The sequence below is a fragment of the Microtus oregoni genome, unplaced genomic scaffold, assembly GCF_018167655.1.
Source record: "Microtus oregoni isolate MIOR12 unplaced genomic scaffold, Mior012 000186F_ref0000110, whole genome shotgun sequence".
Taxonomy (NCBI): domain Eukaryota; kingdom Metazoa; phylum Chordata; class Mammalia; order Rodentia; family Cricetidae; genus Microtus; species Microtus oregoni.
The window spans coordinates 330,180-474,358 of NW_024544844.1; the positions used below are offsets into that span (position 1 = coordinate 330,180).

Sequence of the window (144,179 nt, forward strand, 5' to 3'; positions counted from 1 at the left end):
GTGGAAAAATCAAATTGAACATAAGCAATCATGCATGTTGGATGTGCCAAGCTCCTGCCCCTGTGACTTGCCTGCCATGTTAGACTGGAACCCAGAATTGTGAGCTGAGTCACCCTTTCTCTGCCTCAGTTTTTCTCAGGATATTTTCTCACAAAAACAAAAATGAAACTAGGATCTACCTTTTGGGTAGAAATGAGAGACAGAGCCAGATACAAAATGAAATGAAAGTACCTCAGAATATGATGGTCAAAGTATAGAAAAAAGGAATATCCAATTTACATGATCCTGTGTGTGTGTGTGTGTGTGTGTGTTTGCTTGTGCACACGTGTGTGTGCAAGATATTTTGGAGGAGATAGTGAGGAACAAGGATTTTCATTTCATCTCTCAATATTAAGAAACATGAAGATGAAAACATTTGGTCTCTAGAGAGATGTTTCATAATGATCGGCCATCAAAGGACCACAGAGGGAAAAAGCTCCCACAGAAATTGAGGAACTTATTGGCTGTGTACCATCAATAGTAGCAGAAAATTATAGAAAATTTTGGAAGTTATGGTGAGAGGGAAGAGATGAAGGAAGGATTGGATCAGAGACAGGAAAGGAAAAAAGTGTAATCCCAACAAACAATAACATCTTGGATAAAAATATCTTATGTATGATTATAAATATATACATTGTCTAAATGTGATTTTTTTCAACATAATTTACTCAATACAAGATTGGTTTATAAGTAAGTGTTCCCAAATGTGACTGGACAAAAAAAAACCAGTAATATGATTCCGAATGATATTCTGCTATACTCACAAATCAGATTGGTTCATAGTTCAGTTTTCATCAGAGAGGCTTCACCCAGCAGCTGAAGGGAGCAAATGCAGAGACCCACAGTCAAACACTAGATAGAGAGAGAGCCCAAATGAGATCTCCATAAGGTCCCTCCCTTGAAGTTCGAGAAACCACAGAAGATGGGGAGGAATAGCGGGTGTCAGAGGGACCAAGGACACCAAGAGAACATGGCCCACAGAAACAACTAAGAAGAGGTCATGGGGAATCACAGAGATCGCAAAGCCTACACAGGTCTGTGCTAGGTCCTCTGAGTACGTTATGGCTGCTACCTTAGTGGTTTTGTGGGAGTGGTGGTGTCTCTGACTCTTCTGTCTGCTCTCAGGATCCTTTTCCTCCTACTGGGTTGCCTTGCCCAGCTTTGATGTGAGAGTTTGTGCCTGGTTTTATCGTATCTTGTTGTGCCACGTTCGGTTGATGTCCCTGGGAGGCCTAGTCTTTTCTGGGGGAAGACGGAAGACCTGGTTCTGGGGAGCAGGGAGGTGGGGGAAGGACTGGGAGGAATAGTAAGAATATATTGTAAGAGAGAATAAATAAAAACAAAAATAAAATAAGTGTTCATGTAAACTAAAGTTATTAATTAACTTGGCCCAACTTCATTTTGGCTTATAGTAAAGTTAAAATTTTAGGAACAAAATGACAAACTACAAAGGAATACATTTACAGAGATGGCCAATGGTCTTAAACATTTCTTTGAAACAATTAGAATGAGTCTTTAAATTTATTTTTTTAAAAAAACAATATATACATAATCATACAATTCTGATAAAGATGTTAGCTCCTTGATCCTTATCTCAATTCTGGTTCTACAACATGGTCCCTACTAATTGAGGGTAAAAATTAACTTTAAGAGAAGAGTTCTCATACTCTAGGATATATCTATTAATTGTCCCCCTTTGAAATACTAAACTCCTTATTCCAAAGATTAAGAGAATAACTCACCTCTGTGCTTTTAGATAAGTTTTGTATGTGAATATGCATATAAATACAATTTTAAAACACTAAAAAATTTTTAGCCGGGCGTTGGTGGCACACGCCTTTAATCCCAGCACTCGGGAGGCAGAGGCAGGCAGATCTCTGTGAGTTCGAGGCCAGCCTGGTCTACAAGAGCTAGTTCCAGGACAGGAACCAAAAGCCACAGAGAAACCTTGTCTCGAAAAATCAAAAAAAAATTTTTTAAAGGTTTTAAGAATATTTATGCAACTACTGCCTTTTAAAAAACCAATGAGTTTTTCAAGAGCCATGTCTTAGCCAAGCCTATGTAAGAGAAAACCCTGGGCGTATTTTTTATTGTCATTTAAAAAAAACACTTCAAAAAAGATTTGGAAGCTCCTGGCTTTGTGTGTGGGCACGAAGTGGTGACTGCAGGAGATTCCTGTGGCCTGATCCTCTGTGGGGGCCTGGCAGGGACAGGCCCACTACTGGTTCTGCTTTCTCAGGATTTGTTCGGCTGGGGTCTGCCAGGTGAGCAGAGTGTGGCTGCCCAGCTGCTGCCCAGCTGCTGTCCCTTGCTGATGTTTCTGGAGGCACTAAGCCAAAGAGCCCATTGGCTGAGATGGGATGAAGAATGTCCCATATCAACCAGGCTGGCATGGGTGTGCTCTATGCCCTGCCAGATGTGCTGGGGGTGTTGCTCCTGATCAGGACTGTCTGCTTGGGGAGAGGTAGCTGTGGTGGGAGACCCAGAGCCCTCGGAGGTAGCATGGGTCTCTGTTTACACTTAGCTGATAGAGTGTCATACACGGGTCCTGTGGCCTCTGCCTAGCCCACCTGATGTTTACATGCATTTGTCTGGAGGAGGTGCCAGCCCAGCCTGTTGGCTGCTCCCCCACATGTCCCACACATTGCCCACAGCCTGCTCCCATAGTAAATGGCTGTCCAGCCTCCCAGCCCTGGTCAGCACTGTACAATTGTTTTTTCAATGCACAAATTGGTGTACCTCCTCACATTTAGTTCCGTTGTCCCTCCAGCCTTCGACCTGGCGTTGGTATCCTAATTGCCTGGCTTCTGGAAGGTATTGCTGTACATTGTTCTCAGGTGGTCTTGTGGAGGTCTTTCTGAAAATAGTTATTTTATATGATTTGTCATGAAATTTGTTCTAATAAATCATTCTTCCATGTGGCAGCAAAAATAAACAAACAAAAAATACTTTAAGGCTGACCAAGACATTTTAAGAGTTTACAGATAATCTTAATGTGTTACATCATAATGATATATTTAAAAATAATCATCTGAGTCATAAATGCCAAACTTCATCCTGCTCTGGACATTTTACCCTACTTTTGATGCCTCACAGACATTCAAAAAAGGAAATGCTTAAGCCAGGAGTGGAGGCAGAAGCAGGTATATGTTATGCCTCAAGTCTTTAACAAATAATTTAAATTGGGTTAAGAATAAAAAACTATTAATGCATTTTACGTTTATGCCTTGTAACATACGCATATTCACGTACATTAACACAAACAGGAACGGCACACATGAGAATACTCTCACATGCACACATGAGAATACTCTCATATATGACCATGCTTGGAAAGTGCATGTGTCTGTATATGTTCATGCTCAGTAACTGTAAACATGAGAAAACATGCATCTGTACGGACACATGACCATGATGAGAAACTGCCCACATATGGACATGTCCTTATGCATTGACATATAATAATAGGAATTGCATTCACATGAAAACACACATATACACTGACATATGACCATATATATGAACATGCATAGATGCACTGATGTGTGACCATACCCGGAAAGTACATACACATGAACATGCATATATATGCCACTCTGTCTAGTGTTTTAGTTTTTCTCCTGCTGAGATAAACACCATGACCAAAAGCCACTTGGGGAAGAAAGGGCTGATTTGGTTACTTACATCTCCTGAGTCACCATCCCTTGAGGGAAGCCAAGGCAGGACCTCAAACTGGAGGAAATTGGAGACAGGAGCTGATGCAGATGCCATGAAGGGGTGCTGCTTACTGGCTTGCTCAGCCTGCTTTCTTACAGAACCCAGGACCACCACTCCCGGGACTACACCACCCACAACTGGTTGGACACTCCCTCATCAATCACTAACTTAAAAAATGGACTACAGGCCTGACTACAACCCAATCTTATGGGAGCATTTTCTCAATTGAGGTTCCTTCCTCTCAAATAACTCTAGCACGCGTCCAGTTGAAAGAAAACACACACACACACACACACACACACACACCCCAAAATACTAGCCGGCAAACCCAAGAAGTGCACACATCTGAACATGTGCCTATGTGCCAACATATAAACATGGTCAGGAAATACACATATGTGAACACTATATACATTCACTGACATGGCCTTGTATAGGACTGCATGTAGGTGAGCATACACATGTACACCAATATGTGACTGCACTTGGGAATTGTACACATATGAACACTACATATGCACCCACATGCAACCACAGGGGACTCCACATATGTGAACATTTGCATATGCACCAACCTATTCCAATGATCAGGAACAGTACACATGTGAACACGCACATACACACTAGCATATGACCACTCATGCTCAGAACTACACAAGTGACCACATGCATATGTACCAACATATGCCAGGACTCGGGATTTTCATGCATGTGAATACACCATGTGCCAACATATGACCTTGCTCAGGAACTGCCAGTGTGTAACCACGCACATACACCACCAAGTGGCCATGCTTGGGAACTGCACTTGTGTGGACACAATCATATGCACTGGCATCTTACTGTACTCACAAAGTGTATAGGGGTGAATAGCACGTATGTGTTAAGATGTAATAAGTCACACCTAGGACTGCCTGTATGTGAACACTCACAATATGATCCAACATATTCCCACCATCCAGAACTGCACACAACACGCTGGGCATGGTGGCACACACTTTTATTCCCAGCACTCAGGAGGCAGAAGTAGGCAGATGTCTAAGTTCTAAGCTAGCATGGGCTACAGAGCAAGCTCCAGGACAGCCAGAGCTACACAGAGAAACCCTGTCTCAAACAAACAAAAAAAAATCCAGCTGTACACAAGTGAACATATATATATACATACTAATATATTTGAGAACTACATGAACATGAACATGTACATAAATACTGACATATGACCACATATAGAACTGTACACAGGTAAACAAACATATATCACAAACATGACTATGCTAGGAAAAGTATATGCATGTGCTGGCATGATCATGTTCAGCAAATGCACATGTGAACACATGACTATGTACCAACATGTGACCACACTTGTAACTTGCATGTATGTGAGCATGCACATATGTGCTGATATGTAACACACTGGGAACTGCACACAAGTGAATGTAAGCACATGCATGTGATTCGTCTGAGCACTTAATGCTTGTAAACACACAGATCTGCAGACATGTGACCACACTCAGAACTGCACATGTGGAAACACGCACATAAGCACCATGTGATGCCTTTTGGAAGTTACACACCTGTCAACATGTGCATATGAGCCGGCATGTGCTCACTCTCAGAACTTTGTGTACATGTTAAACTGTGCATATGTGCCAACATATGACCATACCTGGAATTGCCATGTGTGTCAGCATGCACATATGTGCCAATGTGATCAGGATCAGAACTTCCACAAACATCAAAATGCTCATACATGATATGTGACCATGCTTAGAGTAGCATGCATGTAAACACGTTAACAAGATATGTGTCTACTCAAAATGCACACATGTGAATATATATATGTTCTGACATGTGACCTCCCTCAGAACCACATGTCAGTACACACATATGCACCAGCATATGTTTGCTCTTGGCACTTGGCATCTGTGTAAAAAGTGCATATAGTGATATGTTACTATACTTGGACACCTATCAAAACACACATGAAAAGGCTCTGGATTCAATCCCCAGCGCCACACTAGCATGCACATACGCTATACACATGCACACACATGAAAAGTAAAAAGAATTTATGACATGGGACTGAAAAAACAACACGCATGTGAAGAATATGCCAAGGAAGTAAGTGGAAAGAGAAATACAATGTATTCAATATGGGTTTTGGTTTTGTTTGTCGTGCCAGGGACTGAGCCAAGGGTTTCATGCATGCTAAGCATGCAATCTAGCATTAGCCACAACCCAAATCCTTCAAATAAATATATTTTATATTGCCAACAGTTCAGGATCCAATGAAAAATGTGTTAAATATAGGAAGAAAACAGCACAAAATGAAAACAAGATCTTTTGGTCCACTAGCCATGATCAAAAAATAGTCCAAAGGCAACTGATCTATCATGGTTGAGCAGTAACTTCTGTGTGGCACCAAATATGGAACAGCTCTGTAAGACTCAATCCTATCCCCCCACAGAGAAGTAAGTCTTAGCATAGCTTTCAATCATGACTAATAAGACAGCAGTGGGAAGCCAATACCTTTCAGTTAGGAGACAGTCGAGTACTATTGATTAATAATCTCCAGAGTGAGCTGAGGTGTAAATCAAGTAATCTCAGTGAAGAAACTTGTGGACTCTCTACCCTGCAGAGGTGACAAAGATGAGCCAAATGAAGAAAGCCTAAAATAACAAGAACATAGCTGTAATTCTGACGAAGCTTAAATACACAGAGAGTACTGGTCCAGTAAAACAAAAGTACTTCAACATAAAAGAAAACAAAAGGCTTCTGGGTGGCCAGGAGAATTCTTATAGCATCAAATTTGTTTCAGCTCATTAATCAGGTAACAATACCAGCACTATTCCTGTCACTTGGCCCTATTAAAAGTATCCAATATTAATTTAATAAGTACACACCTATTTGTGTGTTTACTGTCTTTCCAGCTGCTATCAAATCTGGAAGGTCAACTAAACTGACAGCACAGGAATACAAAAGGATTAGTTTCCAAATCTTAATGAAATTTGGAAATTCTACACTCATTTTCACATGCTGTACACATGCTAACCTTCTAGGCTGGCTGACCAGTCAAAAGAGGCTCCTGTTGGTCCCCCTGACCTTGGTAATTCAGAGTTCCATGAGCTGTGAGCTGAGGAACCATGAGAGAGGAAGCCAGAGACAGGGAGAAAGTACACAGCAGTATCTTCATCGCCCCAGCAGCTAAGAGCATGCGCTACTTCATCCTGCATTTCTTCCAGGCATTCAAGAACTGAAGACCTATACAACCAAGACGAGAGTCATTGTTACTGGTTTCGGAATGTGTCAGTGTCTGAGTTACTGTTGTATTGCTGTAAAGAGATACCACAACCAAGGCAACCCCTTCAAAAGAAAGCATTTAACTGGGGGCTTGCTTACAGTTTCAGAGGGTTAGTCCATGATCATCCGGGCAGGAAGCAGACAGGCATGGCTCTGGAGCAGTGCTTGAGAGCTTTACATCCTGATCCACAGAGAGGGTGAACAAGACTGGACCTGGCATAGGCCTTTGAAACTGCAAAGCCCACCCTTAGTGAAACACCTCCTCCAACAAAAGCCACACCTCCTAATGTTTCCCAAACAGTCCCGTTAACTGTGGACCAAGCATTTAAACATAAGAGTCTATGGGGGCCAGTCTCATTCAAACCACCGCAGTTAGGAATCTGGTTCCTTCTGTTGATTTCTGAAGCATCGCCTCTATATTCTCCTCCTCATTTCTGGGCTGTAGGGTCCAGTCTGCTGACTGCCAACAGGTGCGGCCCTAAAGAGCAAATATTGTCAGGGAAGAGCACACTAGTTGGTTATCCAGTGCCAGTCAGCCCTGAAAACATAATACAAGTAACATTATATGGACTGAAGAGGTTATAGTTAGGAATGTATATGTATGTGTGTAAATATGTATATGTGTGTGTGTGTGTGTGTGTACACATATATATGCATGCAATAATAATTGATGGCAAAAGACGCCAAGGATGTAAAAATATAATGGAGGGGTGTATGTGAATGTTTGAAGGGAACAAAGGGAAGCAGGAAATGGTGTAATTAAAATAAATCTCAAAAATAAGCAAAAACCAAAATCTCAAAGTGAGGCAAATAAAAGCCAACCCTTAAAAAAAAAGAGTAAAAACATTGCCTTTAGCACACATGCTCATGCTCACACACATCCTCCATACACTGCACGTGTGTGCATGCAGACAAACAGATACACACAGAGACACACACAGAGGAATGAGCCTCGCACGCTAACCATGTGTACACATAAACCACACAGATACAGCACTGGAGATGCTCACTTAAGCTGTTACTCAGATCAGTAAAGAAAGCAGGCCAGCTCTGTTTGAATCTGGATTTTAATTATGTACATAAATAGTGATAGAAGAATGAGAAGTTCTAAGGCTTGTACATTATTTCCATGTGAAGGACTGCTGATTAGTTGGCCTGTAATATGGCATCACCCAAGATAGCAAAGAGGCTTAGTGTTGTTTTTCCTGAAGAAAGCCAGTTTACTATATCCAATACTGACTCTCTGCCATTTGTCTGTAGAAATACTGATTTACCGTCTGGAGTTTCCAATGTTTACCTATAACTAAAAGAAAGAAAAATATAAGTTAACTGTACGCAGGAAAACAAAAATGACGCTAAAATTATGCATTTTGAAATGTATCTAGGTTTAAATTAATAAACAGTATAAGTTTTTACATTACTATTTTATCACCATAAAAAGAATGAGCTAGAAAACACAGCACCTAGGCTCATTTTGCAGAAGAGTGAGCCAAAACTCAGACTGTGCTCCATCCATACTATATCCAGACTTTCAACTGGCTGAGTACCCAAGCATACTGAGGTATGTGGATGATGCCAAGTACATGCCTAAATGGCACAGCGAATATATGCACCTCTTGCCCTCTGAGGACCAGGACATACTTCCATGTATCACTGAAGGAGAGCGCAATCCCATCATCCTCAGACAGTTGAATGTCTCTCCTCATACCTTCCTTTCCCTCACACCCTTCCTTCCAGGGATGAAACACACACAAACACACACCAAAGCCAAGCTTAATCTTCTCCAGACTGTCTTTTCCTTCATATATGATGAGCCTGCACAGCTCTAGAAGTTTCTAAATCTTTTATGTGCTGGGGATTGAACCTGGGGCCTGACACACGCTAAGCAAGCACTCTAGCACTGAGCATACAGCCCAACATCTGAGAAGCCAATGACTGACTTCCCTTGAGCTTTTAATGTAAAATCAAAATTTCTTAAACATGCAAACAACTAGCTAATTGGTCTCTCTCAGTTTATTCACCTTTTAGTGACATCCTAAGAATATAACTGATTTACTGTTTTGTTAAATTCTGGAAGCAACCTATATTAACAAGGATTAAGTAAGCTATGGTAAAGTATAGACCAGGAACTATGTAAATAAAGAAGGGGCAAAGTAGGCCTACAAATACGGATGGAGAATATACACAATAAACCCAGTTGAAGAAGCAAATTCCTTATTAAACACACCTAAGCATAGTGCTATCTATGAGATATAATAACAAAAAAATGAAGCCTAAATCTGATCAAGCTTTCAGATCCAACTGTTGCTACATGGGAAAAGAAGAAGGAAATGAAGAGAAAAGGAGAGTTGGCACTAAGTGGACATATTTAGCCACCATTTGAACATGGCAAATTTAAGACCAAAAAAGCCAAGTTTTTCGATGAATAAATGAGGAACAAGAAACTATTACATTTAAAAGACAAATAAGAGATTATTCATTAAAATGTGAAGGACAGATAATATTTGATAAACCAACTAAAAAATTATTATGAAAGGCCAGTATGGCTGAACAAGACTGTATCCCCAGCACTCAGAAGGCTGAGGCGGAAGGATCACAAGTCCTGAACGATGTAATGAGGATGTATCTCAAAATAACAACACCAAAGTTATTACTGACACAAACAGGAAAATCTATACACTAACTAGATATTAGAGGGTATTAAGGAATTACTGTTAGTTTCTTTTGGTATGATGATAAAATTATACACACCTTTTTGGACTTTTTTGTGTACTTGCAGTCAAAAAAACCAAAAGCATACAAATGTGTATTATCTATTTAAATCCATGCATACTTAAATGTCTATAGTGTACCAAATTATGAGCAGAAACTATCTCTGGGAAAGGAATAATGACCAGAAAGCTTTTAAAATTTTTATCTGGGACTGGGGTATACTCAGAGATAGAGTGCTTGTCTACCATGTATAAAGTCTCAGGTTCCATCCCTAGCTTCCAAAACAATAGCTACAACCAACATAGACTGTCATTTTATTTTATGTGTGCATAGTGTGTGTGTGTATGTATATGCATGTGCACGCAGGTGCACATGTGCCTGGTGGCCAGAGGTCGACATTGGGGATCTTTCTCAACACTGTATACCTTATTTTTGAGACAGACTCTCCCAGTGAACCTGGAGCTCACTGAATCGGCTAGATTCCAGCCGTCATGCTCCAGGAATCCATCTGTCTCCACCTCTCCAGTGCTGGGACCACAGGAACATGCCACCACACCTAGCTGTTTATGTGGGTGCTGGGAATCCAATCTTAGGTCATCATGTTTACATGGCAAGCATTTGGCTGACTAAGCCAGCTACCTAACCCCCTACTGCTCTTATAATTAAAAACTAAACCACCAATAAAGTTCTAAAAATTCAGGACTAAAAAAATCAAGGTTGTATATAGGGTAAGTTGAACCCTGGTCTAGAACCCTCTGAACACTGAAATGGCTTATTACCAACTTTTTCTTTGTTAGATCTCATCCCTATAGAGAAATACAAACACATTCTATATAAAGTATCTAAGGACTTGTATGGCCCTCTGGAAGCTCGCTCTCTAGTCTCCCTTCTGCCGCCATATACACAAAAGTGCTGATTCTGGGATGGAGCCTGGGCCTCTACCCTTTAACAAGAGCTCGGGGTAGTTATTAAATTGTTTGTCTAACAGCAGAGAACTACTGACTTTGCATTAGCATCAATGTCAAAGGGGAACTAGATTGCTGGGACACGTCAACCAGGATCAGGACCGCTGTTCAGGAGTCACAAGACAATATCTTTCACTTACGATAAGCAGCAGCTTCCAAAACTGTCAGGAGTGTCCAAAGACAACTGCCCTGTGATGTGTTTCCTACCAATGGAAGCGTAAAAAGGGGTGATGAGCAGAGCAACAGAGGATTCTGCTTAGGGCTGGGAGTTGCACTGCATGACCTCTCAAATTTCAAGTGATGTGACGCTCTGGCTCTCTAAGAACATGGAGATAGTTGAGAAAGGAAAGCCTCAAATGCAGAGTTTGGGGCATTTTAAACAGTAACTGTGATAAACAACAATATAACACAACTTTTTAAGATGGGCTGACTTTTGACTCACTGGTAGAATGCTTGCCTGGCATGTGTGAAGCCTTGGGTTCAATCTCAGTGCCACACACACAACTGATTATAAAAGAAAACTCATATTCATGGCAGGAAATATGAAAAAAATAAAGTTCAAATAAAAATGCACATTTAAATTTTCTATATACCTCCTGATCTAACAAAATATACCACCTTTCTTCTCTAATTAATAATTGTAGCTCTGGGTCTGTCATTCTAGCTACACAGGAAGCTGAGACTTAAAGATTATAAATTCAAGCCCAGTCCAGGCAACTTTATGGAAAAAGTGTCTAGAAAATAAAAGGGAACGTGAGGGCTATGGGTATAGCTCAGGGGTAGAGAGAGAGTGCTTGCCCAGTATGTGTGACGCCTTGGGTTCAACCCCAGTACCACAAAAAATTGTACATGCTCCCATGCAATTAAGTATAACTGAAACAATAATAATCCTCTTTATAGATCTATCATAACTAAGCTAATTTCATGCAGCTGAATACCTAGGTTAAATTTTAATTCCTTATAATTTGCTAATTATCAGGAAATGACAAGATCTATTATATAATTTTAACATACACAAAATACTAATAGAATTAATACTTTTATACTTAGCAGGTGCTTGGTAAGTAAATATTAAACAACCATGAGTAATAGTGAGTTGAATATAAGACCAAAAGAAATTGCATTCAGTTTCTAACCTCTGTCTGGTTCTAGTTTATCTAAAAAAATTCTGGCACTTCTCAAAAAGAAACACAAACATAATTAAATAAGTAATGGCATTTAAAGCCAGAAGTTAAAGACAGAATAAAATATGACCCTTATGTTTCCACATCAAGGTGAAAGTGCTATAATTAATTAATTAACAAGAAATCATTTTAGCTAGCACTAACAACGCTGAAAATAACCAGGTCTTTGTTTCTTTGTTTTATTCTTTACCTGATTAAAATGGAAAGAACATGGAGTTTTCTATTTATTTCCAGGTGAGTTCTTCACATTTCCTGGCTTGTAAAAGAAAATACAAAGCTTTAATGTCAAGATGTCTTCAGTATTTGGCTGAACATAAACATGAATTATTATTATTTCCTTGTAAGGTGGTCAAGTCATTTTGTTGAAGGTCTGAGGTGGGGTGTCAAAGAAGGGCTTGAGACCCCGAATTATCAACTAGGACTGCAATGAGATATGTTAAAGGAGGATATAATACAGGATGACCCATTTCTCAGGAGACTGAAGAGATTAGTCCATTTCCTTCAGTGTCCTGTTGGGAAAAGTAGCTTAGGTACAGAGAACAGAAAAAAGGGCTATAGGAATTCTTATTCTATAGATCCAGCCAAACAGTTGATTCCATAAAAGCAAAATCAAATTCAAATTCAAAAGATTTATTTCTTAAAAGTTGTATTTATTACTACATGCCACTATCACTGACATAGAGGGCTTGAGAGACGTTAAGAGAGCTTCTTGCATTATCCACAAGGTCAATTCATTAAACGTACACTCTTAAAGAGCTTTAAATTGAGCCACAACCATTCTGCCTGACTATCCTTGGAGAACGTATAATTAATTAGGTCATATCCATGGGAAGACATGTAGAAAAGGTTCTAGTGGGGAAAATTCATGTGCTTAAGTTCAGGCTTTCCTTTTCTGTATTTTTTAAGGCTTAGATTCTGAAATCCTATTAATAAGACCTGCTTGGATATCAAAGATCAAAACTCATGAATTGGCAGTCTGAACAACTCTGGGTTGCAGCTGGGCAGGCCGAGAGGCTGTGCTTCGGGAGACTAGACTTGATGCAGGTGGCCTTGGTGGCCTCTCTCATCAGCACTAATGAGTGAAGGGGGGGTGCGAAAGCAAGAGCATGTGACCGACTGCCAGTGCACAGCATAGCTTCTGGGCAATTCTAAAGTCTGCTCAAGCGGTTTAGAACAGTTCTCTATGTGTTGCTTTATGCCCATCATACCAGCATAATGAACACTGTCCTCTCTCATTCACAGGAGCATCCAAGTTTCGATGATAAGATGGGCACCATGATAACACCATAGCACTTTAAAGAGGAGTTCTGGGGAACAAGACCATATGCACTGCCTGGTGATTCAACACAATATACAGTAGCTGGCCTGATGGAACTCTAAAGGACCTATTATTAGTGCTAAGCCCTCCCTGCACAGTCACTTCCCACCTCCATCCCATGTGTGTGTCCATATGTGTGCACACCGCATTCAAATATTTGTTGCATGAACAAATGGAATAGGAGAGAGCTTAGGGGTCTAGCGCTGCAGAGCTATCATCTAAGCACTTGGAAGGCAGAGGAAGGAAGACTGGGAGCTTACAGCCAGTCTATTCTACACACAGAGTCTCAAGGGGGGAGCGATTCATTAAAAAATAAGAGATAAGTCAGGGGTGATGGTCCACACCTTTAATTCCAGCGCTTGGGAGGCAGAAGCAGACAGGTCTCTGTGAGTCCGAGGCCAGCTTGGTCTACAGAGAGAGTTCCAGGATAGTCAGGGCTACACAAAGAAATCCTGCCTCAAAAATCCAAAGACAAAGATATAAAAAGAAAGTTAAGAAAGTAACACAATCATGGCTGACTACTGGGGCTGCCCTAAAGTAATGTGGCTTCCCACCTAATTAAATTTATTTACTACTTGCCAAGTATATCTAATGATATTCTTTAGACACATTCTATCCATACCTACCAATATCTCAACCTCAAAAAATAAGGTGCCAAATTTTCAAGCTTCTGAAAAATAATTCAGATGAAGAAAATAAGCAGGCAAAGCATTCCATTCTACTGATTGAGAAAAACAATCTGTTGCTAGGAACATGGCCTTGTTCAGATATATAACACTTATAATAATACAAATCAGAACCAATATCTCACTAAAAAAATACTGGACCTACCCACCCATGACCACGTTACAAATTAAGAGCTCTTGAGACAGTACCATGATCTCAAAGGAAACAACATTCTCACTTCAAAAAGCAGTTTGTGATTTAAGAATAAGCAAAAAAATCTACTGTATTTTCAGAACAAGTTTTCTTTAAAAAGATATTTTCCTTATGTGATTATAATGCATATTTGTTTTTCAATGTTTTACTACCATGTCTATGAACACAAATAACAATTTATGTTAGCAAAACTGAAATGGTTTCTGAAAAGCTCGAAACATCAAAACATTGGTCTCTAATTATTATGCACTGCTATGTCAAGGTGGACTGTCAGTGTGGTGGTTAATCTTCACTGTCATTTTAACTGGATTTGGAATCTGACGCAGAGTTGTGTCTGTAAAAGTGTTGCCAGAGAGGTTAAACTGAGGCAGGAAGCTCTCCCCCAAGTGTGGGGGAATCATCCCATGGTCATGGTCTCTGGTCGCAGACTAAGCATACAGGAAAGCAAGTGGAGCGCCAACACTCCTTGCACTCTTCTGTTAAGATGTGAGGAAATAAGAGTCACCGCAAGAGCCACGCCATCACCATGCCTTTCCAGCCATGAGGACTGTGCCTTCATAGCAAGACCCCAAATAAGCTCTCCCTCTCTTAAGGTCCCCTTATCAGGTACTCGATCTCAGTAATAAGTAACTAATACGGCCAGCCAAATATTAGAAGCTTTGCATCCTCCTAAAATCTGTGAGTCCTAGAACTAGACAGGAATTTGTGACTTTGACTCCCAAAATCCATGATTGAAAAAAAAAATGCAGGCATGGTGGCACATTCTTGTAATCTCAGAAGTGGGAAGGTAACAACAGGAGAATCCCTTGGGCTCAGAAGCCTGCCAGCCTAGACTAGGGAAATCCCAGGTCAGTAAAAAACCAACTCTCAAAACAAAAGAACCCAGATGAACAGCACTTGAGGATGACATTGTCCTCTGAACTCTACTCCCACGTGTGAGTGCACAACAAACACACAAACACACATGCCTGCAAGTGTGTGCGCACACACACACTCTAGAGTCCTGAACTATTTTCAGCAATTGCTTAACTCCTCAAAAATGCAATTTCCTTACTTGTAAAATGAAGGTAATAAAAACGTGCCTGTCAGGCTCCTGAGTAAAGAGCACTCTGAGCTAGGCTCAATGGATATAACCTACTGTATGATAGGTCACTTCTTTTTAATAAAAAAAAGTAGTTAATAAATGAAACCATCCTAAATGTCCATCGGTAGATGAATGGACAAAGTAAATGTGGTATGTATCCCTTAATAGATAGATTATAAATAACAAAATTTTTGTCATATTTGCAAAAAAAAGAAATGGATACAACTGAAGATTATTACATTAAGCAAGGTAAGCCAGACTTGGAAAGACAAACACTGTATGTTTTCCTTCCTATGTGGCTCCTAGATTTTAATTTGTATATGTATACAAACACACATACATACACACACAAATACACACAGATACATGTCGGTATGGGTGTGAGTGTAAGCCATGAGAGGTGAAGAAGGGGTCCTTAGAGCAGGGGGGTACTAAACATGTCTGATATTAAATACAGGGGTTACTGTATAGAGAAAGACTAAAAGGGCATGGGGATAAGAGGCATGAGGAAGCAGGATCAACAAGAACAAAGTATGTATGGAAATACCAGAGAAAATCCATTATTTTGTATGCAAATGTAAGAAAACAATGCAAAGTATAAAATAAATAGGTGAGGACAGATGACCTGTTAAAGAGCCCAGCAAAATTTCAGTTCACTGGAACATGATAGGCAGGATAGTGACACCACAGATGTCTGTATCTAAGACCTGTTACTTTCTGCGACACCTTCAGATGGCACACTCATCAGAATTACCTTGGCTTATGCGAATGGGCCCAGTTGACCTTGAAGAGCTAATAGAGGCTAAGATGGAAGCAAAACAAGGGGGTCAGAGAGAGCACCTTGAAAAAGAAGGCCTATGCTGCTGGTTTTGAAGGCAAAGGAAGGAGACTACCAAGGAAAGTCTCCAGAAACTGGGTCAGCCTCAGTTGCCAGGCAGCAAAACAGACCTAGGTTTACAGCAGAAAGGAACGAAATTCTGTCAACAACCTAAGTCCACAAGAATTCTGTTCTAGGACCTCTGGAGAGGAATGTGGCCCTTCTAACACCTTGGGTTAGCACTGGACTTCTGACCTACTGGGCAAAGATAGTAAGCCCGCATTGTGTTCAGCCTGAGTACATTCATTGGTTCAGGGACAACGGAGACAAGGTTGTGCTGTAAAGTTCCGAAGCTGTTAAGAGCAGAGAGCGTTACTCTTCCTACCTTAGAAAATTAAAAAGAAGGTAAGGGCAGCATGGTAGATTTTCCAGAAAGCTAAAGTTGTTCTGGATGTATGTCATTTCTCTTACATAAGACTATTATAAATAAAGAAACTAGGTAATAATTTTTCTCTTTTTAAAAATAAGGTTGAAGAGCAGACCTTCAGAACTTATTCATCTTGTCTGAAACTTTCTACCCATCAATCAGTAACTTCCCATTCCTCCCTCCTCCAGCCCCTAGCAACTCCTGCCAGTCAATCTTTCCTTTTGTGTGTTTAGTAACTCCACATACCTCACATAAGTGGAATCACATGGTATATGACTGCATTATTTCAAAGGCAAATTTTTTATATATAATGTAACTCTTTATTGACTTCTCTGGGAATTTCACACCAAGCACCCAAATCCTGTTCACCTCCCTCCATATCTACCCATTACCCCTGCATCATCCTCCCCAAAAGAAACCACCCCCCAAAAAATTAATTAGAAACAAAACAGAACAAAAAACCACCTTGCTCCTCTTCCATTTTCCTGCCTCTCCAACCTCTTCATTCATCCCACTGGCACTGGGAGTGTCAGTGTGGCACAATCAGCCCCGCCCAATAACGTTCATTGCAACTGGTGTGGTTCACAGTCTCCAGCCTCTGACACGCCATTATCACTGAACCTCAAGGACCTCCTCTTATATACTCAAAGGCAGATCTTCGATCATCACGTAAGTTACTCTCAACTAAACTTGTGTTTAAACAGCTAAAAAATCTTGAATACAGAAAGAGAGTGCACAATGTTTACTTAGGGTGGTGGCTATTGTTTCTCTTGCATTTTCCTGTTGAGCCAGGAAAGGCCAGACTAAAACTATTAAAAGCTCAGCATGAGAGGTTCTACCCAGTTCTCGTGTTGAGAAAAGTTTGTATTTCTGTGTTTTTCTGACCTTTAAATAATTATTTTTGGCTTTTAGCAGTCATTTGAAAGTAACTTTTTGCAGATTTTAAAAACCTAGTAAAAAGAAAAATCTGCCATTTACTGGGAGACCGTTGTGTTTAGCTAATTGTAAGAGAACTCTGAGAAGCTGCCTATGGCAGGCGTGCATGCAATCCTCCCAGCAAACACAAAGACAGCCACATGTTCCAGCCTAGCCCAGATTACAAAAGAAGGCCGTGTCTTTAAAAAAGAATTATTTGGGGGCTGGAGAGATGGCTCAGAGGTCCTGAGTTCAATCCCCAATATCTGCATGCTGGCTCACAAATATTTGTAATGAGATCTGGCGCCCTCTTCTGGCCTGCAGGCACACATGCAGACAGAACACGGTATACATAAAAAAAATAAATCTTTATCTGGCGCCCTCTTCTGGCCTGCAGGCATACAGGCAGACAGAACACTAAAATAAATCTTAAAAAAAAAAAGATCTGAGGTTGGCATTATTCTGAAAAGGTTTTAGAATACTCATGTTCTAATTAAGTTTCTAAAGTAAAAGAATTCTGGAGAAGATGAGTAAATCAACTGTATAAAGAATTTCCGGCTGTCAGGAAAAGACAGCAGCCACGTTTGCTGATGCACAGCTGGAACCCCAGCACTCCTAAGAATGAAGCAGGACCCTACCTTCAAAGTCAATCTGAAGTACACAGTGAGACTCTCCTTACAAAAACAAAACAAACCAGACTTCTGTGCCTACACAGAGCTTTCAAATGATCAAATAGGAAGGAAGCAGCCTCTGGATTAGCTAGAAGTCATAAAAACTTGGCATGGTGGTATGCACCTTTAATCCTAGCACTCAGCAGGCAGAGGCAGGCAGATCTTTTGAGTTTAAGGCCAATCTGGTCTACAGAGTGAGTTCTAGCCTGAGAGGGTTACATAGCAACACTTTGGGGAAAGATACAGGCAGGCAGGCTGTGCCTCCTATCAGCTACCTCCCCAGAAGGTTAAGTGGAGAGCTGACTGATCCATTTTCATTTTAGGTCATAGTCAACAAGTATTTACCTTTTAACAATGCACAGCTGTGAAAGTTTCTAGAAGGTTAAAAGCAGGTCAGTGGGGGAAACTAGAGAAATCTTGAGTGTGGAATATATATTAAGTAATATTACTATCAACAATGAAAGAGCTTTCCTAGGTATGATGTTACCATTGCTGTTCATATCAATGAACCTACATGTTCTTTGGAAATACATATTGAATTATAGATGATGTATGGAGAGTACAATGAATATTTAGAACTTTCTAATGGTTCCATAGAAGAACATACGTATGTGTGTATATGATCAAATTGCATATATTAAAAGATGGTAAGACAAAATAGCAGGTGCTAATGGGTGAATCTAAGTGAACAGTGCTAGTTTTACAACTCTCCTGTAGGTTTAAAGCTTTTCAAGCTGGTGGCTCAAGCCTTTAGTATCAAATTCGGGAAAGACAGACAGGTGGGTCTTTGTAACTCTGAGGTCAGCCTGTTCTATACAGTCAGAGTTACATAAAGAGAGACCGTCTCCAAAAGAGAAAAAAAACAAAAAACAAAAAAAACCTCTTCCAAAATAGACACTGGTAAATATATTCTCATTCTCTCTCTCTCTCTCTCTCTCTCTCTCTCTCTCTCTCCCCCTTTCCCCCCTCCCTCAGAGTTAGATGTGCTGGCACACTCCTTTAATCCCAGCACTCAGGAGGTAGAGGCAAACAGTTCTCTTGAATTCAAGGCCAGCCTGGTGTACAAAGCAAGTCAAAAAAACAAAAACAAACAAACAAAAAAAAAAAACACCCATAGTTCTGTATACTGCCAACAGTATGCTGAAAACTACCCAATTAGCCATCAATGGATATATTTTTCCACACAAAAATATAGTCTACAGAAGTTAAAATAAATAAGCTACTGCCTTATATTGCTTATAATCATAATATTAAAGTACAAATAAGTCTCAACTGAGAGAGCTTATATGTTTGTAAGTCAAGATAAGGAAAATTACAAAAGCTGAACTGGATGTGAGGGCCCACACTTGTAATGCTAGCACTCAAAAGACTAAGGGAGGAGGTTCGGGAGTTCAACGTCATCCTCAGCTATACAGTGAATTCAAGGTCAGTCAGGACAACACGAGACTATGGCTAAAACAAACAAAAGAACATGGAAGAACCACAGTGCTTTATAATATATACATACATGGTTAAACAAAATATAAAACTTGAAAGAAAACCAAGGATTAAAGAAACACATTTCAGTTAGTGACTCCCTCTGGGAGATAGGAGGGGCCTGGGTAACTTCCTAGTTTTGAAGGTGGGTAGATGTGTGGCTTTACTGTTGGGTTTGAAACTGTACTTCAATACTTTTCAAATTTATTTTTTATGAATACAGTGTTTTATATGCATGTACACCTGCAGGTCAGAAGAGGGCACAAGATCTCATTACAGATGGCTGTGAGTCACTCACTATGTGGTTGCTGGGAAATGAACTCGGGACCTTTGGAAGAATAGCCCGTGCTCTTAACCTCTGAGCCATCTCTCCAGCTTGAAACTGCACTTATAGAAAAAAGAAACACAAACCATGTTGTGATGCCCCTGTTTCTGGATGCACCTATCTTTACATTTTAGACATTTAAATTTTAGCTGAAGCAAAGAACTTTAAGTGACCAATGACAATGACAAAATAAAATATGCCTTTATCCTAATAACTACTAGAAGACAAAATGCAAATGTTTAGAATCAATTCCTAAAAGGAGATGGCATATGGCAGAGCAGCAAATTGCCACAGATTTGTTGTAGGTACTTGAGAGTATAGTTACATGAAAGAGAATACAGCTAAGAACTGAGCCACTGACGGTCAGCACACACCGGGAATCAAAGCTACTTAAGCAACTAAGGCAGGAGAACAATGTTTGAGGTGTCCGACTCTCCTACATAGGAAGACGGTCTCAAAAAAAAAAAAAAAACCAAAAAAAATCCTGGCCATCACTCACACCATTTTAATCTGTGTATGTCTATGTGTACAAACACACATGCATAGTATACCTGCATGTGTATGTGCATGCATGTGTGTGTATATATGTATGCGTGCGTGTATGTGTAGGCCAGAGCACATTAGATGTCATCAGGTGTGTGTGTGTGTGTGTGTGTGTGTAGGCCAGAGCACAACATTAGATGTCATCGTGTGTGTGTGTGTGTGTGTAGGCCAGAGCACAACATTAGATGTCATCGTGTGTGTGTAGGCCACAACATTAGATGTCATCGTGTGTGTGTGTGTGTGTAGGCCACAACATTAGATGTCATCGTGTGTGTGTGTGTGTGTGTGTAGGCCACAACATTAGATGTCATCATGTGTGTGTGTGCATGTGTGTGTGTGTGTGTAGGCCACAACATTAGATGTCATCGTGTGTGTGTGTGTGTAGGCCAGAGCACATTAGATGTCATCGTGTGTGTGTGTGTGTGCATGTGTGTGTGTGTGTGTGTAGGCCACAACATTAGATGTCATCGTGTGTGTGTGTGTAGGCCAGAGCACATTAGATGTCATCATGTGTGTGTGTGTGTGCATGTGTGTGTGTGTGTGTGTGTGTAGGCCACAACATTAGATGTCATCGTGTGTGTGTGTGTAGGCCAGAGCACATAAGATGTCATCGTGTGTGTGTGTGTGTGTGCATGTGTGTGTGTGTGTAGGCCACAACATTAGATGTCATCGTGTGTGTGTGTGTGTCTGTCTGTGTAGGCCAGAGTACAACGTCAGATGTCATCAGGTGTGTGTGTGCGTGCGTGTGTGTGTGTGTGTGTGTGTGTAAGAGAGAGCACAATGTCAGATGTCATCAGGCGCCACCTGCTCGTTTTGAAGAAGGGGCCTCACTGGCCTGGAGCTCTCCTGTTAGGCTAGGGCAGTTGTCTAGAGAGACCCTGGGATCCGCCTCCCTCTACCTCCACAGGGTTGGGATTATAAGCGCATGCCAGCATGCACTAACTCTTCTTATGTGGGCTCTAGGGTTCAGACTCAGGTCCTCATGCTTGCAAGGCAAGCATTTTACTAGGTTTTCTCCCAGCCTGCATTTAAGACTTTAGGTTCCTGCTTTAACCATAATGTCCATTAATTTCTTTGACTGGACACAACCAAAAATATGTACTACATCACTACAGTACAAAATATTCCAAATTAGAAGACACTAATTGAGACTGGTAATACACTTGACTTGAGAGCAGTGGTGCCACACACCTTTAATCCCATCACCTGGAAGACAGAAGCAGACCAACCTTTGAGTTTGAGGCCAGCTTGATCTACAGAGTAAGTTCCAGGCAGAGCTACACAAAGAAACCCTACCTCAAAAAAACAAGGGAAAAAAAGGAAAACTAACTTCCAAACATGTCTCCCTTTATGAAGTGCCCACCTACCCCAGGGTCCCTTCAGAAAGCCTTGTCTGTGCCTTTCTTGAGTGCTTCTGCTTGTTTGGATTTTCAGTTGTATGCTTCATCCCCTTAACTATATTGTGAGCTGATATATATGTAATTGTTTTGACAGTCAGTGAAGAGAATACACTCAGCTTCAAGGCCCCCAAAGATTTCTGTTCCAACATAGCTTAACTCTTTGCTCTCAATTAAAAAACAAACGGAGCTTAACTCTTCACCATATGATTAATATGCACAATAAAAAATAAACACATGGAAATAAAAATAAGGGGGCTGGAGAGATGGCTCAGTGGTTGAAAGAACTGGGTGTGCTTCCAGAAGACCTGGGCTCAATTCCCAATTCCCAGCCCTCACATAAGAGCTCACAACTGTCTGTAACTCCAGTTCCAGGGGATTCAGTACCTTCACAAAGAGGTATGTGCAGGCAAAACACCAATGCACATAAAATAAGAATAGATATTTTTTTAAGTTTAAAAAAAAAGAAAAAGAAAGGCAGTACCCCTATAAAAAAGTAATCAACTAAAGGCTAAACCATTTTTTCCTTCTTTCCAACTGCAAAGAGCTTTGAACCATGATCTCCTTCTACTGGGTTTGAATTAGCATTTGATTAAGTAGTAAATTAAAACGTACCTGTGGTTTAAAAAAAATTCAAAGAAATCTGAAAACCATGAAACCCAACAAGGTACTATGGGGGGATCACAATATGTCATCAGAGAAAAGGGTACTTCATTATCGAATACTGTCTGAAGTCTACGCCTATCAAACCTTGAGCTAACATGATTTCCTACTACTTTTCACTGGAAACTTGCAGTAAACATCGAACATAGTCAACATCAATTTTATTCTCTCTTGTTGAGGACAGCCATTGGGAGGAGCCTTGGGGTGCATCATTAGCTGAAACAAAGCTTTAAAATGACTTCAGGTTAGATCAGATACTTTGATAATAGCTTAAAGATGAAAAACCCTCTGGGCTGTGGTGACACATATCTTTAATCCCAGCACTCGGGAGGCAGTTTTGAACTGTGAGTTCAAAAACAGCCTGGTCTACAAGAGCTGGTTCCAGGACAGGCTCCAAAGCTACAGAGAAACCCTGTCTCAAATAAAAGATGGAAAAACCTCAGAAAACAATCTAAAGTTCATTAGGATACATATCCGAGTTATGGATTCATTAGGTTAGTGATGGAGGAGAGTCATTTGTCTACTGTTACTTTCAATTGTTAATAAAGAAACTGCCTTGGCCTTTGATAGGACAGAAAATTAGATAGGTGGAGTAGACAGAACAGAATGCTGGGAGAAAGAAGCCGAGTCAGGCAGTCACCACGCCTCTCCTCTCCGAGATGGATGCAGGTTAAGGTCTTCCTGGTAAGCCACTACCTCGTGGTGCTACACAGATTATTAGAAATGGGTTAATCAAGATGTGAGAATTAGCCAATAAGAGGCTGAAACTAATGGGCCAGACAGTGTTTAAAAGAATACAATTTGTGTGTTGTTATTTCGGGGCATAAGCTAGCCAGGCGGCCGGGAGCTGGATGGCAGGAAGCGGCCCGCTGCTCCTTACTACAGGTTAGGGTCAAAAATACAAAGCAGCCCAATTGTTGATAGCTGACACACTTTTCTTGCTAGGTTTGGTTGGTGATAAAGGGTGATGATTAATTCATTGTACCCATTCTTGCCCTCACTTTCCTGAAATAAGAAACTCTTGAGTATGTGCCCTAAAGATTTAAAGTACAGATGACTGGTTTTATGCATAAAGGTTTAGATTTGTGATCCCTTTAAGATTATAAGATTACCCATCAAGATAAACAATAAAATGATTGATTCTTTGTAACTGTAATATGCAGTCTGCCAACAACAGAGTTGGCTGAGAAAAAAATGTTCTCTGCTTGCTCATGTTAGGTTAATCCATAACAAGTTACTTAGATGTAAATGTATGTGGGTTACCAGGGTGGCTTTGTTTTTAATAATGTAAGGAAAGGGAAAAACATGCTTTTACTCGTACTCATTATAATCATTCACTTGAAAAACAGAATGTAACCACATTGCAATTTTTATATTGCTTGAAAGATTTTGTTGGGGTATATAAGCTGTAGGAAAATAAGTATACAGAAGAATAGAGAATAAAGAAGGAAACTATTAAGAGAGTGTGTGAGAGTATTTTTCCCTAACCCCCTCAGATAGAAAGTCTTTATATACTGCTGGAGGCTGCCCTCCCCCCCCCCAGGCAGTGATACTTTCTGTTGTTGTACTGAGTGGTACTGGGGACTGAACCTGGGGTCTTGCACATGCAAGGTAAGCCCTCTACCAACAAACTACATCCCCAGCCCTTAATAAAAGAGCTAGTTTAAATGGGCTTAAAAGGGACTAACTCCTTATAAACCACCAGTAGAAAACTCAATCTTAGGGCTGGAGAGATTTCTCCGTGGTTAGAGCGCTTGTTCTTGCAGTGAACCTACATTCAATTCACAGCACCCACACAGTGACTCAACCATTTGTAACTGAAGGTCCAGGAATCCAACACCCTCTTCTGACCACACACACGTGAGATATAAACATACATGCAAGCAAAACATTCATACATATAAAATAAATAAACTCAGTCTTAAGATTGCACTGAAAGGATATTTATGTATACAATGAGGAGAGCTTATAACTTACTCTGGAATGCTACTCCTAAATCCTGATATTTACACATATATATGTAAGTGTGCTTGTGGTGCTGGGGCCTTGTACATGCTAAGCTCACAGTTTACTTTTCCCTTTTTGCTACTAAGCCACACTCTGATGAATTTATTTAAAGACATTTTGATGGGTGTATATTAATGGTACAAAATGGCTTCACTATGATATTTTCATGCATGTTTTTAATTTACTTTGATCATATTTGTCCCTGTTACCTTCTATTTATATATTTTATTTGAGTACTTTCTTTTGAAATAATTGGAGCCAAAATGAGCTTTCTTTGATCTATCTGCAGAAAGTCTGTTAACACAAGAACCCAGTTTGCCTTTAGCTGGGTCTCTGCACACACAAGAGGCACTACACCTCGTTCTGTACTAAGTCTTTATCACAAAAAGAGACCATTTCTACAGGCCACAAGGAGACGTGAAAAGTGGCACATCCTTATGATGGCACAACTTCCTTTCTCTGCTACTCATCCACCAGATGGCACAGAGAATGTGTGGCCTAAGACTATTCCCCAACACACTGGAGCCTCAGATGGGAGATGAACAAAATAATACTAGACAAGAACAGAGCTTATGATTAAGTGTAAAACCAGGGAAGGAATATGTCTCAATTCTGCACTTTTGTTTCTTGAGAGTATAATATATTCCACTTGAATTCAGGGCTTTTTTTTTTTCAAAGACAGGGTTTCTCTGTGTAACAGCCCTGGCTGTCCTGGAACTCATTTTGCAGAGCTGACCTCAAATTCACAGAGATTTGCCTGCCTCTGCTCCAGAGTGCTGGGACTAACAGTGCTACCACTGTCTGACAAACCCAAGGCCTTTTTATATTACTTAATTACTTTCTATGTGTAGATGTTTTGTTTGCACATATGCATACGCACCTTGTATGTGCCTGGTGCCTTTGGAGGCCAGAAGAGGCAGATTCCCCAGGTTTACAATTGTAAACCCACTGTATGGGTGATAGAAATCTAACCCAGGGCCTCTAGAAGAACAGCCAGTGCTCTTAATTGCTGAGCCATCTCTCCAGCCCCAAGTATTTTTAATCACATTTATTTACATGTGTGTGAGTGAGTGGACTTGTGGGCATGAGTTTTCTCCTTCCACCATGTGGGGTTCCCAGGACCAAACCCAGGTCATCTGGCAGGAAGCACCTCTACCCATTGAGCGATCTCACTGGCCTTGAATCCATTTATGGTACAACCTTTATACAATATGCTACACTCTGAAGAAACTACATATAGAACAGAATAGAAATTACAGTCTAAGCTACACTGGAATGCATTTTAGTCACTATTTTTGACCTATTGATAATAACCAAATACTCAGACATTCTACTACTCTCCCGAAATGAACACTTGAAAATCTGAGTAGGAGACTAAAAGCCAACAAAAGCAGTAATTAAAGAAATAAGATAGTTTAAGTATTTTACAAAACTTTAGAAGAATCACATATTTAAACCAAAGGGAAAACAATGAAATCTCTCACCTTCTGAAAATGTTGCTTCCACAAATCTTCTGCAATTATGTACCCTTGTAATCCCCAGTCATACAACTTCTCCCCGCTGACCTTGAGATGCAAATAGAAAAGACTGGTGAACATTTCATTTGTGAATGATAAACAAGAGAATTTCTTTAGGCCTGCATTTGACTACTTTGTGTGTGCGTGTGTAGCTACACAGGAAGTCTTGAGACACGTCCATTATACCTGCATAACATGCCGGGGATACAGTTCAATGGTAGAGCATGTGCCCAAGAAACATCCCAGCTTCATTCTCTAGTACCACAAAAGAAGAAAAGACACTCCTATCTCAGTATGGTGGCTCACACCTATAATCTCAGCACCCAGGAGGCTGAGACAGGCAGATTAGTGCAAATTCAAGGCCAGCCTCAACACCACAGTGACATCCTGTCTCAAAGGCAAAACATTATAAAACAGAAACAAGTAAAAGATAAAAATAAAATGCAAAACCAAAGTTAAAGAAAAAAGGCAAGAAGAAATAGTCTGGTTACATTTAGTTATCTCTTAAAATGACTTACTATAAATTATAAGTATACATCTTTTATTACTGCTGCTAATGATCAAACCTGGAACATTATACATGTTACTGATACCTACATCCTAGCTCCCAAAAGGTATATCTTCTAAACTAAACGTATGAGACTACTGACAAGATGGGGAATTCCTAAACTCATACAGAAAAAGCAATTACCTAAAGCATCTAGTACCCAGTCTGGTATAGTACAATCAACCAAGTCAAGGTAAAGTGAAAAAAATCATTAATTTTAATGACTTAGATGTAAAATATGTGGTCCCAATAAAGATATGTCCAATTTTCCCAGGCATAGTCATGATAAAGTCTTTTGATTAATATAGGGATTTTGTAGGTAGCATGATCCATATTCATCCTTCCAACATCTGATGAGGCATGAGCCTGAGAGAGGTCATGACTTTAAAATGTTTTTGCCTATCTTTGGCTAGCTGACTTGAATTACTAGAATTTGTGTGTGCTTCAGTGTTTTCCTTGCATGTATGTAGCATACCACACATGTGTCTAGTGCCTGTGGAGGTCAGAGGAGGTCAGAAGAGGGCATCAGAGCATCTGGGACAGGAACTACAAACAGTTGTGAGCTGCCATGAGGACACTAGGAAACCTGGGTCCTCTGCAAAAAGAACAAGTGCTCTTAACCACTGAGCCAACTCTCCTGAAAATTTTTTCCAAGTATTGGGTCTTCAATGTTTCTAATAATTTATTCATTGGTTCTACTTATAACAAAGAATGCTGATTGATCCACTCCATGATAATACTTCAAACTGTTTTTATTTGGTGTGCATGCTCAAGTGCACACAGGCATAAGTGTGCCTGTCAAGCGTACGCAGCTACACTTGGAGACCAAAAGAGAGCCTCAGATCCCTTAGACTGGCTGTGAGTTGCCTCACGTGGGTGCTGGGAATCAAGCACTTCCTCTGGATGAGCAGTGACAGCTCTCCACCCTGGGGCCATCTATCTAGCCCTAACACTTTTTTCTTTTTTGGTTTTAGAGGAGACATGGTTTCTCTGTGTAACAGTCCTGACTATCCTGGAACTCACATTGTAAACCAGGCTGACCTTGAACTCAGAGAGCTGCTTGCTCTGCCTCCCAAGTGCTCGGAATTAAAGGTATATGCAACCACTTAAAATTCTCTTCTTGATATTTGTAATTAATCTTTGCATAGTGCTATTTTATAAAACACTTTCACATGAGTTATCCCTATCTTACAGAACAGTAAGGACAGGAAGACCGTAACGACACACTCAAAGGCCAAGTGACCTGTCTAAAGTCCCAAAAGAGAGGCTCTGTAACATGCTGATTTCTGCATGTCACATTCCTCAGCTGAATGTACTGCTCTTAAAATGTATAATATGCTAACAATCTGGACCCTTGTTAGATATGGGGAGCATTTACCATATATGACACTGCTGTTGTTGGTGTTTCACATTTCCGAAAGGAAAATAACATTTACCATCGATATGAGGGCATTTTCTTTCTTTTTTTGTGGTTTGGGCTTGGAATCTTACATATGCTGGACAAGTGCTCTACCACTGAGCTACTGCTTCCCCTGCCCCAATCTGTGGGATGTTATTTTTAGCTACAAACTACAGAACAGAGCAGGATTTAAGTGGCTAAGTGGTCTGTCCAAGTTTGAGGTTTCTCAAAAAAAGAAAACTGAAACTGTAAAAAAAGAAACTAAACAACATGATATAAGATCGGAGAATCTCTTTCAAAGTTGCTGCTCCTCTGGCTTGGTTTTCTTGTAGTAAAATATACAGGACATGATTTTTAATAGTAAAATTAAAAAGAGGAAATAATACGCAGCACAAAGTTTATCGCCTGCACTGTTTAGGAGTATAGCTCAGTGGCGGTGGGGCACTGAGGATATCCTTACTGCTCCACCACCACCACTACCCACGTTCAGATCCTCTTCATCACATCCTACTCCCTTGAGGGTGAATACAGAAAATGTTCTGCAACAAATGCTGAGGTGCAGAAGGCTGTAAAATAAGTGCCTCTCTCCGAGAACAACCACAGCTGCTTCACGACCAGCAGCGATCCCCTGCCTACCAGCTACTTCTTAAACTGTAAGAGACTAAATGATGTCTAGTTTTTATCTTTTATCTCGGCAAGGCAGACATTATTCCTTCTTCCTGAGTTGGAGCAAGAGCAGGGACAGGAACATTAACTTTCTACTTCCAGAATGAAACCCATCAATTTCTAGATTCCCAACTACAACTTCAGCCCTGTCTGGGAACTGGAACGTCTGTCATTAGGAATCCAAGGGCCTAGTGTCAAGCTGGCCTGATTCTGAGGACTATACCCACTGTCTCTTTCTAGGACAGCATTTCCATGAGATATGGAAGTTCTGGCCAGTGGGTCCCTATGTCCCTAAGCTGTTAGGGACCTCAAAACCTAAAGCCTGTCTCCATGAATTATGTGTTTACAGTACCACTGATTCCAAACCAGCACCTAAAGCTTGTCTGTGTAAATCAGTGCTTCTCAAATATCTTGGCATGTGAATCGCCTGGAAGCCCTGCTAAAAACGGAAATAACTAATGCACACCCTTATACTGCTGGGTTCAATTAGTCTGGGATGAGACCTGAGAATCTGTATCTCTGACAAGTCCCCAGGAGATGCTGATGTTACTCATCCTAAGGCCATGCTTGGAGAACCCAAGTTTTCAGTCAACTATTATCTACTTGATACGATATCATCAAACTGAGGTCTGAAGGGTAAGAAAAAAGACAGTCAAATAATTGAAAACCCCAAATAGGGAACCTCATGTTGCCATAGGGAAAGTGAGTAGGGCAGCAATACCAGGGAAGAATATGGAGGCCAGAGCGCTGCCAGTGCCAACAATGCCAGGAAGGGCAGGCTGAAAGTGGCCTGTAAGTATCAGACTGAGACACTGAGTCTTTAGACTTCTGCATAAGTATACAAATGGTATCTTAAATTTTCTTGGATTACTATTCAAATCAGGATACATTCTCTGAAGACTGACATCACTGGAAGGAAGGCTAATACGGAGGAAAATAGTGAGGAGAAACAAATTTTAAGTTGGCGAAGAAATAATTCTCGGTTTGGTGCAATAAGAACTGCAAAATAAACTAAGCCAGTGGAGCTCCCAGGCCCACAGAAGCAGGAATGAAGAACATCCTTGCTTCCTGGGTCTCACTTACCTGGGCAAAGGTGATGGCTTGTTGTGGGTAATAGACAGAGGCACCTAATCCCATGAAAAAAGGAGGGTACACCAGCTTCTTTAGTTTTGAACCTGATCGATTAAAAAGTGGTACACTATCAGTTGATTTGATACACAATCTACATTATACTTTTAATGCCAAACAAGATATCTCTGACCATAAGTTGAAATGTTACTTAATAGTACATACAACAAAATGAATCACTACTTCTTTACGGCTTTGTGACATAATTATACATTTCACCAACTTAAAGTACAAACTATAATGACTTAGTATATTCACAAAGCTATGTAACCATCATCACAATCCACTCTGATATTCTCAAAAGAAACCTCCACCTTTGATGGTAAAACACATGCTTAGCATGCACAAGGCCCTGAAATCCCCAGCACCAAGAAACAATGAAAGGTACGAAGAAAAGGAGGAGAGAGGGGGAAGGAGGGAGGGAGGGAGGGAGGGAGGGAGGGAGGGAGCTGGCAGAAGCCAGCCAGCCAGCAACATCCCCCATCCCTACCAACAACCACCTAAGGCTGAGAGAAACCTATTTTCTTTTTTGTTTGTTTGTTTGTTTGAGGCAGGGTTTCTCTGTACCTTGGAAACTGTCCTGGAACCAGGTCTTATAAACCAGGCTGGCCTTAAACTCACAGAGACTCGCCAGCCTGATCTACAGAGTGAGTTCCAGGACAACCAGAGCTACATAGAGAAACCCTGTCTCAAAAATAATCAAAAAAATAACTATTAAGGCAATGTAGTCTAAGTTGGCCTACAGGTATGTACTGCTCTGCCTTTTTTCCAGGTTTTGTTTGTTTGTGCTGCCTTGCTTTTCTGGATTCATTTTGCTTTTTGAGACAGTCTCACTATGTAGCCCAGACTAGTCTTAAACTTGTGATATTTCTGCCTCTGCCTTCTATATGGTAGGATCACAGGTGTGGAGATTACATTACAGTGTTAAGACTACCTGCACACCCAACTTGAGAACATCATTTCTAGGGAAATCGGAAGAAAAATAAATAGAACTTTTGCTTCTAGGGTTTGATTTTTTTTTTAAAACAAACTGATCATCTTCCTATTTAAACACGAAAGACAATTATTCCTTCCTGAGATTTCAATAAAGCAGCAATAAGAAAATAAAACACAGTCCTGTAAAGAAGAAAAAATGTGTAGAGAGGGCACTGGCAGCTAAATCATCCAGGATGGGGATGGAGAACAGTGGTAGATTACATGCTTAGCCTAAGGAAAGCCCTTGGTTTCATTTCCAGGACCACAAACCACAAAAAGGTATTAACTTCTACAAATATAGCACAGTTGGCAGAGAACTTGTCTGGCATGCATGAGGTCCCAGGTTGACCACACACACACGCACACACACGCACACACACACACACACACACACACACACACACACACCAATTTAAAAAAGTATGAATGGAAATAAAAGACCAGCTGGTACTGTCTTGAAGAAGGGATCCGTGGCAAAGGAGAGAGCATATCTTCCACAGATACAGATGGGAATGACTATGGGCAATAGAGTGTGCAACCAGGAAGCAAGACAGGAAGACAAATACAAGTCCTGGCCTTTCCCTCCATGTCATCCCAGTGCAAACTTGCTCCTGGGTGTCATGACAGGCAATTTTAAAAACAGGCAAAGTCTCACTAAAAAAAAATCATGAATTTTATGCTGAGAACCAATACTGCACACACACACACACACACACACACACACACATACACATACCGATGTTAGTGCTTAAGTATAAAGACCTTCTCCACACAAAGCTGATGGAGGAAGGTCATTGGTTAAATAAAAAGAAACTGCTTGGCCCTCACTGGTTAGAAGATAGGTGGGAGGAGTAAACAGAACAGAACGCTGGGAGGAAGAGGAAATGAGCTCAGACTCCACAGCTCTCCTCTCGGGAGCAGACGCCTCAGAGAGATGCCATGCTCCCAGCTCCCAGGCAGATGCACACGATGAAGCTCCGACCCAGGATGGACATAGGCTAGAATCTTCCTGGTAAGCGCACCTAGGGGCGCTACACAGATGATTAGAAATGGGCTAAATTAATATGTGAGAATTAGCCTAGAAGAGGCTAGATAGAAATGGGCCAAGCAGTGATTAAATGAATACAGTTTGTGTGTTGTTATTTCGGGCATAAGCTAGCCAGGCAGCCGGGGTGCTGGGGACGCAGCCCCGCCGCCCTTATTACTACACAAAGCCAACTCCCATCCAGCTTACCCTAACATAGAACCTGCCTACCAGCAAGCCAAACCTATACACAGAATTCTTACTAGCATTTCAATTGCCTCATTCAGAAACATGACTGGACAACCAGGGATCAGCAGACATTGGAGGAGAGCCTACAACATAAAAGAGAAAGACCAAGACAAGCAAGAAGAAAACAAAAATGACCCAACAGGAAACAAAACTTTACAAAGAAAGCTAAACCTGTTAGGTGTCATGAAATCAACAGAAGAAGCTACTACACTACCAGAAAACAAAGTTCAACATAAAAACAAACATCCAGAGAACAAGACCTCATGGAAATGACCAAAGGAAAATAAAAAATAAAAAAAAAAACAAGAAAACTTAAGACACATTATGGGCATTTAGAAAGAACTCAACTATTAATTAAAAGCATTCAGGGAGGAAAAAGAAAGCGAATCCTCAAAGAAAAAGCAGATACGGATCACTTGAACTAAAGAAGGCACACCACCAAAGGCTGAAAGTATCTGTGTGTAGTCACCATGCCACAGAAATTCAGAGCACTGGAAAGCCTCAAATTTTCCAAGATTTAAAAAAAAAGGAGAAGCAACAAGTATCCAGACTGGCTATCTACTCTGCCATCTGCCATGCCAGATGCTAGTTTGAATGGAAAAGAACTCCAAGCTATCCAAACTGTCAGCATGAGGAACAGACATATAAGGTGTTAAAAGTTTGCCTTTCACATGTAATTATTTTAAAGCAACTTAGGCACGTACTTCAACAACATGGCTGAATACACCAAGGAGAAGGTGACATAGAAGCCCAGAAAACAGGGCTCCACACTGAGCGTGAAAAGTCCATGACAACCGTGTGTTAGTCTCAGGCCAGGTTACAGGCCAATATAGAACTAGGGGGAAAGTGCACTACATACAACAATCAGCAGGATACGAGGTTTGGAGAAACCTAACAACGAAATGGACACAAACTGGAAGAGGATGAGTCAGGAAAATGCGCAGGACTTTTCTCCTCGGATGAACCAAGGGGGCACCAGTGCGGTGCTCACCGTCCTGACTCTAAGATACACCTGATGCACAGAGGAAAGCGGTCTCAACTTAGAGCAACCGCTGGAAAACTAGGCCTCTCTCTCTTTTATGGTGGTCAGATTAGAGCTCTTTCCTGGGATATTTCTATTTTGAATTTTTGTTTGTTGTATTTGTTTGAGAGAGAATCTCACTCTGTAGGCCAGGCTGGCCTGGAACTCACTTTGTAGCCCAGATTGGTCGTAAGGCAATCTTGCCTCAGCCTCCTGAATGCTGGAATTACAGGTGTGAACTATCACACCAGGCTTCTAACTGAAATTTTCCTAATATCTGCATTTTATGCCATAAACATTTATTTTACAACTAGTAAAATTTCACATAGATCATAAAAAATAATCTCTTCATAGAGAAGCCTTTTATTACCATTTTGTGATAGAGCAGTAGAACACAGTGGTATTTCCTGTGCTTGGGATAGATCCTAGGGCCTCAAGCACACCAGGCAAGCATTCTACCAGAGCTAGATGTCCCAGCCCCTACAGTAATATTCGGGGATACTTACTAGGTTCTTTCATTTTAAGCATTTTTAAAGTTTTTATATCATCACTAACTGAAGGTGTGATACCTGTTAATAAACTCCCAAATCACTGTCTACTTGCTGTGATGTGATTAACAGCCTGGCCGCAACAGCTGAAGAAACATTTACAGTCTGTCAGGCGTGAAACACTTTGTTTACTCTTTCTGTACCAAAGAGCAACAGGTATTTGAACTGACAGATGTGTTTATTAAGTATACCTAATTTATTTTTCTTACCAAGAGTACACAATTTCTACATATGTTTAAAATCAAATGAAATGAACAAGGAAATGAATTATATGTTAAGAAGTCCACATTCAGGAACCAACTAATCAGAAAACTATTAATATAGATAAAGAACCTAACATATATCCCATATAAACTGAGGGGGGAATAAACCTACACAAACTGCACCTACCTCTAGCAAGAAGGAGTCCAACAAAACCAGCAAAACCGATAACACCAAGTCTTGGGAAAAATCCAGGAGGTGCGTTTTGGAGATATTCATAGTTGTCTACAATAGAATCAGATTAGGAAATAACTCCATAAATTACTCATTAAAACCAAAATCAAAAGTCTCATATATAACTAGAATATATAGTACCCAATGTTTCCCAACCACACACCCTTTACTTTCTGCTAACCAACATCTGTTTTTTTATTTTAGTCTGGTTTCATTTAGTATGGAGTGGCCTTGAACTCATGATGCATGATCATCCAACCTCACCTCCGAAGTGTTGGAATTAGAGGTATGTTTTAGCAAGCCCAGACAATACATTTTAAAGACAGTCTTGCTATGTGGCATACACCGAATTTAAACTTGCTTTGTATCCCAAACAGGCCTGGAACTGACAATCCTGCTTCACCTTCTGAGTGATGGGATTATGAATACACACCATCAGGGCCAACTGTGCCAATATGCTTCTTTGCAGCACATTCTTTCGGGAACCAAACACATTCAACTCAGAAAAGCAAGCATCCTTTGGCATCTGAACTCGTTATTTGAACTCAAGAACAATATATTTGGATAATTAAGGAAATTTTGTACTGGCTAGGTTCTTGTCAACTTGATACAAGCAAGGGTCATCTGGCAAGAGGAACCTCAATTGAGAAATGACTAAATCAGAATGGCTTATAGGCAAGTTGATGGCTGATCATGTGGGAGGGCCCATCTCATTGGGGGTGGAGCAACCCATGGGAAAGTGGCCCTGGGTGCTATAAGAAAGCAAACTGAATGAGAAACCTTGGAACACACAGTCCTAAACGGGAAGTCTCTATCAAATCCCTCCTCTTAAGGCTCAAAGAACCCCACAGAAGAGGAGGGAGGCATAATGAGTATAAAAGCCAGAGAGGATGGAGGACATCAAGGAAACAAGGTTCTCTAAGTCAGCATGAGCAAAGCTCACATGGACCCACAGAGACAGAAGCAGCATGCACAGGGCCTGCACGGGTCTGCACCAGGTGCTTTGTGCATATATTATGGCTTCCTGTTTAGTGTTTTAATGGGATTCCTAAGTGTGCAAACAAGTGAGTCTCTGATTCTTGTGCCTTCTTTTGGGCACTTTTCCTTCTGCTTGTTTTGTCAAATTCCAGTGTGTTAGTTTTGGTTTTATCTTATTATAATATATTTTAATATCTCTCAGAAGCCTTTTTGTTTTCTAATTAGACAGAAAGGGAGTGGATACAGATGGGAAGGGATGTGGGGAGGAACTGGGAGAAGAGGGGAAACTGTAATCAGGATATATTATGTGAAAAAAAAATCTATTTTCAACAAAAGAAAAAATTCCATTAGTGTGAAAAAGAAAAAGAAAAGAAAAGCAGGCTGGGCAAGCCATGGGGAACAAGCTAGTAAGTAGCATTCCTCCATGGTCTCTGCTTCAGTTCCTGACCTGACTTCCTCCATAATGGGCTGTACTATAAACTCTACGCTGGAATAAACTCTTTCCTCCCCAGCTTGCTTTGGTCATGGTGTTTTGTCACAGCAATAAAAAGCAAATCAGAACAAAGCTGATGCTGGAAATAAATAGCCACTCTTGGTGGTGACAGAATTTAATAACTGAATAATAATAAACACAGCAGTAGGCTGTGTTATTACTCATGTAATAAATAAGACAACACAAGACCTTATTTGCCATGCCTAAGTACGTCTTCAGACTTGGATTTGCATGATGTCTCCTCTCTCCTCTCTATGGAGCCAGTCTCACAGCGAATTAGAGCCTGCTTAGGCACTGTCTCCTCTGGAAAGCTCATCCTAAGCTCAGTGGCACAGACCCTGCCTTCTCTGAAGTACCATCAGATGTTTTTCTCCGTACCACCCTTGCTATCTCATCCTCGGGCACCTTGTATTTTAGCATTCATGTGAGTATATTCTCCCCACACAGAATATATGTTCCCTTGTGGTGGATTGCTTAGGCATGTTTTAAGTCTGCATCTGAAGCCAAAGCCTAGCTTCTTCTGGCTACGTGTCTTAGCTGTGACTGCTGGAAAATGGACTCACTGTCTTGGCATAATGGAATGCTTCTTCCTAAGAGTCTTTGTAGTAACTCTGTGTTCAGGAGGTAAAAAACAATTATCTCAAATAATGCCAGCTGCCATTGATCAGTGGGAAATGACAGGTTATCAGTAAGAGTAATTCCTCGGTCTTATTCCACCATGAGAGCAAACCCCTGGGAAAGCAAGACCCTAATATGCTGAGATGCCCCAAAGAGAACAGAAGCTCAAGTTCCTTCCTGCATCTAGATTTGTACACCCTCTTTTGAAAGTTTTTTGTCTTTGTTTTTTGCTTTTTGGTTTTTTTTTGGGGGGGGAGGGGGGCAGGATCTCTATATATAGTTCTGGCTGCTCTAGAGCTCACTATATAGAATAGGCTCCCTTGAAATTGCAGAGTTCCACCTGCCTCTGCCTCCTGAGTACTGGGATTAAAGGCATGCACCACCACGCCTGGCCTATGCAACATTTATTAATGACAACTAATGAATTACCATGATTCAGAAAATCTTGTGAGGAGTAAGCACGTTGTATTGCATTGCAATTTTTTTTTTTAGCACTGGACCTCACAGATGCTAAGAAAACATTCTGCTACTGAACTACATCCCAAGCCCTGAACATTTTTTTTTAATTCAGGGCACAAGTACTTGCTAACCCAACAATCCTAATAATAGTTTAGAGATTCATGAACTACTACTATGAAACCAGATTCAAACATAGATTGTCTTCAGAAAACATCTACATAGCTCTAAATTCTCCATACAATTTCAATGACTCTATGGTCTCCAGCACCTATTCACGAAAACCCAGTTCAGTACTTCAACAGGATGAAGTAACTGATTATGCCTAATTAAAACTTAGCATACCTATTCCCCACTGGACGAAGCGTTCCACCTTGGGTTTAGTGTGGGAGTATTTTTCCTAAGAAGATAAAAAGAAATAGAATGAATAGGGTTTGTCAATTGGAAAGCAGCAGAATAAATATACTTGTCTTTACTGAATAAATTACCATTATTAACACTGTTCAGTACGAGGAATAAATCTGGGGCCTCCAGCAGGCTAAGCATATACACTACCTATATACCTCCAGCTATTACGTTTTTAAACTAAGGGATACCCTTTCAGTTTTATTGCTTTATTTTCTCTTCTGTAATTTCCCTTTCACTAGTAGCCTGGTGATGAGCATGCTTTACTACTGTCATGGGAAGCAAAGACTTGAAATAAAATGGTTTGACAACCTTCTCGTCTCACTCCTGAGACTGAAGGAAATAAGAAGACAGAAAATTGAGTGGCTAGAGAAATAGCTCAACGGTTAAGAGAACACACTTGTTTTGCAGAGGACAAGAGTTCAATTCCCAACAGCCATGTCAAGTGGCTGACAACTACGTAATTCAAGCTCCAGGAGGATGCAATGCCTCTGTTCCTCACAGGCACCTGAAGGCAGGTGCACATAGCCACACATGTAGACACAGACACACACATTTAAAAATGACAAAAAAATCCTAAAATAGGGGGCTGGAGAGATTGCTCAGCAGTTAAGAGCACTGATTGTTCTACCAGAGGTCCTGAGTTCAATTCCTAGCAACCATCTGGTGGCTTACAACCATCTCTAATAAGATTTGGTGCCAACTTCTGGCCTGCAGGGACACATGCAGGCAGAACATTGTATTCATAATAAATAAATCTTTTTAAAAATCCTAAAATAAGACAAAATTGATATTCTTGGTAATCAGAGGTGATCATTTCCCCATTAGGTTATTAACACCATCTTTCAAATTAAGTCTATTTTATGATTTGCAATACTTTTAGAGCCTACATTTGGAAAATGCTTCTTTGAAGCAGGAATGAGCAGCTTTACTGAGACCAATGAGTTGATAACTCAATTTTAAAAAGACATCCCAATTCTAAAGTAAACAAACTTATCATCATTCTCCTAACAATACAATGGTTTTGAGGAGCTAGAGACGTACCTCAGTGGCAAAGTGCTTACCTAGCTTGAGTAAGGAACTGAGTTTCTTTACTAGCTCTGGCCAGCAAACAAATATATAAGTCCCCACCCCCAAACAAAATAAAAGTGTAAATAATAAAATGGATTAAACATAGGCTGGAGCAATGGGTTTGACTGCCAGGACCTGCATGGTGGCTCACAGCTATCTGTAAGTGCAGTCCCAAATGTTGAGTGTGGAGGAGGATGTAAAGAACTAACATCACTTCATTAGAAATCAACTATTTTTTAGACAAGATCTCCTAAGTAAATTGGGAGCATGAAGACCATGGAAGAGGGTAGAAGAGATGGGGAGAGGAAGGGAGAGAAGCAAAGAAAAATATATAACTCAATAAAAACAATAAAAAAATCAACTATTTTTAAAGTGTTGACTATACCTTTTTCCATCTATAAGAAGAAAAAACAGAGGCCTAGAGATATGGCTCAGTTGTTAAGAACACTTGTGGTACAGGCATGAAGTCTGGAGTTCAGATCCCAGCACCCACATAACAAGTCAGCTATCCCCCCAAAAAAAACACCTGTAACTCCAGCTCTGAGCAATCTGATGCTCTCTTCTGGCCTCCATGTGTGCAGACACTCCCACAGGTGCACATAATATGCACACATACACACACAAATAATAAATGAATCTTTTTAAAAAGAAAAACTACACATTAAAGTCTAGAAGAGCAGTCTATTTCTTTTGCTGGACTAATCATTTTCCCATTTTCAAGAAAGAACAAGAAATTTTCTGATCTAAAATTTTTTTAAAAGGCCAGGAATTAGAAATATTTCTCTTCATGAAGAAATCAATGTACCTAATAAAGCCATCCTAATTACAAGGAATTTTTCCCGTTTATCAGTACTAAAATAAGCACGTTGATAACTAGCATATGATGTTGACAGATATTTTGTTGCACTGAGTATCACAGAAAAAAAGTATTAAAAAAAACCCCTCAGGTTGAAAGGCAAACAAACAAAGCCCTTTTTTTCTAAGACAGGGTCTCCTTACAGAGCCCAGGCAGGCTTCAACCTTGCAGCAACCATCCTGCTTCAGCATCTTTAGTGTTGGGGTCACAGGCATGTGCCACCACAGCCAGCTGACAAATTGCTTTCATTACAGAACTAGGCTGGGGACTAGCTCAGCGGTAAGGTGTGTATGCAGCATCGGTGATGGAGCTCCTGGGCTTTTTCATTACAGAACTAGGCTGGGGACTAGCTCAGCGGTAAGGTGTGTGTGCAGCATCGGTGATGGAGCTCCTGGGCTTTTTCATTATAGAACTAGGCTGGGGACTAGCTCAGTGGTAAGGTGTGTGTGCAGCATCGGTGATGGAGCTCCTGGGCTTTTTCATTACAGAACTAGGCTGGGGACTAGCTCAGCGGTAAGGTGTGTGTGCAGCATCGGTGATGGGGCTCCTGGGCTTTTTGTCCTCCAACAGCATAATTAATGAAATTTAAATTTTTACAGAAAGTTCTAGATGAAAATTGAATTTTCAGATCTCAATTAAAATAAATCTGGATCATCTTGTACTCATATGCATTAGTTTATTCGTTTTTCCTTCCTTTTCAAAACCAAGATCACATAGAGCAAATATGTATCAAAGCCTACAAAAGCTGTCTATAGATTATAAACTTTGGTTTCAGTGTTTTAAAATCAGATTATATTCACTTCCTGGAACAACAAATGCCTGGAACCTAAAACATGAGCAAGGACAGAGCCAATCTGTACTTAGTCTGTTCACTGGAGTGAACCGTTCAGTACGCAAACATATAACTCTACCTTATTATGATATCTCCCTTCTATTACAGCACTCAAACACTCTATAGTCATGCCTAGCATTTTCTGTTTGCTTGGTTGGTTTTTCCTTGCTTGTTTGTTTTTAAGAAAGGATCTCTCTGTGTCGCCCTGGCTGTCCTAGAATTATATAGACCACACAAGCCTCAGACCTCACAGAGACCTGCCTGCTTCTGCCTCCAGAGTGCTGGGATTAAAGGTGTGCACCACCATCACTTGGGTACTCATGCCGGTATGAGTAGGCCTTATCTGAAATATATGGGAACAAATGTCTGTTAGGTTTCAAGAGTTTTGGCTTCTTAAGTTTTTTGGATTTATAGATTGAGCATCCTTAGTGTAAAAATTCAAATACAAAATAATCTTGGAGGGCTGGAGAGATGGCTCAGAGGTTAAAAGCACTGACTGCTCTTCCAAAGGTCCTGAGTTCAATTCCCAGCAACAGCATGGTGGCTCACAACCATCTGTAATGAGGTCTGGTGCCCTCTTCTGGCATGTAGGCAGACAGAATACTGTATACTTAATAAAAAATATTTTAAAAAATTAAAAAAAAATAATCTTGGATTAGGGATGCACAGCCTATAGGGATTTGTAGAGTTTCTAGAGGGAGATAAAAATCCCAATTTTCTGGATGTATGTACATGATAAGCGTGTACAGGTATGTGATGTGTAGTTTGGATACAGGTACTCATTCACACATGTGTGTGCACATATTGTGAGAAAGCCACACAAAGTCAGCCGTGTTGTGAGAAAGCCACACAAAGTCAGCCGTGGCTTTCTCTCCTCCGGAGCCATCTACCTTGTTTTATTAAGATGGAACCTCTCAATGAGATCTGGGTCTTGCTGATTAGGCTAGGCTGGCTGGCCAGTGAGCTCCAGGAATCTACCAAACTGTTACCCTATCACTGAGATTGCAAGTATATGCCATCACACCTACCTGAATTGGGGCCTGAACCCAGGTCCTCACTCAGTAACTGAGTCATCTCACCAGGCCATCATTACAATTTCGATATACATTTTTACGTTATTTTCATTTCTTTCGATTAATGTCCCATGTTTTTACTTTATACTACAAACCAACAAGGTAATTGTTTGCCCTCTGCTCTGCAGTCAAGGTGCCACAACCCTTCTGGTGAGAGGGAAATTCCTCCTGCTGCCACCAGGATGCCGGGTTTCATTGTATCTGCTCTCTGGTTAGAACTGAAGAACACTTAGAAGTTAGACACTCTTAACTTAGGACTCACTATTATACCTTTTTCTAAAAACATGCACTCAGGGCTGGGCATGATAGCTTATATCTGTAATTCTAGCACTTATGCTGGTCAGTGAGGCAGGAAGATCACCAGCCAGTCTGAGGACAATGCAGTAAATTCCAGGCCAACCCTACAGAGTAAGATCCTAAGAACCTCAAATAAATAAATAAATAAATATATAGAAATTAATTAGTAAATAATGAAACTAAAAATTAAAACATACACCCAATATAGACTTTTCACTATTAACTGTTAAGCAGCTGTACCTGACACCAACTTGTATATGGCTCACAATGATGTCGGAGTTGCGAGAAGTTTTCTTCAAGTTGAGTCCTTGGCTCCTCCACATATTTAGATTGACCCTCAGGAACTGAGTAGAGTGAAAGCTACACATATTAAAAACAAAAAAGTATATGCTATGAGATCATGCAACATGATCAATTTTTTTTATTTATTATGTATACAACATTGTGCCTTGATGTACGCCCGCACACCAGAGGAGGGCGCCAGATCTCAGTACAGATGGTTGTGAGCCACCATGTGGTTGCTGGGAATTGAACTCAGGACCTCTGGAAGAGCAGCCAGTGCTCTTAACCTCTGAGCCATCTCTCCAGACCCCCAACATGATCAATTTTATAGGTTAGCATCACTAATAACATAAATTACGGTTACATTCAGGGTTGTACGCAACCTCTAACTTTACTTCAGATGATCTTTGTACCTTGTTCCCTCGGTAAGGATAAGGACAAGAAGGCAGGACTACAAAGGGCCCCATCTTCTCCCTATCTACTCTATCTATTGTTTTGTTTTGGTAGTGTGGGGTAATTATTGAACCTAGGGCCTCAGGCACGCAAGGCACGCAAAGCGAGCACCTCCAGTCCCCTCGATCCACTTTAGAGTGGTAACTGGTATTTTACCTCAAACTTCAAGTGGAAAACATCCTACTGCTCTAAAGAGTGAACGGAGGCTTATTTCGGGGAGGGCACAGGTCATGGTGCATGTGTAGAACCCTGAAACAGCTTTCTGGGTGTCAGGGCGAATTGTGGCAGTCTGAAGACAACTTTCTGAGTCAGGTTTCTCCTACCGTGTGGGTCTCAGGGATCGAACTAAGTCTTCCAGCTTGGCAGCAAATGTTTTTATTATAACTCAGTCATATTACCAGCCGTTGAGTTTTGTTTTGTTTTGTTAAGAAAAAAGCTGAGAGGAATTGAAGAAAAACTGGCTACCTGGATCGAATATCAGAATGCTACTGATCAAAGCAGGTGAGCAAATGCATTGCCTACCTAGAAGAGTCTTCTCAGTAGGCACTACTAGTTCTAAAGCCTGAGAGGAGAGGAAAGGAAAAGGGCCGCTAACAAGCTTCACATAAACACCATTCAGGAAACCTTGCCGGGCCACTACTGACTTCTGTACAACATTTTATTACAAGGTAACAGAAATTGAATAAAATAAAAAAAATCCAAATAATTTCTGTGAGGTACAGACAAAAAAAAAGAATATAAATAACGGAGAGAAGATGTCTTACTTAGTTCATTGATCTATTATATACAAATATTTATTTAAGCATCTCTAATCTTGCTAGGAACCAGGAAGAACCCTGGCATTTAAACCCTTTGAAAGAAAAATGTGGAAAGTTTCCTTAGCTTGATAAGCAGTCCAGACTAAGGCAGGCCCCTCTGAAAAGTGAATTGTCCAGAGCCCCACCTGGACAATGTGCAGAGAGTGAAAGATTTTGGAACCCTGAGTCCAAATAGGATGTCTTCTCCAAATCCCTCCTCTCAGGGCTCTGGGAAGCATACAGAAGAGGAGAGCTGTAAGAGCCAGAGGGGATGGAGGATTCCAAGAAACAGTGTCTTTCAGACACTGTATGGCTGAAGCACACATGAACTCAGCATGCATAGTGTAATGATTGTTCTGTCTCTTTAAGACACAAGCCACGCCCACTCCCTCCCCCATCAGCTGAGACAGGCTCATCTTCAGCTTCCAGCCTGAGATCTCTCTCAGAGAGGCAGCTTCCGTCTCTCTCTTCTCTCTTCTCTCTCTCTCTCTCTCCTTCTCTCTCTCTCTCCCTCTCTCCCTCTCTCTGCTCTTCTCCCTTTCTCCCCTCCTTTCCATAACCACTAAATAAATATCCAATGGCGTGCCTATCCATTTGTCTCTCGCCCTGCTGCCGGGGACCAGCCACCTTCGGAGATCTGCCACGTGGTCTTGTGCGCACGCAGTCCCTGCCTGGGATCTCATCTCGGGACCCGGCTGCCCCCTGCCTGCCACCACATGGCCCGCTGCCTGCCGCTGCCGCTTGGGAACCTGCAGCATTTTTAATAATCCATTACACATAGGGCCTGCACAGGTTCAAGCTGAGAGAAGGAAGTAGACACAGGCCCCCATCCCTAACCAAGAAGCTATCTCCAACTGACTACCTCTTGCAAAGAAAAAATTAGTTCTCTCCAATGGAGTCTCGCTGAGGATTAAACACACTTAAGGGCAGGTCCCATGCCTTGCAGTGGCTGACCAACACAAAATAAATTCAATGATATTTTTATAGACTTTTGTCCCATATTGTTTCATTTGGTCATTTTTCGGTTTTTTACTTTTGCTTGTATATTATGGTTTCTGATTTTGTTTTTAATGGAGAGAGAATGGTTTTTCTTTGCTGTTTTTAATTATAGTTTGCTTGGATTTTTTTGTTTGCCTACCTGTCTTCTCAAGAAAGAGAAGTGTAGAGTTGGATGGGTGGGAAGGAGGAAAGGGTCTGGGAGGAGTTGGGGGAGGGAAAACAGTGAGTAGAATATATTGTACGAAAAAAAGTCAATAAAACAATAAGTACTTACTAAGAAAACGGAAAAGTGAGCTTTGCTTACAATCTGGGATAGAGTAAGCTCTCCACTAAAAACTAAATCTATCTATGAGCTATTCCTAACAACATTCAACTATCATCTGTGGAAAAATCAGAGTTCAGAAGTTTTCCACAGAGAAAACAAACTCTCAGAAAATGTATGTCTTCCTTTCAAATATTGTCTAAGTATGATAAGGGTATATGTTAATATCCAGTACCTCAAAGAGTAGAACAAACTACAAACCTTTTATCACCTTGATACATAATTTACAAAAATTCTCCTAACTAAATCTGATGTTAATTATGTACCAGACAGTATCAGCACATTACCTCATCAACCTTCATGTAATTTTTGTGAGGTGAATCCTTTTTTGGTGCTGCATAGACTCTGAAGGTGAGCAGGCTCAGGCTGGCTGGCCCCACACATCTCTGAATTACCTGAAATACAAAAGCAATCTTAAATCTTTTGTCCATGCTACATACAAAGTACTACAAGGTAAGCAGGCCGATAATCTCAGACATTCCCACTCAGAAAAGCTTACTGTCCTTTCTGAAAAGTAAATGCATTTCTGAAATTCAGAAGATGTCAAAACTTAAGCATATACTCTAAGAGGTCAAGTTTCAAGATTTTATATTAATTTCCCAAAGATAAAAGTTCTAAAGCCTTCAACTAAAAAATTAAAAAAGACACCAGGCGAAAGCTAGGCAAATTGATACCAATCTATATTCGATACATTACATCTCTGAAAAACATCTAACTCATCATTTTATCACACACACCTGCATTTCTTTCTCTACAGCGTGTCTCAGGAATAGTGACAACCTCACCAGAAAAACTGAGCTCATTTGAAATTCACTCCCAAAATATAATAGATCAATATTAACTACAATCACTATGCTATGCAATAGATCTTTCCAACTTATCTCCCTAAAATTTTGTATTATTTGACTGATAACCTTCCTCAATCCAAATCCCAGACACTGGTTGCTACCATTCTCCTATCTGCTTCTATCAGTTCAGTATTTTTAGATTACATTTAAATAAAGGGAAATATGAAATAATGAACAAGTTAGTTACTTCCATTTAGACACACTATAATACATATTTCAAAGCATCATATATATATATACATATATATATATATATATATATTAAATACATGCCTTTTCCTCATTTAAAATTAAAAATAAGCAGCTGGTGGTAGCCCACACTTTTAATCCCAGCACTCAGGAGGTAGAGGCAGATATGAGTTCAAGGCCAGCCTGGTCTACAGAACGAGTTCCAACACAGTCAGGGCTACATAGTAAAACCCTCTCTTAAAAAACTAGAAAAAAAAACAAAAATAAATTAAAATTAAATCCCAAGGTCATTGTCACTACCACCATCAATCCTTCTGGTCACTAAGCTCTGGCAACTGTGCTTATTAAATGATAAATATGATATCACTTCTACTTGCTCTTCTTTACTCCCTCCTGTACAGTCCTTTGTAGAGCTCTCATTTCTTTCCTGAATTGTTTTTAGCAGCAACCTAAATAGTTGCCTAGACCTCTATGGATTCAAAAACACCACTGGATTCGATGCATCTGCTTCCATCAGTTGCTGGATGCAGGTTCTATGATGATATTTGAAAATAGTCACCAATCTGACTACAGGTCAAGGTCAGTTCAGGCACCCTCTTCACTATTCCTTAGGGTCTTAACTGGGGTGATCCTTGTGGATTCCTGGGAATTTTTCTAGTGCTAGGTTTCTTGCTAGCCCCATAAGGGCTCCCTCAATCAAGAAAACTCTTTCCTTGTTCTCAGTGTTTGAGCTGAGCTCCCAAAGTCCAGTTGAAGAGAGGAAGAAGTGAGAATATGAGCAAAGAGGTCAAGACCATAATGGGGACACCCACTGAAACAAATTACCTGAGCTAATAATGTAAGCCTTCCAACTTCAGCCTGACAGCAAGAGAACCATCATAGGACTAAACTAGGCCCTCTGAATGTGGGTGATAGTTGTATGGCTGGGGCAGACTGTGGGGCCACTGGCAGCGAGACCAGGATTTATCCCTGCTGTTTGTTCTGGCTTTTTGGAAGCCATTCACTTTAGAGGCAATATGCCGGAGACAGATGCCAAAATGATGGAGGAAGGTCATTGGCTAATAAAGAAACTGCCTTGGCCCATTTTATAGGTTAGAACATTGTTATTTCTTCATCTCTACCTTCTGAAGCTTGGCAAGGACTTATGATTACAAAACCCCCCAGCCCGGTAAGCAGTATTACATGTGATAACAATTAGAAGAGCCCCTCTTCAGCACTTTTTCTTTCCTTTGTTCTTTTTGAACAATTTCTGGAGTTTTGGTTTATAGTGGTGGTGGTACTGAGACCTCAGGCCCTCAGGCATGCTAGGGAAACTCTCTACCAAGTTTATAAGAATCTAGGGCTTTAGCCGGGCAGTGGTGGCTTAGGCCTTTAATCCCAGCACTCAGGAGACAGAGGCAGGCGGATCTCTGTGAGTTTAAGGTCAGCCTGGTCTACAGAGCGAGTGCCAGGACAGGCTACAAAGCTACAGAAAAACCTTGTCTCAAAAACAAAACAAAACAAAACAAAAAAAAAAAAAAGCTAGTTCCAGGACAGGCTCCAAAGCCACAGAGAAACCCTGTCTCGAAAAACCAAAAAAAAAAAAAAAAGAAAAAAAAACAAAAAAAAACAAAGCAAAAAAAATCTAGGCCTTTGCACATAAAAGACAAAATACTCGGATAACTGGATTATATTTCCAGTCCCTAACTTTATTTTAAAATAAGCAGAAATCACAAAAGTATGTATAGCTTTTATTTAGCAAAGTCACCCAACAGACTGATGTTTGGAGTCAGTGTTACTGGGAATGGCCTCTGTAAAGAGAAGTAACCAAAGAAACCAAAGGTTTAAAACATGATGATTTTTTAAACACATCACAATCTTTGCAGCTTTATCCACAGAAACTATATGGGATCCCATTTAACAGCTGTTATTTTTGTAATATTAAAAATAATTTCAATCAAGTTTTTGTTTTTTGTTGGTTTTTTCTTTTTCTTTTTTCTTTCTTTTTTTTTTTTTTTTTTGGTTTTTCGAGACAGGGTTTCTCTGTAGCTTTGGAGCCTGTCCTGGAACTAGCTCTTGTAGATCGGGCTGGCCTCAAACTCAGAGATCTACCTGTCTCTGCTTCTCAAGTGCTGGGATTAAAGGCGTGCGCCACTACTGTGCGGCAACTATAACCTAATCGAAGCAATTTGATTGCAAAACTTGTATGAGCAAATCTATAATGTTTCATTTTTATTTTCAAGTATCTCCCTACTTGGCCCAAACTGGCCTTGAAAGCTCCATCCTCCTGCCTCTAGATCCTGAGTGCTAAGATTATGAGCATGTACCATCATCATACCTGGTTCTATTGCCTTAAATTATTGCATTCTAGCTATTTTATCACTTGGCTAACTGTCAGATAACCTGTACACTAAAATGCACAGCTCTTTCCAAAGTTATATAAAAGCATATTAAATCCCTGTGGAAAATAAATATTACCTGAACATTTTAAATGTAAATGTCATTTAAAATTAGATATTCTTATACTTACAAAAGGAGGCATACCCATGTTTTTCCCAAAAATGTTATACCAATTCTTTGATTATTCGTCTTATCTCCAATAGCTTCCAATCTCAAAGCATTTATCCATTTGAAATAGAATGCTGCTACGATTAAGGGTACAATATAGTTCAGTAGTAGTAGGGTACATGCCTAGTATGCTTCAAGACCCTGGGTTCCATCTTCCGTACCATACACACTAAAAACCTTTTCTTTTGACTTTCCAGTCTTAAGAGGTAAAAATCTGAAATGAGGGAGCTGGAGAGATGGCGCAGTGACTACGAGCACTGGATGCTCTTCCTTAGGACCCAGGTTCCATTCCAAGCTCCCAGGCGGGAGCTCACAACTGTCTATAACTAGTTTCAGGGATCTAATGGCCTCTTCTGCTCTCCGGGCACCAGGCACACGCATAAGAGCACAGACATGCAAGCAGGCATAACACATTTTTAACATCTGAAATGGACTTTTTTCAAGTCTTTGAAAACTGGCCACACTTTCAAGGCTATTCTTGTTCTAAATAATTAACATAAAGCCAAAAGATAAAATGTGAATTTTTAAGGTAAAACAAACTAATAAAAATAATCAACAATCTGGTCCAAATAACATTACACAGGTATCCGTAAAAACATATTAACAATTTCTTTAATCTGAATTAAAAATAAAGAGAAACATTTCAACTGGGCACTGGTGGCACACTCAGGAGGCAGAGGCAGGCAGATCTCTGTGAGTTCAAGGCCAGCCTAGTCTACAAGAGCTAGTTCCAGAACAGGCCCCAAAGCTACAGAGAAACCCTGTCTCGAAAAAACAAAGAGAGAAAGAGAGAGAGAGAGAGAGAGAGAGAGAGAGAGAGAGAGAGAAACATTTCAAATCCACTCACAACTCTAAAAGCATCAAAAACAGACTACCTCTCCCTATAACAGGAGCTCAATGGGGATGTCTGTGTCACACAGCGCCCCCCTCCAGCTCTGTATGCAAACAAATGTTCTACCACTGAGCTTTATCTACCTCTATCCCTACCCAGCTTTTCTATGATGGGCACACATCCAACACAACAGAGACTCGCTCTGGGTAGGGGGTGAAAGGGAGGTAGACAATAGACATGTGGTTGCTATCTGTACCATCTGGACTTTTGAAAGGAAATATTTCAGTATTGGTTATAAAATTTTTTTAAAAATATGTATTTTTGAGAGTTTGCTTTGCCTCCCTTTCATCCACCCCCATCCAAGGGCGCTCTTGCCGGTGCGTGGAGGAGGTCAGAGCCCGCAATGCTGGTGGCACTGAGACAGGCAGGGCTGTGTGACCCGCAGATGCAGGGATCGCCCGCCGTCGCCGCCCATTCAGCAAGATCAAGGTGAAAAGGAGAACCCCGTGCGGGAACTTCGCATCCACAAGCTCTGCCTCAATATCTGTGTTGGGGAGAGCGGGGACAGGCTGACCCGGGCAGCCAAGGTGTTGGAGCAGCTCACAGGTCAGACATCTGTCTTTTCCAAAGCAAGCTACACCGTGAGATCCTTCAGCATCAGGAGAAATGAAAAGATTGCTGTTCAGTGCACTGTCAGTGGAGCCAAATTCTGGAGAAAGGTCTGAAGGTGCGGGAGGATGAGTTGCGGAAAAATAACTTCTCAGATACTGGGAACTTTGGCTTTGGGATTCAAGAACACATAGACCTGAACATCAAATATGACCCAAGGCCAAACACAGAATCAGCAAAAAGGAAGCCATGCGCTGGTTCCAGCAGAAGTATGATGGGATCATCCTTCTTCCTGGCAAATAAATTTTATCCAAAAGGCCAATAAAATTTTTCTCAGAAAAAATACATATTTTCTAAGCGATGTTGATAAATCATATACAGCCAGAATTTATCGCCACCATTTATTCAGCATATAAAAAAATGAAACTTACTTTTTTTTTTTTTACCACTAGACGACCAGGGAGAAACTTACTTTTTATATGTAATCACAGCTTCCATTTCTAAATGCCTCTGAATCAAAATGTAAGCCTATAAGAAATTCATTTTCCATCTATTTCAAATGACAAAAAAGCAGAGCTGGAGAGATGGCTCAGTGGTTAAGAGCACTGGTTGCTCTTCCACAGGACCCAGGTTTGATTTCCAGAACAGCTCACAATTGTCCGTAACTCCAGTTCCAGGGGACTGGATGGCCTCTTCGGGTTTCTACATGGTGTACATAGACACATCCAAGCAAACACTCTAACACAGGAAATTATAAATAAATCCTTAAAAAATAGAACAAAAGCCTATCGTAAAATGACATTTGTCTTAAAAAGTAGTGGAGGTAGACTGTAGTATGGATGTTTTTAAAAGGTCACGCCAAGGGCATATATAGGTATACTAAGGAACGAGCATGGAAAGATGCACCCCATGGTTGCCTAGGAGTGGGGCTATTAACGGTGATTCTTTAGCATTATCTATATGTCTTGAAGTTCTGAGGTGAGTACTGATTTGTTTACAACACAGAAAGAAATAAAACTAGCTGACTCCTGAAGACATTCTAAAGAATATACCACAGAGTATGAAGATCCTTCCAAATGAAGGATAATAATTACTTTATAAATACATCAATCAGTGATAGAGCTTTAGGAATTAAATATATTGAGAGGGTAATTAAATCCATGTTCTCAAGATGTCTGTTTTGACAGACACTATTTGGGTGTACAAATACAGACCACAATCACCTCAGTCTAACTCACAGCACTGGGGACTATAAAGCTCAGGTTCACAGTATAGGCCAGGCTGGTCTTCGACTTCAACGCCAGGCGGGATCTTCCGGCAACATCTTCCCTAGTACTGGAGGCCCAGATATACACCATTAACACCAACAAAGCCAATACTTCAAACGTGTGGTGGCACTTGGAGTCTGAGAAGGACCAGTTACAGACCAGCCTGGGTTACACAGTGAATTCCAGGCCAGGGGAGGAAGAAAGGGGAAAGAAATAGGCAAAGTTCACACTATGAACCGTATCAGTTACAGGTCAGCCTGGAACTGTAAGACAATGAATTCCAGGATAGTCTGGGCTAAAGAGTAAGACCCCCAACAGAAAGAATCAAACAGAACAGAACAGAACAGAACAGGAAGGGAGGAAACGAGAGAAGAAAGAAATAGGAAAAGTTTTGCCAGGCGGTGGTAGCACATGCCTTTAATCCCAGAACTCAGGAGACAGAGGCAGGAAGATCTCTGAGTATGAGGCCAACCTGGTCTAAAAGAGCTAGTTCCAGGACAGGCTCCAAAAGCTATAGAGAAAACCTGTCTCAAATAAAACTAAAAAAAAAAAAGAAAAAAGAAAAAAAAGAAAATAGGAAAAGTTTACACTATGAACCCCCAAAAGAAAAAATACCTTCAAGGCATACTGAGTGACACCTGACTATAATCCTACCATTTGGGAGGTGAAGGCAGGAAACTCAAAACAGTTCAAGGCCAAAAGCTGGAGAGAGGGCTCAGTGGTTAAGAGCTCTTCCTGCCCTTGTAGAGGACCTGGGCTCAGTGTCTAGCACCACATGGTGGTTCAGAGCTGCCCATGATTCCAGGTCCAGGGGATTCAATACCCTCTTCCAGCCACCACGAGCGCCAACCAATCATGCACATGGTGCCGGTAATTACATGCAGGTTGAATATTCATACACATAAAGTAATATAAATAAGTCTAAAATAATTTAAGCATTCAAGGATAGTCAGTCATGGCTATGCAGAAAGTCTGAAGCCGCCCTGGGCTATTTGAGACCTGCCTAAACCAAAAAAAAAGGAAAGGAAAAGAGGAAAAAAGGTACTTTCTGGTTTTGCAAACAGAATTATTTATGAGAAGCTTTCAATTCTGCAGTTTTGTGCCAAAGTAGCTAATATTTCCTAGTTCTTCTGTATCTACTATAAAGACCATAATAGTCTTAAAAGAAAACAAAAAAATGAGGCTTAAAAAAAAGATGCTAACATCTTTTCCTCACAGAAAACCATTTTATTTTCTTTGGGGGTGGGGGCAAATATTACTACAAAATTACACCAATAAAGCAAAGAAAATACATTTCATCTGTAATTGTTCCATCTTTTTTTTTTGTTTTTGTTCCATCTTTTTAACCCTGTAAAAACAGCTATCTGATTCTGTCAAATAGAAATAGAAAAGTAAGAAACTTGTGTAAGCCGGGCGGTGGTGGCACACACCTTTAATCCCAGCACTTGGAGGGCAGAGGCAGGTGAATCTTTGTGAGTTCGAAGCTAGCCTGGTCTACAAGAGCTAGTTCCAGGACAGGCTCCAAAAGCTACAGAGAAACCCTGTCTCGAAAAACCAAAAAAAAAAAAAAAAACTTGTGTAATAAGCAGGAAAAAAATCTAATCTACATGGAAAGTATAAAGTAGAAAAAGACAAGACCTCCTGAGTAAATTGGGAGCATAGGGACCTTGTGAGAGGGTTGAAGGGGGGAGGGGAGAAGCAGGGAGGGAAGCAGAGAAAAAATGTAAAGCTCAATAAAAAAAAATAAATAAAAAATGGGCTTTTATAACTCCAAAAAATAAAATAAAATAAAAAGGAAACAATGATCAGAGTTTAAACATTACCCATAACAAGCTACACACATTGAACTTCCTTATACTATAGTACAACACCGATACTATCAAGCCTACTACCTTCCAAGCTGGCAATTCTCAAAGCCACACCAGTCCCTACCATTTATTCTGTCCCTTCTATGTAGAGACTTATAGTAGCAAACCTCTCAGCAGAGCCTTTGCAACCCCCTTTTTTGGTTCTCTGGTCAGTGCCTCTTCCAAATCTTACCCTATTCATGAAATCATCAACTTCAAAAGCACAGGGAACACGCACTAAGGATCTTACTAAATAAATTCTTAACTATTCAAAGTGTGATGACCAGCAGCATCAATGACACTGAGATGCTAAAATAAACAGGAGCATCTGAAGGGCCATCCCACTCTAGATTTTAACAAGAGTCACACGCACATTAAAGTTTGATGGACTGTGGCTCTCAACTGCTATTACCTGGTAACACAATAAAATTTTTTCATTCACTGACATACACGATTTTATTTATATATAGCATATACTTATTTTTATGCATAATATAGTACTGGAGGTACTCTGTATACTACCAGAGGAGAATGGTAAACACCAACCCAGCTACAAACCCTGTGATCAACAATGGTGACCTGCCTGAAACATATGTTGGTGCAAAAGTGCCAAAAATTGCCGGGCGGTGGTGGCGCACGCCTTTAGTCCCAGTACTTGGGAGGCAGAGGCAGGCGGATCTCTGTGAGTTCGAGACCAGCCTGGTCTACAAGAGCTAGTTCCAGGACAGCCTCCAAAACCAGAGAAACCCTTGTCTCGAAAAAGCAAAAAAAAAAAAAGTGCCAAAAATTGTGGAAGTAACCAATCACTATTTGATTGGAACTAAGGCCCCATATCATAAAAATGAACCCATGCCTGACACTGCACACGTACCCAAGAGCCTGAGACTTTCTAGGCCCAGGGACATAGGGGAAAACTAAACACTACTGTTCTGCTAAAGAATGTAACGATAAAATGACTCCTAATAGTTTGCTGTACTCATAGATCAGTGCCTTCCTCAACCATCACCAGAGAAGCTTCCTCCTACAACAGATGGGAACAAACACAGAGACCCATAAATGGACAATATTCAGAGAGTGACAGACCTTGGAACACTCAGTCCTAAATGGGAGGGTCAGGGAACCCTGTGGAAGAGGAGGAAAGATTATAAAAGCCAAAGGGGGATGAAGGACACCAAAGAAACAAGGCCTTCTAAACACAGCATAACAGACACAGATGGATTCACAGAAACTGTTGCAGCATGCACAGGGCCTGCACGGGTCTGGACCAGACGGGGCACAACACTGAGAGAAGTGGACCCAGGTTTCATCCCCAGCACCCATATGACCTCTGACAACCATCTGTAACTCCAGTTCCAGTGGATCATGTGCCCTCTTCTGGCCTCTGTGAGCACCAGGCACGTATGTGGTACACAGACATACATGCAGGCAAAACATTAATACACATAAGATAAAAAAAATTAAAACTAAAACAAATGTTCAACACAACTAAAGACACAAAGAACAACCCCTGGAATTTCCAAAACATACCCAAAGGGGGTGGTACCAGTCAGCTGAGAACCACTGTTCTACAATCACAACATTCTTTTCCTTCCCTCTTTCTCACTCCTGTAAAAAAAAACTTATCTGAGTCATCCATCTGTGTCAATCTTTCATTTCCATCAATTAACTTACATGTATGACGATCACGAAAGAGTTTCAAAGACCCCAAGTCAATGAACACGTACACAGACTCATGAATATACCGGACGTGGGCACTGCTGGTTGTGGTTCCACTTTCCACTACACCTCTTCCTCCCTGAAGAACCGCACTGTGGTCAGGAAACCATTCCTTTCCCACGTGTTTAAGCAAAGTGATCCTGGTTAACTTAAACTAACCAGAGCCCAACATTCCCCTGGTAACTGTTATGGGGCTAGGGACAGATACCTGACCCATGTTGGTCCAATCAGACCTGAAGGAAAAACATAATCCAAGCGTGGAAGTTTTATCCTCTCCTCTTCCCCTAGTGAATGACAAAGTATTGTTATTGGCAGTCAGCTTGCAACCATAAGGAAAATCGACAATGCCATAGTAAACCCAGGAGCCACATCTTTGATGATAGTGAGCCAACAAATCAATGCATTCAGTGTCCATCCTTCCTCTGGGTTTAGGGAGTTAATTCTCCTCAGTAGTTAACAATTAGACGTTTATTACCCTAACTTCAACCAATAGAAAAAAAACACTCATGGAGGAGTTACGTGACATGCCCACTATCACATAGCTAGGCACTGGCAATACCACAGCACTGGGAGGCAGAGACCATGATCTGATTTTGCAGCCCTTATTAATGTGCCCCGAACACTACAGCTGCAAGAAACTTTTAAATGGGGAGCACAATTTTGAGGTTGTATTGGCACTATTCTGTGAATATTACGTTTCTTGGAGAGCTGATTTTATAGATTTTGGGCTGCTGATGTGTGTTGTGTTTTGTTTTGTTTTAGAAAGGGTCTCTTTTTGTAGGCCTGGTTGTCCTGGAAATCGCTATGTAAACCAGATTGGCCTCGAACTCACCTGCCTCCGCCTCCTGAGTGCTGGGATTAAAGGGTGCGATGCCTGTGATATTTTTTATGACAAAATATAGGTGACTTTAGGAAAGAATAACTTAATGCTAAAATACAGGTTTTTGAAAGTCTTCACTGTAAATGCCTACCTTATGGTGGGCAGGTGTTAAAAAAAAAAACACCTGTAAGGAAGGGGAATGAGTCGACTTCTCCACAATGATGCTCACTAGAGAGTAAGCGGCAGCTTCCCCCACGTAGCCTTTCCTTCCTCAGCCTCCCCGACGTCTTCGGAGGCTGACCCTCCCCCCACCCACACGCCAGGTTCTGAAACCCGATCCTGCCAAGCAACCAAAGCCATAAAGGCTGCAGCGTCGGGACCTGGCCTCATCCTACCCACGAACCCAAAAGGGCATTAGCCGGGGAAGTGGGTAGTATAGTGTTTCACTCGCGAAAGAACTAGCCCAAGGCCAATCCCACCCATCTAGGGTTCCAAGCCTCAGCCTCACAGGTGCTGGTACCAAGCAGTGAATGAATCGCCGGGCCAGGACTTAGCCAGCCCGGAGGTGGGCAAAGCCTCGGGGGGAGCCGAGTCTGATCCACAAAAAAAGGCCCCACGGGAGCGTGGGAAGGGCTCCCGGCGTCGGAGAGGGGGAGATGACAACCATGACCCGGTTCCACTCTCTCACCTTGAACATGTTGCTGGCAGCCTCAGCTCCGACAGGGTCACCCCTCTCTTGGTCCCGCCCACTATAGAAAAGCGACTACGGTGGCCTGGTTAGATCCTGATTCCCTTGACCGCGAGCGGGCTGGGGAGCACGAGATTCTGTTGCTCCCCGCCTCCAGTTCAAAAGAGCCAATCAAACACCGCTAGACAGCGCATCACGTTGCTTAGCAACCGACGTCGCCCACGCGCGGGAGCCAGACGAACGCAAGCCCCGCCTTCTTGGCGGTTTTGCCTCACTGAGGGCTGTTGCTAGGCGGCTTAAGGCTGGAGCTCCGTGTCGGAGGCAAGCTGTGGTAAGAGGGCGGCTCCTTGGCACTCTGCCGTGCCGCGAACCTACTTTCGCCTCCACCTCCACCGTTAGGCACTAGGCTGTGCCATATGGCAGCCCTGTGAACTGAAGTAGCCAGGCGGTGGCGCCCGACGGACCCGGGAAGGCTGCGCCAGCCTCTTAGGGAGAAGCTGCGGATCGACGGTGGGGCTTCGAGTTACCTCACATAAGGTTTTTTTCCCTAAAAAATGTACCGTATACTGAATGTTCCTTAAATTTTTAGGTTAAACTAAATGCCCCACGTCATTTAATCGCGAAAAATTGATATTTTTAAAAAGAAAAGTACTAAACTGTAAATCTGATAATCAAATATTTGTCCCATTTAATACCTGTAGACGGTAAGTGATGGTATTTAACTATTTGCAAGAAAAACAAGCATTATTAAGGACGTAATTTTATTCCTCCCACACAAGTCGATAGGCACTGTTCTCATTGCCGAGTGGCCAAGGCTGCGCTGCGGAAAATCTAAAGCTAGGATCCAATTCCAGATAGTCGGCCTTTTAAATCTCTGCGCAGTCTCGGCAAACGCTAGCCCGAACCAGAAAGATGGTGTAATTCGTATTTCGTTCTGCCTTTCTGTCCTAATTTGACAGAAGATGGAAGCCACATGGGCATTCTGACGATTTGGAGGTTTGTTCAATGGAAGGTCACTGTCCTCTTGTCCAAAGATGGTGCTAGAAACTACCTGCCCTTGAAGAAATTAGGGTTTTTTTTCTGCGAAAGAAAAAAAAAACCACAAAACAACAACAAAAACGCCCACCTGGGGAAAACTGGAGCATTCCAGTAAGAAAGTGTTAAGTTTGTCGTAATATTTGAGTTTTGACTTGGTGATATGTGGTTTAAGTATTTTTTAAAGCAGGACTTGGAAGTGTTAGCAAGCTTCAGGGTGGGAAAAACGCTAAGGCTCGACCGAGTGCCAGAGCAACCCCCAAATGTTAAGGGCAGCTTTTTTCCTTCTCAACAGAATTGTATGTTCCAAGCCACCCCATCTCCGATCCCAAAGGAGAAATACTGACTAGATCCCGAAGGCTCTGCATCAGTAAGGTAATATCTTAGAAGTGCGAAGCACGGTGAGAAATCACAGCGGGAGCTCTTCGTGCTCGGGGTACAGGAACCAGGGAAAGAGGGAGCTGACAGTTTCACCTCCACTAAACTCTGCCGGAACTTCAGCATTTCTTCCAAGTACGTGGAGGCAACAAGCCTCCAGTATTAGCAGTACCTGTGAGTGTCACCAATAGAAAGCGGAGATATTTTCACACCACCTACAGTCACGGCAGCCGACTAAAAATATCACTTGTGCTCATTACTACAAAAGTACAGTGGTTATTAAGTTTTTGTTTTATGCATAAAAAAGACACATCGTACTGCAATTTCATTTTTAAAGGGTATTTTGAAGATATAATTAAGATTTTGAGAGCTTCATCCAAACTGGAACGTAATCCTTCAAAAGAGTACAAAAAAAAAATACAGGCAGCTTCAAATAATTTCATACGTGCCTGCTCACATCACCAAAGGGGCACTGAGCCACTGGGGGCGGGGGGATTATGTAATTTGCACAAAGTCTCACAAGTAAGCAAACTAAAAGAGGACTGGGGAGATGGCTCATAAAAACTGGACCAAAAACTCGACAGAAAATGTGTAAAAACCCTCTGCCCGGTTTCCATAGTCAGCAAAGTACTTCCTGCCACTAAGGAATTTGTGAGAATGAATATCCCTGAATTACTGCTCCAAAGGGTTAGCTTCCAGAGTCAGGTGTGGTGGTGAGCCGCTGCAAATGCCAGCACGTGGGGCGTTGGGACAGGAGAATCGGTTTAAGGCTCTCCTCTATGCATAATGAGAGGCCAGCCTCAGCTACAGGAGACCCTGCGTCACAAGAAGAAACATTCACTTCCACTGTAGGGTGAATAGGAGGAAAAAGCTAGGAGAGAGGGGGCCAATTAGGAGGGTATGCATAGATTCACTGTCTTTCCCACAACCACACGACAGTTTCATAAAAGAACATAAACTGTAAGCGACACTAGATACACAATGCTTTCTTTTTAAAGGGATTCTAAAATTAACACAACAATCATATGACATTTAAGTCTAGTCCAAATGTAATAATGTGAGGATTATGACTTTAATAGCTTAATGTATGTGTTCAGATTACTTCTTTGTAGGGAAAATGAAAAAGTCCTCAAACACAGCAGTTACTGGTGCTCCAAAATCAGATAGTCAGCTCTCAGAAAAAAGCCACAAGACACAGTCGGCACGTGCTGCAAAGATAAAGGCAAGAAAAGAGTAAGAAGCCATCTTTTTGCCTTTTGTCGTTTTTCCACAACTAGACAAATTACAAACTTACCCGGGTTGCTTGTTTGTTTGTATGCTTTCTGTGTTTTTGTTTGTTTGTTTACACGACAGGGTTTCTCTGTGTAGCCCTGGCTGTCCTGGAACTCCCTCTATAAACCAGGCTGACCTCAAACTCACAGAGATTCATCTGCCTCTGCCTGCTGAGGGCTAGGGCTAAAGGTGTGCCCCACCTCCCTGAGCTAAACTTGCCTGAGTTTACTCAGATAACTTTAAACATTCGTTAATGTGTAAATTAAAATTTTGGTGGTTTAAAAAAAATTCCCTTCATGTTGAATATTATAGCTTTAGAATTTTATAATTTGCAAAGTGTAGTCACACGCCTGCTTGCTAATCCTGCAGCCTTCTGAAACAGTTTTGTTAGTGCACATTGTAAGTAAGTGAAAGAGCACTGGGGAGATGGCTCAGTGATTTGGACCCCTCACCTTAGGTGCCTTACAATTACCTGAAATTCCAGTTCCACAGGATGCAATACCTTTGGCCTCTGAGGACCTGCACTGACATGCCCAAGCCCAGGCGCAGACACATACATCCATGTAATTAAAATATTTTTAAATCTTAAAGAAAGGGAGAAAAAAACACAGCTGGGAAGAAAGTTAAACCAGTTAATGAATGGCATCAGCTAGAATTCAAAAGGTTTATTTCTGTACTTTGGGTCTTTTTCTTTCTTTCTTTTTCTTTTTTTTTAAGAGGGATGACTGGCCTGGAATTCACAGAGATTTGCCTGCCTCTGTTCTCAGGTGCTGGGTGCTTTTCTTTTTTCTTTTTTTTTTAATTTTCTTTTTTTTTTTTTTTGAGTCAGGGTTTCTCTGTGAAACAACCCCGGCAGTCCTGGAATTCACGCTGTGAACCAGGCTGGCCTAGAATTCACAGAGATCTGTGTGCCTCTGCTGCCTAAATGCTGGGATTAAAGGCATGCACCATCATCCATGTGATTTTTTTTTGAGACAGGATTTCTCTGTAAAACAACCCAGGCAGTGCTGGAACTCACGCTGTGAACCAGGCTGGCCTCGAACTCAGAGACCTCCCTACCTCTGCTTCCTAAATGCTGGGATTAAAGACATGCACCACCATCCATGGGATTTTCTTTTTTTCAGACAGGGTTTCTCTGTGAAACAACCCCGGCAGTCCTGGAGCTCACTCTGTGAACCAGGCAGGCTTTGAACTCACAGAGATCTGCGTGCCTCTGCTTCCTAAATGCTGGGATTAAAGACGTGCACTGGCACCACCAAGCCCCTTTCTATTTTTGGTTGTTTATATGTGTGTGTGCATGTGACAACCTTGAGTGTCATCTCTAGGAATGCCGTTCAACTCCTTTGAGATACACTCTCTCATTGGCCTACGGTTTTTCAATTAGGCTAAGCTAACCAGCAAGCTCGGGGGTCCTCCTGTTTCCACATCCCCAGCACTGGGATGGCAAGCACATGCCACCATGCCAGGCATTTTTATGTGGGCTCTAAGGAGCAAACTCGAGTCCTCATGCTTGCATGGTAGGCTTTTAGCAGCTGAGTTCTTTTCCCAGCCCTTCTTGGGCCTTTTGTTCTCTAAGTCTACATCTTGCCAGCTAGCAGGGAGATTGGACAGATGTCCTTGTCTTTGCTGATAGCCCTACAGGAGACACTGACTGGGCGGGAGAGCACTGGAGGAGAGACCTGTGAATCAGTTACTACTGGGACATTATCTAAAGGAAATTCTTTCTCTAGCTGCACTGGAGTGAGCCTTGCTGGAGCAAAGATCAGAAAAGGGAATTTCTTTTTCGAGGTCACACTCATAAGCCCCTAGAAAAGCAATGGGGCCTCGTGTCAATTCAACTATCCTAGGTTACATTTTCAATGCACTCCAGTCAGCTAGACCGTGCTTTTAGTAACTAACTGCCTGTAATTCCAGCACAAAGGACCTGAGGCAGGAGGATCTTGAGTCTGAGGCCAGCCTGGACTAAGTTCCCAGCCACTCCACAGTCCATAGTGAGACCCTGTCTGAACTTTTGTAAGAGCCTGACTATAAAGTAGCGGATTGCTGTAGTGCATGTGCATGCTCGTGTGGGTGCGTGCAAGTTTGTGCAGATGTGCGTGCACTTGGATGTGTGCGTGTGAAGGTCAGAGATCTTCCTACACCTCTAGGTGGGGGCAGGGTGGGAGGGTGTGTATGCGCTTACACAGGAGCACCCACCTGCCCTGTACGCGTACGGACAGAAATCAGAAGTCAGAAGTAGACACCGAGTGTCTTCCTCTGTCACTCTCCACTTCGTGTATTTGTTTCTCGACATAGGGTCGCACACTGAATCTGGAGTGTACAGCTTCAACTGGAATCCTGCCTGCACCCACCCTACCCAGTGCCCTGATTACGGAAGTGCACCACAGCACCCACCTTTTACATGGGGGCTCGGGCTTGCTCAGCAATCTTTACCAACTGAGCCATTTCCCAAGCCCTTTACCTTAGTTTTTGAGAGACGCTCTCTCACTGAACTGGAATTCACTAACAAGGCTAGGCTGACTTGCCTAGAAGCCTTGGGGATCCACCTGCCTCCACTTCCCCAGTGCTGGGATTACAAGCATTTGCAAACACATCTATCATTTTATATGGTTTTGGGCTACCAAACTCAGGTTCTCATTCTTTACCCACAAACCTATTTCACCAGCCCCATGAATGCTTTTAGAAGGCAAATTTGCCTTCTCACACCTTCTATTTATTCGTATCCTATCTCCATCCCTTTCCCTTCTATCCTCTCACCCCTCCCTCTTCCTCCCTTCCCTCTCTCTTCCACCCCCAACTCCCCAATAGTAGTAGGAGTTAAACCCCAGGATTTCTGACTAAGGATATACATAGTAGAGTTCTTACCTAGTGTGTAAAAGTCTCTGACTCAATTTCCTTCACCACATAAACCCAGGCCTGGTATAATCCCAGCTCTAAGAAGTTAGAGGCAGGAGGATCAGAAGTTTAAGGTCATACTCAGTTGTGTATCCACCTCTTCAGAGTCATGAGACTGTCTCAGAGAGAGAAGAGAGAGGAGAAAGGAAAGATTGGGAGAGAGAGGAAGGGAGGGAGAGAGAAAATGTCTCACACACACTAGGACTGTAGCCTCAACCCAAATTCACTGTGTAGTCAAAGCTACGTTTCTCTGTAGCTTTGGAGCCTATCTTGGAACTAGCTCTTGTAGGCCAATCTGGTCTCGAACTCACAGAGATCCACCTGCCTCTGCTTCCCGAGTGCCACCTGGCCCAAAGTTGGTCTTGAATTCTTGATCCTCCTGCCTCCACCTGCTAACTGCTGGGAATATAAGAATAAACCACCATGACTGGCTTTATGTGTGTGTCTTGATAAAATTTTAGCTGATTTTTTTTAATCTCAGGGGAAATATTAACTATTCCATATTCTCATTCTGATTAGAGACTACAAAAACTAGTTCCAATTGCTCCATCCAAATGTTCCTTATTAGGTCAGACTTAGTAATGGGGAAATTTAAGAGGATGCATACGTTGAAACTTGTTGAAGATTTTAGGAAAATGAAAAGTACTTCATAAATTGCTAACCTCTTTTCCTCTTATAATTAATAGAAATATTTCAGCAAAAATAATACAGAAGGCCTGGTTCATTTATGCGGACAAAACATTGTTTAAACTCCTAAAACACACAGTTTGTGCAGCGGTAGGTGGTTTTTTTTCCTCTGGCAGCTATTTCTTAACTAATTACAGAGAGAACAAATAACCCTAGTTATCTCTTTGACTTAGATATAGTAAGATTGTGTAAAGTTATAAAATTGCTTCTTCATTAATCTTAATGACTATTTCCGGTTGATTGTTTTAGATCTATTTATTTTTATTTTATTTATGTGTATGGATGCCTTCAGGTTCATCTGTGCACCTAGGCATGCAATGCCTGTAGAGACCAGAGAGGGCATTGGATTCTCCGGGACTGGGGAGTGAAAGACAGTTGTAATGTGAGCATTAGGAATGAAATCTGGTTCCTCTGAAAGATCAGTCAAGATGTTTAACTTCGGGGCCATCTCTCCAGCCCTCTGGATTTATTTTCAATATGAATGAGTGTTACTATTTTTCTGAAATTATTGCAGTTGTATTTTAGTTATTTTTAATTCAAATCTAACCATTAAATCTCTGAATTAAGAACTGAGGGTGTAAGCCAGGCAATGGTGGCGCACACCTTTAATCCCAGCACTCTGGAGACAGAGGCAGGCAGATTGCCAAGTTTGAGACCAGCCTTATTTACAGAGTGAGTTCTAGGACAGCCAGGGCTACAGAGAAACCCTGTTTCAGAGAAAGAAAAAAAAAAGAAGAACAACAAGGGGTGTAGCTCAGTGGTAGAATGTGTATTATCATGTGTGAAGCCCTGGGTTTGATCCCCAACACTTCAGGGAAAAAACCCTGAATTTCAAAGTGCACTTTTGCCCAGCAGTTTCACTTCTTTTTTTAAAAGAATTTATTTATTATACGTGTGTGTATGTACATGAGCCTGAGTGAGTTTATGTGCATGAAAGAGCCTGCAGAGGTCAGAAGAGGGCGGAAGATCCCCTGGAACTGGAGTTACAAGCAATTGTGAGCCGCTGGGTGAGTGCTGAGAAGCAAAGCACTGAGCCATCGCCAACAGTTTCACTTCTAGGAGCACATTCTACAATATCATTTCATTGCAGCATTGGTTCATGCAAGAAAGGAAATGCCTCTGCCTTCACGTGTAGAGCTTGCAGTATTAACACGAGTCTACAAATACAAAGATAGCCAAGACAGCTTGTTAGTGAAAAGGGCAAGTCAGAGTGGTATGAGGGATATAATCCTATTTAAATAAAAATCACAGATGCCCATCCTCCTTCCCTGAAAAAAAAAAAAGAAAGAAAGAAACCCTGGAAACTCAGCAGAGTATTAAGCCTTGCTTAAAGTAGTCTGCTATCTTCTGATATTCTCATTAGAGGAGTTTTGCAGCCCTGAGAAAGTTTGAGCAATATGTATACTTCTTCACTACCTTACCCACAGACCTGTATGTATTACCATACAGAATTCATTTTTAATTATTGTGTTACTGATTTCTCATAATTTCAGTAAATAAATGAAGTTAATAAGCTATTTTTTTTACATCTTTGTTCCAGTGCTTCACAGTAATACTTCACATTAATAATGCCTTATCTTAGCCGGGCGGTGGTGGTACATGCCTTTAATCCCAGCCCTCTGGAGGCATAGTCAGGGAGATCTCTAAATTCAGGGCCAGTCTAGTCTACAGAGTGAGTTCCTGGATGGCCAGGGCTACACAGAGAAATCCTGTCTCAAAAAATAAAAACAAGGAAAAATGCTTTATCTTGTTAAAAATACTATTATTGTACATTTTATGGAATTATCACAGGCATAAAATTGAATAGAGTCATTTAAGGAAAAGAATGGCAATTTTAGAGTCAAAAAATCTAAGTTTGAGACCTATCTTTCTCATCTATGAACTGAGTGATAATATTCTTAGGATTAAATGAGGAGATAGATAATATTCTTAATTAATTAATATTATTAATATTCTTAATTAATGAGGAGATAGATAATATTCTTAGGATTAAATGAGGAGATAGATAGATATATAATAAATAATAGATAGATAGATAGATAGAGATAGATAGATGACTATGATACCACCATATTATATGGTAAATAAAAGGTACTTAAAAATTAGTCACTTAATACCATTATCATCCCCATATTACCATGATTCATTTAACATTAAACACTTGTTAAGTTTCTTGTGTGTTTCAGGGTACTGTATTAGATGCTAGGAATAATAACAAAGAAGAAAGATGCTCTACCTACGTGATGCTTATAATCTAGTTGGAGATACGGATAAGTCCATAGATAAATTCAATAGATTGCAGGAAAGTGTTTTCATAGGAATCTCAAATGCCTGCGATCTCAAAAGGCGTGGATACTCACATTTGGAGACCCCTGAGTTGAAATAACAGGCAAAAGGCTGCATAGACGATAAATTGAGGAGTCAAGAGTAGAAATTCACCTCTTTAGAGCCCTGCGCTCAGGCTTCATTTCACTATGCTTCCAATGTTTTTGTTGTTGTCGTTTTGTTTTCTGGGCTCTTCTGGAGCTTTCTCTGTAGACCAGGCTAGCCTCTAAGTGACAGAGATCCACCTGCCTCTGCCTCTTTGAGTGCTGGAATTAAAGGTGTGTGCCTCCACTATGAGGCTGCTTCCATTCTCGTAATCAGTAAATGACATCTGGACAGGACACCACTTTCTGTTTACAGTGTTGTCCTCTATTTCAGGAATATTGTGTGGCGCACGAACTGCTGACGAGAGTGAGCCCCGTAGAGGCTGCACTTGTTAAAGATCCTAGCGTGAAGTGTAAAGTCAGATTCAGGTAATGTAACTATGCTGACTTATTTTCAGAGAAGAAATAATAGAAATGATTTTTTTAATACTGATTATTTTTCACGACAAAGTTTAAAAGTAAGTATTTCCCTGTTTGCATTTGTTATGTAAAAGGCTAAGACATGACTCTGGCTATAAATTGACATACGGTCTCACCACCATGTGTCCATTCCTTTGCTTGATCTTTATATGCAAATGGCCATTTCTCTCCCACCTACCAGTTCCCAAATAACACTCAAAGGCTTAATATTGCTTATAAATGCTTGACTGATGGCTAAGGCTTATTATTAGCTCTTACATTTAAATTAACCCGTATTTTTTTAATCTATGCTTTGCCATGTGGTTTGTGGCTTGCTACCTCATTTTTTATATGTCTTGCTTCCTCCGTGTGGGGCTGATGTCTCCAAAACTCTGCCCTTTTTCTCCTGTAGTTCTGATTGGATTTCCTGCCTGGCTCTATACTGCCTTGCCATAGGCCAAACAGCTTTATTTATCAACCAATGTGGGCAACATATATTCACAGCATACAGGGAGACAATCCCACAGCATTTATATATTCTTTCTATGCCCTATATTTGAAAAACTATATGAGCTGTGCTAAGTACATGAGAAAGAAGCAATGGATCCCCACAACTGATGTCATATCACTAATTTTTTATCTTTATTTCAGATTTGGTGGTGAAACGTTTCCACCTTTTATCGTGTTCAAAATTTTTTTTAAAAACGATGGTCATGGTTATAAGTATTTCAGTGGGAAAGATTTACTAAAGCCGTCAAGTAAGGTGATGTTTCATGATGGATATTTTATATTAATATTGCTTTGTAACATCTATATGATATCTAAATTGCATTCCAAGTATACAGGCTACATTATTTTGCTATTAGTCAGCCCACCAAGCTTATTCCTAAGCACGATATTTCAGAGTGTCTCCACTAAAAACAAACATGAAATCTATTACTTATATGGAGCCCCAGAAAAATATCTTATCAGCTTTCTTTGCATTAAAACTTTAAATTCTGGCGAGGCAGAGGCAGGCACACCTGTGAGTTCAAGGCCAGTCTGGTCTACAGAGCAAGTTCCAAAAACCAAATATTACAGTATAATACATATTGGTTTATTGAGACAGGGTTTCTCTGTGGCTTTGGAGCCTGTCCTGGAACTAGCTCTTGTATATCAGGCTGGCCTCGAACTCACAGAGATCTACCTGTCTCTGTCTCCCAAGTGCTGGGATTAAAGGCATGCACCATCACTTCAGGCATGAGAAGTATATTTTCATCTTACTCTTGAGGGATAAATTCATGTCATGTTCATCGTTAGATTAAGATGAGGTTGTTTCAATAAAATACCACCGATCGTTTCTATTGTAAGATTATATAATCAGACTTTTCCAGGAACTGAAATTCTCCTGGGTCAATCCCACTGTCCCCATTGTTAGGGTTAAGAAAATGACAACCTCAAAAGGAAGAAGTCACTCAAAAACAGTATTTAAACATTAAAACATGGTATAATAACTTCATTAATTTTTTGTTTATTCCTGAAGTAAATGTTGTAGGGGGAGGAAATAGCCCAGTGATATAAAAAAGAAAATGTGGCTTCCCTTTTCTCCAGCATCCTGTAAGCTTCATCACATGCCCTGCTGTGTCTCCGCCATCCACCTGTCTGAGAACCTGCTAACAGACAGTAGGAAGATATCTGGGTTTTAGAAAACCCCAAATCAGCAAACCCGAGGAAGACTGACAAGACTCCAAAATGATGGCTCAGGTGGTAGACCCTTACATGAAAACTTTTCCTAACAAAAACACTGAAATTCAAAATTTACAGAATCTGAGAATGCCAAGGGTACAGAAAGTCCCCCCACCAGTAGAGGATCCCGGGATGAAATGCATTGACTGTGGGGCCTTTGGACACACTTTAAAAAGCAGGAAGTGCCCTATGAAGACTTGGGATGGTGCCATGGTCCCACTGCCCTTGGGCTTTAGGAAGGAAAGGGAGAGCCAGAACCCACGAAAGCCAAAGAATCCTTGGGGTCCTGACCCAGGGAATGAGACAGAGAGAGAGAGAAAAGACAGAGAAAGACAAGAGAAGCAAAGGTGGGCGCTCCTGCTTAAATATCCCAAGAAGCCCCCAAAGAGGAGGCCGCCGTGTTGGAAGGATTTGGCACCTTTTGGTAACCATCTGAGGCGTCCAAACAGACCAACATTTATCCATATAAGGAGGAGATCATCCGTGAAGTCCACTCAAACTAATCTGCCATCAGTCAAGAAATCTGATGAGGAACACGTGTGTGATACAGCACCTTCCAGAGAAGACACTAATATCTTACCTCTTAAGGAAGAGAAATGTCAGACCTTGGAGGTCCCTAACATGCCACAAACAGCATTTGGGCACAGTGGTGAGAACCCAGCTTTCAGTGAGAATCCAGCAGACCAAAGCACAAAGGATTGCTTCTATCGAGTTCCCCAGGCTGCTTCCAAAGTGCAGGAGATGGGCCACATGCTGAACACTCAGTCACTAGCCCAGTGTTCCAATGAAGATAAACACCCCTGTGTGTACTTCACCACACATCCAGATAGCCTCGAGGCAACCCATGAGGGAAATCTCCAGTTCCCCAGCCAGATTATCCAAAATCCTCAGGAGAAATGGCAAATAAACTTATCTCAGAAACAGCAGAAGCCTATGTTGGAGGCTTTTCATGATGTGCCATGTTCTAGTGCCAGTCAAATTGACCCAAAAGGGTTACCTCAAGTGACCAGTGTTGAACAACAGCCTCCACCCAGCGGAGCTTTCCTGAATTTCTTCCACTCTTTCACTGAGTCCTGTTATACAAAGTCCAACCACGTTCCAGTCGAACCTGTCCGAATGATCTTCACTAGATTGAGAACCGGCTACTGGAGCTCCAAGATCTTGGAAGCTTCCTCATCCCATCCTCCTGAAAAGAAAATGTCTCCGGATAGGATCTCGCCTTCCCTGAAGCACTTTGAAGGATCGTACATACCCCTGGGTCCCACTAAGCAGCCTCATAAATACCCTTCCAGCCTCTCCTTTGAGGAGAGGAAATGAGGAGATCACATCAGAAGAAACTCTCTCCAGTCTCAGAGGGACTTGTGGAGGACTGTAGGAAGGAGGAGAGAGTAAAGGAAGCTGACTGAGCCAGTTGAGTGAGGTCCTTGGACCGGGAAGCATAGGGACTGGGGGAATCCCATCAACTGAACAATAGAAGTATCATTCAGAGCATAAAAAACTGCACTTCAAATGGAGTTTGCGGAGGGAAAATGTTAAGGAGTCTCACATGAAATCTGTAAGAACTTGAGTTAGTATGTACATGTGTTTATTCACACATAAGTAGAAAGCCAGAATTAAGCTGTTTAGCATCCAAGTGTGTATTAGTAGAAAGTCTGGATGGTTGTAGGACTTACATCTTCATCCTGACCTTGGAAAGGCGCTCTTGACTCTCAGGTGTGTAGGCGGAAGCCGGCGTGAAGAAAGCTCTCTTGCACTTACACAGGCTCTTTAATGACTTGTACATATGTTTTAGAAATACGTTTCAGTGTTATTAAAGTTCTATAAACTATACCAAAGAAGAAAGAAAATGTACTCACTGCTACGCCTTCCCTAAAGTGCTGCAGCTGTCACTACTATTAGAGTAGTCAGTCCTAATAGTTCATGGTGTTGCCTTCATTTTATAATGAAATTTTAGAACTGTGTTTGTTCTTGTTATGAAGATGCTATAGTAGTATTCAGCCTGGCTGTTTCGGTGAACACTATAATGGTCTTTTAATGAGCAGAACATACCCAACTTGAAGAGGACAGTTTGGACTGCCCCTGTCCCTTTCATTCCTCTTCAAAACAGACTTCTTCTGAAGTTTGCAATGGGGGGAGGGATTGTTCTTATTCTAAGTTTACATGTTTGCTCTTTGAATAAAATTTTTGGTATCAAATTGATCCAACTTTTCTGTTTACTTATTTCTTTTCAGTATTTGTTTGTTTGTGAAAAGGTTTCTCTGTATAGCCCTGACTATCCCCGGAAGTTTCTACATATACTAGGCTGGCCTTGAACTCTCAGAGATCTGCCTGCCTCTCCCCCTAAAGCTCTGGAATCAGAAACGAGCATCACCACACCCGACTCTTGAACTTCTTGAGCTTCTGCTTGCACTGCCTCCACTTCCAGAGTGCGAGGATAACAGGTATGCAGCACATCTGGTGTGTGCAGTGGCGGAGCTCAAACCCAGGGCTTCTTCATGTGTGCTGGGCACCAGGTGAGCACTGTACCAAATGAGCTACCTCCCTAGCCTTAAATTCATTTACTCTTTCATTTTATTATGTTGTTGTTTTTTTGGGGTTGTTTTTGTTTTTGTTTTTCGAGACAAGGTTTCTCTGTAGCTTTGGAGCCTGTCCTGGAACTAGCTCTTGTAGACCAGGTTGGTCTCGAACTCACAGAGATCTGCCTGCCTCTGCCTCCTGAGTGCTGGGATTAAAGGCGTGCGCCACCACCACCTGGCTCATTTTATTATGTATATGGGTGTTCTACCTGAATGTATATCTGTATGCCACATTCCAGTCTGATGCCAGAGGAGGTCAGAGGAGGATGTAAGATGCCTTTGAACTGGAATTGGAAACGGTCGTGAGCCACCATGTGAGTACTGGGAATTGAACTCCTATGCTCTGTAGGAGAAATCAGTGCTCCTAACTGCTAAGCCATCTTTCCAGGCCCTCATTTATTTCTTTATATAAGTGGGCCAGTTTTAGTTCGTTCAGATGTCTAGTCTAAATCCACTTATCTTTGAAAATACTTTTATTATTCTTATGTGTTGGAAGTGTTTGCCTGCATGTCTGCGCACTACGTGCCTGCCTGGTGCCTGCACGTCTGCGCACTATGTGCCTGCCTGGTGCCTGCACGTCTGCATGCTACGTGCCTGGGGAGGCCAGAAAAGGGCATCGGATCCCCTGGAACTGGATTTACAGACAGTCATGGGCCTCCAGGTGGGTGATGGGAATTGAACCCGGGTTTCCTGGAGGAGCAACCAATTCTCATAACTACTGAGCCCTCTCTCCAGCCCCTGTAATTTCACTTCTAAGGGAAGAGGAAAAGAGGAATTCAGCCAGCACACTTAGCTGCAGAATTCCCCTCCGAATCTCCATTTCTTGGGTTTTTTTGTTTGTTTGTTTTTTTTTTTTGGTTTTTTGTTTTGTTTTGTTTTTTTTCGAGACAGGGTTTCTCTGTAGCTTTGGTTCCTGTCCTGGAACTAGCTCTTGTAGACCAGGCTGGCCTCGAACTCACAGAGATCCTCCTGCCTCTGCCTCCCAAGTGCTGGGATTAAAGGCGTGCGCCACCACCGCCCGGCCAGAATCTCCATTTCTTGTTGCACGTCCTCGTCGGTTCCCAGCCGCCTCTCTCGGGTGTTCCTAGCAGGCACAGCAAGTGAAAGGGGAGGAACAAAGGAAGTTAGGCAAAGCTACTGTAATCAAGACAGAAAAATGTGGCATAAAGACACACATAGGATCCTCCAGAAAAAAATAGAACTGTATCTATATATAGATGATCAGTGTTCTTTCCAAAGGCGCCAAGGCAGGTCAAATAGCTCTAAAGCAGTGGTTCTCAACCTTCCAAATGCTGCGACCCTTTAATTCAGTGCCTCTTGCTGTGGTGACCCCCAACCGTAAAATTATTTTTGTTGCTCCTTCATATTTGTAATTTTGCTACCGTTATGAATCCTAACGTAAACGTGTTTTCTAGTGGTCTTAGGAGACCCCTGTTAAAGGGTCTTTTGACCCTTCCCCCAAAGGATCGCAACCCACAGGCTGAGTTTCGCTGTTGTAGAATAGGATAATGATTTGTGCATGCATGCGCATTTGCGCATGCGTGCGTGCGCATTTGCGCATGCGTGCGTGCACATATGTGCGTGCGCGCACACACATGCACGCATGCTCTCTCGTTTTGTTTTTGACTTTGACGATCTATTCTCTCAGCATTGGTAATTTACAAGAGGTTCTCATTATTGTTGGTCCACCAGAGAATTTTCTAAAACCTTGCTACCCAAAGCATGTCTTACACACGGGCATCCACTGGGCCATTTTAAAACGCAGAACCTCGAGACTGGAGAGACAGCTGAACAGTCAAAAGTATGCGTTCCTCCTGCAGAGGACCCAAGTTTGGGTCTGTCACCCACATCAGGTGGCTCACAACCATCTGGAACTCCAGCTTCAGGGGATCTTGGGTCTTCTCTGGCCTCCTGGGGCACATACGTGCATGTGCATATGTGCACACATAACTAAAGAATAAAAATAAGCCGGGCAGTGGTGGCGCACGCCTTTAATCCCAGCACTTGGGAGGCAGAGGCAGATAGATCTCTGTGAGTTCAAGGCCAGCCTGGCCTACAGGAGCTAGTTCCAGGACAGGCTCCAAAGCTACAGAGAAACCCTGTCTCAGGGCTGGAGAGATGGCTCAAAGGTTAGGAGCACTGACTGCTCTTCCAGAGGTTCTCAGTTCACATTCCCAGCAACAGCATGGTGGCTCACAGCCATCTGTAATGAGATCTGGCGCCCTCTTCTGGCCAGCAAGCATACAGACAGAACACTGTATACATAATAAATCAATCTTTAAAAAAAAAAGTTTAAAAAAAGAAAAGAAACCCTGTCTCCAAAAAAAAAAAGAATAAAAAATAAGTATTTTAAAGAAAAAAATGCAGATGCACCTGTCCCACACCAGACCCCCAGGCCCAGCATATACATTTTAACAAGCCCCCCACACAGTGATCTTTGACAAGAAATCATTTATGAGGACTACCCTAAAAGACCTCCTATTCCATGGCCCGGAGTACCACTGGGTAACTGGCATTTTTTTTTCATGTCAGACAATATTGTGCCTACATGCAATGGTGTTAAAGGAGGCACATCTCACATAATGGTGTTAAAACCCAGTTACTACACTTACAGGCTACAAAAGGATCCGTGGATCCAACTGACAAGCCTTAAGTGTTGACATATAGCAACCGTTGTTTTACATTGAAAAAGGCCTGTCCTTTTAAACTTTTTTTCATATAAGAAAAACATTAATAGCTACCCTTGTTACTTGATTATTCTCTCTCTCTCTCTCTCTCTCTCTCCCTCCCTCCCTCGTTCTCTTCCCCTCCCCACCTCCTGCTCTTTTCCCCTCTTTGTGGCAAGATTCATATATACTAGGCTGGCCTCGAATTCCTGTAACCAAACTGGAACTTCTGATTCTCCTTCTGCTTTCCTATGCTGTTAATACAGGTTTCCACCACGATATCTGATTTGTACAGTAAATTCGGAGGATCAAACTCAGGGCTTCATGCATGCTAGGCAAGTGGTCTGCTAGCCTTGCCGTCTTTGTCAGTCCTGCTTGATCACTTAGGGGTGAAGGAGTACCCACGCTGGAGGTTAACGTTGAGGAAGTCCTCCCCATTTGTTTTCCATGTTGATTTTTGAGACAGGATCTGTCATTGAACATGGGCTCACCAATTTTTTGTTTGTTTGTTTGTTTTTCAAGACAGGGTTTCTCTGTGTAGCTTTGGAGCCTATCCTGGAACTAGCTCCTGTAGACCAGGCTGGCCTCGAACTCACAGAGATCCACCTGCCTCTGCCTCCCAAGTGCTGGGATTAAAGGCGTGTACCACCACTGCCCGGCTGGGCTCACCAATCTAACCAAGCTAACTCGGCAGTAAGATTCAGGGATCTGCCTGTCTCTGTCCCACGACAGTGGGGTTTCAAGATGTATGCCACAATGGATACTGTAGGATATCTTACATGGGTGCTGGTGGTCAGAACTTGGGTCCTCCCACTTAGGCAGTAAGCACTTTACCAACTAAGCCATCTGCTCGGTCCCTCTGGCCCAACTTGATCAGTTTCTATCAACTATAATCTCGAATGTGCATCATCTCATTTAATTCCCATGAAAACTAGTCTGTATGTTTTGTTAATCTATCTTTACTCCTTAGAATGTATATGAAAGTAGAAAAGAGACTAATGGAGAAGTGGGAGTAGGAGAGAGATAGATATCTTATAAAAATGCCATAATGCCTAATAATGAAAAATAAAAGCACACATGCAAAAATAAATAAATAAAAAGACCAAGTAACTGACTTAAAATCTTCCAATTAGAGAGTGAAAGAATTGAGACCAAAGTCCGTGTTCTTAACCACTCCGGAGGTCTGGGATGACACTATACATGTTCTCTCACATGGCCCTCCTCCCGTTCTCTATGCTGAGAAACACTGTTCCCACTTTGTGGAAAAAGCTAGAATTTGAAGCCGGGCATGGTGGTGCATGCCTTTAATCTCACACTCAGGAGGCAGAGGCAGCTTGGTCTACAGAGCACGTTCCAGGACAGCCAGGGCTACACAGAGAAACCCTGTCTCAAAAAAAGGAAAGAGAGAGAGAGAGAGAGAGAGAGATTAGCTTTTGAAGAGAGACTTGGAGATGTATAAGTGAGATTTGAATGCTAATCTGTTTCTACCATACTGCATACTTTTCAAAGCTGAAACAATCACAGCAGTTAGCGAGCTGTTATTTATTTATTCTGCATCTGCCTATACTGAATTATTCTAAGTCAAGTGCAAGGGTACCACTTCCATAAGTGGGAATTTCCAGCAAAAAAAGAGCAACTGGCTGGATGTGGCCAATTTCTGACAAAGAACATTTTGACTATTGGGCAGCACTCTTTATTTTTTTTCAAACACCTCTGGGCTTGTTTACATGAGCATGAGGACCTGAGTCCTGACCACCAGCATCCACGTAAGATAAATCACAGTATCCATTGTGGCATACATCTGAAACTCCCTGCTGGAGGACAGAGACACACAGACAATAAGCTGACATGTTTAAGTACCTGGTCCCTGGTTCAAGGTTCCTATTGAAGATGTGATCTCTTAGCTTCCTGCTCCAGGCACCTGCTGCCATGTTTCCCCTGGTATTTGTGGAGTCGCCCTCTGGAGCTGTACGCCAAAGGAAACTCTTCCATAAGCTGCTTTTGATCATGGTATTTTCCACAGCAACAGAAACGTTACTAATACGCTCTTTCACAAGTAGGCAGAGAGCTTGTCCAATGTTTCTGGGCCTGGTTTTCTTTGCTCACGGGACTAGAATAGACCCAGTGTATCTCAGTGTATGGATGAGAAAACTGGGTCTTGGAAGGATCGGTGGTAGTGGCTGAGTATAGCGGTGGAGGGAAGAGCTGATAATACATGCCTTCTCTAGGTAATCTGAGCTGAAGTAATCTATAGTTATTCCTAAAGAAATCGTGAAAGCAGAAATTGCATGGTTTTATATCTGTTCAGTGTGCCAGGATTTGTTTTTACCTTTAGTGCGTTTGGGCTGATTAATTAAAATCCGCAGGACATTGTAATAAAACACATTAGAGAGATGCACCAATATCATCTTTTCTTCAGGTCTATGATGTGCAAAGAAATTGGTGAAATGAAAAGCAAAAATAATCCGCCCATGGAAAAGCTCCTCCGATTTTCATTAAACTGTTCATTTTGGTGCATTAAGAATAAAATATGACCACTGAGACATTTTCTCCCCATTTCATCCTCCATGTGCATTACCAAAGCTTTGGAAGTCAAAACAAAATACAAAGGGACTATTTTGGATAATAAAAGAGAATTAGAGAGGAAGATATGTGAAGGCTAGCTATTGTGTTGTGCTTTAGTGAAAGGAACAGAAGCTCTGGCTTTTGACTCTGACCAGCTCTCTCTTATGGCCTTCTGGGCGGGGGACACAGCCTCCATGCTCTGCCAATAGCACATTTTGAGGTCCAGAGAACGAAACTGATCTGGAATAGAAAGAGACTCGAGTTTTCCTCTGCCAGCCTCCCTCCACATAAGCAGACCCTTTGTGGCCAGAAGCACAGATCCACCTTAGAAACGGTGTTAGATGATTCTGCACATACTTATGGAGGCCTGGCAGTACTTAAGTCTCTCCCAGTGTGGCCAGCTAGTATCTGCAGGACAGATATGTGGGAGGATTTGGTGTGACTAGAGCCAAGACAAAGAACTTCAGTCTCTGTGCTGTCTATGAATTTTCTCTCCTTGGCCTCTCAGACATTTTCCTTGAATGCAAACTGTTGGCATTTTAGAAAGAAGGAAAAATCCTTTATTTGCTTTTCTTTGACTACTGATAATGAAAGCTGGAAGGCAAGGGAGGTAGAAGCAAGGCAACACGCCTGCCATTTCTGTTTGAAACAATGAGTTAGCTAACAGAAAAGATTGTGAATTCCAGCAGCACATTGTCTTCTCGGTCCTCGGCACCCCTTTTCTTTTCTCTGATGCACAAATGAGAGTATGGTGTCTTTTGTTTTCATTTAAATGAAAAGAATGGGCCTGGCGATGGTGGTGCACACCTTTAATCCCAGCACTCGGGAGGCAGAGGCAGGCGGATCTCTGTGAGTTCGAGACCAGCCTGGTCTACAAGAACTAGTTCCAGGACAGGCTCTAAAGCTACAGAGAAACCCTGTCTCGAAAAACCAAAAAAAAAAAAAATGAAAAGAATGCTTTGCTTTGTTTTGTTTTGTTTTCGAGACAAGATTTCTCTGTGTAGCTATGGAGCCTGTCCTGGAACTAGCCCCGTAAATCAGGCTGGCCTTGAACTCACAGAGATCTGCCTGCCTCTGCATCCCAAGGGCTGGGATTAAAGGTGTGTGCCACCACTGCCGCCTAGGTAAAAAGAACCTTTTGTAAAAGAAAAAAATCTTAAAAACTATGGTCCAGGCTGGAGAGAAAGCCTGATGGTTAAGAACACACAGTGTTCCTGTGGAGGACACTAGTTTGGTTTCCAGCAGGCATATCAGGCAGCTTACAACAGACCGTAACTGCAATCCCAGCAGATCAGAGGCCCTCTTCTTACCTCCGTGGGCACTAGATTCATATTGCAAAATTCACATACATATACACATAATCAAATATAAACATAAAATCTTTCTTAAGATTTGGTGTGTTGTTTGCAAGTATGTCTGTTCACTGTCTGTGTGCAGTGCCCACAGAGGCCAGAAGAGGGCACCAGATTCCCCTGGTTGTGAACTGTCACGTGAGTCCTCTGGAAGAAAAACAAAGGCTCTTAATTGCTGAACTATCTCTCCAGCCCCAAATTAAAACCTTTTTAGAAAATGTGGTCCCTTCAGGACTGTAAACTCAGCTATACCTGTGGTTTTATTTCAAAACTATGCATCAGTATCTATGTGGACAAATTTCAAGTGGTTTTAAAATGCCTATATAAACCTGACATGAAGATCCATCCCTATAATCCCAGCACTTGAGAGGTGGAGGCAAGAAGAAGTATAAGCTCATCCCTGACTACATAGCAAATTCAAGGCCAGCCTGGGTTACACGTGACTGTGTCTCAGAACAAATCCTTATGTGGCTGGGCATGGTGGCTCATGCCTGTAGCCCCAGCATTTAGGGAGCTAAGGCAGGAGGATTACTAGTAAGTGCTTGGTCAACCTGGGCTACATAGTGAAACGTTATTTTAACCCCTTCCCTTCCTCCCTACCAAAGGCAGCTATATAATTTCCTTTTTGTAAACATAGCCCTTCTGTTACTAGCAAGACTGTAAAAGACAGGAACAATATTTGCTGTATTTGTCAGAAAATAGAGAAAATGTGTGCCAGTGATTTAAAATATATTATTTTGAAAATCGGCTTTCTTTGTAGGCAGTGACTGATGCCTACAAGATAATGGGGGAAAGAAAATTTTATCAACAAATTATGGAAGATGAGCATTTTTTCCAGAAATTCAAAATAGCTGATCGTATGGATGTTGTCACAGTGAAAGACTACATGCAGGTAAGGAATTATAGATATTGAAAAATCAACAAAAAATCTTTCCTGACCCTACCGTCTAACAAGAAAGAATCATAATTTTTGTTTTGTTTTGTTTTTTAATACAAGGTTTCTCTGTGTAACAATCCTGGCTGTCCTGGAACTCACTTTGTAGACCAGGCCTCACTTTGTAGCTGGCCTCGAACTCACAGAGATCCGCCTGACTCTGCCTCCCAAGTGCTGGGATTAAAGGTGTGCGCCACCTCCACCCAGCTCATAATTCTTTTAATTGTGATAAAATACATCCAACATAAAATTTCCCATTTGGAGGACTGGCGAGATGGCTCAGTGGTTAAGAGCACTGGCTGCTCTTCCAGAGGACCCAGGTTTAATTCCCAGCGCCCCATAGCAGCTCACAGCTGTCTGTAACTCTGGTTCCAGAGGATCTGACATCCTCACACCAATGCACATAAAATATTTTTTTTAAAAAACTAGCATTTGGGGAGCCAGAGAGATGGCTCAGAGGTTGAAAGTGCTTGCTGTGCTTCCAGAGGACCTGAGTACAGTTCCCAGTTCCCAGATCAGACAGTTCACAACTGCTTTTAACAGCAGCCTGAGAAGACCCAATGCTGTTGTCTTCTGGCCTCTGGAAGTACAGCATACACATGCTATGCATGCTTGAGCACATGTGCACACACACGCACACACACGCGCACACACACACACACACACACACACACACTGAACAAAATGTAATTTTTAAAAAGATTTATTTGTTTGTTATGTATACAATGTCCTGCCTGTATGTATTCCTGCATGCACCAGATCTCATTATATATGGTTGCAAATCACCATGTGGTTGTTGGGAACCCAGGTCCTCTGAAAGAGCAGTCAGTGCTCTTAACCACTGAACCATCTCTCCAGCCCCCACAAAATGTCATTTTTTAAGCCAATGAGTGAAAAGCTACCTCTGGCTGCAGGGTACAGAAAGAATTAGGAACCAGCAAGAGTTCTGTTCAAAGGCTCTTGATATTCCAGGGGAAATGGTGGGTGCTCGGTTTAAGAATATATGTCTCGCAAGATTCAGAGTAAAGGCTATGGGCCTGGTGACAGACAGGGAGAGAAACAGAAGGAATCCGTCTGGCATGACTCGTGGGTTTCTGGTTTGCATAGCTGGACAGAGAAACGCTGAACTGGGGCACTTAAGCAGCATACTGAATAATAATAAAATAATAATTAATAATAATAATAAATGTTTTTGTAATGCTCCCTCCCATTTTTCTACTGACAATCCAAATAGGCAAACATTGGCAATACGAAAATTACCAGTACTCTGACTCCTAATGTAATAACTATGTGACCTTAGCTTCTTCATTTGGAAGCCTCAGCCTCACGTTGCCATCTGAAGTTAATATAGAGCCTTAGAGACTCTTGATTGTGTTTTCTTTCTTCTAAGAGGCTGAGCCTCGGAGACTAGGGAATTAGATCAGAAACTAAAGGAAGCTAGAGATGCCAGCTATCTTTGCCAAGGACATGAGTCACGAACACACAGGTTGTGAATATGTCAAGGACTGGGGTCCCAGACAGAAGGCCCCAAATATTTCCACTGGAAAAGAGATAAGATTATTTGTGGGCATGAATGGCATTTGGAAAGACCTTTCCGGGCTTGTCATTTCCTTTGCTCTTTAAGTTTGTAAATTCTGCGACCCTCTGTAGGGATAAGAGCAATGAAGCTTTAGTGAGTTCTAAAGACTCGCCCAAGGTCACACAGTGAGTGAGGGGCAGAGGTCTGAGACAAACGAAAACACAGGCATTCTCATTGTGCATGTGGTGTAGGGCTGAAATAACCAAGGATATGAGCTGAAACTATACCAAGCACAGCTCACATTTTTCTATTGTTTTGAGCCAAGTTCTCATGTAGTCCATGCTGACCTCAGGTTGGCTATGTAGCCAAAGGATGACCTTGAACTTCTAATCTTCCAGTCACCACATCCCAAGTGCCACCTCTCCTGGCTGTTTGATTTCCAGTGTGTGCAGATCTGATTTTTTTTTTCAGCACGGAAGCTTGAATCCAGGGTTCCTTGCATGACAGGCACGCACGCTATCCCTAAACCATGTCCCCAGCCCCATACAAAGCAAACTTAATAATCAATAGAGAAAATCTGTTGGCACATTAAAAACAGCTAGATGTGCTGGTGCGTGGCTGTAAACTCGGCGCTCAGAAAGTTGAGGCAAGTTTGAGGCCAGCCTGGGCTACATAGAGAGCTCCAAAGCAGCCCTGAGTTACATAGAAAGATCCAGTCTCGCCGGGCGATGATGGCGCACGCCTTTAATCCCAGCACTCGGGAGGCAGAGGCAGGTGGATCTCTGTGAGTTCGAGACCAGCCTGGTCTACAGAGCTAGTTCCAGGACAGGCTCCAAAGCCACAGAGAAACCCTGTCTCTAAAAAACCAAAAAAAAAAGAAAGAAAGAAAGATCCAGTCTCAAAACCAAAACAAAAACAAGCATTAAAAGCTCTCTTACAATAGAAATGAAAGCCTCAAAATGTTTACTATGGTATTATTTAATACATCTAAAAACATTGAGAGTGAAGGTTTCATTTCTTTGTATACACTAATCAGCTGAGAAGATGCTAAAAAAAACAATGAATTGACCACTTTAAGTGGGTGAAGTATATGATATGTGAACCTCAGTAAAGCTGCAAGTATAACAGATTGGGGATGTAGCTCAATGGTACGGTGCCCTGAGTTTGATCCCTACCTCAGTCAAAACAAAGAAAAGGCATGGGGGGAAAAAAGCATAATCAAAAAAAAAACATGAAGCCTGTGGCTCAGGCCTATTATCCTAGATGTTTAGGATGCAAAAGGATCACAAGTTCAAAGCCCGCCTGAGGTACAGAGTAAGTGCAAGGCCAACCTAAGTAACTTACCAAGATGGTATCAAATTTTTAAAAACTGGCTGGAGAGATGACTCAGAGGTTAAGGGCACTGCCTGCTCTTCCAGGGGTCCCGAGTTCAATTCCCAGCAACCACATGGTGGCTCACAACCATCCGGCGCCCTCTTCTGGCGTCCAAGCATGCAGGCAGAACACTGTATCCATAATAAATAAATGAATAAATAATTTTTAAAAATTAGTGTTAAAAAAATAAATTTAAAAAAATGTAAAGGTCGAGGGGTAGAGCACTATGCACACAGCCCTAAGTTCTACCCTCAGCCCACCTAAAGAGCCCTTGGAAGGATGCTGGCCTTCTTGTTCTCGCGGAAGTTACAGTGGGGTCCAAACTGTCTTTGCTGTGTCTTTATCAGTTGTCACACTCCTAAGCTTGACTCGGCTGCTGACATTTTAGTCTTCGTATTGTGTATGTTGCAAACTCTGTTAGATTTCTCCCAAGAACGAAGCTTTTTCTGCCAGAGCCACTGCATTCGTCCGGTCACAACCATTTATGTTGGTGAGTTCACCCTCTCCAAGCCCCTCCGGCGATGCAACATCTCCAGTTCCCTAAGCCCTGGCCGCCTCGTAGAGCCACCCGTTTCTTCTCCAACTCGCTTTGCACTGGATTCCAGCTTCTCTTCCAGGGATACCACGTTTGGTTTCTCTGCTGGCCAAGTCTGTCTTTGAAAAGAAAAAGGTCATTTTTATTTTAATCGTGTGTGGGGCAAGATTATGTGCACGTGTGTGCAGGTGTCCACGGAGGCCAGAAGAGGGCGCTGGAGTTACAGATGGTCGTGAGCCAACTGGCACGAGCGAGCTAGGAACCTAACTCGGTCCTTTCCAAGAGCAGCATATGCTCTTAACCGCTGAGCCGGCTGGCTCTCCAGCCCCCAATTCCCTCTTTTGATTATCTATTTTTGTAAAATGTCACATGGGCTTAAATATCGTGAGACAAAAAGGCCACGGAACTGCGTATTTGCTGTCTGTGTGTGAACTAGTTCCAGGACTCACAGTGAGCAAACGCTGATGTTTTTAGAGACTTGTCACTAAGGATGACGGCACACTTGTCACCAGTGCAGTAGGCTGTGAACGGAAGATCCAGCTGTAGAGTCTGCTTTATGCAAAGGTTTGTAGTGAGAATTGGAATCGGCTGCTTCTCGGTGAGAGACTGGTAGGACTTAACAAAATGGTGGCAGCTGACGCTTCTGCATGATGCCACATGGGTACGTGTGTGTGTGTTTGTGTGCGTGTGTGCATTCGAGTGCATGCGAAAGTGGGTGCACACGAAAGTTCGAGAGTGTGTAGTAGGCCCTAAAAGCCTTATTCCTAGCACTCTAGCTCCTAATCCCCTATACCTATCTCTTAAACACACATTGATATTGTTGAATTGAATACCTAAATTGTGTTTTTAAATTGCTTGCCTAATATTGCTTTAAATTGGAAAAAAATAAAGCAAGATTCCTACAAGTACTACAAATAAAGGCGGTAAAATTCTCCACTTAGCACCAGAGATTAGCTCGTTATCCCTAAAACAGTGTGTGCCGGTGTTGCTGCGTTAGGGAAACATTTAGAGAACGTGGAGCTGTGGGAACAGAAGCTTCACGGCACGGGGCCTGCCTTCCAGTAAGGGAGTTAAGGTACACACAGATAACGGAAATGTCCGGCTGGGATAAAAGCCAGAGGAGAGAGCTGTCGGCAGCGTTTGGAGATGAGCTCTAACCACTGCGCATTCTGCATTTTTCCCCATGTAGTACTGCAGTCTTCTGGATGACTCCCCTGCATCATCTGGCGGCAAGAATAACCAGTGGCGAAGATTAAACCTCGGAAGCATTCCCAAAACGATGATGATGTACGACATCGTTGATTACGCAGAGTCCGGAGTCATCTCGAACCGTTTACAAAAAGAAATGAAATATTTGGTGCAGAAGCCACTAACAGAAGCGATGCGCCAGCACCAGCTAGAGGTTGTTTCTAAAGTTAGGTAAGAGACCATTTTTCTGGAGTTTACAGTACTAAAAGCATTCCTGAAAATGTTCCCTTGCTGAGACACAGTAGACTAAAGAGAACCACAGGGCACATGGGAAAGCCTGAGTTCGGAAAGATGGTCCCAAACGTATGCAGCTTTGTAAGCAGAACACTAACAGAAAGGCCAGTTGGTACTGAGGTGGTGACTTGTGCCACCAGGCGGGCGCCTCAGGATGCCCCGGCAAATGAGAAGGCAGTGCAGTGGTAAGGAGCTGCTGGTGACTGTCACTGGAGCAGGCACCCACGGAGATGCTGCAGCTGCTGGAAGAGAAGCCCTCAGGCCAGCACGGCTTGCTTTCAAGAGAACATAAGACGTGGTGCAACCTGGGAGCCATCCTAGGTCAGGAAGTGGTGGGCCACAGTAGCGTGAGTCGGGGGCTAAGTGTGCCTCTCTGGGGAGAGGGGCCTGCGTGCAACTGTTAATATTTTTCTTTTCCTAAGTGTAGCCAAAAAGGCTCGCATTGTCCGTGTGGCACAGAGCTGAAGGCTTTTCCCTCCGTGCGGCACAGAGCTGAAGGCTTTATTCTTCCTGTTGAAAGCTCAAATTGGCCAGGCGGTGGTGGCGCAAGCCTTTAAACCCAGCACTCGGGAGGCAGAGGCAGGAGGATCTTTGTGAGTTCGAGGCCAGCCTGGTCTACAAGAGCTAGTTCCAGGACAGGCTCCAAAGCTACAGAGAAACCCTGTCTCGACAAAACCAAAAGAAAAAAAAAAAGAAAGCTCGAATTGAACTCTCACTCTCCTGGCTCCCATTGCCTAGGACCAGTTGTATATAAAATGCAATGGCATTATTCCCTTCCTTACCAATAACAAGCAAACCGATTCGTATTTTGGACGACCATGTTGTAACAAGATATATGGATTAGGAGCTGAAACGACAGGGACTGAACGCTATTATTCCAAACAGATTGCTTTTAATGTCCATTACTAAGACTTACCCGGCCCAGCTTATTTACAAGTTAATCTGTCTTTCTTAAGAAAGAGAAAGCGATGCTAAGACTGAAGGGGACTTGCTGGCAATATGTCTTCACACATATCTTGCAATGAGAAATGGTCCTTAGACCACAAAGAAGACACTGGCAAGGAAACACACTGGGGACTCTCAAGAACAAAGATGAAAGGTGTTGGCCCGACAATGTAATTTAGCTCTTTTATTTTACAGTCAAGGCTGTGCACTTTCCAGACAGATAGCCTGGCTTAAGACGTGGTCTGTCATCATGAAATAGATTTTCTCTAGCTCATGCATGTGAGCATTGAATATAGAACTTAACCCTATTACCACCAAGGTCAAATAAATGATGTCATTTTCCTCACTGCCATACATAACCTTCATCTCCCTGCTATTTGGATTCGTGCTACTGATTATCCAAGAATGAGTCATTTGGAAACCAGACAGCTAGCCAAATTTTAAATCAACTGAAGAAGAAAAATATTTTCATAAGAGCATCTTTGGATAAAGTCCTAGGCTGGGATCTCCCAGAAGTAAACCCCCAAGAGCAGGAACTGAGTCGGAGCAGTTTCTTTGGGACCTGCTGAGGGTTAGGGCAGTACCATAGAAACGAAAGCCTGTGTGTTAGCAAGAGTTACCACTGGAGCTACCTGGAGCTTTGTGTTCTTTTCTTTTTGTTTGTTTCGGTCTCTAATTCAAATGTCTTCTAGGTGCCCATGCATTACAACCATCCGTCCTTTTTACCAGCCTTGGGAAGAGCAAGGTAAAGCGAAACATCTGGGCCGCCGATCCAAGCAGGCACAAAAGAAGGTTGAAAAAATGAAAAAAGCCTATATGGCAGCTAAACAAGACAAGGCTTCCTCCAAGGTAACTCAAATTTAACTAGCAGGGAACTCACTCGCTAGCTGGGGCAACCTTCAAACTGCCTGTCCGTCCGTAACTTTGTTTGCACAAAGAAATGCAAGTTCAGGGCTGAAACACCTTTCGCACACCAATACCTGGGGAGTGGGAAGCTACTTTCTGGTAACACCGTTTTCTTTTATTATATGTTTGTTTGTTTGTTTGTTTGTTTGACTGTGTATCCCTGGCTGCCCTGGAAGTCTGTGTAAAGCAGGCTGGCTTCGAACTCTCGGAGAGTGGAAATGAAAAGCATGCGCTACCACACCCAGCTGCATTTTCGGCTCTTAAATATCCACACACTTTCTAGTCCTGGGGAGGCAGAGGCAGGGAGAGCCTGAGTTCAAGGCCAGCTGGATTATATTACTTAGCTCAAAGCCAACCTGTGCTGCATAGCAAGACCATTTCAAAACAGAAAAAAAAAAAAGGTGGGGGAAGCAACCTGGAGAGAGGGCTCAGCAGTCAAGAGGACTGGCGTTCTCTTCCACAGGACTGTTTCAATTCCCGGTGCCCACACTGTGGTTCACAGCTATCTTTGACTGCAGTTCCAGGGGATCTGATGCCCCACTCTGGTCCAGGAGATCTGATGCAGTACCAAGGTTACTGCACGCACATGGTACACAGACACATGCGCAGACAAAACACCCAAACACATTAAATAAAAACGAAGGCTAAAGCTTTTTTTATATATACAAAAAGAATTCTTGCACAATATTGGTAACTATTCTATTAAGCACCCGCTGTTTGAACTCCACATCAGCAAAAGCTGGCAAAAAGGAAAGAGTGACTTATTGTCCCACAGGTTCGATCCAGTGTTTCTCTGTGGGTGCTTTTCTCAGAATGAAAGCCTTCTGATGTGTGTGCTCAAAACTAAAGCAGAGCTTCCCAGGTGCTATACACTGGCCTCTATCCCTACCTCTGTCATTTTTGAGACATAGGGTCTTCCTGTGTTGTCCAAAATGGCCTCTCCTTCTGAGCTCGAGCTTTAGCCTCCTGAGTAGCTGGAGCTATAGGCTGGAGAGGTTCTCTTTAACCATAAAAGAGCTATGCTATATAAAATCTGCCTCTATACTTCCACATTGAAGGGATATTTATAATGAACATGTTTTGATGCACTACCGTGTGATTTTTAAAACTTTTGCCGGGCTGGCGAGATGCTCAGCAACTAAAGGCACTTGCTACCAAAGCTAATAACCTGAGTTTGAGCCAGACTCCACATGATGGAAGGAGAGAACCAACTCCCCAAAAGTTGCCTCTGGCTTTGACCCTTGTGCCATGGTACTTGTGTGTTTTATCTTAAATAAATACATGAAAATATTCTTAATTCTGCTCAAAATTTGTGGAGGGTGAAGCTAAGTAAAAAGTAGAGAATAAAAATACAAAGTGGTGAAAGCCAAACGCGAAACCGTCCGCTTTTATTTGTAATTCCCCCCAGGAAGCACAGGCAGACATGTTCGAAGGGAAGGAGAAGAAGGTCATCTTCAGCAGCCCATCTTTTGAAATCCTGGCAATTGAAGACTCCTCATCAGACACCGAACTGGATAAAGAAGAAAGGGAACTATTTACCTGGTATCAAGACCTGTATGTTAAACAGTCTTCATTGTTTTGAAACACTAGTGGAACCAAAGCGACAGTTGTTTGACAATGTTGTTGGCTATCTATAAATAAAGAACAGCCCAAGTAGAAAAAAGGCTTTGGCATGCTTTCTTAACCAGATGGCTGATGTATTTGGAAGCCCCTTTGTATTATCATAGGTGGGAATGGTTTTTAACCTGAATTGATTACTTCCATTAGAGATCCTGAAACTAGAAATATACAGTTTTATCAAAGAAATGAGAAGCAAATTAATGCCTAAGTGTTTGATTAAACATTGATTTTTTTTCATTACAATTATTTGAACAGAATAAAGGGCTAATCTTTTTTATTATTGATTTTTATTGCGCTCTACATTTTTCTCTGCTCCCTTCCCTGCCTCTCCCCTCCCCTTCAACCCTCTCCCAAGGTCCCCCATGCTCCCAATTTACTCAGGAGATCTTGTCTTTTTCTACTTCCCATGTAGATTAGATCCATGTATGTCAAGGGCTAAGCTCGAGTCGGCCTCCATTACTGTTGTTTTTACGGAATGGTTCTGGAATGACCTATTGTGAATTATAATAAAATGGTGATAGATCTGTTATAACAGCAGGCATGACACAGCATACCTAATCATTACTGCGCACTGCAAGCATCTGGGCACAATGTAGTGTCCGCTTTGGAGAGTTTTCAAATATAAAGACTGTTTTGAGCGATATTTCTCCATTTCATTTTGAATTGACAAATTTGCCTTCCTGATAAGAGCAAATTATTGATTTCGTCTGCGATCCAAGCTCCTGAATCATAACAAATATTACTAGAGACTGCAATAGCTAAACTGAACCCAGTTGTTTATTGAACTCTTAAAATAGAATATCTTACTTTGCTTGGGATTTCAAATGCACAGGTTGATTGTTAAAGCTACTCGGGCATGGCAAGGATCTCATTCTCTATTAAAAGACTCTTTTAAATTATAAATATTGGAAGAAATATATATGAGTCACACTAGAGCATATTTAACATAAGCATGTATTTTTAATATTAATAAATAGCCTCATTTGATATCCACAAAAGAAGCATAATCTCTTCTCTTTAGAATTTGTCCTGACACTGATCAAATAAAACACAACTATTTGTCCTCCTTAGGAAGCAGCCTCTCATCTGGTCAAACGCATACGAGATTCAATCGACCCCCAGTACCTGTAATAGCAAAACTAAGGAGGCTGTCACATAGAAAGACGAGAAACAGGACAGAGGTCACACTCTTTCTGCCTCAAAGAACCCATTCCTCCTATTTCTTTAGCTGTAACATCTGCCTTTCCAGAGCACACGCCATTGCAACCATATCATAGAAACCCTTTCCAAAGCAGAGGTGCACACAGTCCAGTCTCGGCAATGGCCGCTTTCATTTCCCTGTACCTTTCTATCCGTGGGAGTGCCTGTATTGGTATTTCATTGGATAAATTATTGTAGTGATACTTTGCGATCTAACAAATAAAGCTTGCCTGAAGATCAGAGTGCAGAGCTAGGCCACTAGAGAAGCCAGGGAGTGGTGGCACGCACCTTTAATCCCAAGACTCAGGAGGCAGAGGCAGAGGGATCTCTGCTAGTTCAAGACCACCCTGAGTTACACAGAATTGATCAAGTCTCTAAGAGAAACAGAGCTCACGGACAGGTGATCGTACACCGTTAATCCCAGCACTGGGGAGGTGGAGACAGGAAGGGGGATGGCTGGGTGGAGAGAGAAGTATAAGGCAGGAGGAGACAGGGGCTCAGTGCAGTCTGAGGATGGAGCCTGCGATGCAGTCTGAAGTAGTTGGTCAGTCTGAGGACAGGATCGCCCCTTTGGTCTGAGGATTCAGTAGAGGTCAAAGGTCTCTCTAATGGCTGGCTTCACTGCTTCTCTGATCGCTCAGCTTTCACCCCCTAATATCTGACTCCGGGTTTGTATTAAGAATAATTAGAATTCGTGCTACACCAAGGTCCAGCTATCCAAGTAATAAAGTTCAGCAAGCAAAAGCCCTCTTTTGGCTGCCCTAGTGAACATGTCAAATCAAAATCAACCAACTCATTCTAACATGGAGCTTCTCCTTTTCCCTTTATAAACTGCCATTTGAGAAACAGGAGTGAGTGGGGTTGGGAGGGAGGAGGGGAGGAGGGAGAGGGACTGGAAGGAGAGAAAGGGGATACTGCAGGCGGGATGTAAAAACTAAAATAAACAAATAACAAAATTTTAAAAAATAAACTGCCCTCCGCCTATGGGCTATATCTGTCTCCTCCCAGCCCTTTGACCCTCTGCGGCAAACATCCTTTCCCCATTCCCCTTGTTCCTTTCTCCTTCTCCCTCGTCCTCTTTCTCCTGTCCTTGTCTCTTATTCCCTGCCCTCTGTTCCTCTGGGACAAATATATCTCATTTGCGCTAAGAACTTGACCTGGGGGTGTCCTGCCTGGGCTCCAGTCCTTTCAGTGTGCATGCGGACATGCTCGTGTGTGTGTGTGTGTGTGTGTGTGTGTGTGTGTGTGTGTGTAAGAAAGGTTGATGTCAGTCTTTCTCAAGCACTCTCCATCTGAGTTTTTTGAGAGAGGGTTTTGTCACTCAACCTAGAGCTCGCCATTTGGGGGCGCTGGCTGGCCAGAGAACTCCACGTGTTTGCCTGTCTCTGCCGTCCCTCCACCTACAAACACACACACACACACACACACACACACACACACACACACACTGTGCTAGAATTACAGAGATTTCCAGCCATGACTAAGGCTTTTCCACAGGCACCGAGGATTCGAACTCTGGTACTCAGGCTTACACAGCAAGCATTTGCCCCACTGAGTCATCTCTCCACCCCCATATTTTTTTAAATTTATTTTTGTTTTCTCTGTAGCTTTGGAGCCTGTCCCGGAACTAACTCTTGTAGACCAGGCTGGCCTTGCACTCACAGAGATCCACCTGCCTCTGCCTCCCGAGTGCTGGGATTAACGGAGTGCACCACCACCACCTGGCTTATTTTAGTTTTTTTTGTTGTTTTGTTTAGGGGTTTAATATATTTTCTTTTTATTTTTAATTATGCGTGTATGTGGGGGGGGGGGGGAATTGTATATGTGTGTGTGGTTCCTACAGAGACCAGAAAAGGGCATCAAATCCTGAAAAGCTGAAAATTAAAGGCAACTGTGAGCCTCAGACTTGGGTCTAGAAACCCTATTCAGTTCTTCTAGAAGCGCAGTAAGTGTACTTACCCACTGAGCCATCCCTCTAGGCCCTGTTTTGGGACTGTGGGTATTTGGTTTCGTGGTTTTAGTTACACGTATGTGTCTGTCTGTGCATGTGAGTGCACGGAGGTGAGGCACAAGAAGGAGATGGATGCCCTTAGAGCTAGAATTACAGGCAGTTGCGAACCTCCTGACCCGGGTGCTGGAAGCTGAGTAATAAATACCCTCTGCAAGAACAGTACATGAGCCGGGGCAGTGGCGGCACACACCTTTAATCCCAGCACTTGGCAGCAGAGGCAGGCAGATCTCTGTGAGTTCTAGGCCAGCCTGGTCTACACAGCGAGTTCTAGGGCAGCTAGGGCCGTTACACAGAGAAACCCTGTCTTGGAGAAAAACGAAAGAGTAGTACATGCTCTTAGCAACTGCACCATCTCTCCCGCTTCTTGGAGTTTTCAAATGGTGTCTAATGTAGATGAGGCTGGGTTTGAACTCACTATGTAAACTACTGACCCTCCTGCCTAAGCCTCCCAACTGCACAGACAGTCAGGTGGGGCCTAGGGAGAGGTTTTCAGGTCATTTGGTGAGTAGCTTAAAGGAAATGGTATGACCTGTGGCTTCTTCTTTGTCTCTTTTCTAGACCATGAGGTGATTCAGTTTTATTTCACTGTGATCTGTTGCCGTAATATGCCACCAAAGACCCCAAAAAAGCGGGATAATTAACAGTGGACAGACATTTCTAAAATAAACTCTACTTGATCAGTTGGTTACAGTGGGCACTTATTACAGAGACAGAAAGCTGACTGACACATTCTGTTGGTTTTGCGTTATGCTATTTGAGGATGTGGTTAAATACATATATAATTTCAGAATTAAATATGAATAAAGCCTACTTTATCTAGCTTTGGGGTTTGGGGTTAGTCTTCCTGGAATATCTAAAATAATTTTTCATCTTTTTTAGAGTCAGGAAACTTTAAGCAAAACATTTCAAGATATGCTAGAGACAAGAACTTTCTGAACAGGACTTCAGTGGCACAGGAAATAATTCCAAGAACTGACAAATTGGGTGTATTGTGCTCGAAGTCTTAGTCAGAGCAATTAGTTTAAAAAATATAGAGAAATAAAAGGGATCCAACTAGGAAAGGAAGAAGTTGAATTATTTTTCCTATTTGCATAAGACATAATCACAAATTTAAAATATCCCAAAGACTCCACCAAAAAACAAATATGATGCACTTTCAGCAAAATAGCAGGATACTAAATCAGCACACAGAAATAAGAAGCTTTTAGGTCAGTGTGGTGGCACATGACTTTAATTCCGGCACTCAGGAGACGAAGACGAGTGAATCTGTGAGTTTAAGGCCAGCCTGATGGACATAGCAAGTTCCAGACAAGCCAGGCCTACATAGTAAGACCCCAGTCTCCAAAAGGACAGTAGCTTTGCTGTGTGCTAACAATGGAGTTTCCATGAAAGAAATTAGGAAAAAGAATCCATTTGCAATCACTTCAAAAATTATCTAATGGGGCTGGAGAAATGGCTCAGAGGTTAAGAGCATTGCCTGCTCTTTCAAAGGTCCTGAATTCAATTCCCAGCAACCACATGGTGGCTCACAACCATCTGTAATGGGGTCTGGTGCCCTCTTCTGGCCTGCAGGCATACACACAGACAGAATATTGTATACATAACAAATAAATAAATATTTTAAAAATCATCTAATAATGAATCTAATCAAAAAAGTAAAAGACTTCTAAAAAGAAATTTTAAGATACTGAACAAAAAAAAATTTAAAGAAGACACTAGAAGATGGAAAAGACTTGCCATGAATTACTACTTCCATTTACCAAAGGCAACCCAAGATCTAACACAAACCTTATCAAAATTCCAGTGACATTTTCACAGAACTAAAAATAATGCTAAGTTCAGATGAAAGCACAAAAGACTCTTTATAGCAGAAGAATCTTTTTTCTTTTATTATTATTATTACAAAATTTCACCTCCTCCCCTCCTCCCATTTCCCTCTCCCTCTCCCCACTCCCCACCCCCACTTCCTCCCCCTCCCTCTCCAGTCCAAAGAGCAGTCAGGGTTCCCTGCCCTGTGGTAAGACCTAGGTCCTACCCCCTCCATCCAGGTCTAGGAAGGTGAACATCCAAACAGACTAGGCTCCCACAAAGCCAGTACGTGCAGTAGGATCAAAACCCAGTGCCATTGCCCTTGGCTTCTCAGTCAGCCCTCATTGTCAGCCGCGTTCAGAGAGTCCGGTTTGATCACATGTTCCAACAGTTCCAGTCCAGCTGGCCTTGGTGAGCTCCAGCCCCACTGTCTCAGTGGGTGGGCACACCCCTCACGGTCCTGACTTCCTTGCTCATGTTCTCCCTCCTTTTGCTCCTCATTTGGACCTTGGGAACTCAGTCCAGTGCTCCAATGTGGGTCTCTGTCTCTATCTCCATCCATCACCAAATGAAGGTTCTATGGTGATATGCAAGATATTCATCAGTATGGCTATAGGATAGGGCCATTTCAGGCTCCCTCTCCTCAGCTGCCCAAGTAACAAGCTGGGGACATCTCCTTGGACACCTGGGAACCCCTCTAGAGTCAAGTCTCTTGCCCACCCTCAAATGGCTCCCTTAATTAAGATATATACTTCCCTGCTCCCATATCCACTCCTTCTCCATCCCAACCGTCCCATTCCCCCAAGCTCTCCTCATCCTCCCCTTTTCATTTCTCTCTCCCCATTTCCCCTTACCCCCGTCCCACTCCCACCCCCAAGCTCTCAATTTTGCCTGGAAATCTTGTCTACTTCCAATATCCAGGAGGATAACTATATATTTTTCTTTGGGTTCACCTTCTTATTTAGCTTCTCTAGGATCACGAATTATAGGCTCAATGTCCTATATATATGGCTAGAAACCAATTATGAGTGAGTACATCCCATGTTCCTCTTTTTGGGTCTGGGTTACCTCACTCAGGATAGTGTTTTCTATTTCCATCCATTTGCACGCAAAATTCAAGATGCCATTGTTTTTTACCGCTCAGTAATACTCTAATGTGTATATATTCCACACTTTCTTTATCCATTCTTCCATTGAGGGGCATCTAGGTTGTTTCCAGAACAGTTAACTCTGGAGGTGTCCACTGTATCTTACCTTACGCCATCCTACAAAGTCATAGTGATAAAAACAGATATGGAAACAAATGGGCCAGAATAGAGGATAAAATAGAATAGAAATAAACACAAACAGGTACAGATGCTTTATTTTGACAAAGGTGTCTAAATCACTCATTCAGTTAAAGAAAAGAAACAGAACACCAGCATCCTCAACAAATGATGCCGAGAACGTTGAATGTCCACACATAGAACAATGAAATTGGGTCTCTGTCTCTCATCTTTCACAAAAATCAATTCAAATGGATCATAGATCCTAAACGTAAAATTTGAAATCTTGAAACTACCAGAGGAAAACATGTTAAACACTTTAAAATACAAGCACAGGCAAGGAATAATCCCAACAACTGACAAGTGGGATTACACAAAGTGAACAAGTTTCAGCAAAGAAAAAACTCAGCAGAGAAAAGAGAAAGTCTATAGACTGGGAAAAATATCTTTGCCAATGAGCTACCAGTGAATTGATATGCAAAACATATGAGGAACTCAAAAAAAAAATCAAGTATCAGGTTGGCAAGATAGATCAGGGTGTAAAACACTTGCCACAGAAACCTACAACCTGAGTTTGATCCCCAGAATCCGAGAACTGACTCCTGATAATTAGGCTTTAACCTCCACACGTGCATCATGGTATGGCCACACCTACACGGGAATGTACACATTACACTCACACGTATGCATGCACGCACGAATCACACACACTAATAAAAAAGAGAATTTTAAGTTAAACACCAAAAAGTCAAAATCAAACAAGTAGTAAATGGACTAATATAGTTAGCCAACAGTTCGAGAGAGAGAGAGAGCTGGGCGGTGGTGGCGCACGCCTTTAATCTGAGCACTCAGGAGGAAGAGGCAGGATCTCTCTGCATAACCCTGGCTGTCCTGGAGCTGCCATGTAGACAAGGCTGAACGCACAGAGGTAAGCCTGCCACCACGGCCAGCACTAAAATAAATCACTTTTTAAAGTTGTAGTTTGGGGACCAGAGAGATGGTTCAGCAGGTAAAGCTTCTCACCACCCACATGGCAGCCAAGCAAGGTCTGTCACTCCAGTGCCAGGGGACCTGACACCCTCTTCTGATGTCCATGAGCACTGCACGCATGTGGAGCACAGAAATGCAAGAAGGCAAAACAAACACCCATACATATAAGATAAAAAGAAATAAATCAACCAGACATGGTGGCACATACCTTGAATCCCAGCCCTCCAGAGACAGAGGTGAATTCATGGCCAGCCTGGTCTACAAATGAGTTCCAGGTCGGCCAGGGATGTTACACAGAGAAACCCTGTCTCAAAAATAAAGACCAAAAGAAAGAGTAAAAAAAAAAATAAAAAATAAAACAAAAATTCTAATTTTATACATAAACAGAAGAACCTGTTGTGGTGGCATACACCATTAATCCTAGCACTTGGGAGGCAGAGGCAGGCGGATCTCTGTGAGTTCGAGACCAGTCTGGTCTACAAGAGCTAGTTCCAGGACAGGCTCCAAAGCTACAGAGAAACCCTGTCTCGAAAAACCAAAATACATACATACATACATACATACATACATACGTATGTACATACATACATACATACATACATACTCTGCTCTCTGCTCCGACCAGACACTCATGAATCTGGGAGTTAGACTTAAACTCTCTAGTAAGTTTAGAAGAGACTTTTCTAGAAAGCCTGACCAAGGGGAAAGAGCCTTCAAAATACTGGTGTGGGGAAAGACAGTCCTACAGCTAATGGTTCACGCAGCCAGGGAGGACACAGTAGCAAGTTCTACTGTGCACAGAGCCTTGGCTCTGGCTTTCGAGGACCTGCTTCTTAAGTAAGCACAAGAACCGGGCATCCTTGGACAGCTGGAGATAAAGAAAGCTTCTAGTGCGTGATATTCTGGCCTGATCTACAGAGTTCACATTCAAGAACTACATGGCCAAATTACACATACAAGCCACAAAAAAACTCATAATATTAGTAAATTTACAATTTATTGTAGGCCCCCTTCTTAACCATCCTGAGTCACATTCGGGCCAATGGGCACTGAACATCTAACATGGGGGGGGGAGAACTTGGGAGAGAATAGACCCTCTGAATACAGAAACCTTTAAGAAAAATATAACCGCAAGCCAGGGGTGGTGCACACCTTTTATCACAGCACTTGAGAGGCAGAGGCAGGCAGATAGATCTCTGTGAGTTCAAGGCCAGCCTGGTCTACAGAGCTAATTCCAGGACAGCCAGGGCTACAGAGTTAATTCCACGACAGTCAGAGCTGTTTTACAGAGAGACCTTGCCTTGAAAAACTTTAAAACAAATGTATTTGCTGAGCAGTGGTGGCACACACCTTTAATCCCAGCACTCAGAAAGCAGAGGCAGGTGGATCTCTGTGAGTTCGAGGCTGTGGTGTGCACATGCCAACACGCATGCACACAAAATAATTTTTTTAATGTAACAAATAAGTTTTCACGATTTTTAAAATCAAAGAGAACTCCGTAAGGAACAATTGAAACTGAAAATTTTCAAGCAAAGCAATGGTGCTCACACCTGTGATTCTAGCACTTGGGAGGCTGGGGCAGGAGGATTGCAAGTTTGAGTTCAATGTAAATTACTGAAGAAGACCTATATTTTTTTGTTTTATTTATTTTTTGTTTTTATTTATATTTATTTATCTTTGGTTTTTGGAGACAGGGTTCCTCTATGTAGCCCTGACCATCCGGGAACTCTACTTTTTAGACCAAGTAACCCCTAATTCACAGGGATATCACAGAGATTCGTCTGCCTCTGCCTCCCTCAGGAATGTTGGGATTAAAGGCTTGTGCTGCCACCACCCAGTGTGAACAACCAGAAAGTTTCATTGTTATATTTTAGGATACTACAGACAAAAAGACAAATAGCAGCCTCCTAAATTTCCAGGAAGGAGAAAGTAATCCCACCCAAAGAAGTTGAGGCAGGCCTCTCACTGGTAGCCCTAGAGGCTCCAAGATGGTGAAGAGAGACCTTGAAAATCCTGAGGAGAAGAATATCCCCTAAATCTTCAAAGCAAGCCAGCTTCTCACTTCAGGGAAGATAGAATAAGGGCATTTTTTCCCAGTTGTGCAAGATTAGAGCAATTTCACCTCCCAGTTGCTTTTCTTGAACAACCCTAGAGGATATGGTTTCAGCAACAGCAGAGCACAAAGAGAGAAAGATGAACTTGGAATCCAAGAGCCAGGGTATCTAACACAGAGAAGTGAAAGAAATACTCGAGATAATGGGAGAAGCCTCAAAATAGGAGCTATGGGGCCCGATCTGGGAAAACAATGCCACTGGACCAATCAGATGACTCCAGAAACTTCTTAGGAAGACAAAAACATGAACCTAAGGAGTCTTAATTATGAAAAGTTTTCCTAACTGAAAGTCAGAGCATACATACCAAACTCATAAAAAAAAAATAGGACAATGAGTGACTTCAGAAAAAAAATGAAAAGGTTTCGAAGAAAGGAAGGCTAATGGTGGCACATGTTTGAGCATTAAAGAACATTCCCACACTGCTGTAACAGAAATTAGAATATGATCGCATGGGAAACCTGGAGAGCCGGCAAGTGTGTACAGTACAGTTGGGAAGGTCCAGGTAGCTCACAAGCAGCAGCCGTTGATTTCCTGCGATTGTGGAGACCAATCAAGGCACCAACAGACTCCGCGTCTGCGGGGAGGACTTGTGTGCAGTCTTTGAAGAATGTCTTTCTCTGGGTCCTCACAGACCAGAAAGGGGCGCATGATCTCTCAGGAGTTCTTTTTCTCAAAAAAAAAAAAATTGACATTTTGTGTGTGTGTGTGTGTGTGTGTAAGTTTTGTATGTTGGCTTATCAAGATGAGACAACAGAAGAAAAGTACTTGCAGCAAAAAGTCTGACAACCTGAGTTTGACTGCCAGGGCTCATATGATGAAAGGAGAAAATCAACTCTCAAAAGGTGTCTTCTGACCTCCATACATGTGCTGTGGCGCTCTCTCCCTCTCTCTCTCTCTCTCTCTCTCTCTCTCTCTCTCTCTCTCTCTCAAACACACACATACACACACACACCAGTCACTTCTGCATATGCATGTATTTGCTTTAAATACTAAAATTAAAAAATACAAGAAAGGCCGGGTGGTGGCAGGGCACACGTCTTTAATTCCAGAGCTTGGGAGGCAGACGCAGCAGATCTCTCTGAGTTCAAGGCCAGGCTAGGGCTTGTTCTAGGACAGCCAGGGACACACAGAGAAACACTGTCTTAAAAAAAATACAAGAGGGCTGGAGAAATGGCTCAGTGGTTAAGAGCACTGACTGCTCTTCCAGAGGACCCGGGTTCAATTCCCAGCACCCACATGGCAGCTCACAACTGTCTGAAGATCCAGTTGCAGGGGATCTGACACCTTCACACCAATGCACATAAAATAAAGTTAAATAAACCATAAAAAATATTAATAAAAAATACAAGAAAGTAGAATGATTAGCATTGTTAGGTAGTTGTTATATTTTCAGGAATTCTGTGAGCTAGTTATTAACTACAGGCATTGTTAGCAAACTAATCTGCAAAACCTTGTAACCAAGTAAACTATACAGGAAGCAGATTTCAGGACTGGAGAGATTATTCAAGGGTTAAGAGCCCCAGCTGCTCTTCCGAGAGGACCGGGGTTCAGTTCCCAGCATCCATATGGCAGCTCAAAACCGGCTCTAATCCAGCTCCAAGGGATTTGACATCCTCACACAAGCATAAATGCACGCAAAACACCAATGCACATAAAACAAAAATAAATAAGTAAAAAGATTTCACTGCTCAAAAGCCACCACTTTTTTGGTGATGGAAAATAAAACCAGAACCTCGGCCACACCAAACATGTTCCCCATCACAGCCACTGTGTTCCCAGATGGAAATGCATTGTTCAAATTCTTGCCTTTGAGGCAGTGGTTAGAAAGACAGCTCAGCAGTTAAGAATACTTGTCGGGCCAGGGTTTGGTTTCTAGCACCCACGTGATGGATAACAGCCACGTACAATTCCAGTTCCAGGGTATCTGACACCTTATTCTGGCCTCTGAGGGCACTATACACAAGGGGCACAAGCATACATACAGTATTACATCCATACACACAAAATAAAAAACAATGAAATGGTTGTGTGTTTATGATGGCCTTTGCACTTAGTGTTATTAATACGTACTTTCAATGTATGACAGTAGTGTGGCATGCTGGGAAAACACAAGACAGCTCTTTCCTATGTTTGATGTCGTGTTGGAAATTATATGCACACACATCTTTTTTAACTGTTATGTGTTTATTTTTATGCGTATGGGTGTTTTGCCTGCACATATGCCTGTGCTCCGTTTGTGTGCCTGGTGTCCTTGGAGGTCAGAAGAGGGCATCAGATTCCCTGAGTTACAGACTGTTGTGAGCTGCCACGTGGGCTGAGCAAACTGAAATCTGATCCTCTGTTCTTCATGCAAGAGCCACTCTTAGTCCTAGATAGATGCTTTTTGAAACTTCAGGGAAGGGGCTGGGGAGATGGCTCAGTGGTTAAGAGCACTGACTGCTCTTCTGGAGGACCTGAGTTCAATTCCCAGCCCCCATGTGGCCGTGCACAATTGTCTGTAACTCCAGTTGGGAGGAGTCTGACGCCCTCTTCTGGCTGCTGAAGGCACTATATGTGTGTGATATACAGGCATGCAAACAGGCAAAACGTTCATACACATAAATATAAAATTAATAAATTATTAAAAACTTTTATTTTAAAATATATGTGTGTTCTGGGTGTGGCATCATTGCTTGTCTTAATCCCAGCACTCAGGAGGCAGAGGCAGAAGGGTCTCTGTGAGTCTGAGGCCAGCCTGCTCTACAGAGTGAGTTCTAGGACAGTTAGGGCTGTTACACAGAGAAACCCTGTCTCAAAAAAAGAATGCCTGGCTGGGCCGTTGTGGTGCAAGCCTTTACTGCCAGCACGCAGGAGGCAGAGGCAGGCAGATCTCTGTGAGTTCGAGGCCAGCCTGGTCTACAAGAGCTAGTTCCAGAACAGCTAGGACTTTAACACATGGAAACCCTGTCTCGAAAAACAAACAAACAGGCCGGGCGGTGGTGGCGCATGCCTTTAATCCCAGCACTCGGGAGGCAGAGGCAGACGGATCTCTGTGAGTTCGAGACCAGCCTGGTCTACAAGAGCTAGTTCCAGGACAGGCTCCAAAACCACAGAGAAACCCTGTCTCGAAAAACCAAAAAAGAAAAAAAAAGAAAGAAAGAAAAAGAAAAAAGAAAAACAAACAAAAGTCTGTAGAAAACTATATAAAACAAATGTACAGTTTAAAGATATCTTTTAGATGTCATAACAAGCCTTGGCTTTGAAACTTACCTTTTCATGAATTGATTTGATTGGTTTGCTTTTCAGGACTTGATTTGTTCACTGCCTTGTGTACAGTAGCCCCAGCCCTTCTTTGGAGAAGCAGCTAGTTTAATGGGCAGTAGAAGCCCCAGGGACAACTTCATACTTGCCCTCCGTAGGCACAGTTGTGTCTACTAAGGGCCTGAGCAACACTGTGTCGCACCAGGTTTCCTTACCCTCCTCCTCCAGGGCTCCTGCTCCATTCTCGGCTTCTCTCAGAGGCCCCCATCAGGCAAGAGCAGAACGGAGTGTCCAGAGGTCATCGCCTCTTTCCCTTGAGACAGGAGCAGGCGACTGGAGAGGACACCTCCGCAATTACCACAATGTCAGGAGAACCTCGACTGGCCAGCCCAGCAACCACCTACCCAAGGTAGCTCTACCAAGAATAAGCGTACTCCTTACTTTAAATCTCCCCAGCTTTATGCAGCATCACCTAAGCACACATCTGCAAACATGCTCTCTAGTTTCACCTTTTTTAAATATGGCCTTCACTTCTTTTTCATCTAGACGTTCCCTGCATACCTCTTAAAAATTTATTTATTAATTTATTTATTTACTTACTTACTTACTTATTGTTTTTTTGGGTTTTTTTTTTTTTTGGAGACAAGGTTTCTCTGTGTAGCCCTGGCTGGCCTGAATCTATGTAGAGCAGGCTGGCCTCGAACTCACAGATACACATGCCACTGATTTTACCTCTGCCACCAAAATGCTGGGACTGAAGCCATACACCACCATGCCCAGCTTGTTTTTCTTTTTAAGATTTTGTTTTTATTTTCTGTGTATGAAGGTTTTGCCTCCATTTATGGACCACACTGCCCCAGGCCTGCATGTAGGTCTTCTTGTCCCTGTCAGTCCACCGTGGCCATGAGCAGGACCATGTTTCCTTGTCATAAAGAGATCGTAATAGCACGACGGCAGACTCCTGGTTGGTGGAGGCTGGAGAGATGGCTCAGAGCTTAAGAGCATAAGAGCATTGCCTGCTCTTCCAAAGGTCCTGAGTTCAATTCCCAGCACCTACATGGTGGCTCACAACCATCTGTAATGGGTTCTGTGTATGGCCTGCAGGCATACACAGACTCCTGGTTGGTGTGGCGGTGTTGCTGGAGTCCTCTCTCGGGCCAGATGTGTATGTGTATAAGTGAGTGATTTTGCTTGCATGTATGTCAATATACTACGTGCATGCACTACCTGCAGAGGTCAGAAGAGGGCACCAGATCCCCCTGGAACTGGAGTTACAGACACTTGTTAGATGCCATGTACCTGGTACTGGTGACCAAATCCAGGTCATCTGAAAGAGCAGCAAGTGCTCATATCTCCGGGCGCCACCTGCCTACCTCTTTTTCATCCTTACAATTTGTTGATTTAACTGGCTGCATCTCCCAGGATCTAAGGAGGAGAATCGAGCCAGGGTCTCTCTACACAGCCCTGGTTGTCCTGGAACTCACTATTTAGACCAAGCTGGCCTCAAACTCAGAGTTCACCTGCTGCTGCCTCCCCAGTGCTGGGATCAAAGATGTGCACCACCATCTTTGTGTACCCTGCTAGGATCTGGATTTTTTTTTTATTGAATATCCACAGTGTGGCTAAAATATTATGTGCATGAGTGTTTTGTCTGATCATCTGCATGCCTGGTGTCACGGAGACCAGAGATGTCAGATGCCCTGTGGATAGAGTTACAGTCAGTTGTGAACCCCATGTGGAAGCTGGAACTCAACCCTGGGTGCTCTGCTTCAGCAGCCAGTACTGTTAACCACTGAGCCGTTTCTCCAACCCCTCGGCGTTATTAAAAACAATAATAGCCTTGTGCACCTTTAATTCCAGCACTGGGGAGGCAGAGGCAGGCGGATCTTTGTGTGAGTTTGATGCCAGCCTGGTCTACAGAGATAGTTCCAGGACAGACGCAACCCTGTTTCAAAAAAAAAGAAAAAGAAAAAAGCAATGAAAACAACCGGAAAAAAATGAATTCAGAAATATATTTGCTGAATATATATTTAATATTTGTTACATATTTGAATATACAGTCAATATTACATATTTGAATAAATATAGATTCAATATTTATTACATATCTGAAAAGGATAAAGGTATGAAATAATTTCAAACTTTTCATTATTTTAAGCAACTTGATAAGACTGATTTAGGAATTAGTTGTTGTGGTTCACATTATAACATTAGCCTGTCTCTGTATTAGTCAGTTTTTCATTGCTCTGACAAAATGCCAGAACTGGTCAACTTATACAGAGGTTTCAGGCCAAGGTTGTTTAGCACTGTCCTTCTGGGCCTTGGTGGCACAGTGCACTGTGGCAGGACTGTGGGACAAAAAAAGGTCTGTTTACCTCATTGCAATCACGAAGCAAAGAACAGGAAGGTGCCGGAGTCCCGATATCCCTCCTCTCATACCATGCCCCCGTGCATCAGCTTTTTCCTACTCCCACTGGGCCCCACTTCTTAATGGTTCCACCACCTCCCAGTAGTGCAACCAGCTGGGGGACAAACCTTTAACAATACGGCCCTTTGGGGAATATCTCCAAACCATAATGGTCTCCAGCTCAGAGGACAGCTCCAAAAATGGTAGGCCTAGCCAGCCAGATGTAGGGGCCCACACCTGCAACCTCAGCACTTCGGATGCCCGGGTTGGAGGGCTGCTCTGAATTTTAGGCCAGCCTGAGTTCCTGAGTAAGTTCCAGGACATCCTGGGCTGCAGAACAAGTCTCTATTCCAGCAAAGGAAAAAGAAAATGGTCAGAGTTTATGTGTGAAACTGGTAACAGACAAGGCACTCCTGACAAGCAAACAGAGGCAATAGAGCAATGCCTTCCTAAAGATGGTAATAACCGCGTGCCCATTTATGTAGGAGCTGCCGGTCTATTTATCAAGGTGGGTTCAATAATGCTATACTTAACAAGTACCACTAATAATGACTGCAAATTTCCGAGGAGCAATTTTAGTGGAGGAGTGCTGTCCTGGAACTCTCTCTGTAACCAGGCTGGCCTCAAACTCACAGAGATCCGCCTGCCTCTGCCTCTGCCTCCTGAGTGCTGGGATTAAAGGCGTGCACCACCACCGCCCAGCCTAAGGAGCAATTTTTGATAACCAGGTAATCAAGGACTTTTTTGAAGAGAAGAAGGAATATCATGGACATTTCTAAATGATCCCAACCTTAGTGAAAAGGGGGTGTGCAGTAAGTGACTTTACATCCTATAGAACCTCTTCCTATGGCGATACCACAGGGCAGCTCCCCTAAATAGTGCTAATTGTCCCTAGAATATGATTGATAACTTGAGGAAATGTTCATTCACATCAAGTCACATTTCAAGGCTTCCATTTTGTAACCTGTAGCTCATTAAGTTATTTTACACGTCCTTTCATTTCAAATTAGCTTATGGCATATTTTTACATCAAACTGATGACTGTAATTTAGTAAGTATACAAAATTAATCAGGTTTTAGTAACAGAAGAATATTTTTTTCCATTTCCCTCTTAAATCTTTGTTTGGAAGCAACATGAGAGGCCCAACATCTTTGGCCAAGAAAGGTAAGAAAAAGTGAATATGGCCCAAAATTCAAAACTGTGTGAGCCTAGTCTATAAATTTACAGTATTATATTCAGCTATGATTCATAGAAATGACATTAAGCTTAAAATATTCAAGTGTATCGTTTTTTAAAGTTCTCAAAGAGTAAATCATTTCCTTCTGTATTTTGGGAAAAGTGAATATTCATTTCTCCCTGGCGATATGAAATTATGACAATCTTTGGCATTCAAATTAACCTGTCAAATTACATCTCCCCCAATTCTCCAACATTCGCAGACATGAGAAGCTTCTGAAGACGACAATGAAAAGATATGATGGTTATGGGCCACGGTAAAAAAAACATCACTCCCTCGTGGAATCTTTTAGAGACTCTAATACAATCTAAGCCTATTTTAGATCAATAATTATTACAGATTTCTATAAATAAGCTTTCAGTGTTAAAAGATGTTGGCTCAGCATTTCCGGAAATCTATGAGTAATGTCATTATACTCTCTGTCTGAAGAGTTTTATTATGACATCATCTCTTCAGAAACTTTAAATATTAATCCATAGGTTATTCTTAGCTTGTTGTCGTTGTTTTCTGATTCAGGGTGCTCTGCCATGTTGTGCAAATGAATGTAACTCTTTAAGCACGCTCTAGTGAATACAGCCCGTCGGCCTCCATTTCAGTCAGATTAAAATGCTCTATGCAGCGGCAGCACCTTGCCAGTCTCTCTCCTGTCACAAGCTACTTATGAAGGCACAACATCAAAGGGATTGTGTTTTGAGACCTGTCTAGTCCTGTAGCCCAGACTACCCTCCAGCTCTGGGTTCCTGGGCTCTCCTGTCCCAGCTCTCCAGATGTAGCCAAGACTTGAGGCACGTGCCGCTGTGTCTGGCAGGAACATTATTTCTCACAAAAACATTTTAGAGTCATTTGTGTGGAATACATTTCCATAGTTCAAGTAATTTTTGCAACAAATTAAATCACGCTATTCATGGTTTCCTTCTAATATCATGCAAATATTTCTCTGGAAACTAATTTCTCTCACTGTGTCCAAAATGTAACTTCCAGCCCTACTGTGGATGATGCTGCAAATGGGCTACCTGGATCTCCTGGCTTTTATTGCCTAGAGGACTTCCAGTCTGCCAATCCCTAGGCATCTCTGTTCAGGGTAGTCTCCCACACCAGGGCTTATGCAAGCATGCCAAAAAAAAAAAATAGGTTAGGTCAATTTGGCTCTTGAGTTGCTCTCCCTCAGAGGCTGAGAGAAGCTGGTGCAGAGACATCCCAGCTGCTTCTGTCTTGTGGGGTGACTGAAGAGTGTGAGAGCCTGTTCTCAGAGTGTGAGAGCTGCTTCTCAGAATTTTCCAGCAAAGTAGATTGAAGCCCCCATAGTGGTTACTGATGTAACACACCTCCTTTCTTGGCTACCTTGCCTCGACTTCCTTCCCTGGTGATTTCCTCATTTTCCTACAAAGGTCTATTTTGTTTCTGCTGTGTGTTTGCACCTTCTCAGGGCCAGAAGCTGCCTTGCCTGCATTCACTCCCCTGCTTCTGGCAGACCGAGGCTCGGCAGCCCTGCGGCTTTGCTTTGTTCTCTCCTCTGCATTTGAATTTGTCATTTCCTGGGCTTACAGTGCAGTGAGCAGAGCAAATGTCAATTTTGTTAGGAAATGGCTTTTCCGGCTACTCTGGATCTGTCTTCTTTGTACTCTGTGTCAAAAAACAGTCATTTTATTCCTCAGTTAATCCCTCAAGATAAACAAATCTACAATTGGTTCTGGCAACCTGGAGAGAAAAAATTGGGTCTCTGGAGTCAATAGTGAAGCACAGGTTCCAGTCAGTGATTTCAAGGGTGTTAACTAGGCTTTAAAATTCGGTGAATTTTATTCCGAACTCTACAGAAACTATCTCATAAAATTGAAGAGGAAAGAATATCTCCCAATTCATTTTATGAAGACAATGTCATCCTAATAGCAAAAGCAGACAAAGGTCATTTGAAAAAAAAAATCAAAACTTACACAAGCTTGTTTATGAACTTGGATGCAAGATTCTGTGAAAAGGTTACAAATCAAACTCAACAACATAGAAAAAGAACTGTATGCACCATGATCCATTAGAGGTGTGTTTCAGAATATAAGTGTTTGATATTCCGAAATCAGCTGGGACTGGAAAGACGGCTCAATGATTTAACAGCACTAGATTCCCAGCACCCACATGCCAGCTCATCCCCATCTGGAACTCCAGCTGTAACTCCAGCTGCAGGGCAATCTGTCACCCTCCTCAGACTTCCATGGGCACCCGGCATATGGGACACACACATACATGCCGTAAAATTTTTTTTAATCTAAATTTTTAAAAAAAAAAACCTCCAATCTAATTCTTTAGCCATATTAATAGGCTAAAGGAATTGATTCAGAAAAATTACTTGAAAAAAAAATGAACACCCATGCATAATAAACACTTTGTAAATTAGGGGAACTTGGTTAACTTGATAAATCCTATAGTTAGCATCATATTCAATGGTGAAGACGAATGCTTTCCTCTTAATGAACATAGTACTGAGAGTCGTAATGGTTACAATAAAGCAAGAGATGGAAATAAAAAGATTATAGATGGGAAAGGAGAAAGAGAAACCATCCATCCCTATTTGTAGGTGAGAAGATTGTCTCCATAGAAAATCCTCAGGAATTTACTGGAGAGGAAAAAAAAACTTGAAGAATAATGAGCTCAGCAAGACTATCTTTTCTTTCTCCTTTACATCTTTGTTTTTCTAGACAGGGTTTCTCTGTGTAACAGCCCTGACTGTCCGGGAACTCACTCTGTAGACCAGGCTGGCCTCGAATTTACAGAGATCTGCCTTCCTCTGCATCCTGAGTGCTGGGATTAAAGGCACAGGCCACCACCATCCAGTTTATGGAAATTTCATTGTCAAAATTCAAAGCACAGCTGGGTATAGTGGAGAATGTGGGAGGGAAGGCAGGAGGAACAGAACAGCAGTTCAAGGTCAGCTACAGAATGAGTTTAAGGGCAACCTGTGCTGTATGAGACCCTCTCTCAAAAAAAAAAGAAGAAAAAATGATAATAAAAATAAAAAAAAAACACGATGCCATCTAAAATTGCTATTTAAGCCCGGAATGTGTGGTAGCACATGTCATCGGCCCCACCACGTGGTAGGCAGAGGCAAACAGATCTCTGTGAGTTCAAAGGCAGCCTGTTCTACATAGACAGTTCCAGATAGGTCAAGACTACATAGTGAGAATCCTGTCTCAATTTTTTTTTGGGGGGGGGTATTTCGAGACAGGGTTTCTCAGTAGCTTTTGGTTCCTGTCCTGGAACTAGCTCTTCTAGACCAAGCTGGCCTCGAACTCACAGAGATCTGCCTGCCTCTGCCTCCCAAGTGCTGGGATTAAAGGCGTGCACCACCACCGCCCAGCCCTGTCTCAAAATTTTTATGTTTCAAAAAACTACCTAGATATAAATCTAACAAGACATACATAAGTTCTGTATACTGAATTTTTTTTAAATGCTGATGAAAAGAATCCAGTTTAGAAATGGCAGACTTAGCAGGCATGTAAATTCTGCCCGAGCTGATATAGAAGTTTAACACACGTTCTATCAGAAATCCAGCAGGACTTTTTTTGGTAGACTTAAACAAGCTTATTCTAAAAGGTCTGTGACCAAAAAGAGGAACATGGGATGTACTCACTCATATTTGGTTTCTAGCCATAAACAAAGGACATTGAGCCTATAATTAGTGATCCTAGAGAAGCTAAATAAGGAGAACCCAAAGAAAAACATATAGGCATCCTCCTGAATATTAACCTTCATCAGGCGATGAAAGGAGATAGAGACAGAGACCCACATTGGAGCACCGGACAGAAATCTCAAAGTCCAAATCAGGAGCAGAAGGAGAGAGAGCACGAGCAAGGAACTCAGGACCGCGAGGGGTACACCCACACACTGAGACAATGGGGATGTTCTATCGGGAACTCACCAAGGCCAGCTGGCCTGGATCTGAAAAAGCCTGGGATAAAACCAGACTTGCTGAACATAGTGGACAATGAGGACTACTGAGAACTCAAGAACAATGGCAATGGGTTTTTGATCCTACTGCATGTACTGGCTTTGTGGGAGCCTAGGCAGTTTGGATGCTCACCTTACTAGACCTGGATGGAGGTGGGTGGTCCTTGGACTTCCCACAGGTCAGGGAACCCTGATTGCTCTTTGGGCTGACGAGGGAGGGGGACTTGATTGGGGGAGGGGGAGGGAAATGGGAGGCGGTGGTGGGGAGGAGGTAGAAATCTTTAATAAATAATTAATAAAAAAAATAAAAGGTCTGCGAAAAAGACAAAGGAAAGAGAATGGTGAAAACAATTAAAAAAATAGGAATGAACTAAGAAAAACAACAAGGGCCGGGCGGTGGTAGCGCATGACTTTAATCCCAGCACTCGAGAGGCAGAGGCAGGAGGATCTCTGTGAGTTTGAGACCAGCTTGGTCTACAAGAGCTAGTTCCAGGACAGCCAGGACTGTTACCTGGAGGAGGGGGAGGAACAACAAAAAAGAATAACAAAAAACAGTGAGTCGGGAATAATGTGTCGCCAGATAGCAACATTCTCTGCAGCCACAGGAACCTAGATGGCATGATGTCAGGGGAAGAAGACGCACAGACATCCATGGAGCAACGGAGAATCTGCAAACAGACTAAAATAAGCACACGAATCAATTTCCTTTGTTACAAACGTGCAAAAGCAATTCAATAGAGAAAGAGTAGTCCTTTCAATAAATGCCACTGAACCGATGGGACAGCCATCAGCAAAATTAAAAACCCAAAAAAATTTACACTGAATAGTACACAAAAAGAGATTAAAAACAGATCATGAATTTTAACATAAGACAGAAACTTAAAAACTTTTTAGAAGAGCGGGGCAGTGGTGTCACAAGCCTTTAATCCCAGGACTCAGGAGGCAGAGGCAGGGGGATCTCTGTGAGTTTGAGGCTAGCCTGGTCTACAGAGTGAGTTCCAGGACAGCCAGTGCTACACGGAGAAACCCTGTCTCAAAACACACACGTGCGTACAAAACTTATGAAGGAAGTTCAAGAGAAAAATCATAGTGGTTTCTTAGACAAGACATGAAAAGGATAATCCACAGAAGTCAATAGATTGGACTTTAGGAAAATTAGCTTTTGTACAATGAAAGACCCTATCAAAAGTATGGAAATACAAGCTACATGCTAGGGGAAAATATCTGCAAATAACAAGCAGGCCCCCAGACCTTCCTTAGAAGGCCCTCAGACATTAGCGTAACTGACTCCATGGTGAAATTGCCATTTAGGATGTAAAACTCAACACGTAGACAGTACCACCTGCCAAAACTAAAATAAAGGCCTAATCCATCAAAAATCAATAGATGTGGGAAAGTCTGTAAGTACACTAACCTTGCTTTTTGGTTTTATGTAATTCTGTTTTTGGCTAACTGCTCTTGTTAACTGAGTATGTCAATCCAGAACATGGTTTTTGTGCTTAAAAGCTCACCCTGAGAAAGGCTCAGGGTTCCACTGGGATCCCAATGTAGTTTTTCTGTTAGCTAGTAAACATTTTTTATTAGTTTAAACTCATGTCCGAGCAGTCTCCTCTGGTGGATACCCCACAACGCTACAAAGGGCTTGTTTCCTGAATATACAAAAGGAGGAGGAGGGGGAGGGAAGGAAAAGAGAGAGGGGAGAGGAGCAGGGAGGCAGAGGAGGAGCGCACTGTTCACTCAACAGAATTGCAAAATAAAAAGCGATAGCACCAAATGCTTAATGTGTGCTACAATCCAAGTCACCGCAGAGATTAGAAGAAGGGGGAGTAAGATAGAGCGGTACAGAGAGATGAAGGGAGAGTAGAACAGGAGGATTACATGAGGAGCGGATGCGAGAGTAGGGTAAGCAAAACGAAGGCTATGGGGAGGACAACAACTAACACTAAAGGCCTCTTAAAAACCCATATGGTAACTGCTGCTCAAGAAGCCCCCTAAAATATGTACATAAACGAAATGAACTTAAATGGAGTCCCCATATAATGGGGGAAACAAGACCCCCACATTTTATGCCACCAAATACAAACTCTAGCGTCACGAATGGGGTATAGCCTATTGAGTCATTGGCTGAAGGGGCTCTATGACCCCCGCAAACATCATAGGCTGTCACCAAGACTGTTGACTACCCTGTGTAGTCTGACGGTAAAGCTATTGCTGGAGACACCACTTACTTAAGTCATTGAACAGGAAGAATTGGATTGGTGCTCAAATAAAAGTTTGACCTCTACTGACTAGTGTTCACAGTGCTGGAAGGTACTCTGAATGCTACCAGAAGGGTGTGGTAACCATTGATATCACCCAACTACAAACCCTGAAACATGAACCAGCTGCCTGCCTGCAAGATACGCTGGTGCTATAGTAGCACAAATATTATGGGAGCAGCCAGCCACAGTTTAAACTGGATTTAAGGCCCAGTCTGTGAGACAGAACTCGTACCCGACACCGCTAAGGTGGCCGAGAACCTGAGACTAGAAAGGTCCCGGGTTTCGGGGGAAGTCTGCTGCTATTATTCTGCTAAACACAGCAACAAACGACTTCTAATGACATATTGTTCTAGCCATAGATCAGAGCATCCCTCCGCCTTTATCAGAGCAGCTGCTTCTTGCAGCAGATGGGATTAGTCAGGACAATGTGCAGGGAATGAGATGGAGCACTCAGCCCTAAGTGGGATACCTTCCTAAAATCCCTCCCCTCAAGGCTCAGGGGTCTAAGCAGGAGAGGAGGCCGAAAGACTTTAAGAGCCAGAGGTGGTGGGCAATTCAAGGGAAAGCAGATTCCTGATACTGCAAGCCTAGTGATGCTCCGAGGCGTATATGAGCTTGCAGAGACTGTGGCAGCATCACCAGGCCTGCGCGGGTTCCAGACAGACAAGGTCCCAGTATGAGAGGGGGGAGTAGACACGCGGCCCCACCTCCAGCCAAGAAGCCTTTTGCAATTGAAACTCGCTGGTAAAGGAAGGGAAAGTCAGCTTTCTCCAATGGCGTGTCAGTGGGTATGTCAACCACACTCCAGGGCAGTCCCCATGCCCAACACAAAACTACCTCCATGGGGTTTTGTTTTATGGGTGGGTAGTGGGTGATTTTTGTTTGTCTGTTTATTACTTTTCATCTTGTTGAGTTTTTGTTTATTTGTTTGCTTTGGTTTTTGTTCGGGGAGATTGTTTTTGTTTTCTTGAGGAGATAGGAAGAAAGAGAACATCAGGTTGAGTGGGTTAGTGGGGAGGACCTGGGGAGGACCTGGAGGAAAACTGTGCTCAAAACAGATTGATGAAAAAATTCTTAGGGCCTGGAGAGACAGCTGAGTGGTTAAGAACATGTGCTACCTTTGCAAGGACTAGGGTTCGATTCCCAGCACCTACATGGCAGATCACAGTGTCTGTAGCTCCAGCTTCAGGCCTCCTCTGGCACCTACACATATAGATACACACACAAAAATAAAATAAAATAAATTTAAAAAGCAAAATCTAAACAAATAAAATAATACCAAATACTGGTAAGGGTGTGAAGGATTGAGTCACTTCATAACTAGCTAGGGGAAACGGAAAGTGGTCCAGCCACTCTGGAAAACTGTCAAAACTAAAACACGCATTAACCGTGTGACTGAATATTCCCACTGTTTAACATTTATCCCAAAGAAAACTTTGTTCAGAGAAAATACTGTGTATGAATGCTCACGGCAGTTTTACTTGTCATAGCAAAATGCTAGACACATCCTAAATCTATCTCAGTGGCTGAATGATTGGGCAAACTTCGGTACATCTGTAGATTGGAATAGTATTTTGAAATCAACAGCAATGAATTATTGATATTTTGGCAACAACTTGCATGGACCTCAAGCTCATTATTCACAGTGAAAAAAGTTAACCTCAAAAGGTTATACACTGTATGATTCCATCCGTATAATATGCTCGGAATAATAAAACCATAGAGGAGAAGAACAAATTAGTGGTTGCCAGGCAACAAGAACAGGAGGCCAGAATGGGAACTACATGCAAATGCAAAATTCTGAGATAGTATTCCTTAGTGATGATGGAACATGTCTGTGTCTTGACTGTGATGATTAGTACACAAAGCTACACATATGATAAAATGTACTCGCAAATCCACACAAACAAACACAGGCTAAAAATGGTGAAAACAAAGCCAAGTCTGGTGCTATACGCCTATGATCCCGACACTCTCGAGGCAGGGGCATCAGGAGTTGAAAACAAGCCTTGGCTACATATCAAGTTTAAAGCCTGCCAGGGCTACGTGCAACCCTGTTTCAAGAAAACAGTAAAACAATGGAGAAAATTGAATATTTACAGTACAATTAACAGTAATTAACTGTTTTACAGTAATTTTCAATTTCCTGATATTTTATATTATATTATGGCACATGGAGTGATTTGCAATATTTTTGACACTTCCTATTAAGATTGGCTCTAAGGGAAAGAAAATTTTAATTCTATGAGTTTGTCATCATAGTGAGAGACAGAAAAAAAACATAAAAGCTCTTTGATTGTTAGCGAAAGAATCTTTAGATTACACTTAAAATTGCTGTAAGTACTTCAAATAGAAACTTGTTAGGCAAGGGATGTAGAACACTTGCTTAGCATGAGTGACATCCTGGTTTTCATCCCCAGCAAAGGAAAAAAATTAAATATATATACATATATAATATATATACACAATATATACATACACACACACACATATATATATATACACGTACACACCTACATATAAGGTAGAACAGTAAACATTTTGTTGCGCATAAATTTCTGGCAAAATGTAAATTATCTGTCACCATCAAAGCCTTAAGAGAGTGTCTTGGAGCATGAATGAGCAAGAGGGGCTTGGGAGCAGCGGAGTGGAAAGCTCTGACAGGACATTTTCTGACTTTTCTCGTCGCTGGGTTTCAATCTAATCCTCTCTCTTTGTTTTGCTACTGTTGAGGGTACATAAAGGTTCATGAATTATACATTATATGATGATAAAATACCGTTCTTTGTCTTATTAAATGTTTGCTGTTTTGAATTCTATTTGTCTATTATAAAAAATTTCCATAATGCTTTCTTTTCCCAGAATCTGCTTCGTCTAGCTTCCCAAATTATACTTGTGACCTTTGCTCGTTGCTTATGTGTGTCCTTTTCTTCTTTCTTTCTCTCTTCCTTTCTCTCTCTCAATCTCTTTCTCTCTCTCACTGCATACTCTCCTGTAGCCCAAGCTGACCTCAAACTCACTACAAGACCAAGGATGACCTTAAACTCCTGCTTCCACCTCCTAAGTGCTGGGAACACAGCATATGCCACCATATCTAGTCTTTTGTGTGTGTGGAGGGAACAAACAGTGTGCACACCTAAAACCCCAGCACTTGTGAGGCAGAGGCAGGAAGCCCGGGAGTCTCAAGGCAGCCTGAACCATATAATGAGACTTCATCGCAGAAAGTATAAAAGGAGAAACAAAAAACTTTACCCATTTTTAAAAGATGTTTAAAATTTTGTCTGTGTGTCTGTGTGTAGCTATGCCCAGAAGAGGGCATCAGGTCACCTGGGGCTGGAGTTCCAGGCCTGTGTGAGCTGCCCACCATGGGTGCCGGGAAACTGTGGGAACTAGCAAGTACCTTTAACCAGTGAGCCGTCTCTCCAGCCCTAAGCAATTTTACCTGTTTGTTTTATTGTGACAACTCAGTTTTCGAGTTCATCTTTTTGTGTGTTCTGTGTCTCATGTGTTATTTCACTTCCTCTTTTGACTTTTGCTAGGATAATCCAGTTTCCAGTGTTCTCTATTTTTCCCCTCTAGTGACTCGTAAGGTTTTTACACTACTTTCATTCTAACATGATTTTGTTTAATTTCTAATCTTTATTTCTAAGTTTGAAAGTGTACTGTTTAAGGCTGGGTGGCAGTGGTGGCACAGGCCTTTTAATCCCAGCACATGAGGCAGAGGCAGACAGATCTCTGAGTTTGAGGCCAGCCTGGTCTATAGAGTGAGTTCCAGGACAACCAGGGTGACACAGAGAAACCCTGTGTTAAAAAAACAAAAAAAAGCATACTCTTTAGTTATGAAAATTGGAGAATATCTCCATTTCCCCCACCCAGGCCCACTGAGGCATTTGTCGCACTTACTCAAGCATCTAAAATTTTGTTGAAGCTCGTGTTTGTATGCAACAAAGCTCTTTGGTTTGCAAGATAGGAGTACTCAGTAGTCCCAGAAACATTCCTTAAAGAGATTATCTTTTTAAAAAATGCCTTTGGGGCCAGCAAGATGAGTCAGTGGAAAAAGACAGCTGCCATCAAGTCTGACAGCAGAAGTGGACGCTTTGGGACGAGAGGTCTGCTCCTGCATATTGTCCGGAAGTGTATGACTTGTGTGTGCATACCGTGGCACACACACCCACACACAAACACACACACTAAAATGTAGCACATTTTCAATGAAAACAATAAAATCATCTTTCTACTTCTGTGGGTCTACACCATCCTCTCTGTTCTAGTCCGTGGACCATTTGGCTCTTTTCTTTTCCCGAGATCTCACTGTCTTACTTCTGAGACCAGTTCCTGAGTTCTCCAACTTTGTGTGCTTTTCCAAAATTCTTAGGATTATTACAATCCCTTCGCTTTATCAAAGACATTTTAGAGTTTATTTGAAAATTTTTACAAAAAGCCTTTCTGGGGTTGGGTTGTTGACAATCTTTTCATAAATGTTGGGAGAAATGACATTCTATTGTCTATTACTACACTAAATTTAGTAGCTGTAACATCACATATTTCTTAGCTCACAAATCCTATAGTTCAGGAATCTGGGTAGCGTTCCGGGCCTGCTACCTCAAGATCTTAGGCGCACAAGGTTACAATCAATTTGTCAGCCAGAGCTGAGTTAAGGATCAAACTGGGGGGGTGGGGGTGGGGTCCATACTCAGCGCTGTCAGCAAGGTTAACCTTGCTAGTGGCTAAAAGCACAGGTTGCACTGGGTGGGTGTGGTGGTGCACGTTTTTAATCCCCGTATTTGGGAGGCAGAGGCAGGCAGATGTCAGTGAGTTCGAGGCCAGCCTGGTCTACAGTGTGAGTTTCAGGACAGCCAAGACTGCTGCACAGAGAAACCCTGTCTGGAAAAAACAAAGGGGTCGGGGGAGAAAGAGAAGAGAGAGGAGAGAAAGAGAGCGAGAGCACATGACAGCCTGTGAGGGCACTGCACACACCATAACATACATGGGGGAGAGATCCTGGAGATAGCCCAGCTTGCTTTCTATTGCCATGATAATCACCATGGCAAAAGCCAACACGGGGAGGAAACGGTCTGTTTCAGTTTACAGTTCTACACACATTCTATCACTTGAATACCAGAAGCCATGGGGGAATGCTGCTAACTGGCTTGATCCCATGGCTTGCTGTTCCATAAAACAGCAGTACCACCTGCCCAGGGGTGGGACCACCCACAGTCGGCTGGGCCGACTCAATGAAAACTAAAAGAAACAAACCTTTCATTTTCTAGGCAAGGACTTCCTGTGTGTCCTATTGACCACTATTCCTTCTAACATCCCAGAAGCTTCTTCTAGAAGTTCCTTTATCCTTCTGGGATAAGGTTCTGGAAAGTTCTTTCAGGGACCGCATTGCTACGGTGCTTGCTATGTAAGCATGCGAGCCCAATCTGCAGCCCTGACACCCACATAAAAAACTGGGTGAGGTAGCATGTGCCTATAACCTCAGAGCTGGGGGCGGGGCAGAGACCAGAGACTCCGTGGGGTTTGCCAAGCAGCCAGTCTACCTCAGTCAGTGAGCTTCAGGGTTCAGTGAGAGCTCCTGGCTCACAGGCTAAGGTGATGAGCCACTGAGGGAAACAGCTGGCACTGGCCTCTGACCTCCACATGCATATGTGCTCATGTGTGCATGCACCACACACACACACACACATACACACAATTAATTAAATAAATGCACCAAAGTTCTTTTGATGATATCTGTTTATGGCTGAAAATATCTTTGTTATGTAATCATTTATAAATGCTTACTTAACGAATATAAAAGTCTAGGCCAACAGTTCTTTCTTTTGTTGCTTCAAGAATACTGTCTCATTGTCTTCCAGCTGTCAGTATCATTGGCTTATCTTTGATGTTCTGAAGTTTTAGCACTCTGAGTACGAATTCGTTTTTTTTTTTATCATACTTTGAACTGCTTTGGTTTCTGCCTACGAAGATTAGCGTCTTGGGCTGTGTCCTGATGCCCACATGGTATGAAAGAGAGAATTGATTTCCCTAAGGTCTTCTCTGACCTCCATGCTTGTGCTGGAGGTCTCACACACACACACACACACACACACACACACATACACACAGATAAATAAATGTTAAAATATCAACGACTAAGATCTTTCCTGATTTCTGAAACTCGTTTTCTTTGTGTACTGCCTTCTCCTCTCTTCTTGCTGTGACTTCCTTCTGGAATGCCGGTTAGAACACACACTGGACTTCTCTCCCGTGTTCATTTCTCTTCATCTCTGATTCATGGTTTCTATCATTCTGTCTTTTGTCTTCAGTTGATTTTTTTTGTTGTTTTTGTTTTGTTTTGTTTTTGTTTTTGTTTTTTGAGACAGGGTTTCTCTGTGTAGCAGCTCTAGCTGTCCTGGAACTCATTCTGTAGAGCAGGCTAGCCTCGAACTCAATCAAGCCCCAAGTGCTGGGATTAAAGGCGTGCGCTACCACTGCCTGGCTCTGGTGATATTTTTTAAAACTATCTTCTAACTCTCCAAGTTTTCTCTTTCGTGTTTATAGCATTATTGTGAGTTTCTAATTTGAATTATAGTTTGTATTGTTTAAAATTTTTAAAGACTTGTTTTTGTTCATGTGTGGGGGTGGTGTAAGTGCCCTCAGAGCCCAGGAGAGGTGCCAGGGCCCTGGGACTAGAGTTATGGATGAGTGTGATCGTGTGGTGCATCCCTAGGCCTAGCTTATTTCACTTGTCATAATGACCTCCTTTTCCAAGCGTGCAGCAAATGACGGATTTCATCCTTCTTACTACCCCAGAAACCTTATGTGAATATAGCATGTTTCCTTTATCCGCTCGTTATTCAAATGGTTAAGGCGTATATAAAAAACTGGCTCTCTGGCTTCTTTCCATTTACTACCCATTGTATACACCAAGTCCAGCAAAGCAGAGGCCTCTTCAATGTACCGATTTCATTTCATTTAGAGAAACACTCAGAAGTGGGATTGTGCCATCATATGGAAGGTCAGTCTGTTAATTTTTAATGTATCCATACGGTTTTCTTCAGCAGCTGTGGAAATTTATATTATCTCCAAAATTGTACAAGAGGTTCTCTCTTCTCCACATTTTCCCCAGGACCTCTGGTATTCTAAGTAGGGTGAGAAAGTACCCAGTGTTCAGTTTTGTTATTTTTTTTGTCTCGTTTTTCTCATTCTTTTTTATGAAAAAAAAAATCTCATGCAGCCCAATCTAGCCTTGACTCACTTTGTATCCAATAATGGCACTCCCCAACCCCCGCTCCTGACCTTCCATCTCCACCTCCCAGCACTAGAATCACAATTTACCTTTTGGTGATTATTTCAAGTCGATAGAACGTGTATCTCCAAAGACTTTGTTTCCACTCTGGTAGTTTTCTGTTGGGTATGCCTAAGGACCTCGCTGGTTATGTTGAACATCAGAGACTGAGGTTTCCATCTGTCCACACCGCTGGGAGAGGGCACATGCTTGGCTTTCCTTGGGCATGGGCTTTCATTAGCTGAACTTCCCTAGGATGCGTTCTGTGTTTCCAGCCTTCATGTGTGATGGAATGGGGCTTCCTTTTGTCCCCTTGAGTTTCTATGGGGGCTCTTTGGCTGCACCCCAAAGCCCAATTAATACAAGCGCTGATTGGCAAGGGGAGGGGAGAAAAGTTTTGTTAATTTTGTGAGTGTGGGAAGCACCACAAGGGTAAAATCTGAAACAATGAACAAAAGAAAGAAAAACACATTTGTGCTGGAATGACGGGACACTCTGGGCTCCAAACAACACAGTCCCTTCAAGTTGTACTTAACATAGTTGCTTTTCCTCACTGACTCTAAGATCTGCAGCAGATGAGCGCTGGCACCGAGAGCATATGCCCTGGATCCGTGAGAATGCTCAACGGGTAAAAGGACTTTCAGCTAAGCCTGGCAACCTAAGTCTGACCCCTGGCATCCACACAGTGGAAAGAACCAACCCCTGCCAGCTCCCTTCTGACTCATACACAAACACACATGTGTGCACACATGCATATGTGCGCACGCACACACACACACTAAATAAATGTAATTTTCAAAATTTTTAGGTTAGTTCTTATTTTACATGTATGCATGTGTGTCTCTGTACCATGTGTGTGCTATTGCCCGAGGAGGCCAGAAGAAGGCATTAGCTCCCCTGGAGCTGGAGTTCCAGATGCCTGTGAGCTGTCATGGGGATGCTCCTAGGTTCTCTGGAAGAGTAACAAGTGCTCATAACCACTGAGCCATCCCTCCCAGCTCCATTAATGTGTGTGTGTGTGCGTGTGTGTGTGTGGAAGAGAGAGAGAGAGAGAGAGAGAGAGAGAGAGAGAGAGAAGAGAAAGAATTTGGTCCATCCCCCTTTTTTCCTATCAGAAAAACAAAAATGCTTTCTCTGTCTAGATATGGTTCTGTATGTGAATATGCCTGCCACCAAGGCTAACAACTTGAGTTCAACCCCCAGACCCTGAGTGGTGTAAGGAAAGAACTGGCTCCAGTAAATTGTCCTCTGACATCCACACACATGTACGCTCAAGCATGCGTGCAAACACACACACACACACACACACACACACACAAGCAAATAAAGATAAGCAAAAGGCTCCCACTTATTAAAAAAAAAGAACACAGAAAGCCTCCAATAGACTTTATATATCTCCTTGACAAGAAGGGGGCCCTGTGGTCACTCTTGGCTGGAAACTGGAAAAATAGAATGAATATTGTCATCATTTGGGCCTGGAAAACTATTGCCTTGCACAGTCTCTGACTTCTCTTAGTGTAGAAAAATAGAGACGGGCCAGAAGGTGGTGGTGCACGCCTTTAATCCCAGCACTAGGGAGGCAGAGGCAGGTGGATCTCTGTGAGTTCAAGGCCAGCCTGGTCTACAAGAGCTAGTTCCAGGACAGGAACCAAAAGCTACGGAGAAACCCTGTCTCGAAAATAAAAAAAAATAAAAAAAAACTGAGACAGCACAAGAGTTTATTAACACAGTTTTAGAATTTAGTCCCTGGTTTTCTCAGGCAGGGGTTTTAATATTCCTGATTGGGAGCAGGTAAAAACTGACCTTCAAAAAGCTTTGAAAGAGCGAGGACCAGAAGAATTTCCCATGGAAATATTTTCGCTTGCTCTTAGTGGGATTTGGGGTGGAGCTAGACCAAAGACGTCTTTTCAATATGGGCAACTGGGACATTTTAGAAGAAATTGCCCTGTGGGTAGCGGGGTGGGTAGTCAGCCCATGGAAAATTCAGGTATTTGTCTGACATGTCAGAGCAGGGTCCATTGGGCTAATGAGAGCCACTTTCGAGCTGACATTCAAGGAAATCCCCTCCCTGTGTTGGGAAATGGGAGGAGGTGCCTACTCCGGGCCCCCAAAATGCAAGTATATGGGGTAATGAGTGAACCAGCTGTTCCCATCAGATTCATTCCTCAAAGAAATGCTTCACTGTCCACGACCTTGTCCGAGGCACCCCAGGAAGCACTGGAATGGACCTCTGTACCTCTACCTGGGCAGTATTGACCCCACAGATGGGTGTGCAGGCCTTGGGAACTGGAGTATATGGACCTATTCCAGAGGGGTCCATAGGAATAGTCCTGGGGGAAAGTACTTCAGCACTTAAAGTGATTAAAATTCTACCAGGAATTAGACTATGATTATACTGGAGAAGTTAAAATTATGTTTAAAGCCAGGGTGGGAGTCCTTGGCATCCCTCAAGGAGCAAGAATAGCTCAACTAATACTTTTGCCTATGTTTTGCTCTACTAAGCCATTCCTAAAACAAGAACAAGGAAATGAAGGGTCTGGCTCCAGGGGACTCCCTGGAACTTTTTGGGTTTCTAGTTTAGAGAACCACCCCACACTTGCATTAACAATTAATGGGGAAAAGTTTGAAGGTCTTCCAGATACAGGGGCTGATTCTTCTGTGATTGCTAAAAAATATTGGCTCACAGTCTGGCCTCTATAACTTGCCTCTACAGCACTCCAGGGGCAGGAATGGTGAGTACTCCAGAGTGCAGTACCCAATATCTAGATTGAAATGATTAGGAAAGTCATAAGGACCTTTTTAGATCATTTGTCCTGGAAAACCTTGCCCTAAACTTATGGGGAAGGGATATTTTGCAAGCTATGGGGGCAGTTCTGACCACTGAGCCTGTAAAATTATTTCGCTAGCTCCCCTGGATTGCATCCTTACCTCATTTGGGAGTGTGGAAGTGTATGTGTATTTCCACAGGATAGTCAAAGCCCCATTTGGATTCCTGAACTGCTTGTGCATCCTACGGACAGTTCTCCTGACCATCAGCCACAGCAACAGGTAAAATGAGCCCCAGTCAGGAAGCCGCTTGTGCTGATGCAGGTAGACCTGGATAGTCCCATGTGGCCGAACTTCCTTTCCACAGATTGGCCAGCGATTTCCATTGATTGGAGACATAATAATGTTATTGGTATGTGGAAACTATCTAGCAGTTTGTGTTTTATTTCTGCTGAAATTTCCTTCTCCTTGTGTTAAATGTTGGCCTGGTACTACGATTTATGTCCAGAGCACATTATTAATTGTGGTGAGGACCGTGATCACTTTACAAGAATGTTAGCAAGGATTCTCAGGAGTTTCATTTCTAGAATCCAGCTCAATGTGGTGTAGTGTCTACCTTCATGGGATGGTATCTCTGTAGACTTCATGCCTGTTTAAATTTTGAACCCCCGGGCTGGAGAGATGGCTCAGCTGTTAAGAGCACTGACTGTTCTTCCAGAGGACCTGAGTTCAATTCCCAGCAACCACATGGTGGCTCACAACCATCTGTAATGAGATCTGGCACCCTCTGGCCTGCAGGCATCCATGGAGGCAGAATGTTGTATACATAATAAATAAATAAAATCTTTAAAAAAAATTGAACCCTTGGCTGCGTAGAATTCTATCTTGTTTGATAGCACAGCAAGATGGAAAACCAGAGCCAAAATAGGGCTTCTCATGTGACTGTCTATGGCTAATTATACCTTGAACGATTCTGCCCCTAACTCTTTTTAAGTTTTGTGTCTTTTGAACAGCTGTTGGGCTAACGAGATGACTGCCATTGTAGTCCAGGTTACTGGTTTGGTGCCTGTCCCAGTGAGTCACCTGGTGCTGAGCGGTCCCGCCAAGACTTTGGGATCACCACAGGTGGCTGCTATTGTCACTTCTGCAGCCTCCAAGACAACCAGAATTGCCACCAGTCAGACGACTGCTGTGGCTAGCACTGTTGATCCCTTAGCCAGACAGGTTGCCACTGCCTTAGAGATCCAAATTTCCATGTACAATTTTCACCGGGGCATTTTTCAGTTTGACTTATACCCTTCCTTTTATAAGAACAGTAGGAGCATGTGGTTGGCTGCTCCCTTTCCTTCATTATATTTGTGCCACGCCCATGCCAGTCCAGCCACTCCCATACGGCCTAGGCTTGCTGAACAACTGGCCTTAGGAACTCCTGTAGCTGGAGGTTTCTGTTGCTCTACCTCTACAACATGAAGCAGCAGCAGCAGCAGCGGTGTAATATCGCTATTTGCCCAAGAAAGTGGGCTTCCTCTGAGAACAGTAGAGGTTAGCAGGCTACAGAAAGACCAGTGAGGCAGAGAGAGGTAAGACAGAAGTCTGTCACAGTCAACCTAAGACAGAGGCCTTGCTTGCTGAGGCAAGTGTTCTTTATGACGGATAAGATGTGAAAATGCGCATCTGCAACCCAAGACAGGCCTGGACTAATTATATAGGAAAGGGGGAGCTGTTGGGAGCTGTAGGCCCCTGGCCCCTTGACATTTCTTGGCCTGCCTCAGATCCTTGGCATGCTGGAGTGAAACAACTTGTTTTCCTCTGTTCTGAGCAGCCTGCAGCTGCTCTGAGCACAAGACCCTGAAGGGAAGAGAGTGGGTTCTGATGAGCCTGTAGCTGAAAGATCCCGAGAGCTGGGGCATGGCCAGAGCTGTATAAGCTGTCCCTATATAAGCTGTCCCTGAGCGCAATGAAGGGGCATTCTTGGCATTCTTGTATCAAGGATGACCTGTGTGCCCGTGTTTCTGTCTCTGTGTGTATGTTTGTAAATCTCCAGCCTAGTGCCCGGCTCCCGTTCCTTCCCGTTAGTGCAAGTGCTACAGAGGCCAGCCTGGCCTACAAGAGCAAGTTCCAGGACAGACAATGCTGTTATACAGAGAAACACTGTCCTGAAAAACAAAAAAGAAAAAGAAAAATAGAAAAGGATGTGTTACATGCCACAAACAGGACTAGGAGGATGTGAGACATGCCAAAAACAGGGCTAGAAGGATGTGAGACATGCTACAAACAGGACTAGAAGGATGTGCGACATGCCAAAAACAGGACTAGAAGGATGTGCTACATGCTACACACAGGGCTAGAAGGATGTGAGACATGCCACGAAAAAGGCAAGAAGGATGTGCAACATGCTACAAACAGGACTAGAAGGATGTAAGACATGCCACAAACAGGACTAGAAGGATGTGAGACATGCCACAAACAGGATTAGAAGGATGTGAGACATGCCACAAACAGGATTAGAAGGATGTACAACATGCCACAAACAGGATTAGAAGGATGAACGACATGCCACAAACAGGAAAAGAAGGATGTGAGACATGCCACAAACATTACTAGAAGGATGTGCGACATGATACAAACAGGACTAGAAGGATGTGAGACGTGCCACAAACAGGACTAGAAGGATGTGCGACATGCCACAAACAGGACTAGAAGGATGTGAGACATGCCACAAACAGGACTAGAAGGATGTGAGACATCCCACAAACAGGAGTAGAAGGATGTGCGACATGCCAAAAACAGGACTAGAAGGATGTGAGACGTGCCAAAAACAGGAATAGAAGGATGTGCGACATGCCACAAAAAGGACTAGAAGGATGTGAGACATGCTACAAACAGGAGTAGAAGGATGTGCGACGTGCTACAACAGGACTAGAAGGATGTGTGACATGTTACAAACAGGACTAGAAGGATGTGAGACATGCTACAAACAGGACTAGAAGGATGAGAGACATGCCACAAACAGTACTAGTAGGATGTGAGACATGCTACAAACAGGGCTAGAAGGATGTGACACATGCTACAAACAGGACTAGAAGGATGTGAGACATGCCACAAACAGGACTAGAAGGATGTGCGACATGCCAAAAACAGGACTAGAAGGATGTGCGACGTGCTACAAACAGGGCTAGAAGGATGTGAGACATGCCACAAACAGGACTAGAAGGATCTGCGACATGCTACAAACCGGACTAGAAGGATGTGAGACGTGCCACAAACAGGACTAGAAGGATGTGCGACATGTTACAAACAGGACTAGAAGGATGGGAGACATGCTACAAACAGGGCTAGAAGGATGTGCGACGTGCTACAACAGGACTAGAAGGATGTGCGACATGCTACAAACAGGACTAGAAGGATGTGAGACATGCTACAAACAGCACTAGAAGGATGTGCGACATGCCACAAACAGGACTAGAAGGATGTGAGACATGCTACAAACAGGAATAGAAAGATGTGCGACGTGCTACAACAGGACTAGAAGGATGTGCGACATGCCACAAACAGGACTAGAATGATGTGAGACATGCTACAAACAGCACTAGAAGGATGTGCGACATGCCACAAACAGGACTAGAAGGATGTGCGACATGCCACAAACAGGACTAGAAGGATGGGAGACATGCTACAAACAGGAGTAGAAGGATGTGCGACGTGCTACAACAGGACTAGAAGGATGTACGACATGTTACAAACAGGACTAGAAGGATGTGAGACATGCTACAAACAGGAGTAGAAGGATGTGAGACATGCCACAAACAGTACTAGTAGGATGTGAGACATGCCACAAACAGGGCTAGAAGGATGTGAGACATGCCACAAACAGGACTAGAAGGATGTGCGACATGCCACAAATAGGGCTAGAAGAATGTGAGATATGCCACAAACAGGACTAGAAAGATGTGCTACATGCCACAAACAGGACTAGAAGGATGTGCGACGTGCTACAAACAGGACTAGAAGGATGTGAGACATGCTACAAACAGGGCTAGAAGGATGTGAGACGTGCCACAAACAGGACTAGAAGGATGTGAGACATGCTACAAACAGGACTAGAAAGACGTGAGACATCCCACAAACAGGACTAGAAGGATGTGCGACATGCCACAAACCGGACTAGAAGGATGTGAGACATGCCACAAACAGGATTAGAAGGATGTGCGATATTTCACAAACAGGACTAGAAGGATGTGCGACATGCCACAAACATGACTAGAAGGATGTGCGATATTTCACAAACAGGACTAGAAGGATGGGAGACATGCTACAAACAGGACTAGAAGGATGTGCGACGTGCCACAAACAGGACTAGAAGGATGTGCGACATGCTACAAACCGGACTAGAAGGATGTGCGACATGCCACACAGGACTAGAAGGATGTGCGACATGCCACAAACAGGACTAGAAGGATGTGAGACATGCTACAAACAGGTGTAGAAGGATGTGCGACGTGCTACAACAGGACTAGAAGGATGTGCGACATGTTACAAACAGGACTAGAAGGATGTGAGACATGCTGCAAACAGGACTAGAAGGATGTGAGACATGCCACAAACAGTACTAGTAGGATGTGAGACATGCTACAAACAGGACTAGAAGGATGTGAGACATCCCACAACCAGGACTAGAAGGATGTGCGACATGCCACAAACAGGGCTAGAAGGATGTTAGACATGCGACAAACAGGACTAGAAGGATGTGCGATATGCCACAAACAGGATTAGAAGGATGTGCGATATTTCACAAACAGGACTAGAAGGATGTGCGATATTTCACATACAGGACTAGAAGGATGTGCGACATGCTACAAACAGGACTAGAAGGATGTGAGACATGCCACAAACAGGACTAGAAGGATGTGAGACATGCTACAAACAGGACTAGAAGGATGTGAAACATGCTACAAACAGGACAAGAAGGATGAGAGACATGCCACAAACAGCACTAGAAGGATGTGCGACATGCCACAAACAGGACTAGAAGGATGTTCGACATGGCACAAACAGGACTAGAAGGATGTTAGACATGCCACAAACAGGACTAGAAGGATGTGCGATATTTCACAAACAGGACTAAAAGGATGTGAGACATGCCACAAACAGGACTAGAAGGATGTGCGACATGCCACAAACAGGACTAGAAGGATGTGCGACATGCTACAAATCGGACTAGAAAATGTGCGACATGCCACAAACAGGACTAGAAGGATGTGCGACATGCCACAGACAGGACTAGAAGGATGTGAGACATGCTACAAACAGGAGTAGAAGGATGTGCTACGTGCTACAACAGGACTAGAAGGATGTGCGACATGTTACAAACAGGACTAGAAGGATGTGAGACATGCTACAAACAGGACTAGAAGGATGTGAGACATGCCACAAACAGTACTCGTAGGATGTGAGACATGCTACAAACAGGGATAGAAGGATTTGCGACATGCCACAAACAGGATTAGAAGGATGTGAGACAAGCTACAAACAGGAGTAGAAGGATGTACGACATGCTACAAACAGGGCTAGGAGGATGTGCGACATGCCACAAACAGGACTAGAAGGATGTGCAACATGCCACAAACAGGACTAGAAGGATGTGAGACATGCCACAAACAGGACGAGAAGGATGTGCGACTTGCCACAAACAGGACAAGAAGGATGTGCGACATGCCACAAACAGGACTAGAAGGATGTGAGACATGCTACAAACAGGAGTAGAAGGATGTGCGACGTGCTACAACAGGACTAGAAGGATGTGCGACATGTTACAAACAGGACTAGAAGGATGTGAGACATGCCTCAAACAGTACTAGTAGGATGTGAGACATGCTACAAAAAGGGCTAGAATGATGTGAGACATGCCACAAACAGGACTAGAAGGATGTGCGACATGCCACAAGTAGGGCTAGAAGGATGTGAGACATGCCACAAACAGGACTAGAAGGATGTGCTACATGCCACAAACAGGGCTAGAAGGATGTGAGACATGCCACAAACAGGACTAGCAGGATGTGAGACATGCAACAAAAAGGAGTAGAAGGATGTGAGACATGCCACAAACAGGACTAGAAGGATGTGAGACATGCTACAAACCGGACTAGAAGGATGTGCGATATGCCACAAACAGGACTAGAAGTATGTGCGACATGCCACAAACAGGACTAGAAGGATGTGCGATATTTCACAAACAGGGCTAGAAGGATGTGCGACGTGTTACAAACTGGACTAGAAGGATGTGCGACATGCCACAAACAGGACTAGAAGGATGTGAGACATGCTACAAACAAAACTAGAAGGATGTGAGACATGCTACAAACAAGACAAGAAGGATGAGAGACATGCCACAAACAGAACTAGAAGGATGTGCGACATGCCCCAAACAGCACTAGAAGGATGTGCGATATTTCAGAAACAGGGCTAGAAGGATGTGCGACATGTTACAAACTGGACTAGAAGGATGTGCTACATGCCACAAACAGGACTAGAAGGATGTGAGACATGCTACAAACAGGACTAGAAGGATGTGCGACGTGCTACAACAGGAGTAGCAGGATGTGAGACGTGCTTCAAACAGGACTAGAAGGATGTGCGACATGCCACAAACAGGACTTGAGGATGTGCGACATGCCACAAACAGGACTAGAAGCATGTGAGACATGTTACAAACAGGACTAGAAGGATGTGAGACATGCTACAAACAGGACTAGAAGAATGTGAGACATGCTGCAAACAGGACTAGAAGGATGTGAGACATGCCAGAAACAGTACTAGTAGGATGTGAGACATGCTACAAACAGGACTAGAAGGATGTGAGACATCCCACAACCAGGACTAGAAGGATGTGCGACATGCCACAAACAGGGCTAGAAGGATGTTAGACATGCGACAAACGGGGCTAGAAGGATGTGCGATATGCCACAAACAGGATTAGAAGGATGTGCGATATTTCACAAACAGGACTAGAAGGATGTGCGATATTTCACAAACAGGACTAGAAGGATGTGCGACATGCTACAAACAGGACTAAAGGATGTGAGACATGCCACAAACAGGACTAGAAGGATGTGAGACATGGTACAAACAGGACTAGAAGGATGTGAAACATGCTACAAACAGGACAAGAAGGATGACAGACATGCCACAAACAGCACTAGAAGGATGTGCGACATGCCACAAACAGGACTAAAAGGATGTGAGACATGCCACAAACAGTACTAGTAGGATGTGAGACATGCTACAAAAAGGGCTAGAAGGATGTGAGACATGCCACAAACAGTACTAGTAGGATGTGAGACATGCTACAAAAAGGGCTAGAAGGATGTGAGACATGCCACAAACAGGACTAGAAGGATGTGCGACATGCCACAAGTAGGGCTAGAAGGATGTGAGACATGCCACAAACAGGACTAGAAGGACGTGCTACATGCCACAAACAGGGCTAGAAGGATGTGAGACGTGCTACAAACAGGACTAGAAAGATGTGAGACATGCCACAACCAGGACTAGCAGGATGTGAGACATGCCACAAAAAGGAGTAGAAGGATGTGAGACATGCCACAAACAGGACTACAAGGATGTGACACATGCCACAAACAGGACTAGAAGGATGTGCGATATGCCACAAACAGGACTAGAAGTATGTGCGACATGCCACAAACAGACTAGAAGGATGTGCGATATTTCACAAACAGGGCTAGAAGGATGTGAGACATGTTACAAACTGGACTAGAAGGATGTGCGACATGCCACAAACAGGACTAGAAGGATGTGAGACATGCTACAAACAGGAGTAGAAGGATGTGCGACGTGCTACAACAGGACTAGAAGGATGTGCGACATGTTACAACCAAGACTAGAAGGATGTGAGACAGGCCACAAACAGTACTAGTAGGATGTGAGACATGCTACAAACAGGGCTAGAAGGATGTGAGACATGCCACAAACAGGACTAGAAGGATGTGCGACATGCCACAAGTAGGGCTAGAAGGATGTGAGACATGCTACAAACAGGACTAGAAGGATGTGAGACATGCTACAAACAGGTGTAGAAGGATGTGCGACGTGCTACAACAGAAGTAGAAGGATGTGAGACGTGCCTCAAACAGGACTAGAAGGATGTGAGACATGCCACAAACAGGACTAGAAGGATGTTCGACATGCCACAAACAGGACTAGAAGGATGTTAGACATGCCACAAACAGGACGAGAAGGATGTGCGATATGCCACAAACAGGACTAGAAGGATGTGCGACATGCCACAAACAGGACTAGAAGGATGTGCGATATTTCACAAACAGGACTAAAAGGATGTGAGACATGCCACAAACAGGACTAGAAGGATGTGCGACATGCCACAAACAGGACTAGAAGGATGTGCGACATGCTACAAACCGGACTAGAAAATGTGCGACATGCCACAAACTGGACTAGAAGGATGTGCGACATGCCACAGACAGGACTAGAAGGATGTGAGACATGCTACAAACAGGAGTAGAAGGATGTGCTACGTGCTACAACAGGACTAGAAGGATGTGCGACATGTTACAAACAGGAATAGAAGGATGTGAGACATGCTACAAACAGGACTAGAAGGATGTGAGACATGCCACAAACAGTACTCGTAGGATGTGAGACATGCTACAAACAGGGATAGAAGGATTTGCGACATGCCACAAACAGGATTAGAAGGATGTGAGACATGCTACAAACAGGAGTAGAAGGATGTACGACATGCTACAAACAGGGCTAGGAGGATGTGCTACATGCCACAAACAGGACTAGAAGGATGTGCGACATGCCACAAACAGGACTAGAAGGATGTGAGACATGCCACAAACAGGACGAGAAGGATGTGCGACTTGCCACAAACAGGACAAGAAGGATGTGCGACATGCCACAAACAGGACTAGAAGGATGTGAGACATGCTACAAACAGGAGTAGAAGGATGTGCGACGTGCTACAACAGGACTAGAAGGATGTGCGACATGTTACAAACAGGACTAGAAGGATGTGAGACATGCCACAAACAGTACTAGTAGGATGAGAGACATGCTACAAAAAGGGCTAGAATGATGTGAGACATGCCACAAACAGGACTAGAAGGATGTGCGACATGCCACAAGTAGGGCTAGAAGGATGTGAGACATGCCACAAACAGGACTAGAAGGATGTGCTACATGCCACAAACAGGGCTAGAAGGATGTGAGACGTGCTACAAACAGGACTAGAAGGATGTGAGACATGCCACAAACAGGACTAGCAGGATGTGAGACATGCCACAAAAAGGAGTAGAAGCATGTGAGACATGCCACAAACAGGACTAGAAGGATGTGAGACATGCCACAAACAGGACTAGAAGGATGTGCGATATGCCACAAACAGGACTAGAAGTATGTGCGACATGCCACAAACAGGACTAGAAGGATGTGCGATATTACACAAACAGGGCTAGAAGGATGTGCGACATGTTACAAACTGGACTAGAAGGATGTGCGACATGCCACAGCAGGACTAGAAAGATGTGAGACATGCTACAAACAGGACTAGAAGGATGTGCGACGTGCTACAACAGGACTAGAAGGATGTGAGACGTGCCTCAAACTGGACTAGAAGGATGTGCGACATGCCACAAACAGGGCTAGAAGGATGTTAGACATGCGACAAACAGGACTAGAAGGATGTGCTACATGCTAAAAACAGGCCTAGAAGGATGTGCGACATGCCACAAACAGGACTAGAAGGATGTGAGACATGCCACAAACAGGACTAGAAGGATGTGCTACATGCTACAAACAGGACTAGAAGGATGTGAGACATGCCACAAACAGGACTAGAAGGATGTGCGACGTGCTACAAACAGGAGTAGAAGGATGTGAGACGTGCTACAAACAGGGATAGAAGGATGTGAGACATGCCAAAAACAGGACTAGAAGGATGTGCGACATGCCACAAACAGGACTAGAAGGATGTTCGACATGCCACAAACAGGACTAGAAGGATGGTAGACATGCCACAAACAGGACGAGAAGGATGTGCGACATGCCACAAAGAGGACTAGAAGGATGTGCGACATGCCACAAACAGGACTAGAAGGATGTGCGACATTTCACAAACAGGACTAAAAGGATGTGAGACATGCCACAAACAGGACTAGAAGGATGTGCGACATGCTACAAACCGGACTAGAAAATGTGCGACATGCCACAAACAGGACTAGAAGGATGTGCGACATGCCACAAACAGGACTAGAAGGATGTGAGACATGCTACAAACAGGAGTAGAAGGATGTGCGACGTGCTAAAACAGGACTAGAAGGATGTGCGACATGTTACAAACAGGACTAGAAGGATGTGAGACATGCTACAAACAGGACTAGAAGAATGTGAGACATGCCACAAACAGTAATCGTAGGATGTGAGACATGCTACAAACAGGACTAGAAGGATTTGCGACATGCCACAAACAGGACTAGAAGGATGTGAGACATGCTACAAACAGGAGTAGAAGGATGTACGACATGCTACAAACAGGGCTAGAAGGATGTGCGACATGCCACAAACAGGACTAGAAGGATGTGCGACATGCCACAAACAGGACTAGAAGGATGTGAGACATGCCACAAACAGGACGAGAAGGATGTGCGACTTGCCACAAACAGGACAAGAAGGATGTGCGACATGCCACAAACAGGACTAGAAGGATGTGAGACAAGCTACAAACAGGAGTAGAAGGATGTGCGACGTGCTACAACAGGACTAGAAGGATGTGCGACATGTTACAAACAGGACTAGAAGGATGTGAGACTGGCCACAAACAGTACTAGTAGGATGTGAGACATGCTACAAACAGGGCTAGAAGGATGTGAGACATGCCACAAACAGGAGTAGAAGGATGTGCGACAGGCCACAAGTAGGGCTAGAAGGATGTGAGACGTGCCACAAACAGGACTAGAAGGATGTGCTACATGCCACAAACAGGGCTAGAAGGATGTGAGACGTGCTACAAACAGGACTAGAAGGATGTGAGACATGCCACAAACAGGACTAGCAGGATGTGAGACATGCCACAAAAGGAGTAGAAGGATGTGAGACATGCCACAAACAGGACTAGAAGGATGTGAGACATGGCACAAACAGTACTAGAAAGATGTGCGATATGCCACCAACAGGACTAGAAGTATGTGCGACATGCCACAAACAGGACTAGAAGGATGTGCGATATTTCACAAACAGGGCTAGAAGGATGTGCGACATGTTACAAACTGGACTAGAAGGATGTGCGACATGCCAAAAACAGGACTAGAAGGATGTGAGACATGCTACAAACAGGACTAGAAGGATGTGCGACGTGCTACAACAGGACTAGAAGGATGTGAGACGTGCCTCAAACTGGACTAGAAGGATGTGCGACTTGCCACAAACAGTTCTTGAAGGATGTGCGACATGCCACAAACAGGACTAGAAGGATGTGCGACATGCCAAAAACAGGACTAGAAGGATGTGCGACGTGCTACAAACAGGGCTAGAAGGATGTGAGACATGTCACAAACAGGGCTAGAAGGATGTGCGACATGCTACAAACCGGACTAGAAGGATGTGAGACGTGCCACAAACAGGACTAGAAGGATGTGCGACATGTTACAAACAGGACGAGAAGGATGTCAGACATGCTACAAACAGGACTAGAAGGATGTGAGACATGAGACAAACAGTACTAGTAGGATGTGAGACATGCTACAAACATGGCTAGAAGGATGAGAGACATGCCACAAAGAGGACTAGAAGGATGTGCGACATGCCACAAATAGGGCTAGAAGGATGTGAGACATGCCAAAAACAAGACTAGAAGGATGTGCGACATGCCACAAACAGGGCTAGAAGGATGTGCGACATGCCACAAATAGGACTAGAAGGATGTGACCCATGCCACAAACTGGAATATGAGGATGTGCTACATGCCACAAACAGAACTAGAAGGATGTGAGACATGCTACAAAAGGAATAGAAGGATGTGAGACATGCCAAAAACAGGACTAGAAGGATGTGAGACATGCCACAAACAGGACTAGAAGGATGTGAGACATGCCACAAACAGGACTAGAAGGATGTGCGACATGCCACCAACAGGACTAGAAGGATGTGAGACATCCCACAAACAGGACTAGAAGGATGTGCGACATGCCACAAACAGGGCTAGGAGGATGTTAGACATGCCACAAACAGGACTAGATGGATGTGCTACATGCTAAAAACAGGCCTTGAAGGATGTGAGACATGCCACAAACAGGACTAGAAGGATGTGAGACATGCTACAAACAGGACTAGAAGGATGTGAGACATGCCACAAACAGGACTAGAAGGATGTGCGACGTGCTACAAACAGGACTAGAAGATTGTGATACATGCTACAAACGGGGCTAGAAGGATGTGAGACGTGCGACAAACAGGGCCAGAAGGATGTGAGACATTCGACAAACAGGACTAGAAGGATGTGCTACTTGCCACAAACAGGACTAGAAGGATGTGTGATATGCCACAAACAGGACTCGAAGGATGTGCGACGTGCTACAAACAGGACTAGAAGGATGTGAGACATGCTACAAACAGGGCTAGAAGGATGTGAGACATGCCACAAACTGGACTAGGAGGATGTGCTACATACCACAAACAGAACTAGAAGGATGTGAGACATGCTACAAACAGGACTAGAAGGATGTGAGACATGCCACAAACAGGACTAGAAAAATGTGAGACAAGCCACAAACAGGACTAGAAGGATGTGCAACATGCCACAAACAGGACTAGAAGGATGTGAGACATTTCACAAACAGGACTAGAAGGATGTGCGACATGCCACAAACAGGGCTAGAAGGATGTTAGACATGCCACAAACAGGACTAGAAGGATGTGCTACATGCTAAAAACAGGCCTAGAAGGATGTGCGACATGCCACAAACAGGACTAGAAGGATGTGAGACATGCCACAAACAGGACTAGAAGGATGTGCTACATGCTACAAACAGGACTAGAAGGATGTGAGACATGCCACAAACAGGACTAGAAGGATGTGCGACGTGCTACAAACAGGAGTAGAAGGATGTGAGACGTGCTACAAACAGGGATAGAAGGATGTGAGACATGCCAAAAACAGGACTAGAAGGATGTGCGACATGCCACAAACAGGACTAGAAGGATGTTCGACATGCCACAAACAGGACTAGAAGGATGGTAGACATGCCACAAACAGGACGAGAAGGATGTGCGACATGCCACAAAGAGGACTAGAAGGATGTGCGACATGCCACAAACAGGACTAGAAGGATGTGCGACATTTCACAAACAGGACTAAAAGGATGTGAGACATGCCACAAACAGGACTAGAAGGATGTGCGACATGCTACAAACCGGACTAGAAAATGTGCGACATGCCACAAACAGGACTAGAAGGATGTGCGACATGCCACAAACAGGACTAGAAGGATGTGAGACATGCTACAAACAGGAGTAGAAGGATGTGCGACGTGCTAAAACAGGACTAGAAGGATGTGCGACATGTTACAAACAGGACTAGAAGGATGTGAGACATGCTACAAACAGGACTAGAAGAATGTGAGACATGCCACAAACAGTAATCGTAGGATGTGAGACATGCTACAAACAGGACTAGAAGGATTTGCGACATGCCACAAACAGGACTAGAAGGATGTGAGACATGCTACAAACAGGAGTAGAAGGATGTACGACATGCTACAAACAGGGCTAGAAGGATGTGCGACATGCCACAAACAGGACTAGAAGGATGTGCGACATGCCACAAACAGGACTAGAAGGATGTGCGACATGCCACAAACAGGACGAGAAGGATGTGCGACTTGCCACAAACAGGACAAGAAGGATGTGCGACATGCCACAAACAGGACTAGAAGGATGTGAGACAAGCTACAAACAGGAGTAGAAGGATGTGCGACGTGCTACAACAGGACTAGAAGGATGTGCGACATGTTACAAACAGGACTAGAAGGATGTGAGACTGGCCACAAACAGTACTAGTAGGATGTGAGACATGCTACAAACAGGGCTAGAAGGATGTGAGACATGCCACAAACAGGAGTAGAAGGATGTGCGACAGGCCACAAGTAGGGCTAGAAGGATGTGAGACGTGCCACAAACAGGACTAGAAGGATGTGCTACATGCCACAAACAGGGCTAGAAGGATGTGAGACGTGCTACAAACAGGACTAGAAGGATGTGAGACATGCCACAAACAGGACTAGCAGGATGTGAGACATGCCACAAAAGGAGTAGAAGGATGTGAGACATGCCACAAACAGGACTAGAAGGATGTGAGACATGGCACAAACAGTACTAGAAAGATGTGCGATATGCCACCAACAGGACTAGAAGTATGTGCGACATGCCACAAACAGGACTAGAAGGATGTGCGATATTTCACAAACAGGGCTAGAAGGATGTGCGACATGTTACAAACTGGACTAGAAGGATGTGCGACATGCCAAAAACAGGACTAGAAGGATGTGAGACATGCTACAAACAGGACTAGAAGGATGTGCGACGTGCTACAACAGGACTAGAAGGATGTGAGACGTGCCTCAAACTGGACTAGAAGGATGTGCGACTTGCCACAAACAGTTCTTGAAGGATGTGCGACATGCCACAAACAGGACTAGAAGGATGTGCGACATGCCAAAAACAGGACTAGAAGGATGTGCGACGTGCTACAAACAGGGCTAGAAGGATGTGAGACATGTCACAAACAGGGCTAGAAGGATGTGCGACATGCTAAAAACCGGACTAGAAGGATGTGAGACGTGCCACAAACAGGACTAGAAGGATGTGCGACATGTTACAAACAGGACTAGAAGGATGTCAGACATGCTACAAACAGGACTAGAAGGATGTGAGACATGAGACAAACAGTACTAGTAGGATGTGAGACATGCTACAAACATGGCTAGAAGGATGAGAGACATGCCACAAAGAGGACTAGAAGGATGTGCGACATGCCACAAATAGGGCTAGAAGGATGTGAGACATGCCAAAAACAAGACTAGAAGGATGTGCGACATGCCACAAACAGGGCTAGAAGGAAGTGCGACATGCCACAAATAGGACTAGAAGGATGTGAGACATGCCACAAACTGGAATAGGAGGATGTGCTACATGCCACAAACAGAACTAGAAGGATGTGAGACATGCTACAAAAGGAATAGAAGGATGTGAGACATGCCAAAAACAGGACTAGAAGGATGTGAGACATGCCACAAACAGGACTAGAAGGATGTGAGACATGCCACAAACAGGACTAGAAGGATGTGCGACATGCCACCAACAGGACTAGAAGGATGTGAGACATCCCACAAACAGGACTAGAAGGATGTGCGACATGCCACAAACAGGGCTAGGAGGATGTTAGACATGCCACAAACAGGACTAGATGGATGTGCTACATGCTAAAAACAGGCCTTGAAGGATGTGAGACATGCCACAAACAGGACTAGAAGGATGTGAGACATGCTACAAACAGGACTAGAAGGATGTGAGACATGCTACAAACAGGACTAGAAGGATGTGAGACATGCCACAAACAGGACTAGAAAAATGTGAGACATGCCACAAACAGGACTAGAAGGATGTGCAACATGCCACAAACAGGACTAGAAGGATGTGAGACATTTCACAAACAGGACTAGAAGGATGTGCGACATGCCACAAACAGGGCTAGAAGGATGTTAGACATGCCACAAACAGGACTAGAAGGATGTGCTACATGCTAAAAACAGGCCTAGAAGGATGTGCGACATGCCACAAACAGGACTAGAAGGATGTGAGACATGCCACAAACAGGACTAGAAGGATGTGCTACATGCTACAAACAGGACTAGAAGGATGTGAGACATGCCACAAACAGGACTAGAAGGATGTGCGACATGCCACAAACAGGACTAGAAGGATGTTCGACATGCCACAAACAGGACTAGAAGGATGGTAGACATGCCACAAACAGGACGAGAAGGATGTGCGACATGCCACAAAGAGGACTAGAAGGATGTGCGACATGCCACAAACAGGACTAGAAGGATGTGCGACATTTCACAAACAGGACTAAAAGGATGTGAGACATGCCACAAACAGGACTAGAAGGATGTGCGACATGCTAGAAACCGGACTAGAAAATGTGCGACATGCCACAAACAGGACTAGAAGGATGTGCGACATGCCACAAACAGGACTAGAAGGATGTGAGACATGCTACAAACAGGAGTAGAAGGATGTGCGACGTGCTAAAACAGGACTAGAAGGATGTGCGACATGTTACAAACAGGACTAGAAGGATGTGAGACATGCTACAAACAGGACTAGAAGAATGTGAGACATGCCACAAACAGTAATCGTAGGATGTGAGACATGCTACAAACAGGACTAGAAGGATTTGCGACATGCCACAAACAGGACTAGAAGGATGTGAGAAATGCTACAAACAGGAGTAGAAGGATGTACGACATGCTACAAACAGGGCTAGAAGGATGTGCGACATGCCAAAAACAGGAATAGAAGGATGTGCGACATGCCACAAACAGGACTAGAAGGATGTGAGACATGCCACAAACAGGACGAGAAGGATGTGCGACTTGCCACAAACAGGACAAGAAGGATGTGCGACATGCCACAAACAGGACTAGAAGGATGTGAGACAAGCTACAAACAGGAGTAGAAGGATGTGCGACGTGCTACAACAGGACTAGAAGGATGTGCGACATGTTACAAACAGGACTAGAAGGATGTGAGACTGGCCACAAACAGTACTAGTAGGTTGTGAGACATGCTACAAACAGGGCTAGAAGGATGTGAGACATGCCACAAACAGGAGTAGAAGGATGTGCGACAGGCCACAAGTAGGGCTAGAAGGATGTGAGACGTGCCACAAACAGGACTAGAAGGATGTGCTACATGCCACAAACAGGGCTAGAAGGATGTGAGACGTGCTACAAACAGGACTAGAAGGATGTGAGACATGCCACAAACAGGACTAGCAGGATGTGAGACATGCCACAAAAGGAGTAGAAGGATGTGAGACATGCCACAAACAGGACTAGAAGGATGTGAGACATGGCACAAACAGTACTAGAAAGATGTGCGATATGCCACCAACAGGACTAGAAGTATGTGCGACATGCCACAAACAGGACTAGAAGGATGTGCGATATTTCACAAACAGGGCTAGAAGGATGTGCGACATGTTACAAACTGGACTAGAAGGATGTGCGACATGCCAAAAACAGGACTAGAAGGATGTGAGACATGCTACAAACAGGACTAGAAGGATGTGCGACGTGCTACAACAGGACTAGAAGGATGTGAGACGTGCCTCAAACTGGACTAGAAGGATGTGCGACTTGCCACAAACAGTTCTTGAAGGATGTGCGACATGCCACAAACAGGACTAGAAGGATGTGCGACATGCCAAAAACAGGACTAGAAGGATGTGCGACGTGCTACAAACAGGGCTAGAAGGATGTGAGACATGTCACAAACAGGGCTAGAAGGATGTGCGACATGCTAAAAACCGGACTAGAAGGATGTGAGACGTGCCACAAACAGGACTAGAAGGATGTGCGACATGTTACAAACAGGACTAGAAGGATGTCAGACATGCTACAAACAGGACTAGAAGGATGTGAGACATGAGACAAACAGTACTAGTAGGATGTGAGACATGCTACAAACATGGCTAGAAGGATGAGAGACATGCCACAAAGAGGACTAGAAGGATGTGCGACATGCCACAAATAGGGCTAGAAGGATGTGAGACATGCCAAAAACAAGACTAGAAGGATGTGCGACATGCCACAAACAGGGCTAGAAGGATGTGCGACATGCCACAAATAGGACTAGAAGGATGTGAGACATGCCACAAACTGGAATAGGAGGATGTGCTACATGCCACAAACAGAACTAGAAGGATGTGAGACATGCTACAAAAGGAATAGAAGGATGTGAGACATGCCAAAAACAGGACTAGAAGGATGTGAGACATGCCACAAACAGGACTAGAAGGATGTGAGACATGCCACAAACAGGACTAGAAGGATGTGCGACATGCCACCAACAGGACTAGAAGGATGTGAGACATCCCACAAACAGGACTAGAAGGATGTGCGACATGCCACAAACAGGGCTAGGAGGATGTTAGACATGCCACAAACAGGACTAGATGGATGTGCTACATGCTAAAAACAGGCGTTGAAGGATGTGAGACATGCCACAAACAGGACTAGAAGGATGTGAGACATGCTACAAACAGGACTAGAAGGATGTGAGACATGCCACAAACAGGACTTGAAGGATGTGCGACGTGCTACAAACAGGACTAGAAGATTGTGATACATGCTACAAACGGGGCTAGAAGGATGTGAGACGTGCGACAAACAGGGCCAGAAGGATGTGAGACATTCGACAAACAGGACTAGAAGGATGTGCTACTTGCCACAAACAGGACTAGAAGGATGTGTGATATGCCACAAACAGGACTCGAAGGATGTGCGACGTGCTACAAACAGGACTAGAAGGATGTGAGACGTGCTACAAACAGGGCTAGAAGGATGTGAGTACATCGACAAACAGGACTGGAAGGATGTGAGACATGCTACAAACAGGGCTAGAAGGATGTGAGACATGCCACAAACAGGACTAGAAGGATGTGCGACATGCCACAAACCGGACTAGAATGATGTGAGACATGCCACAAACAGGACTAGAAGGATGTGAGACATCCCACAAACAGGACTAGAAGGATGTGCGACATGCCAAACACAGGACTAGAAGGATGTGAGACGTGCCAAAAACAGGACTAGAAGGATGTGCGACATGCCACAAAGAGGACTAGAAGGATGTGAGACCTGCCACAAACTGGACTAGGAGGATGTGCTACATGCCACAAACAGGACTAGAAGGATGTGAGACATGCCATAAACAGTACTAGTAGGATGTGAGACATGCTACAAACAGGGCTTGAAGGATGTGAGACATGCTACAAACAGGACTAGAAGGATGTGAGACATGCCACAAACAGGACTAGAAGGATGTGCGACATGCCAAAAACAGGACTAGAAGGATGTGAGACATGCTACAAACAGGAATAGAAGGATGTGCGACGTGCTACAACAGGACTAGAAGGATGTGCGACATGCTACAAACAGGAGTAGAAGGATGTGAGACATGCTACAAACAGCACTAGAAGGATGTGCGACATGCCACAAACAGGACTAGAAGGATGTGAGACATGCTACAAACAGGAATAGAATGATGTGCGACGTTCTACAACAGGACTAGAAGGATGTGCGACATGCCACAAACAGGACTAGAAGGATGTGCGGCATGTTACAAACAGGACTAGAAGGATGTGAGACATGCTACAAACAGGACTAGAAGGATGTGAGACATGCCACAAACAGTACTAGTAGGATGTGAGACATGCACAAAGAGGGCTAGAAGGATGTGAGACATGCCACAAACAGGACTATAAGGATGTGCGACATGCCACAAATAGGGCTAGAAGGATGTGAGATATGCCACAAACAGGACTAGAAGGATGTGCTACATGCCACAAAGAGGACTAGAAGGATGTGCGACGTGCTACAAACAGGACTAGAAGGATGTGAGACATGCTACAAACAGGGCTAGAAGGATGAGAGACGTGCCACAAACAGGACTAGAAGGATGTGAGACATGCTACAAACAGGACTAGAAGGACGTGAGACATCCCACAAACAGGACTAGAAGGATGTGCGACATGCCACAAACAGGACTAGAAGGACGTTAGACATGCCACAAACAGGACTAGAAGGATGTGCGATATGCCACAAACAGGACTAGAAGGATGTGCGACATGCCACAACAGGACTAGAAGGATGTGCGATATTTCACAAACAGGATTAGAAGGATGGGAGACATGCTACAAACAGGACTAGAAGGATGTGCGCCGTGCCACAAACAGGACTAGAAGGATGTGCGACATGTTACAAACAGGACTAGAAGGATGTGAGACATGCTACAAACAGGACTAGAAGGATGTGAGACATGCCACAAACAGAACTAGTAGGATGTGAGACATGCTACAAACAGGACTAGAAGGATGTGAGACATGCCACAAACAGTACTTGTAGGATGTGAGACATGCTACAAACAGGACTAGAAGGATGTGAGACATCCCACAACCAGGACTAGAAGGATGTGCGACATGCCACAAACAGGGCTAGAAGGATGGTAGTCATGCCACAAACAGGACCAGAAGGATGTGAGATATGCCACAAACAGGTCTAGAAGGATGTGCGATATTTCACAAACAGGACTAGAAGTATGTGCGATATTTCCAAACAGGACTAGAAGGATGTGCGACATGCTACAAACAGGACTAGAAGGATGTGAGACATGCCACAAACAGGACTAGAAGGATGTGAGACATGCTACAAACAGGACTAGAAGGATGTGAGACATGCTACAAACAGGACAAGAAGGATGAGAGACATGCCACAAACAGCACTAGAAGGATGTGCAACATGCCACAAACAGGACTAGAAGGATGTGAGATATGCAAAAAACAGGACTAGAAGGATGTGGGACATGCTACAAACAGGACTAGAAGGATTTGCGACATGCCACAAACAGGACTAGAAGGATGTGAGACATGCTACAATCAAAACTAGAAGGATGTGAGACATGCTACAAACAGGACAAGAAGGATGAGAGACATGGCACAAACAGCACTAGAAGGATGTGCGACATGCCCCAAACAGCACTAGAAGGATGTGCGATATTTCAGAAACAGGGCTAGAAGGATGTGCGACATGTTACAAACTGGACTAGAAGGATGTGCTACATGCCACAAACAGGACTAGAAGGATGTGAGACATGCTACAAACAGGACTAGAAGGATGTGCGACGTGCTACAACAGGAGTAGCAGGATGTGAGACGTGCTTCAAACAGGACTAGAAGGATGTGAGACATGGTACAAACAGGACTAGAAGGATGTGAAACATGCTACAAACAGGACAAGAAGGATGAGAGACATGCCACAAACAGCACTAGAAGGATGTGCGACATGCCACAAACAGGACTAGAAGGATGTTCGACATGCCACAAACAGGACTAGAAGGATGTTAGACATGCCACAAACAGGACGAGAAGGATGTGAGATATGCCACAAACAGGACTAGAAGGATGTGCGACATGCCACAAACAGGAGTAGAAGGATGTGCGATATTTCACAAACAGGACTAAAAGGATGTGAGACATGCCACAAACAGGACTAGAAGGATGTGCGACATGCCACAAACAGGACTAGAAGGATGTGCGACATGCTACAAACCGGACTAGAAAATGTGCGACATGCCACAAACAGGACTAGAAGGATGTGCGACATGCCACAAACAGGACTAGAAGGATGTGAGACATGCTACAAACAGGAGTAGAAGGATGTGCGACGTGCTACAACAGGACTAGAAGGATGTGCGACATGTTACAAACAGGACTAGAAGGATGTGAGACATGCTACAAACAGGACTAGAAGGATGTGAGACATGCCACAAACAGTACTCGTAGGATGTGAGACATGCTACAAACAGGACTAGAATGATTCGCGACATGCCACAAACAGGATTAGAAGGATGTGAGACATGCTACAAACAGGAGTAGAAGGATGTACGACATGCTACAAACAGGGCTAGGAGGATGTGCGACATGCCACAAACAAGACTAGAAGGATGTGCGACATGCCACAAACAGGACTAGAAGGATGTGAGACATGCCACAAAAAGGACGAGAAGGATGTGCGACTTGCCACAAACAGGACAAGAAGGATGTGCGACATGCCACAAACAGGACTAGAAGGATGTGAGAAATGCTACAAACAGGAGTAGAAGGATGTGCGACGTGCTACAACAGGACTAGAAGGATGTGCGACATGTTACAAACAGGACTAGAAGGATGTGAGACATGCCACAAACAGTACTAGTAGGATGTGAGACATGCTACAAAAAGGGCTAGAAGGATGTGAGACATGCCACAAACAGGACTAGAAGGATGTGCGACATGCCACAAGTAGGGCTAGAAGGATGTGAGACATGCCACAAACAGGACTAGAAGGATGTGCTACATGCCACAAACAGGGCTAGAAGGATGTGAGACGTGCTACAAACAGGACTAGAAAGATGTGAGACATGCCACAACCAGGACTAGCAGGATGTGAGACATGCCACAAAAAGGAGTAGAAGGATGTGCGACATGCCACAAACAGGACTAGAAGGAAGTGAGACATCCCACAAACAGGACTAGAAGGATGTGCGACATGCCACAAACAGGGCTAGAAGGATGTTAGACATGCCACAAACAGGACTAGAAGGATGTGCGACATGCCACAAACAGGGCTAGAAGGATGGTAGTCATGCCACAAACAGGACTAGAAGTATGTGCGACATGCCACAAACAGGACTAGAAGGATGTGCGATATTTCACAAACAGGGCTAGAAGGATGTGCGACATGTTACAAACTGGACTAGAAGGATGTTCGACATGCCACAAACAGGACTAGAAGGATGTGAGACATGCCACAAACAGGAATAGAAGGATGTGCGACATGCCACAAACAGGACTAGAAGGATGTGCGACATGCGACAAACAGGACTAGAAGGATGTGCGACAAGCTACAAACAGGGCTAGAAGGATGTGAGACATGCCACAAACAGGACTAGAAGGATGTGAGACATGCTACAAACAGGACTAGAAGGATGTGCGACATGCTACAAACAGGACTAGAAGGATATGCGACATGCTACAAACAGGACTAGAAGGATGTGCGACATGCCACAAACAGGACTAGAAGGATGTTCGACATGCCACAAACAGGAATAGAAGGATGTGAGACATGCCACAAACAGGACTAGAAGGATGTGCAAGATGCCACAAACAGGGCTAGAATGATGTGCAATATTTCACACACAGGACTATAGGATGTGCGACGTGCTACAAACAGGATTATAAGGATGTGATACATGCCACAAACAGGACTAGAAGGATGTGACACATGCCACAAACAGGACTAGAAGGATGTGCAATATTTCACAAACAGGACTATAGGATGTGTGACGTGCTACAAACAGGATTAGAAGGATGTGATACGTTCTACAAACCGGGGAGAAGGATGTGAGAAATGCCACAAACAGGACCAAAAGCATGTGAGAAATGCTACAAACAGGACTAGAAGGATGTGCGACATGCCACAAACAGGACTAGAAGGATGTGAGAAATTCTACAAACAGGACTAGAAGGAAGTGAGACATCCTACAAACAGGACTAGAAGGATGTGCGTCAAGCCACAAACAGGGCTAGAAGGATGTGAGACATGCCACAAACAGGACTAGAAGGATGTGCGACATGCCACAAACAGGACTAGAAGGATGTGCGACATGCTACAAACAGGGCTGGAAGGATGTGAGACATTCGAAAAACAGGACTAGAAGGATGTGTGACGTGCTCCAAACAGGGCTAGAAGGATGTTCTACATGCCACAAAACAGGACTAGAAGGATGTGCGACGTGCTACAAACAGGAGTTGAAGGATGTGAGACATGCCACAAACAGGACTAGAGGGTGTGAGACATGTTAAAAACAGGACTAGTAGGATGTTAGACATGCTACAAACAGGGCAGGAGGATGTGAGACTTGCCACGAACAGGAATAGAAGGATGTGTGACATGGGAAAAACAGGGCTAGAATGTTGTGAGACAAGCCACAAACAGGACTAGAAGGATGTGAGACATGCCACAAACAGGGCTAGAAGGATGTGAGACATGCTACAAACAGGGCTAAAAGGATGTGAGACATGCCACAAACAGAACTAAAAGGATGTGAGACATGCCACAAACAGGGCTAGAAGGATGTGAGACATGCTACAAACAGGGCTAGAAGGATGTGAGACATGCTACAAACAGGACTAGAAGGATGTGAGACATGCTACAAACAGGGCTAAAAGGATGTGAGACATGCCACAAACAGGACTAGAAGGATGTGAGACATGCCACAAACAGGGCTAGAAGGATGTGAGACATGCCACAAACAGGACTAGAAGGATGTGCGACATGCCACAAACAGGGCTAGAAGGATGTGAGACATGTCACAAACAGGACTAGAAGGATGTGGGACATGCCACAAACAGGACTAGAAGGATATGCGACATGCCACAAACAGGACTAGAAGGATGTGAGACATGCTACAAACAGGGCTAGAAGGATGTGAGACATGCTACAAACAGGACTAGAAGGATGTGAGACATGCTACAAACAGGGCTAAAAGGATGTGAGACATGCCACAAACAGGACTAGAAGGATGTGCGACATGCTACAAAAAGGACTAGAAGGATGTGCGACGTGCTACAAACAGGGGTAGCAGGATGTGAGACATGCCACAAACACCACTAGAAGGATGTGCGACATGCCACAAATAGGGCTAGAAGTATGTGGGACATGCCACAAACAGGACTGGAAGGATGTGCGACATGCCACAAACAGGTCTAGAAAGATGTGCGACATGCCACAAATAGGACTAGAAGGATGTGCGACATGCTACTAACAGGGCTCGAAAAATGTTAGACATGCCAAAAACAGGACTTGAAGGATGTGCGAAATGCCACAAACAGGACTAGAAGGATGTGCTACATGCTACAAACAGGACTAGAAGGATGTGAGACATGCCACAAACAGGACTAGAAGGATGTGCGACGTGCTACAAAGAGGACTAGAAGGATGTGAGACATGCCACAAACAGGACTAGAAGGATGTGCGACATGCTACAAACAGGACTAAAAGGATGTGAGACGTGCTACAAACAGGGCTAGAAGGATGTGAGACATGCCACTAACATGACTAGATGGATGTGAGACATGCTACAAACAGGACTAGAAGGATGTGAGACATGCCAAAAACAGGACTAGAAGGATGTGAGACATGCTACAAACAGGACTAGAAGGATGTGCGACATGCTACAAACATGGCTAGAAGGATGTTAGACATGCCACAAAGAGGACTAAAAGGATGTGCGACATGCCACAAACAGGTCTAGAAGGATGTGAGACATGCCTCAAACAGGACTAGAAAAATATGTGTCATGCTACAAACAGGAGTAGAAGGATGTGCGAAATGCTAGAAACAGGACTAGAAGGATGTGAGACATGCTACAAACAGGGCTAGAAGGATGTGAGACATGCCACAAACAGGACTGGAAGGATGTGCGACATGTTACAAACAGAACTAGAAGGATGTGCGACGTGCTAAAAACAGGACTAGAAGGATGTGAGAAATCCCACAAACAGGACTAGAAGGAAGTGCGACATGCCACACACAGGGCTAGAAGGATGTTAGACATGCCACAAACAGGACTAGAAGGATGTGCGACATGCCACAAACAGGACTAGAAGGATGTGAGACATGCAACAAACAGGACTAGAAGGATGTGTGACGTGCTAAAAACAGGGCTAAGTGGATGTGAGACATGCCACAAACAGGACTAGAAGGATGTGATAAATGCTACAAACAGGACTAGAAGGATGTGCGACATGCCACAAACATGACTAGAAGGATGTGAGAAATGCTACAAACAGGACTAGAAGGATGTGAGACATCCTACAAACAGGACTAGAAGGATGTGCGTCATGCCACAAACAGGGCTAGAAGGATGTGAGACATGCCACAAACAGGACTAGAAGGATGTGCGACATGCCACAACCACCACTAGAAGGATGTGCGACATGCTACAAACAGGACTAGAAGGATGTTCGAAATGCCACAAACAGGACTAGAAGGATGTGAGACATGCAACAAATAGGACTAGAAGGATGTGTGACGTGCTACAAACAGGGCTAGAAGGATGTGAGACATGCCACAAACAGGACCAGAAAGTTGTGAGAAATGCTACAAACAGGACTAGAAGGATGTGCGACATGCCACAAACAGGACTAGAAGGATGTGCAACTTGCCACAAATTGGACTAGAAGGTTGTGCGACGTGCTACAAACAGGGTTAGAAGGAATGCGACGTCCTACAAACAGGGCTGTGCTCCAACACTGACTTCCCCAAAAGTGTTTGTAATAATAGTGCCTAGACATAATACTCAGCCAGCCCCATATTCCTGGACAGTGGGGCTTTTTCTTATAGTGTTCTGTTGAAATCCTCCTCGGTTCACAATCTTAATTATAATGGCTCTGCATGTTGAAATGCTAATTATTTCATTTCTGGCATATCAAATGTGTTTTTTAAATAGGACTTTGATCGAGATCACAAAGGTGTACTTAAGGAAGCGACTGTGGAGTTATGTTTCTGCGTGCAGTGCACATAACAACTTGCTTCCCCCTCATGCTCATCACACTGGGGATTACCACCCTTATTTTTCTTCATCAGTCTTATATTGTGGGGGAAAAAAAAGACCTTGCTTTCATTTGCATTTTTATTACTTATTATTCATCATATTTATTGAAGTTTTTTTTTGCTTTTGGTTATGATTCAAAAATGGAAATCATTTCAGCCTCGGGTAGCTAAAGATTGAGATGCCAGTGCCCTGCTCTGGTGCTGCAATGGTTAACCGCGGTGTGGTTAACCTCATTCACAACATTAGCTGTTAGCTACTGCTCCTGCTTGACACTGTCTCCTAGAGTCAAAGCATGACGTGTATTGATTAATAGTGTCTCTGTGGAAGTAAAGTCCAGAGAATTTCAGGGCAGTTCGACCCAGCTTGTCAGCATTGTTTATTGAGTTGCACCTGGGCTTGAAGCTCTGTCCCCCCCTACTCCCGCCGCCCACTTGCCTCGCCTTCCTCGGAGATGGAGAGCTGCTGGTTCCACAAGCGGAAATGTCCATATGACCAGCAACCCAGAAACAACCTCAGCAAAGCCTTCATTTGAATCTTCCACTTGCAGAGGATGCTCGCCACACATCAGTGGGTCCTAAGCCGGGAGACATTTGGCCTGGCCTTTATAGATAGCCAGCCTGGGAAGAGCCCGCATCTAGCCCCTCCAGACACCC

General features: G+C 43.0%; 2 protein-coding genes, 1 long non-coding RNA gene, 1 other non-coding gene and 1 pseudogene across 7 annotated transcripts in view; 2 read left to right on the forward strand and 3 right to left on the reverse strand.

Moving 5' to 3' along the window:
• Positions 1–1,258, reverse strand: part of LOC121445407 — a 22,716-nt gene extending 21,458 nt beyond the window's left edge. The window contains exons 1-2 of the long non-coding RNA XR_005973924.1: positions 1,112–1,258; positions 804–855 (exon numbers count right to left, since the gene is read on the reverse strand). This is a non-coding gene — a long non-coding RNA (uncharacterized LOC121445407). The remainder of the gene's footprint in view (positions 1–803; positions 856–1,111) is intronic.
• A 6,847-nt stretch (positions 1,259–8,105) lies between these two features.
• Positions 8,106–55,260, reverse strand: LOC121445412 (MICOS complex subunit Mic26). Of its 4 annotated transcripts, none has more exons than XM_041647548.1 (9): positions 55,245–55,260; positions 44,168–44,275; positions 41,268–41,387; positions 36,839–36,893; positions 33,904–33,999; positions 29,652–29,743; positions 25,924–26,004; positions 12,108–12,173; positions 8,106–8,359 (listed from the first exon to the last, which is right to left on the reverse strand). In XM_041647548.1, exons 1-8 carry the CDS (start codon positions 55,251–55,253, stop codon positions 12,138–12,140), a joined length of 597 nt encoding a protein of 198 aa, XP_041503482.1. In that variant the 5' UTR covers positions 55,254–55,260; the 3' UTR covers positions 8,106–8,359; positions 12,108–12,137. The 4 variants fall into 4 exon arrangements, with proteins under 4 accessions (XP_041503482.1, XP_041503483.1, XP_041503485.1 ...); XM_041647549.1 differs by lacking the exon at positions 55,245–55,260 and adding an exon at positions 53,945–54,000; XM_041647551.1 differs by lacking the exon at positions 55,245–55,260 and adding an exon at positions 53,548–53,624.
• Positions 44,899–49,208, forward strand: LOC121445409 (annotated as a pseudogene).
• A 2,514-nt stretch (positions 55,261–57,774) lies between the features above and the next one.
• On the forward strand, positions 57,775–84,500 carry LOC121445414 (putative uncharacterized protein CXorf58). Its single transcript, XM_041647553.1, has 8 exons — positions 57,775–57,890; positions 61,511–61,601; positions 64,215–64,309; positions 64,991–65,102; positions 75,984–76,115; positions 80,775–81,004; positions 82,705–82,861; positions 84,327–84,500. Exons 1-8 carry the CDS (start codon positions 57,775–57,777, stop codon positions 84,498–84,500), a joined length of 1,107 nt encoding a protein of 368 aa, XP_041503487.1.
• LOC121445421 lies at positions 71,167–71,267 on the reverse strand. The gene has a single exon (XR_005973926.1). It is a non-coding gene; the product is annotated as a small nucleolar RNA U13 (small nucleolar RNA).
• Positions 84,501–144,179: the final 59,679 nt, after the last annotated feature.

Excerpts from the sequence above, each read along its gene's own strand:
- LOC121445412 (XM_041647548.1), bottom strand. Across the intron at positions 41,388-44,167 it reads ATTACATGAAGGTTGATGAG|CTTTCACTCTACTCAGTTCC; the intron begins GTAATGTGCTGA and ends TAATATGTGTAG. Across the intron at positions 26,005-29,651 it reads AAGCCATCACCTTTGCCCAG|GTCAGCGGGGAGAAGTTGTA; the intron begins GTAAGTGAGACC and ends TTGCATCTCAAG.
- LOC121445414 (XM_041647553.1), top strand. The coding sequence starts at position 57,775 with ATGAAAAAGTCCTCAAACACAGCAGTTACTGGTGCTCCAAAATCAGAT. Across the intron at positions 81,005-82,704 it reads GAGGTTGTTTCTAAAGTTAG|GTGCCCATGCATTACAACCA; the intron begins GTAAGAGACCAT and ends AATGTCTTCTAG. Across the intron at positions 82,862-84,326 it reads AAGACAAGGCTTCCTCCAAG|GAAGCACAGGCAGACATGTT; the intron begins GTAACTCAAATT and ends AATTCCCCCCAG.